This window comes from Phocoena phocoena, chromosome 19 (genome assembly GCF_963924675.1).
Source record: "Phocoena phocoena chromosome 19, mPhoPho1.1, whole genome shotgun sequence".
In the NCBI taxonomy this organism is placed as follows: Eukaryota; Metazoa; Chordata; class Mammalia; order Artiodactyla; family Phocoenidae; genus Phocoena; species Phocoena phocoena.
Genome location: NC_089237.1, coordinates 45,156,482 through 45,300,660, shown reverse-complemented (window position 1 = coordinate 45,300,660; position 144,179 = coordinate 45,156,482). Strand labels below are relative to the sequence as shown.

Below are 144,179 nucleotides of genomic sequence, written 5' to 3'. Positions count from 1 at the left end.
GAAGATAGGAGAATATCTTGGTAGCCTCAGGGTGGTGAAGAGCTTCTTAAACAAGACCTCTTAAGCACAAACCATATAGGAATAATTGATTTGACTATATTAAAGAGAGAGAATTTATATTATAGTCAACTTTAAGTTACAATAACAAATTAGCTCTCAAATACTGCTAATTAAGTTTCTCTCTAGATTATTGTTCCACCAAGGGGACAGTTCAGTTTGGCAAGACAGCTCTCTGTTCCATATGGTCATTCAGAAACCCAAGCTCTTTCCAGCTATCACAAGGGTACAGAGAAAGTTGGGTCATGGCCTAAAATAATAAACCTATCCATATTCCAACTTACGACAAGGTAGAAAAGAAGTCCACATTGAGGTAAGAATGCACATAATACTTTGTCTATGTTTGACTGGCAAAATTAGTCATGTGGTCTCAATTAGCTAATGATAAAGTAGAAAACACAACCCCTAACTGAGCAGCTATGTGCCCAGCTTAAACTCTGTCATTGCATTAGGGAAGGATAGATTTATGTGTATAATTAGCAATCCTCACCATAGGGACCACAAAAGAAGTAAAAGACTGAGAGATTTTCAATGTCTAAAACCAACAACGGATTACTATCCAAATTACATACCATAAAAAAAGACAGGAAATACAATAGAAAGGAGGGTAGTGGATATGAATGAGAAATTTACAGAAAAGAAAGAAGAAATGCCTAATAACTAACAATCAATGAAGTGCAAAGTAAAACAATGAAGAATTGGAAAAATTATTAAGTGTTAACAAGATGAAGAAATAGAGACCACCAATGGAATGCAAATTGGTACAGTCATTCCAGAAAGCAATTTGCCAGTACTTAGTGAAATAATGTATCTATATACTCTCTGATCCAGAAATCCAAAGAAACCCTTTGGTTTCTATTTGGCTTTTACTGGGACATGTACAAGAATGTTTTTTATAGTGCTATGATAGGGAACTGACGATAACTTAAAATGTTTATCTCTGGGGGAATGGGATAAAATATGGTGCATGTAATATGCTATAGTTAGAATCAACTAGGTATATACAATATAATGTAGTATTAATTGAAAAAAATGAGATCTACAATACAGTGAAGCTCATATATATATAAAATATACACACTCGGGAGCTCCCTGGTGGTCTAGTGGTCAGGATTCTGAGCTTTCACTGTCCTGGCTTGGGTTAAATCCCTGGTCAGGGAACTGAGGGCGTGGCCAAAAAAAAAAAATACACACTCAAAACAACACAATACAAAAGCATACACACATATTTAAGCATATATATCAAACATAACACAGTATGTTTAAAAGGGAATGGGAGAAGGGATGAAGAGGAAAACTGATAAAATAAGAGTCTTGTGCAGGCTGATAATGTGAGTGTGCCCTGAAATGAGAAGAATGACTAAGAATTCTGATTGTTTAAAAAAAAGCACATTACTACATGCTTAACAGTTCTTTCCTTGTCAGAGATGTCACAGTTCCAGAAAGACATACACACACGTACACCAACAACACAAAGATGAAAATGTCATGAAGGATGCTGTTCTGAAATAACAATCTTATCTGTTTCATGTGACAATTTCTCTGTGATGACAAGACAGCAAAATGGGAGAAGCATAAAAGTTGTGTAAAAAAGAGGGTAATTTTGGACCGCACATAAGGAAAAGAACACAGTTCTTTAATATCCACATATAGTGACAGATAAGGATTAAAGGAAAAAAAAAACTCAGAACATGATTCTTGATATCTTATGTTGCACAGTCAAAAAGAGTGGTAGAAAAACATTTTATAAGATTTAGTAAAAACATTTATTATAATAACACCTCTTCCAATTATTGCTTAATTCACCAATAAAAGGAAAACTACATTTTATTCCACTTATTTCCCAAAGGAACATCATTAACCATGTTGGTAATAACCAGCACACTTATAATCAATAGTTGATGGTCTTGTAATCCTCCCCACACAGGCCAAATTTTAATGAAATATATTTGGTAATGTATTTTTTTCAAAAGACAAGCAACAGTTTGGCACCTAATATATAATCATAATGACCAAGTCAGGTGTGCAGTAAACCCCAGTACAGACTTTATTAGAGTTCAGTTATAAATACACAATCTCTTGACATTGAAGATGTAGTTCTTACAGATAAAGCTCAAAGGCAGGAAATGAATCTCCTCCCAAATGCTGCTTCTTATCTTTAAAGTAACCTCAAATTATTACTAAACTAATAAAGTAATTTTGTTTCAGAAAGTGATCTGATCTATTTTATTTTCAGCTTTTGATAAATCCAAGAATAAGATGGGGGATTATTGCTTTCTGTCTGACTGCACACACTGAAACACAACATGAAAATAAAGGAAAAACTTTTTTTTAATGTTTTTTATGGTGAAGCTAGAATAGGCAATATCAAAGCCTGTCAGTGTATGAGAAAGATGTGTATGGTTTTAGAAAACAGAAAGCTAATTTTGTTATTTAACAGCAAATTTAGAAGTAAGGCTTTTACCATCATCTAATTAGAAATTGTCAGTTAAAAATGATGACTAAAAAAGGTGCAATGAGATTGTATAGAAACCAAATAAAACAGTAATAATGCAAACATATAATTATGGTTATTACTGCCTTCTTTATAGAAAATTTTTCTAATATAATGGTTCTTAGCTAATGGCCACAACCCAAAATGAAGATCAAGATTCTATTAAAAAGTCACAAAAAAGCCAGGCTACCAAATATGAGTCTAATACAAAGTGCATGTATTACTACATGCAGCACAAGTAACTTTCAGACGACTAATGATTAATGATGACAGTTATTCTACACAAAGAAGATATCATTTTTATTGTAGCAATATAGCTACCATTTATTATACTTCTATTCTGTGCCAGGCACTGTACTAGGCACTTAAGGTACCTCTAATACTTAAAATAAACGTTTAGATATTATAGAGATTTTCTTTAATGTGGAACTAAAACTAAAAAGATTAAACAATCTGCTCAAGATCTCAGAGCTAGGAAAGCAATGCAAAGTTTCTGGTTTAAGTTGGCAAATTAATACATGCTGCGCTCCAATAAAGATGTCAAAAAAAAAAAAATACACGCTGCAGCCTCCTCCTCTTCCAAACCCTTAGAATGACAGAAAAGAAATCCATAATTATGCTGGAAAACAAGAAAGGGTGCTTTCAATAGACTAGAAACTTGAGGAAGATAGAAGACTAGAAACCAAACTGCCCAGAGGCTGAATGCTAGAAAAGATGGGAATGGTTCCAAGGGCACTACATGTTCTGAGGTAAGGGATACAAAGAGCAGAAGACGACAAAGATAAATTAACTGGGGTTTTTGCATTAGAAGCAGCAATGCAGGTGATCTTTACATGCTGCCTTTCTTGGAAAAGGTAAATAAAAAGATTCATTTCTGCCCTTAATTGAGAATAGTGAACATAGGAGCTTGAGTTAGCCTGGTAAAATTTTTATAATACCAAGGATAAAGAGAAAAATCCTAACACCTAAGAAGGAAGCTGGGAGTGAAAATTACTTACAAAGAATCAGATTGATATCAGGTGCCTCCATTTGGAAATAGTGGATATAAAAGGAAAACAAAGTGTTATTTTAAAGTTCTGAAGGAAAGTAATTTTGAACTTGGAATTCTGTATGTAGCCAAACTATCTTTCAAGAGTGAAGACAAAATAGAGACATCTGGAGATCTGCAAGGATTCAAAGATTATCACCCACAGATACTCTCTAAAAGAATTACTTGAGAAAATACTAATGGAAGTACAAACAAAGAAGCAGGAAGCAGAAATCAACAATGCATGTACTGTTAAAAAAAAATACATGCAACTAAAATCTCAAATGTAATCAGCATAAGGTAACAGAGAAAGAGGACAAAAGAGAAAAATGGAAGGAAGTAAAAAATTGCTGGGCTTCCCTGGTGGCACAGTGGTTAAGAATCTGCCTGCCAATGCAGGGGACACAGGTTCAAGCCCTGGTCTGGGAAGATCCCACATGCTACGGACCAACTAAGCCCATGCACCACAACTACTGAGCCTGTGCTCTAGAGCTTGCGTGCCACAACTACGGAGCCCGCGTGCCACAACTACTGAAGCCTGCGTGCCTAGAGCCCATGCTCCACAACAAGAGAAGCCACCACAATGAAAAGCCAGTGCACCACAACGAAGAGTAGCCCCCGCTTGGTCTCCCCCGGTGGCACAGTGGTTAAGAATCTGCCTGCCAATGCAGGGGACATGGATTCGATCCCTGTTCTGAGAGGATCCCACATGCCGTGGAGCACTAAGCCCATAGGCCACAACTACTGAGCGTGAGCTCTAGAGCCTGAGAGCCACAACTACTGAGCCCATGTGCCACAACTACTGAAGCCCGTGTGCCTAGAGCCCATGTTCCCCAACAAGAGAAGGCACCGCAATGAGAAGCCCACGTACCGCAATGAAGAGTAGCCCCTGCTTGCCACAACTAGAGAAAGCCTGTGCACAGCAACGAAGAATCAATGCAGCCAAAAATAAAATAAATTAAAAACAAATTGCTAAGGTTCTTGACTTGTTCAAGAGAGGATGTGAATATTCTATTCTAAACACCATTAGAATAATTTAATTTCATTATTGTGTTGAAATTTTAAGGGTAAACATTAAAATAACAGAAGGTAAAGCTCCCAAAGAGAAGGGTAAAATGGAACCACCACCATTACCACATCAACAAAAACTTAATCCAACAAACAGAAGAAAAAACAAGAAATATATGATTAATAAGCATGGTAAACAAGAGATATAAAATGGCAGGAATAAGTACAAACATCATAATCACCTATTTAAAAGACAAGAACAAAACACAGCTATATCCAAGAGATAAAAAAAATGGTAACGAACGAATGGATGAATTCAATAAAGCTGAAAATAAAGAGATGAAGAGAGGCACAGCACGAACACGCTAAAAAAAACCCAGCAAAATTAATTTAAAGAAATCTTAAGTCAAGGCAAAAACGGAACAACCCATGGAGATATTAATGAATCTTTACATAATTAACACAGTTCCAAACATATAAAAATAAAATTTATTTAAAAAGAAAAATCAACAAACTGTAACCATAGTGGAAAACTACCATACCATGCTCAAGAGAAAAATCAAATAGATACCAAGTGAGAAAGGGTATAGACTTGAACAATGCAGTTAAGTTTGGACAGAGAATATAAACTCATTCCCGGGCCAGGGAGATGCAGCCTATAGTAATCAACAGGGACTGGTAGAAACTATAGCTAACCGAAGAGTACAAGCCCCACCTAAAGGTAGTCACATTTAAAAAATTTTAAAGACTGTCATGACAGACAGCCAACTTGCTTGTGTCTATTAAATAAATGAATGCACAAATATACATACAAACATGAATATATATTCATATATATGTACATAAATGTTTGTTATAGTACAAGTATGTGTAGTACTTTAAAGAAAACAGAAAAAATTTTCATTTCAAATATACATGGATCAGTCACAAAATCTGCATTGAGCCATTAAGAAAATGTCAAGAAATTACAAAAAGCAGAAGTCACATGGACCATGTTCACAGGCAAAATGCACTAGGATTAATAATAGCAAGTGGGAAGGAAAAGACCAGATACCTGGAAATTAAAAACACAATTCTAAATGATTCCTTCATTAAAAAGAGAGAATCAAAACAAAAATTATGAACTACTTTTTAAAAAATATACAATGAGGTAGGCAAATAACAAAGCCTATGACATGCAAAGCAGGACTATGGAAAAATTTACAGCCATTAATAAATTTCTTAGGAAACGAAAAAGATGTTCAATTGAAGAATGTAAGAGAGAACAGACTAAGAACAAAGAAAGATTATATGGAAATAACAGAGAACAAAGTAATAAAATAGAAAACTAAAAGATAGTTGGATGACCAATAAAAAAAAGGTAATGCTTTGAAAAGGTAATATAATAGGTAAACTTTTACCAGGTATGATCAAGAAAAAAGGAAAGAAATTGCAAATAAACAACATCAGGGGAAAAAAAGAGACATAATTACAAATGCAGAAGAGATTTTTTGAAAGCATTTTAACTATTATTAAAATGCTCTACAAATATAATTTGAATCCCTAGAAAATGAATGACTACTCAGGAAAATACAAAAAAACAAAATTAGCTGAAAATGTAGAAACTGAAACATTTAAAAAAGGAAGAAATTGAAATAGTCAAGGACCAAATGCAAAACATCACTGTGCATTTTAAAATATTTTAAAGGAACATATTTCCTCTGTTAAATGTTCTAAAGCAGAGGCTCTAAGATGTTTTGGCCTCAGGAAACTTTTACACTCAAAATTATTTAGGACCCAAAGAGTTTTCGCTTATATGAGTTATACCTATCAATATTTACCACATTAGAAAGTAAAACAGAAAATTTTAGATACTTATTAATTCATTGAAAAACAGCAATAAACTCATTTCATACTAACCACAGTCTTATGAAAAAAAAACTGTACTTTACCAAAAAAATTTAGTAAGAGTGGCAGTGTTTTATATTTTTGCAAGTCTATTTAGCAGAAGATTTTTGGGTTTTCTCATATTGCTCTGTGTTCAATTTGTTGCAATTCACATGTACTGCAGTATCTAGGAAACTCCACTGTACATCTGTGAGAAAATGAGAGTAAAAAAGGCAAACAACGTCTTAGTATTATGATGAAAATAGTTTTGACTTTGCAGACCTCATGAAAGGATCTTGAGGACATCTAGGGGCCTCCAAATTACAACTGGAGAGCCACTGCTCTAGAAAAGGAAAAAAAGATGGAAAGCTACACCAACACCAGGTAAAAACAGAACAAGAAAACTAGGTCAGTGTGACTTAAGAGCAAATACTTACCTTATAACATACACAAAAATTAACTAAAAATGTACCAAAGACCTGTACCTAAGAGTTGAGACTCTTGGAAGAAAACGGGAAAAGCTTCATGACACTAGATTTGGTAGTGATTTACTGGATATGACACCAAAAGCACAGACAACAAAAGAAAATGTGATAAACTGGGCTTCAACAAAATTTAAAATTTTTGTGTATCAAAGGACACTATCAACAGTGAGAAAGCAACCCATGGAATAGAAGAAAATATTCACAAGTCATATATCTGATAAGGGATTGATAACCAGAATAAACTCCTACAACTTAACAACAAAAAAAACCCTCAACTACCCAATTTAATAATGGGCAAAGGACTTGAACAGACATTTCTCTAAAATAGATCTACAAATGACCGATAAGCATATGAAAAGATGCTCAACAACATCCGTTATCAGGGAAATGCAATCAAAAACACAATGAGATATTACTTCACTACCATGAGAATAGCTATTATTAAAAAAATTGTCAATAACTACTGAAAGGATTGGAAAGGATATGGAGAAACTGGAACCACTGTTCATTGCTGGCAGAAATGTAAAATGGTACAGCCACTGTGGAAAACAATATGGTGGTTCCTCAAAACACAGAACTACCATATGATCCAACAGTCCTACTTGGGTATATACTCAAAAGAAGTGAAAGCAGGGACTCAAAACATACTTGTACACAAATGTCATAGTGGCATTACTCACAATAGTCAAAAGCTGGAAAAAACCCAAGTGTCCATGACAGATGAATGGATAAGCAAAATGTGTTATATACATACAATGGAATGTTATGCAGCCTTAAAAAGGAAGGAAATTCTGACGTGCTACAGCATGGATGAACCTTGAGGACATTATGCTAAGTGGAAATAAGCTGGTCACAAAAATACAAATACTGTATGATTCCACTTATATGTGGTAAGAAGAGTAGTCAAATTCACAAAAGTGGAATGGTGGTTTCCAGGAGCTAGGGAGAGGAGGAAATGCCTAATAAAAATTTCTGGCAATCCAGAGTTACTGACCAACTTTCACTAATTTATCCTGCATTAAGAAACACGAAAATCTCATGGCTTACAACACAAGGTTTATTTCTTGCTCATACTACCTATCTGCAACATGCTGTTCATATGGCAAAGGGGAAAAAAAGCAATGGCTAAATCAGGATATAGTTTATCACTTCCATTCACACTCCACACTTGCCAAAACAAGTCTCATGAATAAGCCTAGTATCAAGGGGCAGGAAGTATACTCTCCCAAAGGGAGAGGCATCTGATGGGAGGACTCCATAGAGATGGACCCAGTAGAGAGGGTTGCCCAATAAGACTTGGGGATGATAAATCTACAACAAAGGGGAACTCCCTTAATTTGAAAAAAGGTATTTACCATGAACCCAGAGCAAAAATAACTATTGTTATATATCAGCAATAAACACTTAGAAAATATAATAAATGTAACAATAAATTTAAAAGATCCCAGCCAAGCATATGAGCTATGAAGCCAATTAACTACGTCATCTTAGGCAAACTCTGCTTGTTTCTTCAACTGTGAAATGAAGATGACAACCTATTTCATTGATTCTAAAACAAATTTTTCACTTTAACCTCTCAGAAACTGATGACTTCTTGAAAGAATAGCTGTCACCCAGAAAGCAATAATAATGCATCAATAGTATATGAACACTTTCCAGTGTCACTTTCTGGTAACATCAAGAAAGCATCAATATCAAAGCATCTTACATTTGATAAAATACAGTAATATTTAATATTATTGTGATGATTACATGAGCTAATTCATATGAAACACTTAGAGCAGTACTTAACATATAGCAAGTTCTCAATAAATATTACTTTTTTTATTCTTTGTCCCACTATATTTATCAAAACAGATTATGATGCTAGAGTAATTGAAATAAAATGGCACTGGAGCAGGATTAGAGAAAGAAATCAATGGAACAGAATAAACAGTCCAGAGAAAGAGACCTGCATATTTATGGGAATTTAATACATAATAAATGAATCATTTTATATCAGTGGGGAAGGTACATAATGGTAGTTCTCATCCTATCATACTCAATACCCCTCTTTCATAGGAAGACTTTGTAAATACTCCTTATCCATACTGAAAGAAAATGAAAAGATAATATAAACATCTACACACAATTCTTAAAAGTTATACATACACACACCCATTTCTTCTTTCTAACCCAGTTTTGGATACACACATACAACCTTACAGAACTAAAAAAATAAAGGGAAATTAATTTATAGGAGAATTATACTATATTTCAATATATAAGTGCATAACCACATTAGAAGACAGTAAGTTGTCAAATGCTTCTAACAGGCAGAATCACTGTAATCACCATTAATGCTACAGATACAAATGCTGACTGCAGAACTGGTGACTCAAATACCACAAGTGACACTGGGGACAGTGACCTGATTTTCTTAAATTGGTGAACTCTTGGTAAAGAACAGAATAAGATACAATCTTCACGTAATCTATAAGACAGTCAAAAATAGGGGAAAATTTAGCCACATAAAAATAATACTTTTGCCACATAAAAATAATACTTTTTAAAAGTATTTAAAGTTTTATTTTATTTTGGGGAATTCCCTGGCGGTCCAGTGGTTAGGACTCCATGCTTCCACTGCAGGGGGCCCAGGTTCAATCCCTGATCAGGGAATTAGGATCCCAGAAGCCGTGTGGTGCAGCCAAAACAAAAAACAAAACAAAACTTTTATTTAATAAAAATAGAATGTGCAGGGACTTCCCTGGCGGTCCAGTGGCTAAGACTCTGTGCTTCCAATGCAGGGGGTGCAAGTTCAATCCCTGATTAGGGAACTATGATCCCACATACTGCGCAGTGAGGGCCAACCCCCACCCCCCAACCAAAAAAAAAAAAAAGAATGTGCAAAACATATGTTGTGTTTACGTGTAAAAAGAACTTAGGTCCAAGGCTCATAAAATTATAGCTTTTCATCTGTACACATGTTCAGAGGGATTTCACCTATATGAATGGGGGTAAATGAGAGGAAGAATATTTACAATTCCTGGCCCACATCAAATTGTTGTCAATACACTCTCTCTGAGTAACTGTGATAAGTAAAAGCCACTCCATAAGTTTCTTAATGCCTCTCTTGAAGTGCTGAAAAACCCTGGAATAAGACTGTTCAAAAAAAAAACTGAACAACTAGCTATCCATTTTGTTGAAAATTAATAGACCCATCTCCTCAAAATATTCCTAAATCACTGGAAGGCAGAGTTGTGTAATTTCACATGATAAAAACTACATCTCAACATAAGCTTGTGTTCCTTTTCCAACTAGTAAACAAGTTGACTCTGAAGTCTCTAGCTCTGCCAATTCCTCAACTAACCCTTTTTCCATTGCTCTCTCAAACTTTTAAAACTCTATTACAAACAAACTGCCTCTCAGAGGCAATATATTATCATGTTTAAAAGCATGGACTTTGGTAACAGGCAGATCTTCTGGGATCAAAAACTAGCTCTATTACCTAAGTACTCTGTGTGTGATACAGGTTAATTAACTTCTTGACACCTCAGATTCCTTAGCATAAAATCTCCCCTTTCCCTTCAGCTTCTTCCATTTTAAACATATACAAAACACCTTCATCCTAAGAAAACAAAAACAAAAAAGAAATTTCCACCAACTCTACCATTATTCCTTCTATCAACTCCGTCTCCTCTCTTCCTGGTCAAACTCTTTCAAAATAAGACCATGAATTAAATCAAAGAAGTTAATGATCACGTAACAGAACAATAAAAGGGATGGAAAGGGAGACTGAAGAACTGAGAAAATACACCAAGGACTAAAACAACACCACTAGAACCAACAAATAAATTAGAAACAGCAAAAAAACAGAAAAGATCTAACTGAAATATTAACAAAGGTTTAAGATGATGATCTTTGATGCAGAGAAAAAGACAAAGATTGAGTAATTCCTCCAAATATCTGTTTAACTCTCTCATCTTACCCGACTCTACTTTTTCTTCCTCCTTGTCATCTTCTAAACTAACATGTAATTTACTAATCTGTTAGGTTAACTATTTATCACCTCTCCTCCTCCCACTAGAATGTAAGCTCCAGAAAGGCAGTGGCTTTGTTGTTTCACTGACACAGAGGAGGGAATCACTAAATAGCTGAATGAACTAATGAATGCATGATGATATGGAAGACAAAGATGATCCTCCAAAAAGATAAAAGATAAAAAGCAAATAGATCAGAAAAAGTATTGACATGATGACGATAAATTTCTATGAAATGAAGGTATAGTTAAATATTTAGGTAAAAAACAACAATGTATTCCAGAAAAAGTAATTCAAAATGATTTGCACCAAAACACACTGAACTTAAAGGATATAAAGAAAATACTCACCAGCTGTCCAAGCCAATAAAAAAGTAAGTCATTGAAAGTGGGATAAAATAATGACAGTATTTTACTTCCTCATAAAAATACTCAGCGCCAGGGGAAATAACTACAGTCTACAAAGTTTTGAAATAAATTGTTATTCTAGAAATTCTACAACCATTCAGATAGATTATTTATCTGAATAATAGGTGACTAAAGCAACAGGAAATCAATCACTCCTTAACAATTAAGAATTTAGGGGGGCTTCCCTGGTGGCGCAGTGGTTGAGAGTCCAACTGCTGATGCAGAGGACGCGGGTCCGTGCCCCGGTCCAGGAAGATCCCACGTGCCACGGAGCGGCTGGGCCCGTGAGCGGCTGGGCCCGTGAGCCATGGCCACTGAGCCTGCGCGCCCGGAGCCTGTGCTCCGCGACAGGAGAGGCCACAATGGTGAGAGGCCTGCGTACTGCAAAAAAAAAAAAAAAAAAAAAAAAGAATTTCGGAAATAATGCCCCTATAAGCACATGTCAAAAAACTATGGGACAATGAAATTAGGCTTAAGACCTCAGAAATGGAAAACACTAGTAAAAGGACTAGTAGAGTGCACTGAATTGAATTAAATAAAAAAACAAGGAATACAAAATACAGGAATACAAAAATGATCTAACTTCAAAAAATTAATATAGATGCGGACGCGGTCTGAGGAGCAGGGAGTTTCGAGACTAGGGCAGCACCAAAGGCCACAGATACCCCAAAACACACCACCAGACGTGGACCTGCCCACCAGAAAGACAAGATCCAGCCTCATCCACCAGAACAGGCACTAGTCCCCTCCACCAGGAAACCTACACAACCCACGGAACCAACTTTAGCCCCTGGGGACAGACACCAAAAACAATGGAAACTCCGAACCTGCAGCCTGCAAAAAGGAGACCCCAAACACAGTAAGTTCAGCAAAATGAGAAGACAGAGAAACACACAGCAGATGAAGGAGGAAAGCAAAAACCCACCAGACCTAACAAATGGAGAGGAAATAGGCAGTTTACCTGAAAAAGAATTCAGAATAATGATAGGAAAGATGATCCAAAATCTTGGAAATAGAATGGAGGAAATACAAGAAACGTTTAACAAAGACCTAGAAGAACTAAAGAGCAAACTGTAAACAGAGATGAACAGCACAATAAATGAAATTAAAAATTCTCTAGAAGGGATCAATAGCAGAATAACTGAGGCAGAAGAACGGATAAGTGACCTGGAAGATAAAATAGTGGAAATAACTACTGCAGAGAAGAATAAAGAAAAAAGAATGAAAAGAACTGAGGACAGTCTCAGAGACCTCTGGGACATTAAATGCACCAACATTCGAATTATAGGGGTTCCAGAAGAAGAAGAGAAAAAGAAAGGGACTGAGAAAATATTTAAGAGATTATAGTTGAAAACTTCCCTAATATGGGAAAGGAAATAGTTAATCAAGTCCAGGAAGCACAGAGAGTCCCATACAGGATAAATCCAAGGAGAAACACGCCAAGACACATATTAATCAAACTGTCAAAAATTAAATACAAAGAAAACATATTAAAAGCAGCAAGGGAAAAATAACACACAAGGGAATCCCCATAAGGTTAACAGCTGATCTTTCAGCAGAAACTCTGCAAGCCAGGAGGCAGTGGCAGGACATATTTAAAGTGTATTAATTTCTCCATCAAATCTCATTCAGATTTGATGGAGAAATTAAAAGCTTTACAGACGAGCAAAAGCTGAGAGAGTTCAGCATCACCAAACCAGCTTTACAACAAATGCTAAAGGAACTTCTCTAGGCAAGAAACACAAGAGAAGGAAAAGACCTACAATAACAAACCCAAAACAATTAAGAAAATGGTAATAGGAACATACATATCGATAATTACCTTAAATGTAAATGGATTAAATGCTCCCTCCAAAAGACACAGACTGGCTGAAGGGATACAAAAACAAGACCCATACATATGCTGTCTACAAGAGACCCACTTCAGACCTAGGGACACATACAGACTGAAAGTGAGAGGATGGAAAAAGATATTCCATGCAAATGGATATCAAAAGAAACCTGGAGTAGCAATTCTTGTATCAGACAAAATAGACTTTAAAATAAAGACTATTACAAGAGACAAAGAAGGACACTACATAATGATCAAGGGATCAATCCAAGAAGAAGATATAACAATTGTAAATATTTATGCACCCAACATAGGAGCACCTCAATACATAAGGCAAATACTAACAGCCATAAAAGGGGAAATCGACAGTAACACATTCATAGTAGGGGACTTTAACACCCCACTTTCACCAATGGACAGATCATCCAAAATGAAAATAAATAAGGAAACACAAGCTTTAAATGATACATTAAAAAAGATGGACTTAATTGATATTTATAGGATATTCCATCCAAAAAACAACAGAATACACATTTTTCTCAAGTGCTCATGAAACATCCTCCAGGACAGATCATATCTTGGGTCACAAATCAAGCATTGGTAAATTTAAAAAAATTGAAATTGTATCAAGTATCTTTTCCAACCACAACACTATGAGACTAGATATCAATTACAGGAAAAAATCTGTAAAAAATACAAACACATGGAGGCTAAACAATACACTACTTAATAACGAAGTGATCACTGGAGAAATCAAAGAGGAAAGCAAAAAATACCTAGAAACAAATGACAATGAGACATGATGACCCAAAACCTATGGGATGCAGCAAAAGCAGTTCTAAGAGGGAAGTTTATAGCAATACAATCCTACCTTAAGAAACAGGAAACATCTCAAATAAACAACCTAACCTTGCACCTAAAGCAATTAGAGAAAGAACAAAAAAACCCAAGTTAGCAGAAGGAAAGAAATCATAAAGATCAGATCAGAAATAAATGAAAAAGAAATGAAGGAAACGATAGCAAAGATCAATAAAACTAAAAGCTGGTTCTTTGAGAAGATAAACAAAATTGATAAACCATTAGCCAGACTCATCAAGAAAAAAAGGGAGAAGACTCAAATCAGTAGAATTAGAAATGAAAAAGGAGAAGTAACAACTGACACTGCAGAAATACAAAGGATCATGAGACATTACTACAAGCAACTCTATGCCAATAAAATGGACAACCTGGAAGAAATGGACAAATTCTTAGAAATGCACAACCTGTCAAGACTGAACCAGGAAGAAATAGAAAATATGAACAGACCAATCACAAGCACTGAAATTGAAACTGTGATTAAAAATCTTCCAACAAACAAAAGCCCAGGACCAGATGGCTTCACAGGCAAATTCTATCAAACATTTAGAGAAGAGCTAACACCTATCCTTCTCAAACTCTTCCAAAATCTAGCAGAGGGAGGAACATTCCCAAACTCATTCTACAAGGCCACCATCACCCTGATACCAAAACCAGACAAAGATGTCACAAAGAAAGAAAACTACAGGCCAATAACACTGATGAACATAGATGCAAAAATCCTCAACAAAATACTACCAAACAGAATCCAACAGCACATTAAAAGGATCATACACCATGATCTAGTGGGGTTTATCCCAGGAATGCAAGGATTCTTCAATATATGCAAATCAATCAACATGATACACCATATTAACAAATTGAAGGAGAAAAACCATATGATCATCTCAATAGATGCAGAGAAAGCTTTCGACAAAATTCAACACCCATTTATGATAAAAACCCTCCAGAAAGTAGGCATAGAGGGAACTTTCCTCAACATAATAAAGGCCATATATAACAAACCCACAGCCAACATCGTCCTCAATGGTGAAAAACTGAAAACATTTCCACTAAGATCAGGAACAAGACAAGGTTGCCCACTCTCACCACTCTTATTCAACATAGTTTTGGAAGTTTTAGCCACAGCAATCAGAGAAGAAAAAGAAATAAAAGGAATCCAAACTGGAGAAGAAGAAGTAAAGCTGTCACTGTTTGCAGATGACATGATACTATACATAGAGCATCCCAAAGATGGTACCAGGAAACTACTAGAGCTAATCAATGAATTTGGTAAAGTAGCAGGATACAAAATTAATGCACAGAAATCTCTTGCATTCCTATTCACTAAAGATGAAAAATCCGAAAACGAAATTAAGAAAACACTCCCATTTACCACTGCAACAAAAAGAATAAAATATCTAGGAATAAATCTACCTAAGGAGACAAAAGACCTGTATGAAGAAAATTATAAGGCACGGATGAAAGAAATTAAAGATGATACAAACAGATGGAGAGATATAGCATGTTCTTGGATTGGAAGAATCAACATTGTGAAAATGACTATACTACCCAAAGCAGTCTACAGATTCAATGCAATCCCTATCAAACTACCACTGGCATTTTTCACAGAACTAGAACAAAAACTTTCACAATTGGTATGGAAACACAAAAGACCCCAAAGAGCAAAAGCAATCTTGAGAACAAAATATGGAGCTGGAGGAATCAGGCTCCCAGACTTCAGACTATACTACAATGCTACAGTAATCAAGACAGTATGGTACCGGCACAAAAACATACAGATCAATGGAACAGGATAGAAAGCCCAGAGATAAACCCATGCACATATGGTCACCTTATCATTGATAAAGGAGGCAAGAATATACAGTGGAGAAAAGACAGCCTCTTCAATAAGTGGTGCTGGGAAAACTGGACAGCTACATATAAAAGTATGAGATTAGAACACTCCCTAACACCATACACAAAAATAAGCTCAAAATGGATTAAAGATCTAAATGTAAGGCCAGATACTATCAAACTCTTTGAGGAAAACATAGGCAGAACACTCTATGACATAAATCACAGCAAGAACCTTTTTGATCCACCTCCTAGAGAAATGGAAATAAAAACAAATGGGACCTAATGAAACTTAAAAGCTTTTGCACAGCAAAGGAAACCATAAACAAGATGAAAAGACAGCCCTCAGAATGGGAGAAAATACTTGCAAATGAAGCAACTAACAAAGGATTAATCTCCATAATTTACAAGCAGTTCATGCAGCTCAGTAACAAAAAAACAAACAACCCAATCCAAAAATGGGCAGAAGACCTAAACAGACGTTTCTCCAAAGAAGATATACAGATTGCCAACAAACACGTGAAAGAATGCTCAACGTCATTAACCACTAGAGAAATGCAAATCAAAACTACAATGAGATATCATCTCACACCAGTCAGAATGGCCATCATCAAAAAACCTACAAACAATGAATGCTGGAGAGGGTGTGGAGAAAAGGGAACAGTCTTGCAAGAGAATTTCTCTGACTTCAAGTACTTCTAGTTGGAGACATCAGGATTAAAAGGATTATTAACCTCATGAAATACAATTCAAGCGACTGTACAAATATTGACTCTCCACTATGGAGAACAGTATGGAGGTTCCTTAAAAAACTACAAATAGAACTACCATACAACCCAGCAATCCCACTACTGGGCATATACCCTGAGAAAACCATAATTCAAAAAGAGTCATGTACCAAAATGTTCACTGCAGCTCTATTTACAATAGCCAGGAGATGGAAGCAACCTAAGTGTCCATCAACATATGAATGGATAAAGAAGATGTGGCACATATATACAATGGAATATTACTCAACCACAAAAAGGAATGAAACTGAGTTATTTGTAGTGAGGTGGATGGACCTACAGACTGTCATACAGAGTGAAGTAACTCAGAAAGAGAAAAACAAATACCGTATGCTAACACATACATATGGAATCTTAGGGAAAAAAAAAGGTCATGAAGAACCTAGGGGTAAGACAGGAATAAAGACACAGAGCTACTAGAGAATGGACTTGAAGATATGGAGAGGGGGAAGGATAAGCTGTGACAAAGTGAGAGAGTGGCATGGACATATATACACTACCAAACGTCAAATAGATAGCTAGTGGGAAGCAGCCGCCTAGCACAGGGAGATCAGCTAGGTGCTTTGTGACCACCTAGAGGGGTAGGATAGGGAGGGTGGGAAGGAGTGAGACACAAGAGGGAAGAGATATGGGAACATGTGTGTATGTATAACTGATTCACTTTGTTATAAAGCAGAAACTAACACACCATTGTAAAACAATTATACTCCAATAAAGATGTTAAAAAAATTAATGTAAACTCACTTTGATGCTAAAAAAATTAAAATTTAAAATCATTTATGATAAAAATTCGTAGTGAAATAGTAGCTAAAATGTAAAGCGAACATCACATTTGAGAAATTTTATAAGCAATTTCCATTAGTCAGCAATGTAACAAAGTTTCTATCATTGCCTCTCTCTATATATTGTAGTTTTCAGACAACGTAATAAGACACACTCATAATCACAACAGGAGATAAGAAATATGAGGTAAAAGAATTGAAAAGAGACAAAATTATCCTTATTTATAGACACTATGTCTACAAAGGAAATCCAAAAGAATCATCAGGTAAACTATTAGAACTATATAGGTACTAGAATTAAATCAACAATAACAAAAAAATCAGAAGCTTTTACACATACTAGTAATAATAAATTAGAAAAAATCCACTTATACGATAACAAGGGCTACAAGGTACCTAGAAATAAATCCAACAAAAGGTGGGTGTGACCCTCATGGAAGAAACAATAAAACTGTACTAAAGGACATATAAAACACCTGAACAAATAAAAAAATATGCTATCTTTATATATGAAAAGAGTGAAATATTAAAATATCAATTCTCTTCTAATCTATAAATTCAATGCAATTCCAATCAAAATCCCTAGTTTTATTATGAAACTGAAGGTGACATTAAAACATTTAAATGACTTAAGGCAATTTTAAAGAATAAGATAGAGCACTACAGTAGAGAATAGGCTGAACAGAATAGCAAGACAATGAATGACTTTGCAGATCAAAAATGAAGATTTCGGTCTTTAAGAGCAATGGGAAGTCAACAGTGATTTTAAAACAAGTAAGACGACTTTGTCCAAAGTGTGCAAAAATGTACTGGAGAGGCTCAAGACAACCTGGGATATCACTGAAAATGGTGGTATGGACCTAACAGAAATTCTCTTTTCCAAAACAGCAAGAAAATACTGGCAAAAAAGGTCAGAATCAGCTTTTTTAGAACTCTGGAAATTAACCAAAGGCTTACAGTAGTCCAGGGAGCATTTATTCAAGAACTGAATATTGGTAAGAACTCTGTGGTGTTTTAACTTGCCCTATTTCCATCATCCCCTCCCTAGTGCCACGGTAGCCTAAAAACAAGAGACCACAATCATAGTACAGTAGAAAAATCAGCAGTCTGGCGGCCATTGCAAAGGGCAGATGAAGTTCCTTGAAAACCTCATCCCAGAGAATTATTGGACCTGTCTGGTGGTTCCCTGGAAGACATCACTCACAAGGCTGTCTTTAACTGACTTGACAGAGTTGCTGATGTAAAACAGCCTTCTCCTTGGGAGTATCTGTCAAAAAACGATCAAAGACAACTGTTGAACTTCAGGGTGGCCTGAGGCAGTGGGTAACAGTTTTAACAGTTGGGGAAAACAACCGGTTAACCAAAAAGCTTAAAAGGAAGAAAAGCAGAGGAACAGAATGTTCACATGGGCTTGAAATCCCCAAAATATTCCTAGGGATCATGAAGATCACATGCATACACAGACCTTTGAGCATGATCAGGAAAGACCTAAGAAGGTCCTAAACTCTCAAGACAGATCTTGAGGACTGACATCAGGCTCTGCACAAGCAAGAACTGAAGGATAAGGCAAAGTTGTAAAATGCCTGGCTATGTGTTGAAGGCATACCCCAACATGCATACAGTGCCTCTTGGCAGATTTGTGACTTATTAGTTACAGGTGTTTAAGAAAGTCTCTGTCAGCTCACTAGCTGACCACGAAGCTAACCAAGTGGACTTCAGTGGCCACACACAACTATGAATACAGACTTTAAGAATTAGTTCAGGGAATTCCCTGGCAGTCCAGTGGTTGAGACTCAGCACTTGCACTGCCATGGGCCCAGATTCAATCCCCAGTCCAGGAACTAAGATCCCACAAGCCACGTGGTGTGTCCAAAAAAACCAAAACACAAACAATTAGCTCAGAAAAGTCACTAAGCAAAAAACAACAGCCAATAAAACCCAGCAAAAACAACCAACCTTGGGAAGAGGGGAAGATCTGATTTCCACAGTTGCCATTTCTATTATTTTAAATGTTCAGTTTTCAACTCCAATTTATGAGACATACAAAGAAACAAGAAAGTACAGTCCACACACAGAATAAACACATTCAATGAACTAAAGGAAACTGTCTAAAAAACTAAAGAAAAGTATGAGAATATCTCACCAAATTGAGAATACCAATAAAAAGAATTTACAAAAAAAAAAACAAACCTCAGGAGTTGAAAATACAACAACGCATTATATCTCAGACAAAGGAGATGTAAAAAACATAATCCACCCGTGTGCCAACATAAGTAAATCTGGCTAAACAGATTTAACCAGAGATTCACAAAGCAACTTTACAGTCTATGAGGGCACATGATTAATACCACCATTTCTTTCCTAGAAAAGAACAAAAATTCCTACTTCATCTCATCTTCATAATCTGGATGATCTCAGCCACTTCGGTAATGCTCTTATCCTACTGGCATAAGAAGAACAGAATCCTCTTGCTGTTGCTCCCACTCCTCACAAAATTCTATCACTTAATGTTGTCCTTTGCTCTCTTCTTGCATTTTCCTACATATCCATTTCACTCACGGATAGCAGGTTAAGGGGTGAATTTTTTTTTTTTCCTGCAGTATGCGGGCCTCTCACTGCTGTGGTCTCTCCCATAGCGGAGCGCAGGCTCAGCGGCCATGGCTCACGGGCCTAGCTGCTCCGCGGCATGTGGGATCTTCCCGGACCAGGGCACGAACCTGTGTCCCCTGCATCGGCAGGCAGACTCTCAACCACTGCGCCACCAGGTAAGCCCAAGGGATGAATTTTTAGCAAAGCTACACAGTTACTTAAAATCTCTCACTGCTTATACTGCTATTAGATATATTCAGTATCATGAATCTCTAGGAATTCAGTTTAGTAGCATATGATAAAAACGTAAAAAATTCTTAGCCATCATTAAAATAACCCAAATTTCCTGCCATTTTCACAAATAATATGCTTTGTCATGTCCATATAAAACTGTCATTCTATTCAAACTATACAAGACTATCTCCAGAGAAATAGGAAATTATGAGACTGATAACTGATGAAAAACTGAAACTGAAACACTTCCTTGATTCAGATGTACTATAATGTTCAGAGACATTAAAATTTTAACTTTTTCTTACCATTAGCAAGCCAAATAGGCTTCCAACGAAAAAAAGATTCATTTTAGGAAAAACAGACTTATGAAGACTACTTTAGTTATTCAAGAAAGTGTTTTTATTTTTTTTTTATCTGGGGGAACTATTTATTTATTTATTGGCCACGCAGCATGTGGGATCTTAGTTCCCCGACCAGGAATGGAACGCGCACCCCTTGCATTGGGAGCACGGAGTCTCAACCACTGGACTACCAGGGAAGTCCCAAGAAAGTGTTTTTAAAAGACTGGAGTTCGGACTTCCCTGGTGGTGCAGTCATTAAGAATCCGCCTGCCAATGCAGGGGACACAGGTTTGAGCTCTGGTCCAGAATATCCCACATGCTGAGGAGCAACTAAGCCCATAAGCCCATGAACCACAACTACTGAGTCTGCACTCTAGAGCCCGCGAGCTACAACTACTGAGCCCACACACCACAACTACTGAGCCCACGTGCCACAACTACTGAAGCCCATGCCCTACAGCCCATGCTCTGCCACAAGAGAAGCCACCACAATGAGAAGCACACGCACCGCAATGAAGAGCAGCCCCTGCTCGCCGCAACTAGAGAAAGCCCACATGCAGCAACGAACACCCAACTCAGCCAAAAAATTTTTTAAAATTAAAGACCTAACTGCTTCTATAAGAAAATAAATAAATGAAAGATAAAAGACTGGAGTTAAAGTGGTGAGAGATTAAGAAATAGGAATAACCTTCCCAGACTACAAACAATACTACAAAGCTACAGTGATCAAAACAGTGTGTTATTGGCACAAACACAGACATATGGATCAACGGGACAGAATAGAGAGCTCAGAAATAAACCCACACATCTACAGTCAATTAATCTTCAACAAAGGAGGCAAGAATATAAGATGGCAAAAAGACAGTCTCTTCAGTAAACGGTGCTGGGAAAGTTGGACAGCGGCATGTAAATCAATAAAGTTAGAACATACCCTCACACCATGCACAAAAATAAACTCAAAATGGCTTAAAGACTTAAACACAAGATATGACACCATAATGCTCCTAGAAGAAATCATAAGCAAAACATTCTCTGACATAAATCATACCAACGTTTTCTTAGATCAGTGTCCCAAGGCAATAGAAATAAAAACAAAAATAAACAAACGGGACCTAATCAAATTTGCAAGCTTTTGCACAGCAAAGGAAACCATAAGCAAAACGAAAAGACAACCTACAGAATGGGAGAAAACATCTGCAAGTGATGCAACCGACAAGGGCTTAATCTCCAAAATATATAAACAGCTCATACAACTCAACAACAACAGAAAAACCCAACTGAAAAATCAGCAGAAGACCTAAATAGACACTTCTCCAAAGAAGACTTACAGATGGCCCTAGGCACATGAAAAGGTGCTCAACATCACTAATTATTAGAGAAATTCAAATCAAAACTGCAATGAGGTACCACTTCATATCAGTCAGAATGGCCATCATTAAAAAATCTACAAATAACAAGTGCTGGAGAGGCTATGGAGAAAAGGGGACCCTCCTACTCTGTTAGTGGGAATGTAAGTTGGTACAGCCACTATGGAAAACAGTATGGAAGTTCCTCAGAAAACTAAAAACAGAACTACCATATGATCCAGCAATCCCACTCCTGGGCATATATATCTGGACAAAACTATAATTAGAAAAGATACATGCACCCCTATGTTCATAGCAGCACTATTCACAAACAGCCAAATGTCCATCAACAGGTGAATGGATAAAGAAGATGTGGTACATATATAAAATGGAACATTACTCAGCCATAAAAAAAATGGAATAATGCCATTTGCAGCAACACAGATAGACCTAGAGATTATCATACTAAGCAAAGTAAGTCAGAAAGAGAAAGACAAATACCATATGATATCACTTATATGCGGAATTTAAAATACAATACAAATCAACGTATCTACAAAACAAAAACAGGAACTTCCCTGGTGGTCCACTGGTTAAGCCTCCGCACTCCCAATGCAGGGGGCCAGGGTTCAATCCCTGGTCAGGGAACTAGATCTCTCATGCCGCAACTAAACATCCCGTATGCAGCAACGAAGATCCCACTTGCTGCAACTAAGACCCGGTGCAGACAAATAATTAAATAAATAATAAATATTTTTTAAAAACTCAAAACAAGGCCTTCCCTGATGGTGCAGTGGTTGAGAGTCCGCCTGCCGATGCAGGGGACACGGGTTCGTGCCCCGGTCCAGAAAGATCCTACATGCCGAGGAGCGGCTGGGCCCGTGAGCCATGGCCGCTGAGCCTGCGCGTCCGGAGCCTGTGCTCCGCAACGGGAGAGGCCACAACAGTGAGAGGCCCGCATACCGCAAAACAAAAACAGACTCACAGATATAGAGAACAGACTTGTGGTTGCTGTGGGGTGGGGGAGGCGGGAGGGAAGGAATGGGAGTTTGGGATAGCAGAGGAAAACTATTATATATAGGATGGATAAACAACAAGGTCCTTCTGTAGGGCAAAGGAAACTATATTCAATCCTGTGACAAACCAATGGAAAAGAATATGAAAAAGAATATATATATGTGCATAACTGAGTCACTTTGCTGTACAGAAGAAATTAACACAACACTGTAAATCAACTATACTTCAATAAAATTAAAAAAAAAGAAATAGTAAAAGCAATGAAAATACACCATGTAATCCAGTAATCTGCAAATGTTTCTAATTTGGGGGATATACAAATACAGTCATGTATTTTTTAAAGCACTGATTTCCTTCTGTTCTTCAAAAATTATAACAATGAAATGAATACAATTTTGAAAAAAAAGAAAAAAGCTCATACTGTCACCAAAAAAACCCAAACCAATTCTCTTTTATTTTCCACTTATATATCCATATAGTTCTGTACAACCATATATACATATTCAATTTTGTATTCTGCTTATTTCATCTTCTTTCATGCTTTTAAATGGTTCCAGTACTCTCTCTCATTATGACTTCTATCAGATTAAATGTGTTATTTCCTGTTATATTTTAATGATTTGGAAGCTAAGTATCTTACAGGAAATTCTTAAAATTCACCATAAATTTTTCTTAAAAATTATTTTTCAATTATAAAAACTATTGTGGAAAATTTAGAAAATACAGAAAAGCATAAAAAACAAAATAACCACTCATAAGTCCACCAACGACAACTACCATAAATATTCTGAAATGCTCTCTTTACTCTTTTTTCCTTTCATTTTATTTCTAACAATTCTGTAATATACACTGCACCTCACTTTACTTAGCCATGCTTTCACTGTTGAAGGTTGGACTGGTTCTAAGATTTTACTATCATAAACAACCGTGAAATAAAGACTTCTGAATACCTATAAATCTTTAATGCAAACTTCTGGCAACTTCCTCAGGAGAGAATTTTAGAAGGGAAAATTCTGGCACAGCCTCTGTCTTCTGATTGATACAATGGGTTAAATATACTTGATTCTTAAAGGATTGATACAAATTGCAAAACTGCCTTCCAAAAAGGGGCAATGATTTACAAAAACAAAATTTTGCATTTCAGAATTTCCCATTTCACCAAAACCTTGCCATTATCATTTTTTAAAGTATTTTCTAACATAGTAAAAAAAAAAAGGCAGCTTACTGTTGCCCTAATTTACATTTCTTAGATATACTAAGATTAAATATTTTTAATGTTTATTAGATATTTCCATTTCTTCTACATTTTTCTATGTATTTTCCTTAGTTTTCTGCTGCAGTTTTAATGTTTTCCTTATAGTTTTTGTAACTGTTCTATAGTTTATGAAAATGAAAGCTTAACCTATAAAAGGACTATACCATGGCTTCTAAGTACTCAAAGTGCAATTATTATCATCTACCATTTATCTAACATATTTGATATATACACAAAAAACTAAATCAATGAACTTAAGCTATCTATTTTAACTTAATATTCTCTTTTAAAGAGATCAAGAAGTTTTGCATCTTTTCCAACAGCGACAATTCTCAGGTTGTATGGATCATACCTCTTCATGGCATATGAATTATATTACAAAACTGGATCTCACAAGGTTATTATTATCTAGAAATGAGCATTTCAATTGCCAAGACTAAAAGAAAAATTCATTATGTTCTGTAAAATAAGCAAGCATTTATCACGGAGAAATATCTAAAAGGAAGTTCCACGTTTGTCATGCAACATCTATTTTAGTCACTAGCCACTTTATAACACTTGTGAAATACTGGTTGTCACACATACTTTGGATAATTGTATACATCATGGGTCAGCAAGTTACAGCCAAATCTCAGCCATCCCCACTTTTGTAAATAAAGTTTTATTAGAACACATTTATTAGTCATGCTCATTCATTTACATATTATCTAATGGCTGCTTTCACACTAGGAGATCAAAGTTGACTACTTAGCTTGCAAAGCCTAAAACATCTACTCTCTGGCTCTTTACAATATAGACAGCTAAAACATCTGAGTAAATGATTTTACTCATTCTTAGAAGCCAGCACAAACATTCGGATCCTAACTCATGGAGCTCATACTCTAGTACAGTGAAAGACTTGTATGCAACTAACTTATAATACAAGATATAAAAAGCTAAGTGCTCTAAGAAAGGTAAAGAGTGTCAGAAAAAGAAAGAGTCTTTCTAGTGGGGAAAATCTTGAAGGAAGCAACTTTTGCACTGGGTTTTAAAGGATGGCTATAATTTGGACATATAGGATGGAGAGACTTCCAGTGTGAAGAAAAGTAGAGTTGTGAAAGAATACAAACATAACAGTGTACTTTGCATGGAGAAGCACAATTAGGAGAAAATGCTAATAAGTCCTTTGAAGCCAAAGCATAGGGAAGGCTTTCAATGTCAGGATGAGCAGTTTAGATTTTAAATACAATTAGGTTCAAGAGTAAGGAAGTTAACAATGATTAGAACTGTGCTTTCGGAAGATCAATCTATCAACAGTATTTGAAATGAATTTGAGGAGAGAGAGGTGATAAGGAAATTGTTACAAAGCTATAATAATCCATGACAGAAGTAATGAAGGTGGTGGCAATGGGACTGGAAAGAGAGGAGAGACTGGAAAAAAAATGAAACAAACACACTATCTTAGCAAAACCACTCAAACACTTATTATCAGACAGCAGCATTTGGATATAATATAAACCTTACTCATATGGAGTAAAAACTCTTCATCTCCTCTACCTTTGAACAAAATGATAATTGTTTCTATTTAGTTCTGATAATTTCAAAAAGAGGGACTATTTCAATAATAATTTAAAGTGCTGGACTACCACTTTCTCCCACTTTTAAACTAACTCTGGATACAAACACACACTGAAACAGAATTCGCTTGCTAGGGCTCCCTCTGCTTGACCACTGGAATAAAGGTCTGATCTTAAATTTGGGCTCTTAGCTGCTTCTGCTGAATTCCTGAAAATAAGAATAGTTGGATTTGCTTCAGAAGCTCCTCGCCAGGTTTATCAAATGCCTTCCTCAGGAGGGGAAACATAAAATATCTTTCTCTGTATTTTCCAAAACACCAATAATTTTATTATTTCTTAACTGATTAATTTTTAAAGAAGAGAGTTTTAGATTCACTGACATAGAGAAGAGACTGTGGTTATCAAGGGGGAGGTGGGTGGGAGAGGAATTGATTGGGAGTTTGGGATTAGCAGATGCAAACTATTATATATAGAATGGATAAACAACAAGGTCCTACTGTATAGCACAGGAAACTATATTCAATATCCTGTGATAAACCATAATGGAAAAGAATATGAAAAAGCGTGTGTGTGTGTGTGTGTGTGTGTGTGTGTGTGTATATAAACTGAGTCACTTTGCTGTACAACAGAAATTAACATAACATTGTAAATTAACTATATTTCAATAAAATAAATTTTTGAAAAAGAAGAGTTTTATATTCAAAGCTCACAAACATTTAAATAATATACAAATAATATAAGCTGGAATTCACCAGACTGATGTTTTATAGGTAAGGAAATTATTCTAAAGACTGGTTTTATATTCTCTGCTCATTAAGAACTAAACTGCATCTCCCTGTCAGTTGGCTTCTGGCTGGGTTCTACCAACAGAATACAAAAACAGTATATTGGAGGGTAGGAGAAAGGGAGAAGACGAGGTATTTCTCCCTGCCTTTCTCTCTACCTAAGACTGAATCTCCCCGTGGCTTCAACTCCTTTTGGAAAAGTCCAGTTCCCACCAAGTAACCCTAGCCTCTGGCCTCCAGGTCCAACTCCTACCTGTATCCCTCCATTTATCACTTCTTGCCTTTTACTACTGCTAATCTCTGGGTTGCTTCACCATCTCTTGTAGCTTCTCAAGTCTTCCATCACCCATGTAACCAATACTCTGCATTAAAGTCTCTCTATGTAAAAGGAAGTCCCTCTCTATGGGAGGAAGGGAGGAAAGAGCAAAATGGCCCTAGGCCTTTCTTTTCTGACTCTAGTGTTCCCACCGTCCAGCTTCCACTAGCCTCATTTCACAATGGAAAAGAAACAGCAATCACATCAGTAAACTTTCTAGATCACTTGTATAAACCCATCCTTCTCAAACTGGAGTATATGTTGCTTTGCATTACGTGGGTATGCCAGGATGATTTATGTGAAACTACAAGATAACCATGACGTATTTTTCTGTTGTGTCTACAGTGATTTTAAAAAATTATTTGTATATTAAAACAAACCACAAGGGTAGTGTCAATTCAATGGGGAAGAGCCTTCAACAAATGGTGTTGGGACAACTGGATATCCATCCACATGCAAAGAGTGAAACTGAACCCCCATCTCATAACCGTATAAAAATAAACTCAAAATGGATCACAGATGTAATTTTAGAACTAAAACTACAAAATTCTTAGAAGAAAACATATGCGTAAATCTTTGTGACCCTGGATTAAGCAATGGTTTCTTAGGTATGACACCAAAGCAGTAGCAACCTAAGAAAAAAAATATATTGGACTTCCTCAAAATTGAACTTTTGTACTTCAAAGAACGTTATCAAGAAAGTGAAAAGACAATTCACAGAATGGGAGAAAATATTAACAAATTACATCTAATAAGTGACTTGTATCTAGAATGTATAAAGGAATCTTACAACTCACAACAAAATGACAACCCAATTAAAAACTAGGCAAATGATATGAACAGACATTTCTCTAAAGATGATACATAAATGGCCAATATCCTTGGTCGTAAGTAAAATGCAAATCAAAACCACAATGAGATAGTTGTCTGGGGCATAATGTGAGGAAGCAAACTAACTGCAAAGGGGTGTTGAAGAACTTTCAGGGAAGAGAGAAATATTCTACAATACATCTTGACTGGGGTGTATATATTTGTCAAAAGTCACCAACCTGTACACTTAAAATCCATAAGTTTATATGCAAATTATATGTAAATTATCAACTTTTTAAAAAGTAAGCCATCTAGAGTCTATTTCTTCAACAGAAGAAAAGAAGCAAAGGATCAAATATGTTCAATTACCTAACTATGCTATTATATAATTAGTAAAAACTGAAAGAGAAGTGATTTTTTCAGCCAGAACAAAGGAAGTATGAAATTGATACAAAGTCTTTTAGAAATACAGAAAATGACTGAAGTATTAAATAAGCACACATTTGGGGGTTTTATAAAGTGCTGTAAACTGGCGCTTCAGAGGAAAACACTGTTTTGGCTGCTAAAACATAAAATGTTCATATTAGATGTCATTATCATCCATGCTAACTTTATACACTACCATATTACAACTGAATAACTACACTTAGCAGACACTGAGTAACCACAAAAGTAGTCTCATAAGAAACTACTTTGCTAATAAAAATTTCTAGGAAACTGGCAACATCTTAATAGCTTATTTCCAGGGATCTTTACAGCAACAATTTTGTTATATATCAGTATTATTGTCTGAAATTACTCTGTATAACTGCTTAAAAATAACTGAAGTTCATAGCCTTGGGGAAAAAAAATCTCTTAGATTATCCATGTATCACCCACAAAAAAAAAAAGTAGACCTTTCTTCTTTATTCTTTTTGATAATTCTATAAATTATAATGCTACAGATATGCTGTATTAACAAATATCTAAAGCAAGCAAAGACATTAAATTCACAAGTTCAATTTTAAAAAAAAATTTCCAACAATGCAGTAGAAAAACATAGTTTCCCTTACCTCATCATCATCATCAGAATCATTCCCAAACACTGAAGGTTTTTGCAAAACAGGGTGCAACTGCTGTGCTTTCTTTGGCAAAGTAAGCCCATACCTGCATTTTTTTTTTTGAAATAGAAATTACACCATTATATTTAAATGTTAAACAATAATACAGCCACTACCTCTTCCAGACGAAGCTACCAAGTCAAAACATGTCACATAACCTATGAACATATAACACTGGTTCTGATTTCCAACTATCTAAAAGTTCTAATATGCACTAAGATTTTATAATTATTACTTTAAGTGATTATTTGTGGGCCAAAATCAAAATACCATTTTAATCAAAGAAGGGAAATGAATGAAGAGTTCAGAAATGTTTTAGATGGTGAAATGATAGCAAGGTTTTAAAAAGAACATGTTAGTGGAAAGCTCAGTTGATGTCCACTAAAAATAAAAATGCTCTAAATTATCCTTGTGATCTAACAAGAGTCAAGAAAATACTTGTGCTTTTTTCCTATTGGGTACACAATTTTAAAGAAGTTATTGGATAAAGGTTAATGTCACCCATGAAAATTTTTTAAAAGATTACATTAACTGAGAAACCCAAGTAGCCACGGGGCAAATTGCCATTACACTTTATTAAGCACACTTGCTTTGTCTTGGAGCACCTGAAAGAACCATCCCATCAGATCCAACTCATTTAGTTTCTCACGTTTTGGCCTTTAAGACGCAGAAATCACGGGAGGCCGCATCACAAGCGAGGATTATACATCAAAGATAAAACTTCCAAGAACATATAACATTTGTCTCTTTTGTGGCAACGTATACCCCAATTCCCTATATTCCTACCCTTTTCTGTGGCTTCTCAGCACAACAGTCCTAAACCGAGAAGGGAGGGCGGTAATCAGAACTTGACCTGCCAAGTAGAACAAGGCCCTCTAAGAAAGCCAGGAATTGTCTCTCTTCTCATTGCCCCTGAAAGCATCCAACCGGGGAGAAACTCAAGCGCGGGGTAGGAAGCAAGACTGAGGGGCCTCAGACCGAGCTTTTGGAAAATAGAAAAGTCTCGCTCTCTGCCCCTCAGCCTAACTTCCTTTATTTCCTCACAAGTTTCTCCCTCAAACTTCGGGCTTCCATCCTGGAAAATGTGGGGGGGGGGGGGGATGGGAATATATGTTCCTCAGGATTTCTCGCTTTCCCCCATCTCTATCCCTGACGACACAGCCCCTTCACTTCCAACGCACTTCTACTGCTCGGCCACAGACACAGTGGCCGTGGTGTCTCACTCCCCAGCCTAACCCTAACTCCCAGGTCACTCACTGCCTGCCCGGAATCGCCATCTTGCTCCCGTCTCCGCTGAACGTGGCCGACGCCGACGTGACGCTGACGCAGACGCCGACGTCGAACGTGAGCTCTCGCGCGGGTTTGGGCGGCCTAGAGCCCGCCTACCGGGTGGGTTCGCGTTTTGTGTTGCTTCCGCGCTGCTGGGAATCTGATGCTTGGCTTTGGGCGTTGTTTTGAAAACCGACAGACTGCCTCGAAATCAGTGTGAAGAAAGGAATGGCAAAATTTTAGGCCAGCGGTTCGCAGAGAGTGGTCCTGGGACCAGCAGAATCGGCATCACCCGGGACTTTGTTAGAAATGCAAAGTTTCCGGCTCTGTTCCACATCTACGGAATCAGAAACTCTGGGACAGGGCCCAGAAATCTGAATTTTAACAAGCCCTCCAGGTAATTCTGATACTCAAGTTTGAAAACCACTGCCCTAGGCTATCGATTCCCCCCCCCCCCCCCGCCCCCGAGGTACTCAGTGTGAGTATACCTGGCTCAGGGTAATTTGGCAGAAGATGAAAATCTGTACGCTAAGTATCTCATTATAGAACAGAAATGATTAATAAAATACCGTGGTACCACTGGGTATAGGAAGTAAAATTATATATGATACTTTTTTTAAAATGCTAGTCACACGTCACCTGAGGACCCACTCATTCTCGGCCCTTTACAAACTAGTAACAGCAAAGAGATCTTTTGAATTACCGACAGAATGTTAAAATCTCCAGCTGTAATTGTGGATTTGTCTATTTCTCTTTTTACTCCTGTCATGTTTTGTTTCATGTATTTTGAAGTTTTGTTATTAGACATATAAACATGTAGGATTGTTGTGTCCTCTTACATTGACCCCCCTATACCATTAAGAAATGATCCTCTTTATTTTTTTATTTATTTTTATCTACTTTATCTGATATTAATGTAACCAGCATTGTTAGCATAGTGTATCTTTTCCTGTCCTTTTACTTTTAACCTATTTTAATTAGTTTGTGTCTTTATATTTAAAGTGGTTCTTTTGTTGATAGCATATAGTTGGGTCTTGCTTTTTTATCCAGTCTGGCAATTTCTTCCTTTTAACGTGGGTATTTACAACATTATCATTAAAGCAGTTATTAGTATAGTTGCAATTTGTTTTCTCTTTTTCCTATCTGTTTTTTGTGCTCCCCCCTCCACATTCCCCTGCCCTTTTGAATTAATCAATAAATTTTTATGACTCTGCTTAAGATTTTTATGCTTCAACTTCTTTGTTGGCTTATTGGCCATACTTTGCTTTTTTTTTTTTTTTTAAGGTTTTGCTTTAGGGTTTCTGGTACACATCTTTAACTTATCACAGTCTACCTTCAAGTAAGAATGAAGCACTTTCTGTATAGTATAAAAACTTTATAAAAGTATAGTTCCATTTTCCCTCTCTGAGACTTTGTGCTGTATTTGTCACACATTTTACTTCTACTGTTATAAATGCACAATAAATTATCATTTTTGCTTTAAACAATTATCTTTTAAAAATATTTTTAAATAAGAAAAATGTTATGTTTATCCACATATTTACCATTTCCCGTGGCTGCGTATCTTTGTATAGATCCAGATTTCTTTTTCTTTTTTTTTCTTTTTAGCAGGAAAGGGTGGGGTAGTGGGAGGAGGAATTGGATGGTCAAAGGGCACAAACTTCCAATTATAAGATAAAAAGGTATTAGGATGTAATGTACAACATGATTAATATAGTTGACATTGCTGTATGTTATATATGCAAGTAGTTAAGAGGGTAAATCCTAAGAGTTCTCATCACAAAGAAAAATATTTTTTCTTTTTATATCTATGTGAAATGATGTATGTTCACTAAATTTATTGTAATCATTTCATAATGTATGTAAGTCAAATTATTATGCTGTACACCGTAAACTTATACAGTGCTGTATGTTAATTATATCTTAATAAAACTGGAAGAAATAAAGTTGAAAGAAAACGCAAAAGAATCCACACGTTCTATTAGCTGTCAGAATGATGACATCATCACACATCATGAAGCCTCTGTAAAGTTCAGTTGCACACTGGTGTGAGGGTGAGTGAAAAAGGCAAATTGTTAGAAATATAGTTTTGACCTGGAAAATCCCAAAAGTGTTTTAGGGACCTTTGGGAGTCCACAGACCACATTTTGATATCCACTCTTCTAAATGAATTAATGCTGAGATATATTATTAAAGGAATTATATAGCTTTGCATATAGGAATATGCTGAATGTCTTTTTTCCCCCAAAGTGATTAGGGTAAGGCTAGATAGAAACCAAATATGAAATCTGCTTGGGGCACAGTGAAATAAGAGGGAAAATATATATATACATATATAGACACATATATTGGTTTCTGCCCCAGATTCCCGGTACAGAGCTCCTAAAACCTTTGTGATTTCCTGAGTAATTAGAGCACTAAGAGCAACTGTTGTTTTGATACTTGGTCTTTGACCCTAGTTCCTGGTTCCCTGGGTGATAGGGGTTATTTTGTTCCAATGAGGTAACTCTTGGTGGGCTTCTGGATAGCATCAGCATGGGGGCTAGTCACCAGAGAGACCACACCATAATTAGAAGCTTGAAACTTTCTACCCCACCTCCCATCCTCCGGGAAGAAGAGAGGGGTTTTAAACCAAATTAATGATCCATCATGCCTACATAATGAAGCCTCCATAAACAACCCAAAAGTATGGAATTCTCAGAGCTTCCAGGTTGGTGAACATATCCACCTGCCCAGAGGGTGGTACACCCCAACTTCACGAGGACAGAAGCACCCTTCCTGACCTCACCTATGTATCTCTATCTGGTTGTTTATATGTATACTTTATCATATCCCTTATATAATAAATAGGTCAATGTAAAAAGAAAAGAAAAATATTATGTTTATTCACATATTTACCATTTCCAGTGTCTCCATATCTTTGTGTAGAACCAGATTTCTATTTAGTATAAACATCTTTTTTTTAAACAGCTTTATTGAGACATAATTCACATACTGTGCTGTTCACCCATTTAAAGCATACAATTCAGGACTTCCCTGGCGGTCCAGTGGGTAAGGCTCTGTGCTTCCACTGCAGGGGGCATGGGTTCGATCCCTGGTACCGGAACTAAGATCCCGTTCGCCATGCCACGCAGCCAAAAAAAACCAAAACCGTACAATTCAATGGTTTTTAATATATTCAGAGAGTTGTGCTACCATCATCACAAGCAATTTTAGGATACTTTCAATACCCAGGAAAAAAACCATGTAACCATTAGTCACTCCCATTTACCGCCCCCCGCCCCCGCAACGGTAGGCAACCAGTAATCTACTTCTGTTCTCTATGGACCTGCAGTCCTATTAGTTTTTGCTCTGTGTATTTTGGAACTATGTTATTAGGTGTGTAACTATTTAAGATTTTTATGTCTTCTTAATTAATTGACCATTTTTTCATTATGGAATGACCTTCTTTATCACAGTAATATTCTTTGCTCTGAAATCTACTTTGTCTGATATCTTTATAGTCACTCCATCCACTCCAAAAGTTTTATTTTGACACGAACGCCAGGGAAAGCAAAAAGATGTTCAGGAAAGGAAAATAATTGTAACTTACTACATAGCTAAGCCCTAAATAGCATACATGATCATGATAATGCAAACACTGAATATCCAGCTATTCTGATATAAATTACTATGTAATTATATTGGGAAGAAGGAAGGAGTGGGAAATGTGTATGTGTTTGTGTGTGTGTGGATGCACACACTGGGGAAGGAGCTAAATCTTTGTATTGCATACTGGGAGGTTAATAAATATTGCCTAATTCAGGGGAAAAAAAAGTTGCCACACAGCGTGTTATTTTGCAATATGGAGGCACATGTCAAAACTACAGCCAGAATAGGGGTTGGCAAACTTTTTATGCAAATGGTTAGATAGTAAATATTTAGGCTTTATGGGTCATAGGTCTTTGTGGCAGCTACTCAGCTCTGCCCAGTGGTATGAAAGCAGTCATAGACAATATGGGCATGGCTTTTCCAATAAAACTTTATCATGACAGGCAACTAGCCAGATTTAGCTTGTGGGCTGTTTATTAACTCCTGAGATAAAAGAACTGAAAGTAGATGACTCAGAAGCAAGGAAAATAGGGGTGAGGTTGAGCTGGGAAATGCTCTGGTCTTGATAGACCTTGTATGACAGAAGGACTTTTTAAGCTATGAGCATGTGTTACTTTGCTTAAAATAAAAAGAATTGATAAAGGGTAAAAATAAAGCCTCCTGCCTGGGCTGTCTGCCTCTTACTTATGGAGACTGGATGGGGAATTAGTTACACAAAGTTATCCAGCTCGATATCCTATATAAGGCAAGCTTCTGTATTCTCCCATTGCCTTTAAGCTCAGGCAGTAGGTTGAGGAGAGGTAAAATATGGTTAATGACTAGGAGATGGAACACCCACCAAGGGGAATTACAATGCCTACAGAGAAAGACATAGGCAATATTTAATGAATTGATCTTGCCTGCTGAGAAGTCTTTATAATAAGGTCATGGAGGGGAGGGGAGGAACATAGAGTTGATGATGTAGGGTGGGGTTAGGTGGGAGTGGCATTGCATAAAACCTTACAGAAGAGGAATGAAAATTCCCTAAATTACCTGCAAAGGGTCTTCTGAGTCCATAGATTGGGGATGTCTGCGGAAGTTAAGGGCAGCTGGTTGCTTGATCACATTTAGGTTATGAAGGAATGGGAAGTCAGTCACAAAAGACCACATAATGTATGATTCCTTTTATATAAAATATCCAGAACAGGCAAACCCATAGAGAAAGCAACGTTAGTAGTTGCCTAGGGCTGGGGTGAGGAAAAATGGGGAGTGATTGCTAATAGGTATGGAGTTTTTATGGGGGTGATGAAAATGTTCTGAAATTGATAGCTGTAAATGGTTGCACAATTTTGTGAATATACTAAAAAGCATTTTCATTAAGTATGTGAATTGTATAATATATGTGTTATATTTCAATAAAGTTGTTAAAAGAGCCAATAGGAGCTTTTCTGGGATTCCAATATCATTGTCTTGAAATCTTATGTTGTTTCTGGACCATGGAAAGCTGTAATTATGAAGGAAAGTGGTCTGGATGGTCTACACCATGCAGTATCATTGTTACCTATAAAATATGGAGAAACAGCTAATAAAAAAATCCAATTAATCAAGTCTAAGCTTCTGAAGTATATGTAAATACAAATAAATCAATAAATCTATTGAATCAAATAAATAGGTTTAAATATAAACCTACATCTAAATTTTTGTCAAGCATAAATAACATCCTCTTCACTAAAAGAGTAAACTCCTGGTGTTAAGGGATAGGATTTTACTTTAACGATAGTTAGATAAATTCAACCCTGTTGGTTGCTTAATTCTAAAGTAGTTTCCAAAAGACTAATAGCATAGTCTTTAGCCTAGTAAAGTCTGGAAAGTGTTGGTGAGATGTCTGGAATGCTGGCAAGAGCAATAAAACAGAAATTAGGACATGTGGGTGCCTCTTACTAGCTGTTGTGACCTAAATAACTCAGTCTTTGAGCCTATTTCCTTGGTTATAAAATGGGCATAGTATTGTAATATCGAGACTGCCACCTTACACATTATGAGGAGGATCAAATGAGCTAGTATGTGAAAATGCTGATACTTCAAACAAGTTAAAATGCCATGCAAGTGTGTGATGATTTTATCATTAAGCTGGATGCCATTTAGTTAACTCCATGATAAAGGAAAGTGGTCTGGATGGTGTACAGCATGCAGTATCATTGTTACCTATAAACTATGGAGCAAGAGCTAATAAAATAATAACCATGATAATGGTTAAACAGGTGGCAGTCTGCAAAAATTTCCCCTCCTTGCTGCCTAAAATGCCATTTGTATTCACAGTGGACTCTTTATAAGCTTGATCTGAAGCCATCACGATATGTGGCTATCAGTTTAATATCTTCAAGAACATTGTTCCTAGAAATGTTGCTGCAAATGCCCTGAAAAGACCACTTCCAAATATGAAACAGGCTTATAGGTTAAAACTGGGCATGCGATCATCCAAGAGATGAGGCCTGGTAATAACACTGCCATCTTATCAGAAAAGGTTAAAAAGGGACCTCCAATCTCAAAATATAAGATGTTTGGAACACATCACATTTTGTCAACCAAATAAAGAAAATGAAGTTTAATTTCCCAAAATTTTATTAAAAATGGACTCTGTCATCAGATATCTTATTGCAAAGATGAAATCTCACAACAGAGCAGTAAAGTTTGCTGTAGTAAGAAGCTTTAAATAAACATAAATTCTTTTTGCAGTTCTTGAACTTGAGAGGATTTTGTTATTTAAAAAAAGTGTTTTCTTTTTTCCGTGAGTCATGGACAAACATTTCCCCAGAATTTCTATTCATTGAAATAACTTTTAAGTTGTTAAGGTAAGTAGGGGTGGGGGGTGGAGATGGGGATGGGGAGGAAGTGGTGCTCATATAAGTCTTTGAAAATTTAGAAAAACAATTCCCAGTCCATTTCTTAAAATCTTTATTACTTGGTGCTCTTTTGATGTAAAAACTGCCATTTTTTCTAAATCCTCAGTCTTTCTTCGCTTGTACTTTAAAAAAAATTAAAATAACTCTGCCCAACGAACCGTAATAGTCCCATGCCAGATACAATGCTAAAATTAAAAGGAAACTTTAAAATATATTCTATAACATACATTTGGTTATGGCTACCTTAACTGGGTATTTTTTAGATCAAATTTCTCCTTAGGTAGCACTTTTGCTTTTATAAAGCGCTGAGATAAATGTCTAGGAGAATATGTTTATGTGGTACTCCTTTCCAAATGAAAATATTTTATTTTATAGTTAACAAACAAAACTGAACATGACAAAAATACCCTAAATACAGTAGCAATTCCATTAGCATTTCCCTAGCAAGCTTCCCCCTGGCATTTTGCATACGCATAGGAGTCAGTCTCGGATGGCAATGGGGGTGAAATGGCACTATTTATTTTTTTCTTCAGCTTCATAAGAGCCAAACAGATGTGTGCCCAGTGGTATAAGTATTCGATAGCAGTATTACCAAATGTCCATACTTCAATTCTAGAATGATCTGCACCAAGAAAAAAAAAGTTAGTGTGAATAGTTTTGTACTTTTATTACTAAAATATATTTTAATACTAAAATATAAAATATAAATTATGACAAAAGTTCATTCGATATATTTTGAGTCAAAACCATAGCAGAATCCTGTTTAAATATGTAATTACAGGAAAATGGGTAAATAAATTTCCTTATATTCATATAATGGAATACTACACAGCATTTAACAAAGAACTAGAGCTACATATATCATTGTGGATAAATCTCAAAAACATACTGTTGAGAACAGTAAGTTGTAGAATAGTATGTTCTTTTGGATATAGTTAAAAACAATTTTAAAACCTGAAAATATTATATTGTTTATGGATTCATAGGCATGTAGTAAAAGTAAGAAATGATGAAACTGATAAACACCAAATTCATAACAATATTAGCTCTAGGGAGGAAGAGAAGAGAATGGGATCAGGGAGGGGTATAGAAAGTCTCAACTGTTCCTATAATGTTTTCTTTCTTTAAGAAAGTCTGACTCAACCATGCATAATGTTAAGCTTGGATATAGAAAATGGCTCCATAATGACTACACAGGTGTTAGTCTCTAACGTCTGTGTTTGAAATATTTCCTAATTAAAAATTATTTTTAAACATATAATCACTGTACACCAAAACATTTCATTTGTTAGACTGCTAACTATTAAGCTGCCATTCGTAAGTTACTTTTTCCCAGGAGTCAGTCAGTGACTAATATTCAGATAGAATGGTCCAATGGAAAGAGAATATACTTTAAAGTTGAAAGGATCTGAGTTCTAATCTTGGCTGTACCCCAACTAGTTTTGTGACCTTGAAAAAAGTCACTTAATTGCTCTGAGCCTGTTTCTTCTTCCAAAAAACAGGGATAACTCAGAATTGCTATGAGGATTAATGAGAAAAGATATGCAAAAATCTGTCACAGAATAGTTGCTCAAAAAAATGTTAATTACCTTCCTTCTTTCAGGTGCCTTCTACCCTCAGGTCTATGTTTTACTCATTTTTGTTACTTCTAGTGCCTAATACAGTTCCTAACCCAATAAATGTTTGCTGATTTGAGTTGAATCAAACTATTAAGTGATACTTATAATTGAATAAGAGGTTTTAAATGTTTTCTATACAGTAGCTCATTAACAACACTGACGATTATGTCACTTATGGATATCTATTAGGATGACAAAACAGAACATATATTATTTCCCTATCTTCTATCAACATGAAGGAACAAATTTCCCTGAATTAGGCTTAGACTTTCTATGGTTTTGAAGGCATCACTACCACAAAAGGTACAATGTGGGACAGGAAAGGCACATAAAATATGGAAAACATACTCAAGTCTCATTTTTATTTGAAGCTCACTTTAAAACACGTGGGTACAAGTTTCTAAAATTCTGTTTTAACACACGCACGCACACACACAGAGGTACTGTCTTCTCTCAGTTGTAGGTGTTTAATAAATGTTGATTGAAACAACATTAAATTGTGGAATAATTAAGTTAGGCTTTTAAAATACTGTCTTTTCAGTAACATTAGTGACAATTATGAATAAAAATTAAAACAGATGCTGGTCATGAGAGCACATTAAAAATACTTGATTCAGGGCTTCCCTGGTGGCGCAGTGGTTGAGAGTTCGCCTGGGAATGCAGGGCACACGGGTTCGTGCCCCGGTCTGGGAAGATCCCACGTGCCGCGGAGCGGCTGGGCCCATGAGCCATGGCCGCTGAGCCTGCGTGTCCGGAGCCTGTGCTCCGCAACGGGAGAGGCCACAACAGTGAAAGGCCCACATACCGCAAAAAAAAAAGAAAAAAAAAACAAACCCTGATTCATATCATATTATGGGTAATACTAGACCAATAACATACATACTTAAAATATTGAGATGTATTTGTTATAATTGATCGCTTTTTGTATTAATTAGCTTCCTGGAAGCTTTAAAAGTTAATGCTATAGGCTGCAAAGATTACTTTGATTATCATAATGTTCCAATGTTATGAATCTAAATTAAATAAAACTTCACTCTAGAACACTCCTAAAACCAGTCCTAACTAATTTTCTGAGATATAACAGCTCTGCTACTGCCCACAGCCTTTATTCTGCCTTTTCCAGATCCCCATTAAGAGCCCTGTTGCATTGACGCCTGCCAGTGTTCTTATCCGACATCCAAATGATCAGACCCCTATCTGCAGCCATTATTAAGCTAATCAGCCATCTCCACGGTGATTCAAGGATTTGAGAATGGGGAGCGACGTCGCTCCCTTTCACAAGCCCCTGTTGCTTATTTCCTGTCTTACTGTTACCGAGGACAGAAGCTCCGAACCTGTCTGGGTGGAGGTTCCTGTTTCCCTGCCCCGTTTCAATGAGAGATTGATGCCTTAACAACTGGCTCTAATGATTTCTCTAATGAAGCCTCCTTCGGTCGGCTGGGTTCCCAGTTACAACGGTTGAGTGTTACTGCCCTCTTGTGGTGGACAGACGCCAGATCTCTGCAGTTCAGCAGAACTCCAATGCGCATAGATTTAGTAATTCTTCCTTTGTAAAGGATATAGTAAATTATTTGAATATATCTGAGTTTAAAGACTTGCTGGGTCAAACTTTGAATCTCTGTTTATGAACCTATTAGTTCAGAAACACTTTATGGTATTTTTGTAGGGTCTAGCTTAATCAAACTTTTAATTACATAGGGAATTCATTCTGCTGAAAACATTGGGGTATTATAGGATATTTATAATTAAAATTCCATTTATGGATCTCAGCTTTAACACTGGATTAAGGAAAATCCTTTGGGAATTATAGACAATTAGAAAGATGTGCGAAGCAATAAAGAATGAAGTCCCTAAGCTTCAAGTCCAAAAGTTAAAGTGTAACTGCTCCTTTCAACTAAAAACTAACCCAAGATCAGCAAGCAGTGTATCTTTCAAAAAATTTTTTGGTTGCATTGGGTCTTTGTTGCTGCATGCGGGCTTTCCCTAGTTGCAGCGAGCGGGGGCTACTCTTTGTTGCGGTGCGCGGGTTTCTCACTGCAGTGGCTTCTCTTGTTGCAGAGCACGGGCTCTAGGCGCACGGGCTTCAGCAGTTGTGGCACGTGGGCTCAGCAGTTGTGGCACGTGGGCTCAGTAGTTGTGGCACGTGGGCTCAGTAGTTGTGGCTCGCGAGCTCTAGAGCACAGGCTCAGTCGTTGTGGCACACGGGCTTAGTTGCTCTGCAGCATGTGGGATCTTCCTGGAGCAGGGCTCAAACCCGTGTCCCCTGAATTGGCAGGTGGATTCTTAACCACTGCGCCACCAGGGAAGTCTCTTTACTGTTTATTTAAATTATTTTAAAACACTTTTAAGCAAAAAATAGAAACTCGCTATTGATGTGATAAAAGCATTACAAATAAAAGTTGAATGATATTTTTTCTTGTATTCCAATGGCACAGGTATCAGTTGTTTGCTCCTTTTTGTTTGGAGCTTCGTGTGGGAAGCCTACAGGGGTCTTTGCATTCAGTAAATACACTAATACTCTCCCTGTTTTCACTCTGGTACTCTCCCTCTCAGTTGTGTCTGACGTCCCCCAGTCCAGAGAAATTCTGTTACCCTCTCTGAGGAATAAATTTCTAAGGTTGGGGAGGGAAGGTTGCCCAGTGGTGTGATGTAGAGAAGATGAGATACAGAGACCAAAACACTAAAACAGAAAGATGAGAAACAACAGGGAGAAGAAAACTTCAAAAAATACTTACCATTAATACTCTCAGTGAGATAAGACATTGCATTCATGAAATATGAACAACATGTTGTAGAAAGCAAATATTTAGAGAACAAGAGCAACAAAAGCTCTCAAACATTAAAATGCACAGAAACAAAAATTCAATAGGATTAAAAGTTGAGAGAATGTCTCAGAAAGTGAAACAAAAAGACAAAAAGATGGAAAATAGGACAGAAAATACAGGGATTTTTGAGGCTGAATCTAGGAGATCCCATGTCTGAATAATAGGAGGAGTTCCAAAGAGGGAACACAGAAAAGGGAGGGTAGGGCCTCCACTAACCTCTAGGTCACTTTTGTGTAAATAAGAAAAAGACACCAACCATGGATGAATATACTCTATAAGCACACGGCTTGCTGAGCAGAAAAAGGTGTATGATCTACTGTATAGCACAGGGAACACCGCTCAATGTTACGTGGCAGCCTGGATGGGGGAGAGTCTGGGGGAGAATGGATACATGTATATGTATGGTTGAGTCGCCTTGCTGTGCACCTGAAACTATCACAACACTGTTAATTGGCTATACTCCAATATAAAATTAGAAGTTAAAAAAAAAAAGAGGGCTTCCCTGGTGGCGCAGTGGTTGAGAGTCCGCCTGCCGATGCAGGGGACATGGGTTCGTGCCCCGGTCCGGGAAGATCCCACATGCCGCGGAACAGCTGGGCCCGTGAGCCATGGCCGTTGAGCTTGCGCGTCCGGAGCCTGTGCTCTGCAATGGGAGAGGCCCCAACAGTGAGAGGCCCACCTTCCGCAAAAAAAAAAAAAAGAAAGAAAGAAAAAGGTGTGAGGAAACAGATACCCCTCCTCCAAGCAGATATAGCCTTAAGCTGAAGCACACAGTTTAGTGAATGGAATTCTGGTTAGATTTCAGCCCCCACCATCCTCAGCAGGGCACATCTGTGCAGTGCACAGACTGCACAGCCGTAAGTAGCAGCCTTGATGCCATGGAGGAAATCATCAGGACTTAAGGACCTGTGTTTCACAATTGAAAAGGCCCAGTGAGTGCTCAGATCAATGGATGAAAACAGACCCACATCAAGACATATCATTATGAAATTTCACAGTCTTGGAGATAAAGGAGTAATTCTATAGCTTCTGGAGAGAAACAAAACAAAACATGCACAGAATCTGAAAGTTACATGCACAGAATCAGAAAGGCTTCAGACTTCTTTTCAACAGCAAGCTTGGAAGTTTCCAAGTTTCTTCTAACAACGGAGCCATTTCCTCAAGAAGTTAACCATAGAGTTTCCATATGACCCAGCAATTCTACTCCTAGTTATGTATCAAGAGAACTGAAAACATATACTCACAAAAAAACTTGTAAACCAATATTCATAGCAGTATTATTTATAATAGCCAAAAAGTAGAAACAACTCACGTGTCCATCGACTGATAAATGGATAAATAAAATGTGGTATATCCTTATAATAGACTATTATTCAGCTATAAGAAAGTAATGAAGTACTGGTACATGCTTGGACATAGATGAACCTTGAAACATTATGCTAAGTGAAAGAAGCCACATACAAAAGCCACCTATTGTATGATTCCATTTATATGAAATGTCCAGAATAGGCAAATATATAGAGACTGAAAGTAGATTAGTGGTTGCCAAGGGCTGGGGTGGGGAGGGGCAAAGGAGAGTGACTGCTAATGGGTACCAGGTTTCTTTCTAAAGTGATGAAAATATTCTAAAATTAGATAGTGGTGATGATTGCACAACCTGGTGAACATACTAAAAACCACTAAATGGTATTCTTTAAAAGAGTGAAATCTGTGGTATGTGAATTATATCTCAATTTCTAAAAGAAGACAATGGGGGACTTCTCTGGTGGCACAGTGGTTAAGAATCCGCCGGCCAATGCAGGGGACATGGGTTCGAGCCCTGGTCCGGGAAGATGCCACATGCCTCGGAGCAACCAAACCTGTGCACCACAACTACTGAGCCCGCATGCCACAACTACTCAAGCCGGTGTGCCTAGAGCCCATGCTCCACAACAAGAGAAGCCACCACAGTGAGAAGCCCACACACTGCAATGAAGATTAGCCCCCGCTCACTGCAACTAGAGAAAGCCCGGGCGCAGCAACGAAGACCCAACGCAGGCAAAAAAAAAAGACAATGTCTTTAAAATTACACTTCCTAGCAAACTACAAATCAAATGTGACAGTTGAATAAAAACATCTTCAGACATGAAAAGTCTCAAAAAATTTACCATTCATGCACTAGTGCTCAGGAAACTACTAGAGATATGCTACCTCAAAACATGGGAGTAGATCGAGGAAGAATGAACCAAGAGAATGGCGAAGTAAATGCCTCTGACGGCAGCAAAATAAATTTCAGGAAGGCAGCTAAAGAGCAGATCTGGGGTGGGGGAAGGCTCCAGATTCAAAGAAAATTAAGATCTCTAGAAAGGATGGCTTCAAGAAAAAAAGAAATTGAAACCAACAAAAATTACCTGGTAAAACTGACCTTTTGGGAAATTAAAAATACGGAGAGACAAATAGAAGGGGTGAGAATAATTATGAAGTACAAAGAAAACTAAGCAATTAAAAAAATAAAAGGCAATTATTTACTTCAGGAAAAACAAAAATGAAAAAGGAATGATCAAAATATGCTACAATGCTCAGCTGTGGATATCTGAATAGGCAAAATCATGTAAACATTGCATTTGGATTTAACTCCAAATAGTAATACAATTTCATTGGGAGGGCAAGGTAAGAAAATTGTGGTATAACAGAACTAAACTTTCATCTATAAGAAGAAAATCATTTGACAAGGCTTAAGTTAATGACTCAAAAGATAGCAATAGTGCATAATATTAGAAATACAGAAAAATTGAAAACAACAGAAGAAACAGTCAAAAGAGTCAAAAAGAATTGCATGGTGAGAGGAACTGGGGAAAAGAGAGGAAAGGGATGGGCTAGTGACTTCTTTGTTAGAAGGCTTTTAGTTCTATTTGACCTTTTAAAGTACTTTAATAAAAAGTATGATATAGGGCTTCCCTGGTGGCACAGTGGTTGAGAGTCCGCCTGCTGATGCAGGGGACATGGGTTCATGCCCTGGTCCGGGAACATCCCACATGCCGCAGAATGGCTGGGCCCATGAACCATGGCCACTGAGCCTGCGCGTCCGGAGCCTGTGCTCCGCAACTGAAGAGGCCACAAGAGTGAGAGGCCCACATACCGCAAAAAAAAAAAAAAAAAAAAAAGTATGATATAATTTTTATAATCCTTTTGGGATAAAAGATTGTTTTAACATCCACTGAAATGAAAAAAATGAGTGACAAAGGAACTTGAAAAATATGTTTGCCTTAAATAGAAAAATGTTCTCATTAAACTGATTTTCAACAGCCTTTATCAGATATCAAAGCAATGGGATGTTACCTTGACAAAACCATTTTTCTCATAATTCAATAACTACTATTGGAAAACTTCAAAATTTAAAATCAGAAGGAGTGATAAGGAATGAAAGAAAATAGGTAATTTAAATTTTCTCTTTCTTTTCCCCCCAGATGACTTGAAACTGGAAGGGAAATGCATGGGAAATGGGCAAGCATCTAGGCCCCAGGTCTTTACCAAATTCCAAAATAGTTCCTGAACAGTGTGTGAGTACTTGTCTCATATCTTAACTAAAAGGGCCCTTTAAGCGGTTCTTTTCAGGACAAGGGAATCTATTCTAGAACGGAATGGATGTTTCTACCTCTAGAGCCTGAAATTTGTGAGCAACTCATAAATATCGCACTCTAGACTCCCTCTTAAACCCAGATCTAACTGTGACAGCAGCTCTTTTCCGACAAGTAGGAATAAGTCTTGGAAGAGACCACTATCTAAGAATACTAGATTTGAAAAGGTGGTAGGGAACTGTAACCAAATCCAAGCCAAATAGGACAAAACAATTTTCTTGGTTTCTTGTCCATTTCATTCTGACTCATTTAAAAGAACCCGGCACATCCTCACAGTTGCAGATTCAGTTCAGTGCTGTATTCATATTTGCTATTTCTGGATGGTTGGTAGAATCCTGTCTGATCTTTAGCTGTGCAGTGGGAGGTGAAGGAGAGAGTCTTGCCCCACTTCTGGAATGGAGAGGGATGGAGAACAGCATGAGGTAGAGCCACCACGGTGGTGGCAATAGCAATTAGGGAAAGATCTCCCGGGGAAAGGTGAATCTTGAGGACAGAAGTTGATCAGGGCTATGAGTCCAGCAGTCCTGCCCCCTGATGGTAGAGCATCTCCCTCCATTGTCATTCTTGGAGGATCATGGTGGTATTTTATGGAGGAAGCTGGTGAGTTTCTTTATAGATGATGATAGCACTGAGGCTGTGGCTGCTTTGGAAGAGGAGCCCTGGGTCTCTCGCAGGAAAAGTGGAGGGCCTGGGGAACTCCTGCTGAGACCAGTGTCTGTGCACCTATAGACACTTGGATTTAGGTGTGGGGAGGAAGTATGGCTACTTGCAGAAACACAGTTTCTAGACAGCAAAGTGATTCTGGTCACACTTGGAATGGGAGACAGCTCTTCTTACCTCTAGGTCTGAGAACATTTCCTGGTAGAAAACATCTGCCCAAATCCACTGGGAAGGGGACATGGGACAGAAAAACCAGGCGAGGCTGGCATCAGAGGTCCAAAATGGAGTGAGGAGAACAGATCCATTACAAGGTGGTCAGGTCACGGGTCTTCAGGTAGAGAAGGCTAACTACATGAGTACTTTAGGCAGAGTAACAGAGGGTAGCAGGCTTTTGATGCACTATGCACAGCTGTCCGGGAGTGGTCACTGGAGTCAGTGGGTCCCCCACAGGGAAGTATGTCAGCAACATTCACATGCAATGGCATAGTCTTGGGAAGCCAAGCCTGCTGAACAAAGCTGCCCAGTGCTCCTGCAAAGGTGACTGTCTCGATATAAAGGTGGGACACAGCTGCCTGGAATTCCACCAGAATATAAAATAACCCTTTCTAGAAATGCAAATCAAAACCACGATGAGATATCACAACACATCTGCTAGAAAGGCTATTACCAAAACAAAAACCAAACAAACAAAAAAACCCCAAGAAATAACAAGTGCTGGCCAGGATGTGGAGAAAAGAGAACCCTTATGCACAGTTGGTAGGAATGTAAATTGGTGCAGTCACTATGGAAAACAATATGGAGTTTTCTCAAAACATTATAAATAGAACTACCATATGATCCAGCAATTCCATTTTTGGGTATATATCTGAAGGAAATGAAATCACTATCTTGAAGAGATATCTGCACTCCTCATGTTCACTGCAGTGTTACTTACAATAACCAAGATGTGAGAACAACCTAGGTGTTCACTGACAGATGAATGAATAATGAAAATGTGATATATACATATAGTGGAATATTGTTCAGTCATAAAAAATAAGGAAATCCTGCCATTTGCAACAACATGGATGAAACTTCAGGGCATTCGGTTAAGTGAAATGAGTCAGACAAAGACAAATACCATATGATCTCACTAGAGCTAGGATGAAGTGGAGTGAGAGTTGGAAGCAGAAGCCCTAAAAAAGTGTGGGCACATCACTTGCCTTTGACTCTGTCTTCTTGGCAAAGTCATCAGTTTGGAAGGTTTGATGAGTTAGGAGCTATGCCAAAAGTCCCTCCCCATCCTGGGCAGAACCTATAGGTATTGGTGGCATTTCATGCTGGGTGGAGTCATTGAGTAAGGGCCTTACTTCTAGAAGAAGGCTCAGATAAACTTGGGCAGCAGAGTGCCCTGCCAGAAGACTCCTCTTTTTCTGGCACAAGTAGAAAGGTGCCCCAAGAGTTCTCTTTCCTTTCCCCAAATGCGGAGCTTAGAATTTCCTGATACAATTGCATCTGAAGGAGAGAGGGTTGGTACCTGGGTGGTCTATGAACTTTCTTGATTGCTTCAGAGACTGTGGTAATGCTAAAGGTTTGGTGGCCGTGGTAGGGGAGCCTAGGGGATATTAGCTTCTGGCTGAATCCAGCTCTGTTAACTGCAGTTGGAATTCCTGGCACCTGAGGACACTGCTGGAAAAGAAAGTGGTGGGGAGCATTGGAGATCAAGGCTGCTCAGGAATCAGCTAGCACAGTCCAAAGTGGGGGTAAGCAAAGGAAACAGAAATTTGCATGTTTTCCTGAAACAAAAGAGCTATATATGACAATAGGAGGTAGTTCTGATAGGCAAATCGGAGGTGAGCCTGAAGAAACTCCCTTGAAGCATTGGTACAATGCCATGGATTATGTCTTTATTAAGGGCTGAGAGCCAATTCCTGAACATGCCTTCAGGGTGGAGAGGGGGGGGCCTGATCCTCATCCCTAGCTCCTATCTGACAGAGGGACTGGACTGGACACTGGGGGGTACCTGAGTCCTTGCCCAAGAAGGGGAGCATCAGTTTTAAGGGACACAAGTGGCAGCAGGATCTGGCTCTAGGCCAAGGGGCTGGCAGGTTGGATGGGGACCAAAGTGGAGTAGGGACTCAGGGAGAATATCAATTAGACAAACGGGTCACACATGGGGCAGTGCCAGGCCCATGGCAGGGACTAAATCTACTCCAAAGGGAAGAGCAGCAACTAGGCACTGACATAGAAAATATTTCTTCTAGAGTTTTAAGTCCTCAGTGAACAGTGAACAAGTATAGACCAAGTACAGTGTATACAAATATATAGTGAACACGTATTCATTTTTGTTGTTGCTGCTGTTACTGTTTTCCTTAAACAGCACCTTAGAAGTGATAACTGCAACACCTGTGAATGCAGAGGCTCTGTGAATCAGTCCATGGCCCTGAGGGCACACAGAAGACCTTCCAAACAGGAATTCTAATCTTTACTCACACCACTCTCAGTCCACATGAATTCATGTTAACTTATTATTATTATTATTTTTGGCGGTATGCAGGCCTCTCACTGTTGTGGCCTCTCCCGTTGCGGAGCACAGGCTCCGGACGCGCAGGCTCAGCGGCCATGGCTCACGGGCCTAGCTGCTCCACGGCATGTGGGATCTTCCCGGACTGGGGCACGAACCTGTGTCCCCTGCATCGGCAGGCGGACTCTCAACCACTGCGCCACCAGGGAAGCCTCATGTTAACTTTTATGTGAATCTCGTGTCTAGCACTCCCGAACTTCTGGGAGTATCTCTCCTTCCTAAGCCAGAAGATCTCTCTCTCTCATCCATCCGTCCTCACTCGCTGCTTTGTGCTTCCACTGTGCTACGTGCTTCCACTGCCACAGACAGCCTGAAGAGTGTGGCTGTCTTCCCCTGAATTGTCTTTTCCTTTCTCTTGTCCTAGGAGTCTGATTCTAAGCCTCTCTGCCTAATATAGGTGTCACAGAAGTCCAGAAACCCTTGTGACTTGGTCCAGAGTCTCCAAAGAGAGTGGGGAAGAGATGGATAGGCTTAGTGAAGAGATTTCTACAGAGCCATTTTTCCAATTAATGATTAGTTTTTTAAATGAGTTAAAAAAAAAAGAGCCAAATTTTTAAGTTCGCTCTTTCCTGTTCTATTCATATAAACGGCCTCAGGGGGATTCCCTGGCTGTCCAGTGGTTAGGACTCTGTGCTTCCTGCCAAGGGCCTAGGTTTGATCCCTGGTTGGGGAACTAAGATCCCACAAGCTGAGCAGCAAAAAACAAAAACAGAACAAAACAAAACTGGCCTCAGGTCTCTGGTGGGGTAATATACACACATAGAGAAATGTGTGCTTGTATATGTATCTTTACCCTTATATGTGACCAGTTCTCTGTGGTCAAAGAGCTCATCACCTTTTCCAACCTGGGAGCCTCACTGCTTTGATTCCTGCTAATGCTCCTCCTCTAAAAAGTCTACATTACTAGTCTATAAAGACTCATGATCTATTATTTTCTTCGGTTCTTCATGGGAACTAAAGATAATACCTGCCTTTTTGCTTAACGTACTTGTCTCCTAGTCTCACTGCAGCCCCTATTTGCTTTTGTTTTTTAGCGAATTATGAACATGTAGTCAATAAGTGGGAGACAGAGGTGCTTCTGAATTCTCATACGTGTGGCACAGACAGTCACTTTGGGGATTGCAGTAGATTATAGACAATGCCCCTCCTTTTAGAAGACTATAATCAGAACTATTTTCCCCTAAAAATTGAATGTATGAGCCACTTGCTTTATTCTAATAAAAGTCTCTGGATTGCAACTGTGTTTTGTTGCTCTTGGTATAGATTTAGACCATAATTAAGTGGAAATTTACCTCTGATATATTCATCAATGAGCTTTAAATTAACCTTCAGTTTCCTAGCAGTTGGATCAAAGTCACAAATATTCTCGACTAAGTATTGGTTAACGTACTGTGAACAAAGAACAAAAGTTATGGAATCATCAGCAAGTGGAAGTAGAGTGCCCAATTCATCAGTTTACATAATTCCATTTATATACACTTCAAAACAGGCAAAAGCAGTCTATGGTGTTAGAAGTCAGGATTCCGGTTACCCGAGGGTGAGTGTGCGTGTGTGTGTGTGTGTGTGTGAGAAGCTGGTGATGGGAGAGGGTATGGTACAAAGGATGGCTTTGGGGATGCCACTAATGTTCTGTTTCTTGATCTAGGAGCCTGTTACAAATGTTCATTGTGTAAAAATTCTTGCCCTTGTATACTTAGGATTTGTGCAATTATGATTTGTATATCTAAACCTGTGTAGGATATTTTTCAATAAAGTGTACTTAAAAAAAAACTTACCAGTTTACACTGATCCCAATTTCCTAAGTCATTTGATAATTCCAATTCTGGATGAAAGAACAAGATAATCCCTTTTAGGATGTCTTGTACTAGTTTTATGTTGGCTTCCAACTCCTGGGACTGGCTGGCTGGTGATTTTGGCTCTGCCAGAGGATCATAATCATAGAGCAACAGTGACACAAAGTCCATGGAGGTAAGCAGCCGGAGGCACTGTTGTAGCTCTTTCAGCATGACTCGGAAGAAGAGAATGCCTGCCCGCTGGACTGCTCCCACATTTTCAATTTCTGGAATGATAGAATGACATCCCACGTTGTTGTTTAGTACACACACTACTTTTTAATAGGATTCTGAACATAATATAGTAAAACCCTTTTTTTTTTCTTCAGGAAAAAGAAGACCATATCCTATGGTTTTAAACAATCAGTTTCTCTAGTCACGAAATCAAAAGGCAAAAATGGAATTACACCTGGTGAAGTTCACAGGAAGAGGCTTTGAGGAAATGTGGAAACTTTTTTGGAGTTAGATCTTGGTTTGAATACCTACTTTCCCCCTTATTGGTTCTGTGGTCTCTCTGAGCCTCCTTTTCATTTTCTGTGAGAATAGAGCTGATCCCTACTTCCCTGTTGAGCTGTGGGAATTACAGGAGATGGTATATGTAAAAGTGCTTAGCCCCAGGTCTTACACATAGTGGATGCTCAAAAGACATGAGTTTTCTTTTCTTTTTTCTTCTTTTCCCACACTGTGTAGTGGCTAGAAACCTTTCAGCTTTACCCCACCAGAGTGTTACTCTACTAATTCTGGTCATTCCATTCTAGGCAGCCAAAGGTTTCCATGCTTCCTTCTTCCCTCCCTTCTGCCCAAACTGATTTTGTGCTAAGGGTAGCCTAGTGGATGTGGAATCATAAGGACCGGGGGCCTGTTCTTGGTCGTGCACTAGCTTGCTATTGGACTTTTATTTTGACGGGCCTTAGCTTCTTTATCTGTAAAATGAGATGTTCCGAAGAGTTAGCACTGTGTAATGTACTGAAAAGAGCACCCAAACTGGGGTGCAAATCCAGCCTTCACCACTTGCTAACTATGTGATTTGGTGCAAGTTGTTTCTCTGAACTTTACTTTCCTCATCTGTAAAATGAAATAATAACCATTCACCTCATAGAGTTATGGTAAGGACATATTTAAAGTGCTTGACACATGATGTGACATTTAATATTGGGCTGGCCAGAAGGGTCATTCGGGTTTTTCCATAAGATGTTACAGAAAAACCCGAATGACCTTTTTGGCCAACCCAATAAATGCTACTTGTATATTGCCTTTATGAGTCCTTCCAGTTCTAAAACCATGACTCTAGCCAAGAAAATGTGATTCCTTACCCTTTGCTAGCATTTATAGCCCACACTCATCAGCCCAAGACTGCAAGAAGGAAATCCTTCCATGTGGAAAGATCTATATATTGCAACAGTTCATTTTAGAAAATGCATCCTGCATTGCATTGTCTGTGATTTCCCCAAAACTTTTTAAATCCATGAATTCAGATGGTCGCCACATGCACAATACCTAAGATATAGTTTTTCTTTATTTCTCCAGATAATTCGCCCAGTATTTCATTGCAGGCAACTTGGATCACCTTCGTCATTTTCTGTAGATCTTTAAATTCTCGATACAACAACATCTTACTCCTGCCAATGTTAACATCGAGAACTCCCAAAGCTTCTCCTGTTCTCTTACGAAGTGGAACTACTATGTGGTTTTCTCCACAGACAGAGGCCAAAACAACTTCTGAACTGTCTGTACACTTAAAGAGGAAATCTCTGAAACCAAAACCAAATAAGCATAAGGATATAAAACAACAGCCTGTTCATAACATTCCACCCAAACGTACTGAATCATCTTCTCTTGTGCCTACTACACTCCAGCCGCACCAGCCCTTGTTGCTGTTTCGTCTGCCTGGACCACTCCACCCCTTGAGTTCACAGGGGTCTCTCCCTCAGCTCCTCATAGGGAAGCCCTCCCAGACCCCACAATCTAAAATAGCTGCATCTGAGTCTCGCTCCACCCTAATACTCTGCCTTATTGTTTTTACTATATACTTATCCTTATCTGAGGGTATCTGTTTTTTGTTTAAATATTGTCCAATACATATTGGTTGAATGCCTGAAGGAACAATGAGCGTGTTAGGTCAGGTGCCCTAGAAGCAGAGACTGAGAAAAGGGATGCTCTGTGCAAATGATTTATTGAGGGAGTGCTCTCAGGAGAAACCTGTAAGGGTCTGAGAAAAGCACGATAGGCAAGGGGGAGGAGCTAAGCAAGAATGTGATTCCAGGTGAACTCTAGCCTCAGTCTGATCCCAAGGGGAGCTCTGGAAGGCAAACTGTGCCCAGACTCTGCTCCACCTTGAGGCAGGGGAGAGGCCTTTTGTCAGTCATTAGAGCTCTAATCTGCTTGGGTTGTGTGTGGAGAGGGTGTTTACAGAACTCTTAGGCACCTCCTGGTGAGAGGCTCCCATTGCTCAAGGGTGCTCCTCCAGAGAAAGTTACAGTGTGAGTCATTAGCAGTAGGACGTGGCCCCTCGCAGAAGGTACATGGGGATCTGGGCAGGGCACCTGCTTCAGTGAGGGACCTGCGGTTTTCATAGAAATGTAGTGGCTCCTTTTTTCTCTAGTGAGGTATCTCTTTTTATCTCTTTCTTTCTTTCCCCATCTACATGATATTGAGTGTATCTTTTTTTTTTTTTGGCCAAACTTTGGCATGCGGAACTTCCTTAACCAGGGATCAAACGCCCGCCCCCTGCAGTGGAAGCCCGGAGTCTTAACCACTGGACCATCAGGGAAGTCCTTACATGATATTGAGATGTCATTCCTTTGAGGTATTTGTAAAAATGTTGGTGCTTTGCATAGCCTCAAAAGCACGTTTAGGGAATTCCCTCGTGATCCAGTGGTTAGGATTCCGTGCTTCCACTGCAGGGGACAGGGGTTCGATACCTGGTTGGGGAACTAAGATTCCATATGCTGCAGGGCATTGCCAAAAAAAAGAAAAAAGCACACTTATAGTTCATAACATCAATCCTATGATGATAGGGAAGGTTATGTCCTTCTTTTGCTATTCCTACCCCTTGCTGCAGCTGAGCCATCACTTTGTGTCTTTATGATAACCATAGTAATGATGCATCATGCTAAGCTTTCTTGGTCAACAGAGGTCCTCAAAAAGCACCTGCTCTGGGCTTCCCTGGTGGCGCAGTGGTTGAGAGTCCGCCTGCCAATGCAGGGGACACGAGTTCGTGCCCCAGTCCAGGAAGATCCCACATGCCGTGGAGCGGCTGGGCCCATGAGCCATGGCCGCTGAGCCTGCGCGTCCGGAGCCTGTGCTCCGCAACGGGAGAGGCCACAACAGTGAGAGGCCCGCGTACCGCGAAAAAAAAAAAAGCACCTACTCTAAGTTACACAGAGAAATCCGAGGTTATAAGTCTGGATGTTACAAGGACTCCTGTAGAACTATTGACCAGCACAAGGAATAACTGTATGGAAAGGAGCTTAAAACTGAATGAACATTCTGGTATGAGGCCAAACTGAAATTGAATTAACATAGGTACTTAAATGTCAAATTAGCCTACTAGTCTGAGATAGGTTACCGCCTATTCAACTATGCTGACCCTCTAAGAAGCAGTGGTCCCTTTTTGCAAAAGATGTATTCTAGTTAAGATCTGTTTTGCATCTGTCCACAGTTTAATAGCCTTTCCATTCCACAGGTGAGAGGCATTCAAGGTTATCTAGAACTGGGGGTTTATTAAAGGCAACATTCTTTGCCTCCTCCCCATCTTTGCCCCAGACTGTCTTCTTTAAATAAAAAATACAAGTCAACAGGCTAGTTAACAGTAAGAGGATGAGCTCTGATTAAGTGATGTGGGTGTATTTTTCATAACCATGGTGGGTTTTTGTTAATTCCATGTTTACAGGACAATTATAGAAAATAAAACACTAAATTGAAATCTGTTTTTAAAAGGACTTGAGGGGGAAAGGACCCAGGCAGACAAAGGTCTGCAGTAATTTTTCTTTAAAACCCAATCAGAATGAGAGCCAGTGTATATTAATAAGAAGCAGAAGCTGGCAGTCAAACAAAACAGACCATGAGGTATGTCTCATACCTGAAAATGCAAGTCTTCCTAAAGATGATAGGGGGATTCCTGTGGATTTCTGTTAGACCCAGGTGCCCTGTGACCATCATATTTCGTAAAACATAGTCTGAATCCTTGAAAAGAGGCAGAGATATCATTAGAGAGAGGAGTACTTAGACTTCATACTCTCTCTCTTTTTTAAAAAATATTTATTTGTTTTTGGCTGCATCAGGGTCTTAGGTGTGGTGCATGGGCAGCGTGCGTGCTCTTCGTTGTGGCGCGCCGGCTTCTCTCTAGTTGTGGTCTGTGGGGTCAGTAACCGCAGTGCACCAGCTTAGTTGCCCCGAGGCATGTGGGATCTTAGTTTCCCAACCAGGGATCAAACCCCTGTTCTCTGTATTGGAAGGCAGATTCTTAACCACTGGACCACCAGGAAGTCCCCTAGACTTCATACTCTCATTAAGACTTTTGGGGACAAATAAATAGAAAAAAAATTAGAAAAGCTTAGGTAATATAAAATGTTTTTCAAATTATAGGTCAAGGTCAATATAATTTTGAGCCACAATGATGCTGAACACTTGGGCCTCAAGGTTTGGGTCTCAGAAATTTTTTTTTCCTATCCTCACTCATTCTATTGGTCATCCCATCCAGTCTCACGATTTTTGTTTTGTTTTGGTAAAATATACACAGCATAATATTATCATTTTAACCATTCATAAGTGTGCAATTCAGTGGGATTAAATACATTCACAATGTGTAACCACTCGAGTAGTTTTAAATATAATTTATTTACCAGCCTGGATTTCTCCCAAACACTAAGCTCATATATCCAACTGCCTATTCAATATCTCCACTTAGATGTCTAACAGACATTTCAAATTATATTAAAAAAAATCTTTTTCAATTTATTAGGTAAGAAATTATCTTCTACTTAACTTTGTATTTATTTCATTATGAGAACAATTGAACATTTTTTCCCATGTTTATTGACCATTTGCATGAGGTTTTTTGTTTAAATAAAATTGTCTTTTGCTTATTTTTATTTTGGATTTTCAAAATCTCATTGACTTTTATATAACACTGTTAATCCTTTGTCAGATATGTGGCAATTAGTTGTGTTTATAACTTTGATGCAGGGAAGGTTTACATTTTTATGTCATCAATGTATCAACCTCGCTTTAATCATTTCAATCTTTGAAATAGAATCAGCCATCCTTCCTCAGACCATGGCTATAAATTCCCTCCTATCCTTCATTTTCTTAGCTATTCTCATGCATTTATTCTTCTTCCAAATGAAGATTAAAATCATTTGGCCAATTAAAAAAATCATGCTGGAATTTATCTTGGAATTTTGTTAAATTTAAAAATAATTTTGGTAAGAAATATTTTAAAAAAGTGGTCTTCTTGTGAAAATAATCATGATATGACTTTTTAACTTTATGAAAAAAATGTATGTCCCTTGGTAAAGTTTGTAGTTTGCTTCAGGTAGGACCTAAGCGTGATGGAGTGAAGTGGGGGGAATGTTCTGGGCAGGGTAACAGCATTTTTGAAGTCCCTGAGGTTAAAAAAAAAAAAAGGTTTCGTGACTTCCCTGGTGGTCCAGTGGTTAAGAATCCGCCTTCCAATGCTGGGGTTGGGGGTTTGATCCCTGGTCGGGGAACTAAGATCCCACATGTGGTGGGGGAACTAAACCTGCGTGCCACAACTAGAGAGCCCGTGTGCTGAAACTAGAGAGAAGCCGGAAACAAAGAGCCTGCGCACCGCAACGAAGACCCAGCACAGCCAAAATAAAAGAAAAAAATTTTAAAGGGTTTCTATTATGTATGGTGGGATGTGAAACATTAATTGTGGTATTGTATACCACCCTCCTCCCCACTCAAGCAGAAAGTTTGTGCTGCCTAAGAAAAGAAATGTGGAGAGATGGAAAGCAGAAATCACCTGCTAATCTCTGGCTTTTGTTTTTTCAAAAGCCTACTTGATATAACTTAAGATAGCAAACCAGGCACATGTTAGACCTCAGGAAAGTAAGAGACTGAGGTCTTGGTCTCCTTACTGGCTGTCAGCTGGGGGCTGCCCTTAGCTCCTAGCGACCTTGGGTCTTTGTACAGCTTCAGAACCAGCAACAGAGTGTCAAGTCTCTCACACTGCCATCGCTCTGACTCTTCTTCCATCCTTTCACCTTTCAGGGACCATAGCCAGAAAAGGTTTTCTGCTTTTAAGGACACGTATAATCGATAGGGCCTACCTGGCTAATCCAGGACACTCTCCCTTTCTCAAGGTCCTTAATACTAATCATGTCTGCAAAATTCCTTTTGCCACTAAGGTAACATATTTACAGGTTCCAGGAATTAGGATATGGACGTCTTGGTGGGGGGAAACATTATTCAGCCTACCACAGTTAAATATTTAACAAATTTGGTGCTCCAAAGAAATAGTTAGACATAGGTGCTTTGGGGTGATAAACTAAATAAATAATAATAATAATGATATTTATTATTATTCACAATAAAAGAGATAGCCTGAGTTTCATATCTAAGAGAAATTGAAACTCCTATGTTCCCTCATTTATAGTTATTGTCAAAAGAGTGAGAACTCTTTTTCCTCCATGACTCTGTACCTTACAGAAACATGGGCATGAGGTGAGGTGGGGTGTCTCAGAATCTACTTTATAATTTGTGTCAGTCAGGATATCAGGAGGGAGCAGATGACACACCAGTACTGGCTAATTTGAAGAGAGTTTAATAAAGGGACTATTTATGAAAGCATGGTCGGTACTTAGAATCCCAGGCCTAGTAACAATGGGGAGCTGCTACCACTTTTAGCCTGAAGAGGCAAGGGATGGAAGCAATTACTGGAACTTGGAGAAGACAGGAGAGGGAGAGGGCCACTTGACTAAAGGTAGAGTGGCCTTTAGTCGAAGAACACAGCTAACCCACAGCAATCTGGCAGAGGGGAGAGCCAAAAGCAGAAGGAGAGCCTCCCTCTCCTTCTACCCACCAATCTCCTACTGGTGCCTCTCATTGGACAATCCCAAGAAGAAGCTAAAGGCCAAGGAGTCCATTGATTCAGTCTACTTTCTGAGGTACAGAGTGAGCTGGAGAAGAGAGGAGAGTAGATCTGGGGGGGCTGCATAAAGTAAGGGAGAGGCTTATTAAGTTACCATAGTTGAATGCTTTAAAAAAAAAGGTATCCCTAAAGCCATCCTCAGCCATTTTTAACATCAAAACCTCACCTAGTATCTCCCACCTAGGACAAACCCCTGACTACAGGCTTGGACAGGCTGTACTGGTCTCTACCTGGCTGTGACCCCACCCAGACCCTGGCTGCTGAGTGGTCCTCCTCTTCCCATCGGGATATGGTCTCCACCTCCATAAGATGGCCTTGGGTCAGATGGATAGTGACCCTTGTGGTCTTGTCCACAGCATTACAATTCTGAAACTACACGCCCCTTCAGCCGTGCTTCTTGCTGACTGCTATAGGCGATGTTAACCTTCTTCATGGGCCCTAGGTGCTGTTTCTCTGAGGGTTCCAACAAAGTGCTTAGACGCTGGCCAAGTGGAATGCTCCCCAGACCCCACACGCTACGGCCCCACTGTGTTTGTGGCCAATGGGACCTGGTGGTCTGCCTCCTATACTGAGAGGTTCTCACCGCCACCCACCCAACACATACACACCAGGTGGTCCGCCCCAGTTCAGAAGGCACTTGAAGGCTCCCAGCCCCACCCCACCCCAGAAGCAGCACCCACAACTAGGCATTCTCCACTTCCTTGGCCCGGTCACCCCATCAGAGAGCTCTGTGATTCTGCCCTCTTTAGCCAAGGCCTCATCAGCTTGATCCAGCCACTGAAGGAGGGAAGCGGGGACCTGGAGGGAAGGAAGGAAAAGAAGCCAAAAAGGAAGGGGAGAGGCACCTGTGGGACGGCCAGGTAAAGGACTGAAAGACAATCAAGGTGTTGCCACCACCTGATCAGGCAGAATAGTTTAGCATTCTTGAAAGGAAGACCCCTTTCCATCCATTCTTATACATGAAAAATCCTAACATTAACATTAAGTGTAAAGAAGCAAAGCAAACATTCATCAAAAACTCATCACATTGTAGATAGGGAGGCTTTTTTTTCTTTTTTTGATTGGTGTGATATAAGGTGTCCTTCCAAAACAGGGGTGCCTCATCCCTTCCCAGTTCACCCATATGATCCTGGTGGGGTCTGCCAGTTACTGTAAATTTCCCACCCTGGCCAGGAGGGGCATATCTCAGGATAGATCAAAACGAGTTTTCTTTCCTTGGTTTTTGCAAATTGGAACAGGAAAGAAAAACTCTTCTTTAGTTACTAAGCATCAGGCTTGCCCTGTAGAAAAAAACCTGTCTTTAGCCAGAATGGCAAAGCCAAAGTGCAGAGGGAGGCAAACGTGAGAACTGGGAAGAGAAATAACATGAGAGAGCCCAGATGGTCGTCCCGGAAGCCAGCCTGACTCCTGCCCTTTCTTCATTTGGTTACCTGAGTTAATCAATCCGCGCCCCGCCCCCCCTTTGCCTAAGGCAGTTTGATGGATTTCTGCCACTCACAACCAAGGATCTTGAGTTGGGGTCATAGCATAATAGCTAACTGAATCTGCTTTAAAATACGAGCAAGACAATAGTATCTAGAAACTCTGTTAACCTGGGGAGGTCTAACACTGCCCAGCCTTGCCTACCTTCGCTGGGCTAGGCTCAGTGAAGTATGTAGTGATGGCAGTGATGCCGGATGTGATGTTGTAGAGCCAGCTGATGCCAGTGATCACAACATGCAGGATATGCTCTCGGCTGTGGACATAGTGATAGGCAGTACTAAAAACATGGGCAACTCCCTGTAGAGACAGAAAATTTAAATTACCTTTTCTATTTAAAACACCAAAATAATTAGTAATGCATCAATTGGATTATCTTTTTAATTGATAATCTACTTCCTACAAGTTATTCATCAATTCTCAAAAGGCAGTGTTCCAGATTCTACTATGAAAAAAGGATCAATCACAGTGAAATCAAAAGTAAGGAGAGATCTACCATAAGATCAACCTAACTTACTGTGTTTCCTGACAATCATCCAGTGAAGTCTGTGATATGTGTTATCAGAAAATAGTGTCAGAAGAACAAGATAAACTTTGAAATGAGAAAAAAAGGTTTAAAAGCCAAGAACTGATGCCAACCTTGGACAGATGGGTAAGAGCTGCCCTGATCTGATGCAACATTAATGTCTGCGTCTTTACAAGGCTACTGCCATCAGATCAGCAAGCAGTACAGGTGTGCTGGGTTCCAAGGCCTGCAACACGCTAGAGTACACCATCGTCTTAGATACATAAAGAGAGCCTGTTCTACAGAGAAGGGACGGGAAGTCCTTAGAACCCATCTGTGGTCTTCTTGTCAAGAAACTCTAGGAACCAAAAATTCTTCAAAAATATCTGCATTTTATATTAGGACCCAAGGCATCTAAGGGTAACCCAGGAGCCTTTACCTCCAAGGGCTAGAGAGTCAATTTGGAATTCACTTTGACATATTCTCTAATAAGACCATATATAGTTCACCTACTGAGAACTCCATACTCTTGCATTTTGCTTCTTAATATCTTCACATGATTCTTACGTCTGATGAGAATGAACCTTATTATTTAAAAAGATGTCCAGGGAAAACGATTCTACCACTTTCCTCAGTTGTACATCCAGTAAATGAGAGGAGAAAATTTTAAATGATGGTAAATAAACATCAAGAGCATACAGGGGAACAAATGATAGCAACTTCCTGATTGCTGCTATGTCCCGGTCCATTGCCTCCATAAAGGTTTTCAATCTTCCTTCACTGAAATTTCTATTCATAAAATTAAATTTAAATGCTTGTAGAAATGGTCCAGTTATTTTATAGTCTTAAAAGTGCCTCTCCTTTTTGAGATCTATCATGAAAACACGAATACTCAAGAAACATTTAGGCTTTTCCTTCATTCTTTATCCTCAAAAATTATAACACTGAAATAAGAACTATAGGAAGGCATATCATATTTAGAACCACTTGTGGAAACAGCAAAGGATTTCAAGGTACCACTATTAATAAAACATTAATATGTCCCTTCTAAAAGTTCATTCCTACTTTTTGGGTTTTAGTTAGTAGTCTAATAGTTGGATTTCCGTTCTATAGCAGAAAATGCTGTTCCTATGATTAATGCAATCAGACACATATTAACAATCTTCCCAGACAGGCTGAGACATAGATGGGCAACTGAGGCTGAGTCCTTCCATGTATAATGGGGAGCCTCTCCAAAGACTGATACAAGTATGATGACACTATCTATATACATAGCTTCACTCTCATCTGGTTTCAGGTTTCATTTTTTAAAAAGTATAGAAGGAGAGACCACCCTACCATAGACCTTGAAGAATTTTTCTGTGCCTTACCAGATAGAATTTGATCTCATGGGGTAGGAAGATGTTTATTTTCTGGGGATCTCTTAAGGTGTCAACAGCCAAGACCCCAAAGATCCTCATACATGCATCCTGAAGAGGCAGAGCCAGGAATGACCCATTTTGATCGTTCTTCTTGCGGGAATGGTTCCAGAAGAAGATGTTCCCATGGTTCTGAACTTGGGGGACGTGTATTGGCTTCCCTTCATCCACTACTGTAAAGCTGAGAAATAGGAATATGAGGATGGGAGAAAGGCAACAGGAGGGGGCTTTAGATTAAACCATGTAGGAAACTAGATCCAACCATTCATAATCATTAGTATTATATGTCAGAGAAGTGGACTCAGATAAAATTACCAGTTAGGAGAGTCTGACTTGAGAGAAAGATTTAAAAAATAAGCTTAATGGTGTGTATATAGAAGAAGAAAGATGTTGCTCAGAAAAAAATGGGGATGGATGAGCCAGATACAGTCAGATTAGGGGGACACGACGGAAAGTGCAAGGAATTAAGACGGAAAGTGCAAGGAATTAATAGCGATTATATTGTTATAATGGTTGCAATATCCAGCTGCATTTGATGTGGGACTCTAAATGTTGTTGGGGAAAGACTGCTGCAAAGGAAAATAATATCAATAAAAGTTGACATAGAGTAAAAACAAAAAAGCTTAGATCATAACAGAGAAAACATATATAAAAAGGATGCAGGAGACATAACTTACAGAGTAGGCAGAAATAATTGAACTGAAACTGTGAAGCAGAGTCCCTACATGGAAAATTAATGCCTAAGAGTGAACTCTAGAAACAACCAGGTGAAACCATCCAAGACTGGAAACCCGTCACCTGCTCTAGAAAGTTTGGTGATCTGAGGCATTTCTCTCTCGGGCAGCTAACTAGGATTTCAATGCTAGTTTACTTCACAAAAGGAATTATTTTTTTTAGAAGGGTGAAACCAACCTCTTCAAGATATTCTTACCTGATCCCCTTCATGTCCCTGTAGAGCACTTTGTTCAGTACAAATGGAGCATCGTCTAAAGTACAAGCTATGTTCCTCAATAGAACATTCCCTCTATCAGGCAGTAGTAGGTTTTCTTCTAAGAGGGAAATGTGAGCACTGATCTTCTTATTTCCATGGGCTTCAGCATCCTATGGCAAAATGTTTCTGACCATTTATTTGCCAATAGCCAAAGAGCTATTCTCTTAATCATGTCTCCCTTCATTAGCCAGTTTGTGTATCTGAACCCAATAATTTAACTTTCCTGAATAAATGATGCAGATATTACCATTCATAGGCAGTGGGAGAAAAGCTGACACCACAGCTGTTCCTGAAACCTGAGATTTAGTGAGTGGAATAGATATACACTATGTCAATCAGACTAGTTTACTTAAAAAAAAAAAAACCTGCCAGGTCTACTTAAATTTAGAGGTTTAAAACTTGGATCCCTTTGAACCATACTCATGTTGTATGGGCTTCAGTTAAAAGTACTTATTTTAGAGAGCCGGGGCAACAAGATGACTTCATTTCATTCATATTTCTTAACCATCTACTATGATGTGAATATGGGAAAAAATGCTCTCAAGAAATTCTTAACATTGTTTGGCTATGACATTTGATTTACATCATTTCAGGAAAGGATTACTTGGGGATACAGATTGCAGACTTTACTCAACTACTATTTCTAATTAAAATAACTGAGAATTCTCTGTACCTAAAATATTATAACAATATTATATGTTAACACATATATTAAATATGCCCATAAATTTGGGACATGAGAGACACTTTCTCTGATATTTGTCTCCTCTTTCTATGTACTTGGGTTTGCTCTTTGTGCTTTTCTTTTCCCTTCTGCCTTGATTCCTCCTTTTCTACATAGAAGATCAACAGGCTAACTAACAAAGATGTATTAAGATGTATCTTAGGGTGGGCTTCCCTGGTGGTGCAGTGGTTAAGAATCTGCCTGTCAACGCAGGGGACATGGGTTTGAGCCCTGGTCTGGGAAGATCCCACATGCCGTGAAGCAACTAAGCCCGTGCGCCACAACTACTGAGCCTGCGCTCTAGAGCCTGTGAGCCACAACTACTGAAGCCCACACGCCTACAGCCCATGCTCTCCACAATGAGAAGCCTGCGCACTGCAACAGAGTAGCCCCCGTCCGCCGCAGCTAGAGAAAGCCCGCACAGAGCAATGAGACCCAACAGAGTCAAAAATAAATAATTTTTTTAAAAAAGATGTATCTTAGGGTACTGCAGATCTCTGAAGCAAGTTGGAGCAATATCTCTTTTTCTTGATTGTTCTCCTGTTGCTGGTCACATCATTTCCAACTATATTGGAAAATTCAGCCATTCAGGAGATGATTCCCATAATCAAGTGCTGCTGTGTAGCTGAGATGAATGACATAGTTTCCCTGGATCAATGGAAGCTGTGATATATGTAGAAGACAGCCATGCTATTTCTGCCTGGAAAGAGCAGCAAGCTGGGAGTGTCTGAGGTGGCAGTAGAGCTGTGGACAGTGGTCCATCCAGGTCATGTATTTTAAGTGACAGGATTCTGTAATAGTCTCAGATTGTTTCTAGACAGTGCTATGAAATATAGTGTCATGTTGGATTCTACTTTATAATGACTTTATGATTTAAATAGTTCCTTTTAAAACTGACTCCCAAAACATCATGCAAGGGAAATGTAGCTTAAACTGCATGTACATCTCCTCACGGCTATTTTTTTTTTAACATCTTTCTTGGAGTGTAATTGCTTTACAATGCTGTGTTAGTTTCTGCTGTATAACAAAGTGAATCAGCTATATGTATACATATATCCCCATATCCCTTCCCTCTTGCGTCTCCCTCCTACCCTCCCTACCCCACCCCTCTAGGTGGTCACAAAGCATCGAGTTGATCTCCCTGTGCTATGCAGCTGCTTCCCACTAGCTATCTATTTTACATTTGGTAGTGTATATATGTCCATGCTACTCTCTTACTTTGTCCCACTTACCCTTCCCCCTCCCCGCGTCCTCAAGTCCATTCTCTACGTCTGCGTGTTTATTCCTGTCCTGCCCCTAGGTTCATCAGAACCTTTTTTGTTTTTTTAGATTCTATATATATGTGTTAGCATACGGTATTTGTTTTTCTCTTTCCGACTTACTTCACTCTGTATGACAGACTCTAGGTCCATCCACCTCACTACAAATAACTCAATTTCGTTACTTTTTATGGCTGAGTAATATTCCATTGCATATATGTGCCACATCTTCTTTAACCATTCATCTGTCGATGGACACTTAGGTTGCTTCCATGTCCTGGCTATCGTAAATAGTGCTGCAATGAACATTCCTCACGGTTTTTGGCTTTTTGGGTTTTTTTTTGGCGGTACGCAGGCCTCTCACTGTTGTGGCCTCTCCCACTGCGGACACAGGCTCCGGATGTGCAGGCTCAGCGGCCATGGCTCACGGGCCCAGTCGCTCCGCAGCATGTGGGATCTTCCCGGACCGGGGCACGAACCCGTGTCCCCTGCATCGGCAGGCAGACTCTCAACCACTGCACCACCAGGGAAGCCCACGGTTGTTTTTTAATGTCAGTTTATTGTCTGTTCTAGGCTTATCTGACTTTTGGCACAAATGAAATTAGGAATTCCAAGACATAATTTTATTTCTTATACCTTTCCTCTCTGCTTGCCAACTTGCAATCATTCCAGTTGCAACTTTACTAGGCTTTGGGTCATTGTAAAGTATCGGAGTGAATAAAACATCTATAGCAGCAATTTCTCAAGAGAATCTAGTGTGTTCCTCCTTTGTAACCATTGCACATCATCTATTGTAAGAAAATTTTTCTCTTATATATCATTTTAGAAAACACACCTGGGTGAGGGCCTTAAAGGTCTCTGCGTACACTGGCTCCAGGGATACTCCACTTGTCTCTGCAGCACGTTGGATTTGGTGCAGCCACTTTTGTCTGGCACAATCTCTCAGACTCTCAACATGGCTCCTTTCTAAAGTATTCATCAGAAACTCCACAACGCTTTCCAGAACTTGATCTTCATTGCCCCTGAGTTCAGATACAACCAATTCTATGTATTTCTGAAACTGTTTGGAAGACAACCTCACTTCGTGACCAGGGTGTGGCTTTGGAAATTGGATGTGTAGTTTAGCTAAAAGACATAAATACAAAACCAAGAACTAATCAAAAATTCATTCATCTGTGGGGGAAATTTTCATTCTCATCTCTTACAGCAAATTGAAGCCTCTGACAACTGCTTCCCATGGAAAACCAGGCATATCAAAGGCACCTCAAGTCCACTGGAACATCTTACAGTGACTTCCTATACTGAACTCAAGATGACTCTTATGTCATCTGTTATTGTTTTGCTTTAATTCTACCACTCAGCCAGGTGAAACCTTATAACATCATCCTTAGGTCCCTTAAATTCTAGAATCCATCGTGTCCAACTCCTTCATTTTACCCATGTGGACACCTGACTCTGTAGAGGTTCAGTAACTTGCCCATGGTCATGTGACCATTTAGTGAAAGATCCAGTATTGGAACCCAGCTTTCCTGACCATTGTGTAGTATCTTTTCCTCTGTGGAACATAGTTCTCTGTTATGAAGTTTTCCCATCTTGTAAGTGGAAACCACCTCATTATGCCTTTTGAAGCTTCATTAAGTAAATTGTCTTTGGAGGCAGTCTAAGACAAGTAGTGTAGTATAATGTACAGTTTGTAGAAGGCATAGTTAATGAAGAACACATGACAGTTGATAAACTTAGGTACCTTTGAAGATCAACGTATTGGTTACGTTCATTTCTGAAAGGGTTGAAGACCTTAACTAACTCTGATTGCTCTTTCCCTCATGTACTACATACTTTAAGAATTTGAAATCTGTTATGCCAAAGTAATCAGATAAATCCTTAAACCCAGTGAAGAGCAAAATCATTTATACTGGGACCTAAGCAAATGAAGGAGAGAACTTATTACATTAGAATAAGATTTTTAGTAGCTTTTGATTGAGAAGAATTGATCAGAAGAGAAAAATATAATATAGGAGAAGAAAAATCATTAAGGAGAATAAGAAGTTAAGTAACTTCAGGGGAAACTTGCAAGCCATTCAGACTTGAGAGGTGAATCAGACCTTGTAGAAGCGGAAAGATAAAACAAGAAGGGAAAATAGGCAGAACTGTGGAGTGGTTTGGATTCTTTTAACCCCAAGAGCATGGGTAGCCAGGTACACAAAAGGAATCTAACTAAGTACAGTTAAGGTCTTGGACAACAGTTCAACTCCTGATTGCTCTGACATTTTCTATATTCCCACCAGCAATGCACAAGGGTTCCAATTTCTCCATATCCTTGCAAACACTGTTATTTTCCATTTTAAAAATTATAGTCATACTACATGAGCAACAAAAGCAAAAATAAATTAGTGGGGCTACATCAAACTAAAAACCTTCTGCACAGCAAAAGTAGCAACAAAATGAACACCTACAGTATGGGAGAAAATATTTGCAAATCATATATCTGATAAGGGGTTAATATCCAAAATACATAAGGAACTCATACAACTCAATAGAAACAAAAAATCTGATGGAAAAATGGGCAGAGGAACTGAATAGATACTTTTCCAAAGAAGACATGCAAATGACCAAAGGTGCATGAAAAGATGCTCAAACATCATTAATCATCGGGGAAATGCAAATCAAAACCACAATGAGGTATCACATCACACTTGTTAGAATGACTGTCATCAAAAAGACAAGAGATAACAAGTGTTGGTAAGGATGTGAAGAAAAGGGAACCCTTGTGGACTGTTGGTGGGAATGTAAATTGGTATAGTTACTGTGGAAAACAGTGTGGAGGTTCCTCAAAAAATTAAAAATAGAACTACCAAGTGATCCAGGAATCCTACTTCTGGATATATATCTGAAGGAAATAAAATCACTATCTCGAAGGGATATCTGCATCTCATGTTCATTGCAGAATTATTCACAATAGCCAAGATATGGAAACAACCTAAGTGTCTGTCAATGAATTAATGGATAAAGAATCATGGTGTGTGTGTGTGTGTGTATATACATATATGACATCTGAATTTTATATATATATATATGTATATATGTGAATGACACATATACCATGGAATATTACTGAGCCATGGGAAAGAAGGAAATCCTGTCATTTGCAACAACATGGATGGACCTTGAGGGCATTATGCTAAGAGAAATAAGTCAGACAAAGACAAATACTGTATGATCTCACTTATATGTGGAATCTAAAATAGCCAAACTCACAGAAACAGAGTGTAGAATGGTAGTTGCCAGGGGCTGGGGGTGGGGGAAATGGGGAGATGTTGGTCAAAGTGTACAAACTTTCATTATAAGAAAAGTTCTGGGATTCTAAATGTACAGCATGGTGATTATAGTTAATACTGCGTTGTATACTTGAAAGTTTCTAAGAGAGTAGATTCTAAATGTTCTCATCACAAAAAAAGAAATGGTATTGTGTCAGGTGATGGAAGTATTAACTAAGCTACTGTGGTAATCATTTCACAATATATGTGCATCAACTCAATACATCATACATCTTAAACTTATACAATGTTACATGTCAATTATATCTCAATAAAGCTCAAAAAAAATTATAGCCACACTAGTAGGTGTGAAGTGGTATCTCATGGTTTTAGACCAACCAGTGTTTTAACTGTATATACGCCATAATACCGGGAAACTTGAAGCCAAGTTGTTACCACAACTTAAGAAAATTCTTACATTTTTACCTTTCTTCATAGATTCCTTTTCCATTCCCTCCTTGTATGTGTACAAGAGTTCATCAACTTCATTCAGATCCAGGAAGCCTGAGCCATCACAGTCCCACTTCTGAAAGAGGGCATTTAGGAGAAGTCCCCGTCGGACTTGGGAAGCATTTTGTCTAGCCTAGGATACAAACAGGATAATAAAGCACAGAAGATACACCGTATTGTGCTAGCTGGCATCTTAGGCTTATTCCCCCCAAAGTGCAGCACTTTTTATAGAAACAGCTTTACTTTGGGACTAAGCATAAATATGAATGGTAAAATGAAGCATTTAATTTTTTATTATTTAAAAAAAATTTTAATTAAAAATTTTTTTAAATGAAGCATTTAATTTTAGTTCTCTAAATATCATTTCTTTGTTTCACCTCTAAGCCAAAAAGCAGGCATTCTCTGCATTGAGCTAAAACACATTAATTTAGGAAGGGGACTCACTCCTTGAGAATCTTTGATTCATTCCTTTCCACTCCCTTACTAGTTGTTCAAGAATGTGATAAAACATGGGGTGCTCTGCCTGGCTTCTTGAGGGAATATGTTTTGTAGTAAAGGGGGTTGGATGGCAGTGTTCAAACAAACAAAAAAAATGACTGTGTTCAAAAATTCTTTTTTATATTTAACATTGACCTAACTTGATATTAATTTTATTTACTGTTTAGACTTTTTTACTAGATTATGTCAACTAGATAGTAATTTAATTTCGTTGCTAAAACAAAGTGAACATATACCATTTGATTAAATGGGGGGAATAGCAGTTGAGGAGGCAAAAGGAATATCAACTCTAGATTAGGTTGAGAAGACTCATAAGACTGATAAGTTTACTGAATATGCCTGGTGAACCTGATTTATGTGTTTCGTATAAGAGTACATAAGTTGTCTATATCAGCTAATGTGTTTGCATTTATCACCTAAGTAAGTAGTAATTTCTGAAGTAATATGTACTACCTTGGTGCACATGAATAAAAATATATATTCAAGCCACAACTGTACCCCTATGTATGTGCATTTGCAAATGCACTCACACAGCAGACAATGTACACACACACACACACACACACACACACACACACACACATACACAAACACACATCTTTGCATATACACATTTCTGTTCCTCGGAATCTGCTCTTCCAGCTTCAGAGGAGCAAAAACACAGCTGTAAAATAAACCATCACCTGTCATCAGAAATCATGTTCTTACTAGGGGAATGAGTTCTCTGGAGTGTGATCTTAGAATATTTGACATTCAAATGAAGTACTTAATGGCCATGCTGGTTGAACTAAAGGGATAGGTTTGGTTGTAAGTTATTTAAGAAGAGCTAGACTAGGAGCAACTGAGATTGATAGCTTTACTTATAATAGTGACCTCACTTGTTTTACTGATAAATAATATTACTCACCTCTTCTAAGCCACTCATTTTCTCTTCTTTTGTTTCAACAAAGCCCTTCTTAAAAAAGGAGGTGAGGGCTTCGCTGACACTCAAGGGGGCATCTTCACCAACAAATGTCTCCAGGAGTTGCACAAACTGGAGCAGATTGAAGGAAACTCCATTGAAGGCACTCCCACCTTTTATTTCCTTGTAAGACTGAATATTTCTGATCATCGAGTGTAGGTCTATCAAGGAAGAAACATACATCAAACAGTGAAGTGAACAATTTTATCAAAGTTCTAGAAAATATACGAGTACTTATTGTAATGGACATCTGCTCCTTTTTTTCCTGTCAGGAATTCATGCTCCCTTCATGAGTTCAGCACCCTCCTTTTTTGATTTAGGAAAACATCTCTCCCCCATTGTCAGTTTAGATGTATCAGGTAGTTCTCAGCTTCCTCCACCCTTGCTTCAAGGATGGCCATGTGATATAGGTCTGGCCAATGATTCACATAGGACAGCAATGGAATCCACTATAGGCCAATGAGAATTAGCCCCAGAACTCTTGGGGCAACTACTGGGGGAGAATCACTCTTATATTCTGATTCCTGAACTAGTAGGATGTAGGCTTAGAGATGCTCTCATGGACATCTTTGCCACAATACAGTGAAAACTAAAACTGAAAGTTACACAGAGAAGAACAGGGCTGAGAGGCAAAGAGACACTGTCCTGCTGCTATTATTGAGCTCTTGGATTCAGCTGTGCCTGAAGCCAGCTGCAGTCTGGACTCACTAGTTAAATAAGTCTGTAAATACCACCACTACCACCTCTCCCCCAAAGAGTCTTGACTAATATATTTATCTTGAAGCTCAATGTTATAATATGAAGCATATTTCATGAAAAAGCCCAGTGATTTATGTTTGATTTATTAACTAATTCAATCGTTCATGCCCTTATGCTTCCCATATGAGATTTGATGTGACTTAAAAAGGATCACCCGTGCAACTGTTAAAATGGTAAAGCAAAACTGAGATAAAGAAGTAAGACCAGGGGAAGAGGAACATGAATTAGCAGGCAACAAGAGCTTAATCAATGCCATGTAATTCCATGAAATATCTGGAGGATAAATTTGTTATTTGATCCATGCTTAAATGAGAAAAAAATTACAGATAGGTAGAAAATATCTTGATCTTGTAAGTTCTACTACTTGTTAATGACAGGTAAAATGATAAAATAGTACTTGTTGGGATAATTGTTGTTAAAGACATGGTTTACTGGGAGCTAACATCTACTCTTTATCGTCTCTGTTGAGTAGATCTTCCTTTGTAAGTCTTCAAAAACAAGATAGATCCTCACCTGCCTCGCATATTTGGATGTGGAACTACCAGGGAGAGGAATAGCTGGAATGATTTCTATTTTTCTAATATCTAACATCTGATTCCCTTTGCATACCTTGATGATAGCTTCAAAGTGGTTTCAGGGCCATTTAACAGTAAAAAGAAAAAAAAAATTGGATGCGGCCCTCTGTAGCCGCAGGTTCTGCATCTGTGGATTCAACTGTGGATCAAAAATATTCAGAAAAAAAAATTCCAGAAAGTTCCAAAAAAGCAAAACTTGAATTTGCCACATACTGGCAACCATTTACATAGCATTCACATTGTATTTATAACTATTTACATAGTGTTTACATTGTATTAGGTATTAAACGTAATCTAGAGATGATTTAAGGTATATGGGAAGGTGTGCACTGGTTATATGCAAATACTATTCCATTTTACATAAGGGACTTGAGCATCCCTGAATATTGGTATTCATGGGGGGAGCTTTGCGGGGTGGTTTCCATGGAACAAACCCCTGCAGGTATTGAGGGACAACTGTATTAACGCATATGTGTTAAAGAGCATTCATCAATAGCACTGCATGTACACTACCACCCAAAACAGTCATCTTGAATATGTTTAGATCCATCAGCTCAGGGACACAATAATGCAAGTATCACTCTGCCATTGTGCCTTGGCTAAGTCCAGTCCTTATCATTGTGTACCACAGTAAATTAAGTTCATCAATTAGAGTGCCATCTATTCTTCCTGGTTTTGTTGTTAACATGTACCTGTGAACCTGGAGTTACCATAGATTAAGTTTGCCTGTTCCTCCTCTTCACATTTGGCATACTTCATGTTCCAGTTACAAGTCAAAAGTTCACCTATAAAATACACGTTCCATAATATAGCCAGTGTAACTTCACTTTCATAATGGTTTTGCTCTAGAGTATGAATGAAAGGAGGATTAAATGAGAAGTTACCTGACCATGATTTTCCTTCTATTTTTTGGGACTTGGGTTCACAGGATTTGTCTCTCTGAACTTCCTGTTTTTCAGTTTCTGAAAGGTACAAAATAAAATGCCTATGAGTTGGACATTATATATTCTATTATATATTCTAAAGTTAATAAATGAGAGAAATGCCTTGCATATAGAACACAAAAACTTTCTTTCAGGTCCTTTCCTATATATGCTGTATCATAATGGTATCACTTAATAACTTTAGTTGTTGGGAGCAGCTCTGTGACAAAGGCTATTTGTTGTACCCAAATTTGGCCATGCAAATTAAGGGCTATATTTCCTAGCCTCCCTGGCAGCTAGGTGTCACTATATGCCTAAATTCCGACCAATGAACTGTGATGGGAAATAATGTAATACCTATCCTTTCTCCTCACCTGGTGGTCAGAATGTGGACATGGTGGTGAGCTATCTTGGACCATGTGGTTGGAGGAGACACAAGACAGAAAGAGCTTGAGCCTCTGCTGATTTCATGGGGCTGAGCTGTCATATAAATTTTGACTTTTACATGAGAAACAAAGAAACTCCTGTCTTGTTTAGACATTGTTATTTTGTTTTGCTTTTGTTTGTTTTTTTAGACACTGTTATTTTAGATCACTGTTACAGATAGTCAAAATTAAGTCCTCACTAATAATACATCTGACTGAATAGAAACTTCACTAACTTTTTAAGCTGTATCCCTACTATGCAGGGAGAGGCAGAAATTAGTAGTCTTATTTCATGGAGAAATAAATATAATGCTGAAAAAAATGAAAGATTTAAAATTAGTTAATGTTAGTGTAGAATCTAGAACATAGGTTACCCATCTCTTAGGAGTTTTAAATAAGAATTTTCTTTGGGACTGTAGAACTTTAGAATTAAAAAATTATGCCTAACTGAGGTCTTAAGTGGCATTGAGATTGATTCTCTAAAAGATTAGAATTCTTCAACAAAAAGGGCGTAAATTGGCATAGGCAATTCAGAGGAAAAGTTTTCTTCAGAATAAATATTTGAAATGCGGGGTGCTTTCAGTCTTAAATATGACCTCCAGAAACTCTTATATACAACTGAAAAAAGTGAGATACTTTTAAAATTTGAAATAAAAGAAATTTATTTCTTTTATTCTGATATCAGACACCACAGTTAAAATAAAAGGGCTTCTACTGCCTTTTCAGAGGTCCAATGAAAATTTCTACATGTAACATTACCAGATTTCTTCCTTACAAATGGGCTTCTAGTGTTAAAGCAATTCTAGGTAAATTGATAATAGAGACTTTCTCGTTTGCAGGTAATTGATTACTCAAGGTCTAGACTCATGTTGAGTAGCAAAATATATCTGAAGATTGCATGACCTTATATGTCAGGAAGAGATCCTAACTGAAATGAATATTTCCTGAAAGAACTTTTAAAAACACTCTACAAAGCAAGGAGCTGATGTAGAAGAACTATATTAATACCTGAAAGATGATCTTTTCTGCTTGATACTGAAATTTTCTCTTGCAGTTCAGGACTCATGAATAGTTGCTCTTCATAGATTTGCCCCTGAGTCCTTTCTTCCTGTGGAAGGATTTCAGTGTACTCAAAGGAAATAGCCTCCCTAGATTTTTCACTTTCTCTTAAGATACTACCTTTTCTTGATTGTGAAGTTGAGTCTATGTCCTCTTGTTTTTCTGGAATTGTCTCTATGGGTGGCTGTTGTTCTGCAGTTGACCGTCTGAGTGGTCCTTGTTCTACTACTGACTCTCTGTGTGCTCCTTGTTCTGCAACTGACCCTCTTGGTCGTCCTTGATCTAATAGGGATTCTCTGTGTGCTTCCTGTTCTGCAGTTGACCCTCTGGGGTGTCGATCTAAGAGTGACTCTCTGTGTGATCCCTGTTCTGCAGTTGACCCTCTGTGTGGTCCCTGTTCTAATACTGACTCTCTATGTGGTCCCTGTTCCTCAGGTGACCCTCTGTGTGATCCTTGTCCTGTTGTTGACTCTTCATGCTGTCCTTGTGCTGTTACTGATTCTCTGTAAAGTCCTTGCTCTGCAGCCGGTTCAGTGTGGATTCCTGGTGGTACTCCTTGTTCTGTTATTGACTCAATAAGTGGTCTTTGTTCTATTATTAACTCTCTACTTGATCCTTGTTCTGGAGTTGACCCTGTGTAGGTTCCTCGTTTTGCTACTGATTCTTTGTTCAGTTCTTGCTCTCCAGTTGACTCTTTGTCTTGTTCTTGTTCGTTGGCTGAAATTCTGTTTGATTCTTGGTTTGCAGTTGTCCCTCTCTGCTGTTCTGGTGGGCTTTGTGGTAGTGTTGATTTTCTATGTTTATCATGTTTATGTTGATCTCCTGGACTTGCTAATAATTTACTTTGGCTTTTGCTAGCATGTTTTTCAGAAAGTAATGTATTCATCTCTAAGAGTACTTTGTCAAAGTCTTCATAAATGTGCTTCTGATTATCCATGTCTCCCCAGAACTCAGGCAAGTCTATCTCTCCAAATTCAACAAATGGCCCTAACACAGAAAACAAAACATTTACCTAAACAATTGATCTTATAGTGTAGAATCAGAGCTAGTAAATTAATGTTAAAAAGCAATGGGCTGTGATGACCTAGATGGGTGGGATGGGAGGGGTGTGAGGGAGGACCAAGAGGGAGGGGATGTATGTATACATATAGCTGATTCCCTTCATTGCACAGCAGAAGCTAATACAACATTGTAAAGCAATTATACTCCAATTTAAAAAAAATCTATACGGGAAAAGAATCTGAAAAGGAATGGATGGATGTATATGTATAACTGAATCACTTTGCGGTACACCTGAAACTAATACAACATTGTAAATCAACTATACCCTATTATAAAATAAAAAATTTAAAAAAGCAATCAGCAGAGTGACTGTAATATAGACTTATTGCTTTAAATAAATATCCGTTACCTTTCCCAGCAACCCAATAAAAAACAAAAAGGTACCTAAAGGAACATAAAAGATGCTCACTACTGTAAATTAGAAATAATCCCTTCCTAAAAGGTATGGTTTTGGAAATGAACATGATTCTTATTTTGCTACTAGGAGAGTTGCTTAGACTTCCAAGGCAAATAGAATTTATCCTCTACTCTTGGTCCTCCCACAATAAGCATAGCATAGGGCTGAGGAAAGCGACAAATGTCTTTCACCTCATATACCTTTTCAGTATCTGCAATACCAAAATAAAAGCAAAGTTCTATGATAATCTTTCACTGAGCTATATTTTTCCAATATTCATTTTCTCTCCCTTCCCTCTTCCCTCTCTTTCTTCTTCATTCCTCAATTCTAGGGAGAGACCAGAAATGAACCCACACTTATATCGTCAATTAATCTATAACAAAGAAGGCAAGAGTATACAATGGGGAAAGACAGTCTCTTCAATAAATGGTGTTGGGAAAACTAGACAGCTACATGCAAAAGAATCAAGCTGAATTACTTTCTCAAACCATGTACAAAAATAAAATTAAAATGGATTAAAGACTTAAATTTAAGACCTGAATCCATTAAACTCCTAGAAGAAAACATTGGCAGTAGGCTCTTTGACATCTGCCTTAGTGATGTATTTTTGGATATGTCTCCTTAGGCAAGGGAAACAAAAGCAAAAATAAACAAATGAAACAGCATCAAACTAAAAAGCTTTGGCACAGCAAAGGAAACTATCAACAAAACAAAAAGACAGCCTAATGAATGGGGAAAGATATTTATAAATGATATATCTGCTAAAGGGTTAATATCCAAAATGAAGAAGACATACAAACCAACATCAAAAAAACAACCTGATTAAAAAATGGACAGAGGACCCGAATAGACTTTTTTCCCAGAGAAGATGTACAGATGGCCTACAGATACATGAAAGATGCTCACCATCACACTAATCATCAGGGAAATGCAAACCAAAACCACAATGAGATATCACCTCATACCTGTCAGAATGGCTATCATCAAAAAGACAACAAATAATAAGTGCTGGCAAAGATATGGAGAAAAGGGAACCCTTGTGCACTGTTGGTGGTATTGTAAATTGATGCAGCCACTATGGAAAACAGTATGGAGATTCCTCAAAAAATTAGAAGTAGAACTGCCATATGACCCAGAGAACAAATGGGTGGTTGCCAGAAGGGTTTGAGTTGTGGGTGAAACAGGTGAAGTGAATTAAAAGGCCCAAACCTCCAGTTATATAATAAATAAGTCACAGGGATGTAATATGCAGCATAAAGAATATGGTCAATCATATTGTGATAAGTTTGTAGGGGGATAGATTGTTACTAGACTCATCACGGTGATTATTTCCTAATACATGAAAATGTCAAATCATTATGTAGTACATTTGAAACTAACATAATATTGTACATCAACTATATTTCAATTAAAAATGCTTGGGAGAAGGAAATATTTTTCTTAGAAACCTTGGAATTCTAAGTTGGACATTAAAACTAGAATTACCACTACCAACTTAATTTCCAAAACATTCAGATTGTCACTAAAGCACCCCTTCATTTGAATGAATTTAAAATTGAATTCTAGCTGAGCTCTGACTTAACAACTTTTAGTATTACACCATAGTGAAAAATACATCTAGTTGTGATGAAGACTGAATTTTGTGTGGAATGAACAACTAGATAGAGCTATCATGATCTAAGGGAGATGTTACATGAAGGGATTCCATGGGGATAGAATGACCTTGTATTATCATTTTGGTGTACTGCATCACTCCAGCTTGAGCATGCTCCCTCTGGGTGGCACTTACATTGTCTTGGGTTTCGGAGTAAACCTCTGAGCACTTTTGAACTTTGGTCATAGAATGTTTCCAGCAAAGCCAATGTCCTCTGCCGATCCAAAAACCCCACCTAACCAGAAAGTTGGCAATTAGTTGTTACAGGAGATTTGAAATTTTTATGTAGATGGAATATTGAAGATTTTATCATTACCACCAGCACCGTAATCATGTAAGTAAAAGCTGCAGAGTCAAAATCAGGAAAGTTGTATCTTACCTTTACGCTTATACTCTACTTCACCTTTCTGTAACACTTAGTAGCTGCATAAATATTTGTTGTTACTTACTTAATTGCTAAAACCAATATATAATGTTCAGTTCTTATCTAATCTGACCTGAGTATGACATTCGGAACAATTAATTGCTCCCTACTTGTTCTTTTTTTGCATTGTTTTTATTTCAAGGAAAATTTCAATTAGAGAAAAATATAGAAAATGATAAAACTAACACTTGTGTTCCCAACACCCAGAAATTACGTTTGTTAACATTTTATGTATGTACTTTAAATACTGATATAATACACATTCCCTTGCTTTTATTTACTCAACATTGAGATCTGATTCATGTATTTAAGGAAATATATTTTATTTCTTTAATTGATGCATGGTATTCTATAATATGAAAACATCCTAATTTTTAAAAACACCCCTCTATGGATTAGCATTTAGATTATTTCCAGTATTTTGATACCAAAATAATGTTGCAGTGGATATCCTTATATACATCTCTTTGTATACATATGTAAACATTTCCTTAGGGTAAATAAACAGAAGTGTAATTAACGGATTGTGTATAATGTGCATTTTCAACTTTAGTAGTTATTGCCAAATAGCTTTACAAAACACCGATACCAATTTACATTCTCACCAGCACTGAATGAGGATATAATTTCTCCAGATCCATGCCAATATTTGATATTGTTAGTTTATAATCTGATGGATAAAAACTGGTATCTAATTATTTTAATTTGCATTTCCCTGATTATTAGTGAGATTAAATATATTACATTTTCATATGTTTATTATATACTTGGGTTTCCTGATCAATGAATGTTTTTTTTTTTAAGGTTTTTTTGATGTGGACCATTTTTAAAGTCTTTATTGATTTTGTTACAATCTTGCTTCTGTTTTATGTTTTGTTTTTTTGGCCACGAGGCATGTGGGATCTTAGCTCCCTGACCAGTGATTGAACCTGTACCTCCTGCATTGGAAGGGGAAGTCTTAACCACTGGACGGCCAGGGAAGTCCCCCAGTGAATGGCTTTTTCTTGTTCTTTCCCATTTTTTCAGTTGGCATGAGTAGTCTGTTTCTTATTAACTTATAAATTTTTGATAATGATCATTTTGTTATCTATATAGCAAATAGTCTTTCTCAGTTTATCTTTATCAGTGTCAGTTAATCTCTTATTTACTTAACTTTTGGTGAGTTTAGCCATGTCAATGTTCTAAATTTTGAAGTAGTCAAATGCATCAATCATTTCCTCTATGGTTTGTGCTTACTTGCTGTATTCTTTAGGAAGTATTACCTATACTGAGGTCAAAAGGCACGTTCTATATCTGCTTCTAAAACTTTAAAACTTTGGTTTTCCACATCTAGGTCTCTGATCAGATGGAACTTATTTTTCCTCATTAAGGAGACTGAAATCTAATTTTATTTTTTTTCCAGTATGGAAGCCAATCATCCCAATATCATTTATTGATTAGTCCCTTCCCACTAGTTTACATCCATGTTATACACTAAATTCCCACATTCTCATGGGTCTGATGCCAGGTTCAATATTCTGTTAATATAACTTTATTTTTATAAATCAGGAAAATTCTCCCCAACTTGTTCTTCTTTTTAGAATTGTTTTTGCTAATTTGGACCTTTATTTTTCCATACAAGTTTTAAAAACTAAAGCTTTGAAAAATAACATAAAGAAAAGTACACAAATAATAAGCGTATGGTTTTATGAATTATCACAGTATAAACATACACATGAGCTGTTTCTCAAAGGAGAATAGCTAACTTTAGTAGAAGGCATGGTTTTGCTCCAAAACTTGAGGGATCTACATTGTGATTCTACTATTGCAACTTGCGATAGCTTTCTAATTTGCTCTGTTCATTTCAAATACTGTAGGATCTTCTAGGTGATAAGGCACAAGATAAAGAGGCTTTGTAATGCAGCCTAGAAAGCCTACAAGACCTTTTCTTGCTCTGGGACCCCCTTTGCCAGCTGATGGCTCAGTTAACACAAAAGAGCAGCACAGATTGATACAAATGTGCTAAAGGTTGTTCCTAAAATGTAAAAGGGTCCAATAAGCATTATGCTTCTTTCTTAGTGGTAGGTGGCACAGGATATGGCAATTTGCCTCGTATTTGAAACAGATATCCTGTCATGCTTCCAACTACTGGAAGCTAAAAATTTTACCAACGTAGAAAACACTGAATTTTTATGGTTTTTATCTTCCACCCTCTGACACACATGGAGCTTACCAAGGCATCTAATGCTTCTTCCAGCTCATCCAGTCCAATCACCACAATGGAAACCATCAAGGTGGTGAACCTGTATGATGTTCTATGATATGTCAACACTATCAATGTCTCTGCATACTAAATTATGATAGAAAGAAAAAGAGCTGCCTTAGCCCTATGCCAAGGCAGTGAAAGGATACTGCTGTTCCTAATAGGTGAAATCAAGCTTCTTTTGTTGGTCCTTGCAAACTGCTCTAGAGAAAATAGTAGTTGCCACATCAGATGTTGTGAATGATGGATCTGTGTCAATTTGGTCCAATAAAGGTTCCACATCTTGAACAGCAGCTGCAAATGGTGTTAGTGTAATCTACAAATATTCTTCAAGATCTACCTACCTTCTGCATAGGCAAAACAGAAGAAATAGATAAGAATGTAATAAGAATGTTATTTTCTGAATCCTTCATATCACTAATATATTTTCATAACTAATCTTTGTGGAATTGTGTTTTTTTAAATTTGTTTTTGTTATCCGTTTATTTTTTACCATTTTGGCAGGCAGAGAAAGTTCACCATGATAGCCTTCAGCCCCTAATTTGTGAGAACTCTGCTAGTTGCTGTACATGTCTATTCCAGTTGTACATTCAAGAACCAGAAATAAATATAGCTAGGTCCCGCAGATTAACTGGGTCTATGATATAACCTTGGACCAAAACAGCATTTATCACCTGACATGCATAAGCCCTAACTTTAACCAATGGTCCACTGGGGCACTTTGGGATACCAGGGATTAGTGTTAACTTGGAGTCTGGTAATCTCTGAAAGTCTGGTGGGATATTTCCTTTTTTCCAATGCATATTCACCCTAGTAAAGGGCTACATGCCCTTTGAGGAAGGCTTGAAGTAAGATCTAGAGTATATGCTCGTAGCAGAATTCTTCCTCAAGAAGGCCAGCCTCCACTTCAACCAAAGCCTTCTGGGTATATCAACTGCTTGTCTGGGAACTGGATAAGAAGGCAAAACTCTCCATTGTGGTGTCTCATCTCATGTTTCTGGCCCCGCAGTTAGAGCTTTTCTGTAAATAGTTATAGTAATAATTTAGTAGATGATCATGATCACTACAGAAAATCTATGAGTCAAAACATTCATATGGCCACTTTAATTTCTGCTGTTCATTGTGGTAATTCCAACCATACGTTCAGGAACTAGGTAAAAAACCACAGTATGAGTCCTAGACAAATAAGGCCTATTATAATATGGCCTTTAACCTTGGGCATTAAGTCAAAATACCATTTATCTATGATATTAACTTTGACCAGTAGACTATCTCTGGCAGTTAAATGCCACTTGTCTTCTAGGAATCCCATCAGTTCCTTGAAACCAGAAAGCCCACTTCAATGCCACTATCCCCTACCATCATTCCCAACCTACAGAGGACAGCTACCTCTGTAGGAATGTTAGTGCTCCCATCATTAATGGATTTCTCAGGGATTGTCACCTGGGCACTCTTGGGGAATAGGATGAAGGTGAATATGGGTAGGCTACCTATGAGAAATCAACTTTGTCAATTTTACAAGCCTTTGGATTTACTCCTTTATAGCATGCCATGAAGGCTCTAGCATCTCAATCTCATTGGATGCAGGCTGTATTTGAGTCAAGGTTATAGTTAATCTACCGAGAAAACTTTTAAAACCATTTCCAAGATACTAAAAATATTACTGCTTAGCAAATCTTCTAAGTATAATGATATTGATAAATCTGGGCTAATCCAAAGTTATATCCATCCTCCTAAGTCTAAAAGTTTTATAATCAAGAATTCTCTGTCGGTCCAGTGGTTAGGACTTTACCTTCCACTGCAGGGGGCATAGGACCTTCCACTGCAGGGGGCATGGGTTTGATCCCTGCTTGGGAACTAAGATCCCACATGCCACGTGACGTGGCCAAAAAAAAATTTTTATAATCAATTCCCACACATGTTCCCCAAGTTTATGCTGCTATGAATTAGCAAAAACTTGTTATTCTCCTGGAATACTAACAATCACCTTTCTGTACAGATTTGACTAGTCCTCTTGGGGCATGCTGAGATCTGACTTTTGGGTCTAAAGGCAATGGATGATACACAGGTGGGCCTTAAGGAAAATAGCTAATTGCCCCAAGTGATGTTATAGGTTCTGTAAGGAAAGAAAAGCTTATATCGTCAAAAAAAGGAGAGAAGGGATTGCTTTTGCTGCCAAGGGAGTCTTTAGGGAGGTTTGTGGCACAAGTCTCAGCTTCCATCCAAATGTAACCATTCCAAGTCTCAGGATCCCTCTATTTTCCAAGCAATGTGTTGACTTTCACACGAGAGACTTATGAATTTGGCTTATGTTTTCACTCTGTCCCATTAAACTTGGGGGCTGATTTTTTTAAATCTATATCTGCTCTGAAGCTACAAGAAATAGAGATTCCTTGAGAGTCATCACGGACATTTTCTGGTTTTGTGACTGCAACTTGAGCTGAGCATTTAAAGCCCTGAGCTTGTCTTTTACTTTCTATAATCTCTCCAATGCAGTGAGGTGAAGCTCAACCACCGATAGCCCTTGTAGTCAGCACTATTACAATTATGATAAAATGCAGCAGCCACTTGGTCTCTTAGAGCCCAAGGCACTTCATCCCAAGCAACCATAAGTGATCATTTAAAATTATTTTCACTGAGGAATAATAAATATGCAATAAAGGGTATACATCTTAAATGTTTAGCACAATAAATGTTTACCTATCTATATACTGTGTAAACATTACTCAGATAAAGATATAGAACATTTTTATCATCACTAGAAGGCTCCTTCATGGTTTCTGTTAGTCAATAATTCCCCCAAAGGTAGTTATTATTCTGATATTTATCACTATTGATTAGTTTATCTGTTATTGAATTTCATATAATTGGAGTTATATATGACATTTTGTTTCATTTTTTGTTCAACATTTTATCTGTGAATGTTATTCATGTTTCATTTGACTGTAATTCTTTTTTCATTGCTACACAATACTCTACTGTATGAATACATATATGAAAATGTATTTAATCATTTTATTGTTTATGTACATTTGTATTGTTTTTAGTTTTTGACTATTATGAACACTTTTTGGAATTTTTGGTCAATTTCAATGAAACGTAATTTACATCCAGTAAAATGCATCAATTTAAAGTGTACAGGGCTCCCCTGGTGGCGCAGTGGTTGAGAGTCCGCCTGCCGATGCAGGGGACACGGGTTCGTGCCCCGGTCCGGGAAGATCCCACATGCCGTGGAGCAGCTGGGCCCGTGAGCCATGGCCGCTGAGCCTGCGCGTCCGGAGCCTGTGCTCCGCAACAGGAGAGGCCACAACAGTGAGAGGCCCGCGTATCACAAAAAAATAAATAAATAAAATAAAAATAAAGTGTACAGTTCAGGGACTTCCCTGGCAGTCCAGTGGTTAAGACTTCGCCTTCCAATGCAGGGGATGCAGGTTGGACCCCTGGTCGGGGAGCAAGGTCCCACATGCCTCGCTGTCAAAAAACCAAAATATAGACCAGAAGCAATAATGTAACAAATTCAATAAAGACTTTTAAAACGGTCCATGTCAAAAGAAATCTTTAAAAACAGTGTACAGTTTAATGAGTTTTGATAGTGTATACACCCAAGTAACTACCACCACAATGAAGAGAAAGAACATTTTCATGAAACCAAAAGTTCTCTTGTGCCACTTTGCAATCAGTCCCCTCTACTCATGGCCCCAGAAAACTACCAATCTGCTTTCTACTTTTGTAGATTAGTTTTCTGTGTTTTAGATTTTCATATAATGAAATCATGTAGTGTGTTCTCTTCTGTGACTGCCTTCTTTCACTTAGCATAATTTTTTTTTTTTTTTTTTTTTTTGCAGTACGCGGGCCTCTCACTGTTGTGGCCTCTCCTGTTGCGGAGCACAGGCTCCGTACGCTCAGGCTCAGCGACCATGGTTCACGGGCCCAGCCACTCCACGGCATGTGGGATCTTCCTGGACTGGGGCACGAACCCACGTCCCCTGCATCGGCAGGCGGACTCTCAACCACTGCGCCACCAGGGAAGCCCCATAATATTTAAAAAATTCCTCAACGTTATAGTATATATCAGTAGTTCATTCTCTTTCATTGATGAGTAGTAATTCCACTGTGTGACTATACTACCGTGTGTTTATCCACAAGTTATGGACATCTGGGTTGTTTCCAGTTTCGAGCTGTTACGAATGAGGCTGTTAAGAACGTTAAATATGTCTTTGGGTATACATATGTTCAGATTTCTCTCATTCCATTTTATTTCTCCTAGGTAAATATCTCGGAGTGGAATTGCTGGTTGATGGGTCATATGGTAAGTATATGTTTAACTTTTTAAGAAACCACCAAACTGGGGATTCCCTGGAGGTCCAATGGTTAGGACTCCCAGTGCTTCCACTGCCCAGGGCATGAGTTCAATTCCTCATCGGGGAACTAAAATCCTGCAAACTGTGTGGTGTGGCCAAAAAAAAAAAGAAAGAAACCACCAAACTGTTTTCCAAAGTGGTTGTTCCATTTCTATCAGCAATGTATGAGAATGCTGGTTGCTCTACATCTTTACCAACATTTGGTATTGTCAGGCTTTTTAATTTTAGTTACTCTAGTGGGTGTAATTTTTATCTCATAGTGGTTTTAATTTGCATTTCTCTATGACTATTGACACTGAACATATCTGCATGTGCTTACTGGACATACATATATCTTCTTTCCTGAAAGTTAAAAAAAAAATCCATGGCATTTTGATTAGATTGTTTCATTAAGATGTAGGAGTCCTCTATGCACTCTGGACACACAACTTTTGTCATTAAATCTATTGTAAATATTTTATCCCAGTCTATAGCTGTCTTTTCATTTCCTCAATAGTGTCTTTCAGAGAACAGAATTTTAAATTTGGTGAAGTCCATTTTATCAAATATTCCTTTAAGGTTCATGTTTTCTTCTGGAAGTTTGTGATTTTAAACATTTAGGTCTAAAGGCAATTTCAAGCTTATTTTTATGTTTGGTGTGAGGCAAAGCTTGGAGTACAACTCGCCCCTCCCACCCCAAAGTCGGTAGCCAGTTTTTCCAGCACCATGTGTTGAAAAGATTATCCTAGGAACCTCTGTTGAAAATCAACTGACCATGTACATGTGGTTACATTTCTTGCTATTTGGTTCCACTGATCTATTTGTCTGTTCTCATGCCAATACCATGCTGTTTTGATTTCTGTCGATATATATTAAATCCTTAAATCAGCTAGTGTAAATTTTCCAACTTTGTTCTTTTTCAAAAATATTTTGGCTACTCTGCATCCTTTGAAATTCATGAACATTTTAAAATTAGCCTTGTCAATTTCTATAAATAAGCTTACTAGGATTTGGATTGGAATTGTGCTGAATTTATAGATCAATTTGGGAACTGACTAAACACAGTGAGTCTTTTGATTCATGAGTATGGTCTCTGAGAGAAATGAGGACTGGTCTCTTCAATGAATTAGGTTTTTTATTTCTCTCAGTAATGTTCAGTAGTTTTTAGTCTATGGGTATTGTATATACTTTGTTCAATTTATCTGTATTTCATGTGTGTGATATAGGCATTTAAATTTTTCATTTTCCAATTGCTCATTGCTAGTATATAGACATACAATTGATCTGTATGTATTGACCTTACGTCCTGAAGCCTTACTAAATTCATGTATATGTTCTAGTGAATTCAATTTTTATATCCCTTAGGATTTTCTACATAGAAGATCATGTAACCTTGAATAAAGAGGATTTCTTTTTCTTTTCATGCCTATTTCACTGGCTAGTACCTCCATTACAATGTTAAATAAAAGGGGTGAGGCTGGACATCCTTGCCTTGTCCCTGATATAAGGAAGAAATCATTAATTTTTTCACCATTAAGTATAACTGTAGGCTTTCCATGGATGCTCCTTAACATTTTGAAAAAAATTCTATTTCTAGTTTGCGGAGAGGTTTTTAAAAAAAATTATGAATGTGTGTTGAATTTGGTCAGATGGCCATATAGTTTTTCTTTTTTTAGTTTCTTAATATGGTTAATTGCCTTGATTGAATTTTGAATATTAAACCAATCTTACATCCCTGGATTACACTCCACTTGATGTTAATATATTACCTTTTTAATATATTGCTGAAGTAATTTGCTAAAATTAACTTAAATATTTTTGTATCTTGCTCATGGAAGATATTAGCCTACAGGTCTTTTTTTTTTTCCTTGAGATAGTTTTGTCTGGCTTTTATATCAGAATAATCATGGTCACATAAAATGAGTTGGAAAATGTTCTCGCTTCTATTTTCTGGAAGACTTTGTGTGGGTCTGGAATTATTTCTTCCTTAAATGTTTGATAGGACTCAGCAATAAAGCCTCTTGGCCTGGAGTTTTGTTTGTGGAAAGGTTTTTAATGACATTAATTTATTTATACATATGAGAGTATCTAGGTTTTCTATTTCTTTTCGAGCCAGACTTGGTAATTTGTGTCTGTCAGAGAATTTGTCCACTCAATCTAGGTGGCAAATTTATTGGCATAAAGTTGTTCATAATGTTCCCTCATTGTCTTTTTATTTTTTATTTTATTAAAAAATTTTTTTTTCTTTTAATATTTTTGGGCCATGCCACACGGCATGAAGGGTCTTAGTTCTCCGACCAGGGATTGAATCCATACCTCCTGCAGTGGAAGGGCGGAGTCTTCTTATTTTCTTCCTTCCTTCCTTCCTTCCTTCCTTCCTTCCTTCCTTCCTTCCTTCCTTCCTTCCTTCCTCCCTCCCTCCCTCCCTCCCACCCTCCCTCCCTCCCTCCCACCCTCCCTCCCTTCCTTTTTTTGTTGGCTGCGTCTGGTCTTAGTTGAGGCACGCGGGATCTTTCTTTGCCGCGTGCGGGCTTCTCTCTAGATGTGGCACAGGCTCTTCTAATTGTGGTGTGCAGGTTTTCTCTCCCTGGTTGTGGTGCACGGACTCCACAGCGCGTGGGATCTGTAGTTTGCAGCACGTGGGCTCTCTAGTTGAGGCACGCAGGTTCAGTAGTTGTGGCGCAGGCTTAGTTGCCCCGCGGCATGTGGGATCCCAGTTCCCCGAAAACCAGGGATTGAACCCACATCCCCTGCATTGGAAGGCGGATTCTTTACCATTGGACCACCAGGGAAGTCCTGGAAGGGCGGAGTCAACCACTGGACTGCCAGGAAAGTACCCCCCCCACCCCACCCCCACCCCCCACCCCCCGCCCCATTGTCTTCCCGTTGCGGAGCACAGGCTCCGGACGCGCAGGCTCAACGGCCATGGCTCACGGGCCCAGCCGCTCCACGGCATGTGGGATCTTCCCGGACCAGGGCACGAACCCGTGTCCCCTGCAGCCGCAGGCGGACTCTCAACCACTGTGCCACCAGGGAAGCCCCCGCCCACTTTCTGACTGGGTTGTTGTTTTTGATATTGAGCTGCATGAACTGTTTGGAGATTAATTCTTTGTCCGTTGCTTCGTTTGCAAATATTTTCCCACATTCTGAGGGTTATCTTTTTGTCTTGTTTATGGTTTCCTTTTTTGTGCAAAAGCTTTAAGTTTAATTAGGCCCCATTTGTTTATTTTAGACTGATCTTATTTTCTTATATAAGCACTCAAAGTTATAAATTTCTAAGTACTTCTTTAGTGGCATTTCTCTAATTTTATTACATTGTGTTTTACTTATCACTCAGTTTCAAATATTTCCTAATTTCTCCTGTGATTCTTTTTTCCTCATGGGTTATTTAGAAGTGTTTCTAAATATTTGGGGATTTTCCAACTACCTTTCTCTTATTGATTTCTAACTTAATTCTGCTGTAGTCAAAGAGCGTACACAGTGTGATTTTTTTTTTTTTTTTTTTTTTGCGGTATGCGGGCCTCTCACTGTTGTGGCCTCTCCCGTTGCGGAGCACAGGCTCCGGATGCGCAGGCTCAGCGGCCATGGTTCACGGGCCCAGCTGCTCCATGGCACGTAGGATCTTCCCGGACCGGGGCACGAACCCACATCCCCTGCATCGGCAGGCGGACTCTCAACCACTGCGCCACCAGGGAAGCCCTACAGTGTGATTTTAATTCTTTTAAATTTATCGAGATCTGTTTCATGTTATAGCATGTGATCATCTTTGTGAATGTTTCAAGTGCAACTGAAAAGTGTGTTTTTCTGCAGTTGTTGAGTTGAATGTTCTATAACACTCAAAGTCAAGTTGGTTGACAGCATTTTTGAAGTATTTTATACCCTCGCTGATTTTCTGTCTACTTGTTCTATCAACTGCTAAGAAAGTAGTGTTTAATTCTCCAATTGTAATTGCAGTTCTGTCATTTTTTGCTTCATGTACTTTGAAACTCTATTAGGTATATAGACAAGTAGAATTATTATGTCTTATCAAATTGACCCCTTTATCATTATACTGTAGCCCTCTTAATCCTTGGTAATACTCCTGTTCTGAAGGCTCCTTTGTCTTATACTAATGTAGCCAAAAGATTTATCTTTTTCCATACCTTTGCTTTTAAACTATGTGTATCTTTATATTGGTTTTATCCAGCCTGACAATCTCTGTCTTTAGACTGCAGTTGTTTAGCCCATATTCATTTAACTAATTATCACTATGGTTAGCTTTAAATAGACCATCTTGCTACTTGGGTTTTTTGTTTGTTTTTGTCCCATTTCTTCTTTCTTCTTTCTTCCTCCTCCTCCTCCTCCCCCTCCCCCTCCTCCTTCTTCTTCTCCTCCTCCTCCTTCTCCTTCTTCTTCCTCTTTCTCTCCTTCTTCTTTTTTTGCTTCTTTTCCTGCCTTTTAAAAAAATAAATTTATTTATTTTTGGTTGTGTTGGGTCTTCGTTGCTGCGTGTGGGCTTTCTCTAGTTGAGGAGAGTGGGGGCTACTCTTTGTTGCAGTGCGCGGGCTTCTTGTTGCGGTGGCAGTGCGGGGGCTCTAGGCTTGCAGGCTTTAGTAGTTGTGGCACACAGCCTCAGTAATTTTGGCTTTCAGGCTCAATAGTTGTGGCACACGGGCTTAGTTGCTCCATGGCATGTGGGATCTTCCCGGACCAGGGCTCGAACCCGTGTCCCCTGCATTGGCAGGCAAATTCTTAACCACTGCACCACCATGGAAGCCCCGTTCCTGCCTTCTTTTGATTATATTTTAATATTCCATGTTATTGCCACAATTGGTTTAATAGCTATACCTCTCTTTTTTCTAGTAATTGCTCTAAAATTTAACATTATGCATCTTTATCTTATCACAATATCAAATAATATTATATACTTTATGCCTAATGTAAGAAACTTATTTCTATTTTCTCCCATCCATTATTTTTGCTATTGTTGTCATACATTTCACTTCTACATATATTGTAAACTTCACAATACATTATTAGTTTTGCTTCAAAGAGTAAATGATCATTTAAATAACATTTTAAATGAGGAGAAAAGTCTTTTATAACCACTCAGGCATTTTCTTTTTCTCTCTCGCTGCTTCAGTTTGGATAGTTTCTATTGCTATGTCCTTATGTTTACTAATATTTTCTTCTTCAGTGTCTAATTTCATGCAAATCTTATGTAGTAAAGTTTTAATTTCACATATATACATTTTTTATCTCTAGGGGTTTAATTTGGAACATGGCTGGTTGAAACAAGAAGCTAGTGGATGGCACTGTGGATTCAAGATCCTGGTTAACACTTAAAAGATAATTGCTCCTCACTCAACAAAGCATGGTTCCATATATATATATGTAATATATATATATGTATTTTTTAAATTATTAATTTATTTTTGGCTGCATTGGGTCCTAATTGCTGCGCATGGGCTTCTCATTGCGGTGGCTTCTCTTGTTGCGGAGCACAGTCTCTAGGTGCGTGGACATCAGTAGTTGTGGCTCACTGGTTTCAGTAGTTGTGGCACACGGGCTTAGTTGCTCTGCAGCACGTGGGATCTTCCCAGACCAGGGCTCAAACCCGTGTCCCCCTGAATTGGCAGGAGGATTCTTAACCACTGTTGTACCAGGGAAGCACCAATATATATTTTTAATAGCATCCTCTGACTAAGAAGTAGTATTGCTTTTTTTTTTTTAATGCTGTACCTAATTCTGAAAACTTCAACTGAATAAATATCTCAGAGGAGACTTTCTGCCTTTAAGGACCACTCTGAATGGTGGATTCTGAGCCTCATTCCAGTTAACTACATGTCTTGTTATAAACATTTCTCTAGGCTCATGTAGCTATAGATATACAAACATGTGTACCTATGTATATGTACATTTTTGTTTGCTTTACAAAAATGGGATTTTATTACATATATCTCTATCTTTTACTTTTTTTTTACTCATTAATAATATATAAAAATCCTCCAACTCAGCTGGTGTAGATCTATTCAATTTGTTTAAAGGCTGCATGATATTCCAAGATGTAGATGTACCCTCATTTAAAAACCATTTCCCGGGCTTCCCTGGTGGTGCAGTGGTTGAGAGTCCGCCTGCCGAAGCAGGGTACACGGGTTCATGCCCAGGTCCAGGAGGATCCCACATGCTGCGGAGCGGCTGGGCCCATGAGCCATGGCCGCTGAGCCTGCACGTCTGGAGCCTGTGCTCCGCAACGGGAGAGGCCACAACAGTGAGAGGCCCGTGTACCGCAAAAAAAAAAACCATTTCCCTACAGATAAACATTCCCTTTATCTCTCCCTCTCTCTCTCTCTCTTTTTCATGTGTAAACAGTGCCACAGGAATCATCCTTGTACGTGTATTTTCTATCTACTGGTGCTTTTATTTCTTTGGGATAAGAATTTCAGGAATGGGATCACTTGGTTGAAGGATGTGTATAATTTTTAGTTAAATAGGTATATCCAGATCGCTTTACAAAGATACTATACTATTAAATTTTCACCAGGAATGTTTGAGAAAATGCTTTTCCTCTATCCCTACCAGCAATAGGTATTATCATTTTGTTTTATTTATTTTTGGTATTGTAATTTTAAAATGTTTTTGCTCATCTGTTGAGTATGCAGTGATTCTACATATTCTATGTTCATATCCTTTTCCCATTTTTCTTTGGGGGCTTACACAGTGTCCTACCATCAAATAAAGGGGCAATTAGTTCAGTGCCAGTAGTACTTGTTGATTCTGACCATATGGAGTTCATCCCACTGAATCATTTGGAAGTGGGCCTTTTTTTTTTTTTTGGTGTTTTTTGTTAATGCCCATGGTTCTCCTTGTCCCAACTTCAAGTATTAGACACTTCCTGGGGGTACTTCCAGAACTTTTACTGTCATCTTCTCTGCACACCCACCCCCTTCACACACAGGTATTTAGGAACACTCATTATCTTTCCTCTAGCCACAGGAGTGGGACTACCCTCAGGCTCATCCACCTAGACCCCTTCTTCTGCAGTGGCTAACCTTCCTCTTTAGTGCCATGTTGCATTCAGGACTTCTCAATGAAGCTTGCAGTCTCTGAGCTACACCCAGGAAATGACGCATAAGCCCTGGTGTTCTTAAATTTCTCCTCAACCTACTTGGAATTTCTAAGTGTCTATAATGTTGCCCTCAACATACAACCCTGGTTGGGGTATAAGGGTGTAATATCAGATATAAACTCTGACTTAGGGATCCAGGCAACCCCTAAGCAGTAGTCACAACCCCTCCAACCTCCTTCTCCCATCAGCTGGTCACAACTTCCCACTGACAGAAAAAGTACTTTGATGTCATATTTTGCATTCTTCTTCACCCTATGATTCTCCATTCTTTCTCAAGATCCCAGTATTTTCAATTGAAAATAGAGGCTTTTGAACTCTTGTCTCAGCTCCTCGCTGAAAATATTCAGAAACTCAATTAACTTCTTTACTCTAGACTGTATCTACCTTCCTTCGAAGATCAGCACATAACTATTGTTTGAACGATGGGAAGAAAAGCAAAAAGCATAAGCAAACCTGAGTTACTCTTCTAAATATTATCCCACTGTGTGGGATATCCCACTATGTGAGGTAATGTTTTGTACTGCACATGAGTTGGTATTAAGTTGGCCAACAGAGAATAGTTGTTCTCCAGGCATTTGTCAGGGAGTAAAATCTTGACCCATGTTACCCAATATTTATTATTAGCTCTGTTAAAAGAAACAATTTTCAAGGATTGCCTGAAAAACACACAGACATTTCAGATTTTATAAAATATATTCTTGACAAGCCAAATTAGTAGGTATCTGAGAACCTAGACTGTAATGCATTGGCTCCTTTAAGAACTGCTTTTTCTGAATTGCGGTCAGGTGTGGTATCATTTACCTACAGGTAAGGTGGTTTTAAGAAACTGTTCTGGGCATCCCTGGTGGTGCAGTGGTTAAGAATCCACCTGCCAATGCAGGGCACACAAGTTCGAGCCCTGGTCCGCGAAGATACCACATGCCGCAGAGCAACGAAGCCTGTGTGCACAACTACTGAGCCTGCGCTCTAGAGCCCACAAGCCACAACTAACTGAACCCTTGTGCCACAACTACTGAAGCCCATGTGCCTAGAGCCCGTGCTCCACAACAAGCCACCACAATGAGAAGCCTACGCACTGCAGCGAAGAGTAGCCCCCACTCACTGTGACTAGAGAAAGTCCGCGCACAGCAACGAAGACCCAACGCAGCCATAAATAAATAAATTAAAAAAAAAAAAAAAAAAAGGCTTCCCTGGTGGCACAGTGGGAGTCCGCCTGCCGATGCAGTGGACACGGGTTCGTGCCCCGGTCCGGGAGGATCCCACATGCCGCGGAGCAGCTGGGCCCGTGAGTCATGGCCGCTGAGCCTGCGCGTCCGGAGCCTGTGCTCCGCAACGGGAGAGGCCACAACAGTGAGAGGCCCGTGTACCGCAAAAAAAAAAAAAAAAAAGGAAAGAAACTGTTCTAATGAAGTCATTTTTTCACTTATTGTACGTCCAGCATAAAGATGTTCACTTCATCACTTAGGGCCCCTTTAATGGGTACTTCCAGAAGAAACTCCTGACTATACTTTTTATCCCAAATTTTTGCACTTCTTCTTAGCTCCAGTTTATATTTATCTTAAAAGCATTGTCAATAGTGTGTTTTGTCATGTTTCCCTTTCACATTCACTACTAGGAAGATTAGATTCAGACCTGTAGACAACCAGAGCAAATATTTAGGTCATTCTGGTATGCATTTTGGGCTTTGTTCCCAGCTTCACTTAGTATCCTGCCTCTTATTTTTTTCTTCTTTCACCCTACTTTTAATCTATGTTATTCTGTTGTATTTTATCTATTCTTATAAGCTTGCTTAAATCTTTTCAGTAACATGGGGATACAAACAAATAAATATAAGGTTCATAAACAAATATATTTCAGTAAAGTTTGTATCTATTTTTGCAAATCCATTTGGTATCCTGGCACACTAGTGCCTTCCCAAATCCTATTTCTAGAAATACTTTTTGATATAAATGTTTCTTGTTTTTAAGAAGCAGAATAAAATGTGGTAGGCTTTCTATTCCCAGCAGCTCTTTTCTATAGGAAGCCACCAGCAAAGAGAGTAAACAAAAACAATTCTAAGCAACCTGTTCTTAATAATGGGAAAGAAACTTAGGGACAAGTTATAAATCATGAAATACAGTGCCACTCGAGCGGTAATCTGTGATGAAAAAGGCAGAAATTGAGAATAACATCTAGAATGTTATAGCAACTTGAGAAAGTAAATGATAATAAATCAGATTTGAATCTGATAATAAAGTGTGAATTGTATTTTGTATGTCCTTTTTCCCTCCTAGTAATCCATTTTCATCAGTCCACAACAGGTTGGATATTAAAACCATCACCACCAACAACAACAACCTAAAAACGGGTCCTTCATAACAAACAGTTTGAGAAGCACTGCTTTAAGGGTCTAACCTTACCTTCCCATGGTCACAATGTAAGAAGAGTTCAGCAAACATCTGTCTCCGCATGTCAGTTTTTATAACCTCCCTGAATTCATCTGCACAGTGGCAAAGGTGCTTAAGGAGCTCCTCAAACATTTCACTTTTAAAGCCTGCAATGTGAGAAGAGATGAACTGTGGAGAAAAAGAGGATAAATGATTGATTTTAAACCGTGCTCTTTACTTGGATTTTTTCCAAGGATTCAGTTGATGTGCGTGAAATTATTGACTGCAATTTTTTCCATATCATTTGCTTGTCACTTAGATAAAGTATTTTCATGTTAGTGTTATTATACAAGGCTATGCTGCAGAGAGGTGGTCAATACAGTCCCCAACACCATATACAAGCGGGACTAGATATTTTTGGAACAATTTCCCTCTAGATCACATCAGTTTTATATGGGAGCAGTTTTAACCTCACAGTATGAAATAGCAGCAGTCATAAAATGTGGCCTATAAATGAATAGCTCTAAAAATTGAATGTAGTTTTTCTTTTGATGTAGGGGATATAAGAGCATGTGTGCTCCAAGACTGGCTACATTTAATTATTGGAGTGAAGGGATGGGGAGAGTGGGTGGTTTTTTTATCTTCTGATTTTGCAATAAAGTATCCTTTGTCCATGATTTGTTTTTTCTTTTGAAAGTCTAGAATCTGAAAACACCTATGCTCTTGGGCTATTCCTCTTGAGCCCTGTTGAATAGATTCCAAGAAGTGGGATTGCTTGCTTAGAAGGTAAACGCATCTGTACTTTTGGTAGGTTTTGACTTCAGGCTTGTACCCTTTTGCACTCCCACCACTAATGTATGAGTGGCTGTTTCTCTTCAGCCTCATCATCAGTGTGTATTGCTTTCCACATTTCTGCTAATTTGATAGGTCAGGAACATTACAATCTTGATCTACACGTGACTGTAAGTACCTTGTGATAGAGAGCAGTGTATCAACCACTGGAAGAGTTTCTGAGTGGACTCCTCTTTAGGTGTTAGCCTACCTCACAAGTCAATGATTTCCTCCTCTGCCCCAAGCACAGTGGCAGTCAAATTTGTACTGAATGACCCTGCTTCCATAGCTAGAAATGATTGGGCCATGGGAGGATACTTATCCTAAACAAACTCATTCAGATTCTCTACACTGTGAATTGAGAATTAGGACTGGGGAATGGCCAATTGATCTCTGAGAGGGCCTGGACCTGTGAATGTAAACTTAAGATTTGTTGGGAGGCCAGATTTCTCCATGTGAACTAAGGATGCAGAAGAAGTCTGTACACAGAGACAGATGAAACAAAAAGCAGAGAGAAAAGAGTCTTGATGTTCTCCAACTCCCTATTCCAGTCTCTTCCTGAAGCCAGAACAAATTCCTGCCCTTGCTTTCTGCACATTGCATTTTCAGCTATGTTAGCTCAGGTTGGTTCCTGTTTCTTACAATTAAAGAATAACAACTAATACAGTTTGTTTGAAATGGAACATTTTGTTGGCATATTTCATTGACATAATCTTTGAAATGAAGGTTATAGTCGATATTTCACTTCCTCATTAATATCATATAGGCAAATTTAGGATGTATTATGTAAGAGATATATTAGACTTGAATCCATGCTAATGAATCATAAACCATCATTCAACGGGCTTAGAGATCAAAAGAGGAAAATTTAAGCAGAGCAAAGGAGCTTTTCTAAATATTTCATTTCCTTAACTGCCTAAACAACATAATTGTCATTATTCTTGATGGATTAATGAGCATAATTAATTCCTTTCTGTTACTTGGGAAGCAGAATAGTATACCGGTTAAGACCTCACATTTTGTCTGGTGTCAAATCCCAGTTCCCATATTTACTGGTTGAGTAACCTGGGATGAGTCGCTGGACTTCCCAGTTCCTTAATTTGTTCCCTAATAGCTACCAGAGTCGCTATCTCACTGGGTCATGGAGAGGACCCTGTATATGTACAGAGTATAGGTATTTCATGCAATAAGTTCTCTGCAGCCATCGCTCTTGTCTCCTTTTGAGCTAGGTAAGAAATTGATCAGGAAGGTTTTCTTTATAAAATAAAAGTCCTCTCAGCTGACATACGTATTTTAGAAGGAAAAACTCAATGAGATCAGTGGTTCTCAAAGTGTGGTCCCTTGACAGCTTGTTAGAAATGCAAATTTGGGGACCCTACTCCAAACCTACTGAATCAGAAACTCTGGAGTGAGAACTAGAATCTGTTTTTAGAAGCCCTCTGGGCGATTCTTATGCTCAAACTCACTTAAGTTTGAATTAGATGGTCTAAGGCAACTGGTCCTAAGTATACCAGTATTCTAAGATCCTATTGTTCAATCCTTAATGACTTTGTGCTTGAATAGTAGGTACTTTTCTAAATTACTAATAAGGTAGAATTACCGAATAATTGACATTTTCTGGCAATATTGTGGCTCAGTGCTCTAATGCTGAAATAAAAATTACTGATTCATGAAAAGATTCATCTTGTTTTGTATTAAGCTTTTGGGAATTGACCTCAAAGCCATATGAATTTTCTGGCTGTGGGAATGCTATTAAATCAAGAATTAGTTTAACTGTTTCTCCAAGAGACACTTTAACATTCTAGATTTATAGCCTATGGCTTTTCTGAGTGAGCATGTTCCGTAAGCATGGGCTATATGACATGAAAGACAACCAGATGCCAAATGAACTACAAATCAAATTCCAAATAGAACAATTATAGCAGTTTGCCAGTATCTCTTGTAAAAACAGAAAAAATGAAAACATATGGTAGCTTTTGTGTTTTCACATCCTCCCAAGGAATGCGTCAATTAATATCCATAAGTCCTGAAATAATTGCTTAGATGAATTTAAGAATATGATTAACTACTAATATCCTTCAGTTTAATCACTTTGTGAGCTGTTAAACATTAAAACTGTACTTAATTAAGTTGTCTGTGTGTGCTGGATCCCAACGTAATGAATTCTAAGATTTTCCTTTCTGACAGGAAAATCAAAATGTTGAGAATGCAGTAAATGTCACACTTAACAGGTTGGTAGCTACTGTTAGATTCTACAGCCTTGGGATTCACACTTATTTAATTATAGACATACTGGAAGATTGATGAAGTAGGTGATCTGAGAGCAGTAGGAAGAAAACTATGTTTGGAAACTATTTATGTTAGGTATTAATTTCCAAATTGTGTTTGGAAGCCTTGGTAGTAAATAACGTTTTCAGAAATGTCTGCAAGCAAGAACTATAGAATATTGAAATACACATAGTATATGTGCTATCTATCATTGAAGAAGTGATATGTTCATATAGCATTTGGGCAGAAAATTAGCTTTCCAGTCTCAGACAGGGAACTTTTAAAAACAATTAATGCTAATTATATATTCAACAAAGCAGGAAAATGTTCTGATCTTTAAAAACTTTGCTTAACAAATGAATTGAACAAAGGCCTCATTTAATATCCAATAATACTAAAAGTGACAGACTGAAACACACAGTCTAACCCATACTGGTGAAAGGTGGCTTAGGCAACGTTATGGGTTTAGTGGTGTGCCCCCAAAATTCATATGTTGAAGGCCTAACCCCCAGTACCTCAGAATGTGACTGTATGTTGAGATAGGATCTTTAAAGAGGTAATTAAATTAAAATGAGGTGACTAGGGTGGGCCCTCATCTGACTAGTACCCTTAAAAAAAGAGGAAATTTTGGGACTTCCCTGGCAGGGAGCCCACTGTTTAAGACTCCATGCTTCCACTGCAGGGGGTACAGTTTCGATCCCTGGTCAGGGAACTAAGATCCTGCAAGCCCCACGGTGCAGCCAAAAAAAATTTTTGTTTAAAGAGGAAATTTGAACATGTACAGAGGGGAAGACCACGTGAAGGTACAAGGAGAAGATGGCCATCTACGAGCCAAGGAGAGAGAAACTCTCAGAAGAAATCAACCCTGCCAATTTCTTGTCTTGGACTTCTAGCTTCCAGAACTAAGAAATTAAATTTCTGATTTTTAAGTCACCCAGTCTATGGTACTTTGTTATGGCAGCCCTAGCAAACTAATACAACCAATAAGGAATTGCTGATCAGACAGTTCCTTGATTTGTGTGTTTCTTACAGTTGAAGACCACCTGGGAAGACAAACACCAACTTGGAGGATAGTTTACCATAGGCTCTCCCATTTCCCTGGCTTAAAATTCCCTTGTTTCCTCCTAAGGTTTCCTCAGGTAGTTTCACAACATATTGCTGCCTCTACCTCTCCCAAAGCCATCATTCTTCCATCTTCTGTCCTTCTCTGCCATAGCTCAAAGCACATGGAAAACAAAATGAGCAAAACAAAACAAACAAAAATTACAAAATACAGTTGAACTAGAGAGAATAGAAAGCCACTCAGATGCATACCATCTCAAGGAAAATGCACAGCCTGGACTTAGTAGAATATGTTAAAGTACAATCTTTGGGTACAGCTGATGAAGCCTCTCTATTTAAAGTTTAAACTTTGAGCTATGTCAGTTTGAAGGCCTCAGACTGTCTGATTGATATAAAACAACTGAGCATAAGGAAGTGACCATCTCAAAGCAGACCACTTTGGAGCAAGAACAAAGAATCCCATAAAAGAGAGTCTAGACAGAGGCCTGGCCCTTATTTACACCTGGCCAAGGGATACACTGGTTCCTCAGTGTGGCAGAATCAAAACTTAACATCTGAATCCCACTGTATAGTAAATTGCAGTTTTGTATATAATTATTCTTAAGCCCATTTTATAATTCAGGTGTAGACCTCAGACTGCTTGAAGCCTAGGTCTACTGAAGGATGCTGCTGGGAAACTGACCCTCAACCTTAGCCAGTTCCACAGTAAACAGGAAGGTGTTGGGTTGTTTTCACTTGTCCTTGGTGAGCAGGTAGATACGTGGAGATCATCCACAATGATCAGGTGGGAGATAAGGACAAAGAAAAGCAAAGTAAGCTCCTCAATTAGGGTGACCAACTGACTCACTTTGCCTGGAACTTTCCTGGTTAAGCACTGAAAGTCCCATATACTGAGAAACCCCTCAGTCCCAGGCAAACCAGGATGGTTTGAAACCCTCTACTCTGATTCATGCCAATAGTCTAATCCCTGTGGGGAACTCGAGGGATCCTCTGGAAGCATGCTGTGTTGTATCCTGCTTTATCTAACAAACTTTCTCTGTAAGTATCTGTAAACAAAACTTTGCAGCCGTTGTGTCTGTGGCATCTTTTCATCTCCAATCCACTGGGACAAACATAAAGCAAACTATATAGAGAGTTATTATTCTGTGGTATGCATTCACCCATTCTTTATACTTCTGTTGTATTTAGATAATTACAAGATAAAGAACACCTAAACGTTCGTTACAAATAACTGGGAATGGTGAACACAAATGACAATCTGAGTCAAGATTCTGGTGCCTAGAGTGAGCAGAACTGATAAGTAGGCCACATACCCCTAGAGAATAGTTCTTTAAAAGGATTCACTCTTGTCTGAGAAATCTATACTTTGTATTACTTTGAGGCAACAGTTGCAGCAGTCCCCAACCTTTTTTGGCACCAGGGACCGGTTTTGTGGAAGACAATTTTTCCATGGCGGGGGGTTGGAGGGAGGTTGGTTCAGGCGGTAATACAAGTGATGTGGAGCGACAGATGAAGCTTCGCTGGCTCTCCGGCCTCTCACCTCCTGCTGTGCGGCCTGGGGGTTGGGGAACCCTGGTTTAGGGGACTAACTGTGAAACTGCATCAGGGAAAGAACATCCATCAGTCAAGGGCCGATTGCTAGTATCAGTAGAAATAGAAGTGTGTCAATCTCTGGACCCTCCAGAGGTGGGAAAGGATGATCTGCATTGATAAGAGGACAGCCTCCTTCAGTTCCTCACTGTGGGATCTTCGGAGGCTCTCTTCTACCTGAGGCCATCCTTACCCTTTACTCCATGAACCTTGTCATACTAAAGGTCTTGTATATAGTCATCACCAATGGATTAGAAATAAGGAAGTTCCTTTCCCTGGTAGTGCATGGTGATGCCCTCTTCTTCAGGTAGCACTTTCCCCCACAGAAATAGTTACTTAATGATTATTAAGAACTCCATTTCAGGAACTTTGAAAACAAGGACCCCGACCACTATATAAAATATTACTTCTATTTGGAAAATGGGTTTCAAGTTCCAAACAACCAATCAACCTACAGAAACTTTTTTTGGAGAGGGGCATACAGCCATTTGAGGGACTATTATCAAAAAAAATTATGGGTACTTTTTGACAACTCAAGGTAATCTCTGCCTTAAAATGTACCAAGAAAAATTTAGACATACTTATCTCTCAGACTTCTCTTGAAACAGATTATTAGGAAATTCTTTACCAAAACAAAGGGAATTCATGGAGTTCAAAAAGTCCAGGAAATTAGGGCTTCCCTGGTGGTGCAGTGGTTGAGAGTCCGCCTGCCGATGCAGGGGACACGGGTTCGTGCCCTGGTCTGGGAAGATCCCACATGCCGCAGAGCGGCTGGGCCTGCGCATCCAGAGCCTGTGCTCCACAGCAGGAGAGGCCACAGCAGTGAGAGGCCCGTGTACCACACACACAAAAAAAACGTTTTTGGAAGTTAGAAAACACATTAAAATTTTTTAAACAATTGGAAAAACTTGAAAAATACATGCAATTTACAGCATAAACGGTAATGTCTTTAGTACATAAAGAGCATTTACAATTCCATAAGAAAAAATAAACATCAATAGGTAAGATGGGCAAAGGATGTGAACAGATAATTCACAGAAGAAAAACATTTTAATTGCACAGAAAAATATTTAACCTCATTAGTAATCAAAAAGATAAAAGTTAAAAAACAAAATGCCATTAAATTGCAGAGGTTTCTTATATGCAATAATGCCCACTATTGGTGAGAATATGGTGCTTCGAAAGCTCTCACATATTGCTAATGGGAGAACAAATCAGTATAATCAAAAGCACAGTTTGACAATAGATACCCAAATCCTTCCAATGTTTATTCTTTGACCTAGTAATTCTTTCTGGGAACCTATTCTAAGGAAATTACTGTGTCTTAGCTCGGGCTGCCATGACAAAGTACCACAGACTGGGCGGCTTAAACAGCAGAAATGTATTTACTCACAGTTCTGCAGGCTGATAAGTCCAAAATCAAGGTGCCAACAGGGTTGGTGTCTGGTGAAGGCTCTCTTCTTGGGTTTCAAATGGCTGCCTTCTTGCTATGTCTTCACATGGCCTTTCCTTAGTGCATGCATGTAGAAAGAGAGAGCGGTCTCTCTCTTTCTCTTCTTATAAGGTCATCAATCCTATCGGATTCGAACTCCACCTTTATGACTTCATTTAACCTTAATTACCTCTGTTAGCCCTATCTACTAAAAAAAAATCACACTGGGAAGGTTAGGAATTCAACATGTGAATTTGCAGGGGGCATAATTCAGTCCACATGAAGCTGTAAACAAAAGTTTATATGCAGATGTTAATCATCATATTTATAGTGAATAATGAGAAATGTCCAACAATAAATAAATGATTAAATTATAATAACTATATTATAATGCTTCCATTAAAATGAATTATGGATTAAAAATTTTTTCTTCTTTATACTTTTTATTTTTAATTTTCTAAACTGAATATTACTTTCTTACTGAGATATAATTCACATACCATAAAATTCATATAGTATTACTTATATATTTTAAAAAATAAGAAAATTTTCTAAATTGCCCCATTTTAGGGAAACTAGTATAAGACAAAAAGGCAAGTAGCATCTAGAATCAGTGTCTTGCAAAGAAATTTAAGTTACATTTATTACTACATTAAAGTGATAAAGCCTTGACTTTTTCTAAACCATTTAAATACTATAGTTTATTCTTCTGCATATATTTCTTTGAGTAACTTTTCTCATTTGCGCTCACAAGATTTTATTGGGTTGGCCAAAAAGTTCATTTGGGTTATGGAAAAACTCGAAAGAAGTTTTTGGCCAATCCAATAGTTTATGGAGATGGCTGAGTGTTGGCATGGGGAAGCTAATGTCACTGACAGAAGATTTTTTTTATTATTTACAGTTTCCAAGAGAAGGGAGCATGTCATGCCATGCAAAGCCACAGAGGGAGCACCAGGTTTGGGTCTGGAGGCAGAAGCAGGAGTAAGTGGAAAGCCTAGGCCAGAGCCGTTATTGGGATTTCCTCAGGAAAGGCAGGGTAGGGCAGAGTAAACAGTTTAGGATTGGCTAGCTTGAATAATCTCAGCAGGCCTTGGGGTACAGGGGCAGTCCCTAGTTATCTGGTATCTGGCCCTGGGTTGATTTAGTGCAGGGGAAATATTGGTTTGGTGAGTGAGATTTAAATAAGGAGGTGGTTTAGAATATGTGCTCTGGATCACAGAGGACATATAAACAACTTTGGCCATTAGTTTGGCCCTGTGACTAATGGATGCCAAAGAGACAAATACAGAATGTAAGAAAACAGAACATAATTGAGACAGGATTGACAAATACTTATCTGTATGATAATCATTTCAAGGATTCCAGAAATCTTTCATACAGAACCTTGAAATTGTATATAGTGCATAGTCATCACCTTCCATGGAGCCAGGGTATAAGAGAGGAGGAGAAATTTACCTTGACTCTGGGACTCAGAGAAAAACAAGGGGAATTAGAGGAGAGACATGAAAAAATATAGAAGCAGGCTGTAGAAGACTTAGGACCCTGGTACTATTAAATTGCTTCTTTTGCTTATTCTACTACAGTAGAATCATACTTTCTCAGGTGTAATTTTGTGTAGACTTCTAAGCCAAACTGCCTGAATACAAATTTCCCTAGCTCCACTAATTTTGAGACCTTGTACAAGTTACTGACCTTTTCTGTATCTTAGTGTCTTCATCTATAAAAGTAGGAATAAGGATTGCTGAGATTACCTGAGTTAATATATGGATAGCTTTGGACAGCACCTGGCCCATAGGAAATGCTTTGTAAGTTTGAAACCTCATTATTATTTGTAGAACCAGATTTCACTGAATATAACAAGCTGGTTTTTCTTGGCCCTACCCGAAGGTGTCAGTGGAAGTTTTTCACACACATCATGAGTACCACTGACTGAAAGAAGTTGCAACATGCCTTTGATTATAAGATGTAACCTAACTTCAGAGGGGTTAAAATATTTTAAAGTGTACATCTTAGAATCGATAAAATAAGTTTTTATGTTTTCATTTAAGTTAATGTATGTGTGACATCCACCAAAAGACAACTGAAACTGGCAAAATAATTTGATTCAAATAATGAATAATGTAACTTACTTCTATAAATTCCATTTTGTTCAGTCTTGGTTCCATTGAATCAGCAATATCCAATTGTTGGCAGCATGCTTTTAATTATGGAACAAAGGTTATTTGATAGTTTGGTTGTGATACATTCATATTTTATATTCATATCATAGTACCCCAAAAGAACATAAAATTCTTAATGTCCATCAATATTTATAATAGAGTAAATGATACATAGTTGGGTAACATTCCAATTACTACAAAATTATTATTTTTCCTGACTTCTATTTAACTAAGCAACTCAAACACTAAAAAGAACATGCCTACATTTTTAATGACCATGTCAAGATAAAGCAGAAATAAATAGGCTCATCAATAGTATAAAAGGGGCTTCCCTGGTGGCGCAGTGGTTGAGAGTCCGCCTGACGATGCGGGGTACACAGGTTCGTGCCCCGATCTGGGAAGATCCCACATGCCACGGAGCGGCTGGGCCTGTGAGCCATGGCCGTTGAGCCTGCACGTCCGGAGCCTGTGCTCCGCGACGGGAGAGGCCACAACAGTAAGAGCCCCACATACCACGCAAAAAAAAAAAAAAAAAATAGTATAAAAGACTGCAAAAATATCTGTGTTGGTTTATGCTAGCATTTATGCTAGAAGGTCCTAAAACACAACACTTCCACAAACTTTCCTTTTAAATACTTAATTTTGTCTTTAATATTTTAAAAACTAAATAAATATGAATATATTCTTTTGGTAAAAGATTCAAATAATATAAAAATATAAACAGCAAAACTTGAAATAAAGACTTTTTTAAACCTCCATTTGATATGACAATTACATGATCCTTATTGACCTTACTAGGACACATAAATTGTATGAAAGCTCATGATAAAAGAATTAATACACTGGTTTCTACTTCTAAGAATAACTCTTCCTGCCTATTATGGGCTGGTACATAAAAAGATTTTTTTTTTTTTTTTTTTTGCGGTACGCAGGCCTCTCACTGTTGTGGCCTCTCCGTTGCGGAGCATAGGCTCCAGACGCGCAAGCTCAGCAGCCATGGCTCACGGGCCTAGCCGCTCCGCGGCATGTGGGATCTTCCCGGACCGGGACACGAACCCATGTCCGCTGCATCGGCAGGCAGACTCTCAACCACTGCGCCACCAGAGAAGCCCGAGGATTCTACATGTATATAAAAATCCATTCATTTTGCTCTTATTTCAAAATGCCAAATACAAAGAGTATGACTGATTGGATATAATTTTACTTTTCTTATGTCTAAACATTCATTATAAATAGGTACAAATGTCCAACTATTCCATATGTCTTTTAGCGAAGTTGTAACTAAGCATTTATATATTGAAATACAGCACAATTTAATTTTCTTATGTCTTTACTTGTATTTCTCCTTCATATCACAGTTATGACATTATATCTTTCTTTTAAAATTCTGTGTATGTAAGCAATATTTTCTAGAAATTTGATAGGATAATAAAGGGTTATTACAAAATAGTTGTAATAAAATGGGGCACTCGACTAAAAGAATTAAAAATCACTGATTGCATCTCTGCTTTTCTACATTCTCCAACTGAAAAGAGCAAAAGAGCTTGACTACATGACTCTTCATCTTTATTCAGCATCCCTCCACCCTCAAAAAAAGGAGAGAGAAAAATATAAACACTGCAGTAACAGGTAGGCATACCAAGCTGGAAATCTGGATTTTGAAAAAATTCATGAAGGACATTCTGAATCTGCAAATCAAAGAAAAGAGACCATATACTACTTTTCAATTAGCATATATTAAGTATTTTAGACTAAAAGCCATCTGTAGTCTTTTAATTTAAGTCCTAGGTAATTCTTCTAACCCAGGGACAGAAATAGTAATAATTAACATTTAGTTTATAGCAGATTTCAAAGTATATAAAATGCTTTTGCATATATTTCCTCACTGATTTTTAACCTTTTTGTGTGAGAACTAGGATGCTGAGCAGATCCCATTTGCCCCCTCCAAGGAAATTTCTAACAACACTCAGACATTGGGCATGACGGAGTTAAGGCAAATTTGGCAACCAGTTTGGCAATCCAAAGACTCCTCTATAATTCTTCAGTCTTCAATGACTAAAAACAAAATTTCGGAGCTCTTCTTGGTCCATTTTTTATTTTTATTTATTATTTTTAAAATTTATTTTTGGCTGCATTGGGTCTTCGTTGTGGTGCGCAGGCTTCTCATTGCGGTGGCTTCTCTTGTTGTGGAGCACGGGCTCTACGTGCAATAGCTTCAGTAGTTGTGGCACGTGGGCTCAGCAGTTGTGGCTCACAGGCTCTAGAGTGCAGGCTCAGTAGCTGTGGCGCACGGGTTTAGTTGCTCCACAGCATGTGGGATCTTCCTGAACCAGGGCTCGAACCCACGTCCCCTGCATTGGCAGGCGGATCCTTAACCACTGTGCCACCAGGGAAGTTCCTTGGTCCATTTTTTAAAAATAAGACTTTATTTTTCAGGGAAGTTTTAGGTTCACAGAAAAATTGACCAGAAAGTACAGAGAGTTTCCATAGACTCCCTGCCCCCCACCACCACATACATAGCTTTCCTCCACTACCAACATCCCCCATCACAATGGTATATTTGTTACCATCAATGAACCTACACTGGAAACTCATAACCCAAAGTCCATAGTTTACATTAGTGTTATACATTCTATGGGTTTTGAAAATTATATGATGACATGTATCCATTATTATGGTATTGTACAGAATTGCTTCACCACCCTAAAACTCCTCTGTGCTCTGCCTATTCATCCTTATTTCCCCTCCTCACTCCTGGAAACCAATGATCTTTTTACCGCCTCCATAATTTTACCTTTTCTGGAAAGTCATAGAGTTAGAATCATACAGTATATAGCCTTTTTAGATTGGCTTCTTTCACTTAGTAATATTCATTTAAGGTTCTTCCATGTCTTTTCATGGCTTGATAGCTCATTTCTTTTTAGCACAGAATAATATTCCACTATCTGGATGTACCACATTTATTTATTATTCACCCACTGAAGGACATCTTTGTTGGTTCCAAGTTTTGTCAATTATGCTGTAAACATCTATGTGTAGGCTTCTGTGTGGACATAAATTTTCAACTCCTTTGGGTAAATACAAAGGACCATCTACCATGGCTTGATTGTATGGTAAGAGTATGTTTAGTTTTATAAGAGACTGCCAAACTGTATTCCAAAGTGACCACACCTTTTTGTATTTTACCAACAATGAATGAGAGTTTCTGTTGGTGCACATCTTTGCTAGCATTTGGTGTTGTCAATGTTCTGGATTTTGGCCATTCTGATAGGTGTGTAGTGGTATCTCATTGCTGTTCTAATTTGCATTTCCCTGATGACATATGTGGAACACATTTTCATATGCTTATTTGTCACCTGTATATCTTTGGTGAAGTGTCTGTTCAGGTCTTTTGCCCATTCTAAAATCTGTTTTTTGTTTTCCTATTGTTGATTTTAAGAGTTATTTGTATATTACTGTTCTTTATCAGGTATGTCTTTTGCAAATATTTTCTTCCAGTCTGTGGCTTGTCTTCCTTGGTCTATTTTTAGCAACTGGAAATATGCTTGGTATTGTATCTAACCAACAATTATTCTCACATCTATATACACCTAAGAGAACATATATAACTCTTAGAGTACCGTTATTTTTCAGAGCTAAAGACATGGTCTTTTAGGGAGTTCCTCGGCGGTCTGGTGGTTAGGACTCTGCGCTCTCACTGCCGAGGGCCTGGGTTTGATCCCTGGTCAGGGGACTAAAATCCCACAAGCCGCGTGGCACGGCCTCCCCCCCAAAAAAGGATATGGTCTTTTAGTCCACAGAAGTAATTAGTCACACACATACAAAAAACAAACGAAAGCTATGTCTGTCTGTAAGGTAGAGTTTGTGAAATTCAGCCAGAGTCAATATTTTGGAAATCTACCTAGAATTTTCTTTTTAATGTTCAAGAGAAAATTGAAGAAATTGACTTTCATGGGCTAGACTTACATCAGCAGGACCAAAAATTTAGAGGGAGGTTTCTAGCACTGTGCTCAGTATCTAGCAATCACCCTCTTATCACCCATTCCACCTACCCTTCAGAGATACCCTCTTCCTTACCACTATCATAGGAATCATTCCTTTGGGGTCTAGAATCCACTCATTGAACTGTTCCTGCAGAGCCTGTTTCCATGTGTTGGCCACCTTGGCTTTGACTTTGTTCATGCATTCTCTTTGTTCTCGTTTCTGTTTAATATTCTCCTTCATCTCGGATACCCTGAAGGATGTAGAAACAGAAGAAATGTCTCGAGTTGAGACCACTGGATTTGACTCAGATTGTTCAAATGGCAGAATACAGGAGTTCAGAGCCTCATTTAAACTTTGGATCTTTTTCCATGAAATTTTCCTTCATTCAAGCCTGTAGGGATCCCTCCTTCCCCCAGCACATACTGAATTTGGCATTAATGATAAGCTGTCTTCTACTATTATTTGACTTTTTATAGAGGTAGGCCTTATTTTACTCAACTAAATACTGTACTTAAGAAGCACTAAGAATAGCTCTAGAACCTGCCACATATAAAAGCAAGGTTGAACGCACTAAAGCCTCAAGGTGGTGGGCCTCTTTTTTCCCTGGACACGTAAATCATCTTGGAAGGACTCTAATTCCAAGTCTAGGGTGGGAGTCTGGAAACTGCATTTATGAAAAGCATCTCAGGTAATTCTGATGCCTTGGACCAAACTTCTGATTTCTGTCTAGGAAAATTTATTGCCAATTTCTTTTATCCGGCCGGAGTCAAATACTTTTGACAGCCTCTGAGCATAATAGCTAACTTGTACTCAGACAGAGTTGCATCACCCAGGTTGAAAATGGGGGAAGAATGGGATTTTAGTCATTCCTATGTTTATCATCCCTACTAGGACTTCAAAACCCCAAAACTGGCTTTGATTGAAACACCAAAATGGTTCAGAATAATAAAAATAGCTGCTGGTTTCAAATACAATTTTCAAGTAATGTTTGAGTCAGGTCTTCATCTTTCAAAGAAGACAGACTAGGGCAATCCGACAGATTTGGAAATGCAAAAGAATTCTCAGTAAGAACTGGTAAACTGGAGAACTCCAATAATCCAAAAGAAACAACTAAAATCTAAATCATTACTTTATGCCCATATAAGGCCTTCAAAATTCTCTAAGAAAAGAAGCCTTCAAAAATAAACTTTGAAGTTTGAAAATAAAAATAGGCAAGTTGTTAAATAGTGCAGAGGGCTTGTTTCTGAACTGCTGGAAGATTAATTAGCATTTTAAAGGATGTGCTAAGTTCCTCTAATGCGACTACTAACTAGCCAAACCGCCATCACTTATCTCAGAACCCCCAGTCTATTCTTGGCTGGCTCTTCTTCTGCTCTTCCCCTACTCTTTCTCCCCCTGCTGCTTTGTCTTTCTCCCTTTCTCCCTCTCTCTCTATCCTCCTCTCCCCTTTCCCCTGTCTCTATACAGCACTCTCCTCAACTTCTGTCTTTTCTGCATGATTTTCTGTTCTGTGTCTGTGTCCTTCTTCTAGCTTTTTCTCATTATTCACTCATTCACACTCACTCACTAAGTCAGTTACTTATTTACTCATTACACAAACATTTATCGAGCACCTACTATAGATTCTGCCATTATAAAGCTTGTGGTCCACTGCAGAACAGATAAGTAAGTGATATTGTATAATAAACACTCGGTGTCTCCAGATTCTCATGTGTATTAATCAACATAGATTAACAAAATTGAGTTTCTGTCCTATTTCCATCTGCCTGAAAAGCCTTCCTCCCTCTCTTTGTTTGACTAGATCCTCCACGTCCTTTAGGTCTCAGTTCAGACATCATTTCCTCCCTCTTATTAATGCCCACATTTAGAAACAAAACTTAGTTTTGTGCTTCAGGGCTACTGCACATGAGACTCCAAATATAATCCAGATGGATTTTTAATTTACTAGGTAACTCATTCAGGGACTGAATAAAATTTCTCTTTCGTGGTCTGCATTATCTCAAGAGGATATCTAAATTAATCAACAGAATTCCATAGCATCCAAAACTCATAACTTTGGGTAGTGTAGGGTAGCCATAATCTGTAAGCAGATTCTAAGTATAAATCCACATTTAAGGAGACCTGAAAGAAAAAAACCTGCAGTGTGGTAAAATTATCACAGATTCTTCCCATTCCTGTATGCATGTCTGTCTGTATGCAGTGTAACTTTGCAGCTTTTCCCATTATGAGCTGGAGTCTATTTCTGCATCTCTTGTGTCTGTCTATGGCCATGTGACTTGCTTTAGCCGATGGGTCATTAGCAAACATGATGGAAGCAGAAAGTTGAAAAGTGCTGTAAATTATATCACAATAAAACTGGAAGAAAAAGTGCTTAAACATTGGGGTTTGCTCTCTTGTATTGAACTTAAGAGCACTTCTACCACCACCTTGGAAATAAGCCTTGGCTAGCCTGCTGGATGATGATCCAGTTACCTCCATTGCTTTTACCAACAGTCAGCCAACTAATAGACAAATGACTAAGACTATCATTGCCATTTTACCACAATGTATGAGTGAGTCCAACTGATACCATGTGGATCAGAGATGAGCCATGAGCCCTGTCCAAAATCATGAGCAAATAAATGATTGTTTATTTAAGCCACTGAGTTTTGAGGTATTTTGTTATGCAGCAAAAGCTAACTAACGAAACAGTTTTGCCATCTTAACAACTGTTTTGAGCTCTTTTAAAGAAAAGAACAGTATAAATCTGATTAAAGAAGTAAAAATGCTTCCTTACCCTAATTGTGACAATCCAAATCCTATCCATCCATTCAAGCTGTGTATGGAAAATCTTCCACTCAGAGTATTTGCCTAGATTATATCAAAACTGAATGTTGTATTTCATAAAAACTGGTTCTAACCAGCTTAAGTGCATAATTGACCATGAACTTTGAGTGACCCCAGTACACCAGACCATTACTAGACCTAAGGGAAGACTCTTTCTGGACTGCTAAACAATAGAACTTGTTTTAATCAATCATGTACAAACCTATGGACTCACTCTGTCCTATATACAGTGTGACTGTCTTCAGTTGTTATAACCACTGTAAAGCTCCCTTCCTAACACTTAAAAACTCCAGAATTTTCCCCTTCAGCAAACTAGTCAGTGAATTCTTCACTGGTATAGATTCCTTTGCCTGGCAAGTTAATAAACTCAGCTTTTGTTTGTTTGTTTGTTTTTAAGCTCTGATGGTCTTAGTTTCACAGAGCTAAATTGGACTTCTTGCCATTCTTGGAGCATGTCCACATTATTCCTGTGATGAGTATTCCTATAAAAATACATATATGATATGTGTCTACTTAGTTATTGTACTTAACCCATTTTCTTCTGTTTATTCAATATACATCTTATTATGAAATGGAAGTTCCTGACATAAGGTTCAATGACTTAAGAAAAATCTAAGTTACTGGTTAATCAATGATATTTGAACAGCTAAATAATTAGGCCTATTTGGAATTTTATAAAATGATGAAGAACATTTATTATAGCCTCCCACTTAAGTACAGATGATTAATCATAGAGATTTCAAAATTAAATACTCAATTACTCCAAATTAAGACATATCTCAAAATAATCTTATGTATCAAAAAAAAAAACAACAAGAAAACTTTCATCATTCTAAGCCAGATTAGAATATGTCAGTTAATTCATTTAACAAATATTTATTGAGCATTACTTACACGACACAGTGTTAGATGCTGGGGATTCAATGGTGAATATGACAGATGTCGTTCCTGCTCACATTACAGCAGGAGAAACAACCATTACAATTGTGATAAGTGCGATGAAGAAGAAACACAGGATGCAATGAGAGAGCCTATAAGGGAAGATCCCAACCCAAATTCATGACGAAGTGGTATTTGAGCTGAACTCTGAAGGACTGGGAGGATAAGATAAAGAGGGAGGGAAAGAAGTAACAACATGTGAAAAGATCCTGAAGTGGAAAGAAGCACAGTATGTTTGAAGAACTGAAAGAAATCCTATATGCCTGGGGTATAGAGTGTGAGAATGAGAGAGGTGGGAGCCCGGGCTAGAAAGAAAGTCAGAGACCAGGTCATACAAGAAAGTTTGTATAGGCCTAGTTAAGGATTTTGGTTTTTATCCTAAGAATAAAGGGATACCATTGAAAGGTTTCACACTGGAGAAAAATATGAAAACGTTAAACTTTAAAAAAATCACTTCAGTTACAGGTAAACGATAGAGTGGAAGAGGGCAAAATGGATGTAAACATAACAATTAGGAGACTATTGCAATATTGCAGGTGACAGATGATGGTAGCTTAGACTAGGGTGACAGCAGTGGGGAGGGTCAGAAATGAATAGATTTGAAAGAAGGAGGTAAAATCAGCAGGACTTAATGATTGACTGGAAGTGATCAATGAGGAAGTAGAAAGTGTCAAGGTCGATCCCTCTGGTTTTGGCTTAAAAATCTGGATGGATGATCAATTAAGACGATGACTTGTTGAAACTGAGATGCTCCTGAAACATCCAAGTGTACATACTGAATAGATATTTACATGTGTTGTAATGAGGGCACTCAGGGATGGATTATGGAGTGATAGGAGAACTATGCCTTAAGGAACCTTAATATTTGAAGATCAGGTAGCAAAGAATGAACCAGCAAAGGATACTGAGAAGGATTAAACAGAGGTAGAGGGAAAACTAGTAAAGAATGATATCATGGAAGGAAGGGAAACAGTATTTCAAGGAGGAAATGGCCAACATAATTGAACACTGCTAAGAGGTCAAGTAAGATGAGGACTGCAAACCTTCCACTGGGCCTAGAAGCAGAGAGAATGTTGTCATATTGGTAAGTGACATTTATTGAAGAGAGCCTGGAAAAAAGACCAGATGGAACAGGCTGATAAAAGTGTAGGAAGTAGGGAGAGTGCTATGTGGACAACTATTTTGATAAATTTAGCTATGTTTTAGTCATATTTCCTCAACTAGAATGTATAAGCTCCTCATGACAAGAACCAAATTTTGTATTTTTTTTTCGTATAAGGTATGGCTCAACATTAAGCACTGAATAATTATGCCATAAATACTGATTGACCGTGAAGACTCCTCAATAAATTTGTTATTAATTCATTCATCTAACAAATATTTATTGAGGCTGAACTCATGCCAAATACTTCGCTCAGTGTTGGAAATATAGATATGATAGAAGATGGCATGCAATATGATAGAAAATAGTGTGCAATAGTGTACTTCTCTGCAATAGTGTAAAATTTTAACATTAATAATCTTTCTCTATACTTCCTTTTTAATGTTTAACTTTTAAAAAAATATATCACACAGTAAAATTAACCTTTTTTGGTGCACAGTTGTATAAATTTCAACACGTATAAATATGTGTAACCATCACCATAATCGAGCTATCAAAAGTTTGTAATCTTACTTTTTTTTTTTTTTTTTTCGGTATGCGGGCCTCTCACTGTTGCGACCTCTCCCATTGCGGAGCACAGGCTCCGGACACGTAGGCTCAGCAGCCATGGCTCACCGGCCCAGCCGCTCCGCGGCATGTGGGATCTTCCCGGACCAAGGCACGAACCCGTGTCCCCTGCATCGGCAGGTGGACTCTCAACCACTGCGCCACCAGGGAAGCCCTGTAATCTTACTTTAAGTGCAAATATTTTTCATTATCAATTCACAATAAGGCAGTAGTGACATAGAATATGCATTCTCAAGAATTGGAGGGATCAAGAATCAGAGGGAAAAGATGCTAAAAGAAAAGAAAATATGAAGAAAAACAAAATGACACAAACCTACCCTCCTTATCAGTTTTGCAAATTTACATGTAAGAATTATAGTCCACTTCAATTCTATACCTGTCTTTCAGGAACCCTAAGGGGAAGCAATGAAAGTATATTGCATATGTAAAACTTACAAATAGCAGTGATATTTTATTTTTTAGATAAGTGGCTACCACTATATAAATTGTTCCAAATCAGTAAGGAGTGTCTTCTCTATCTATCGTACTTAGACACCAAACAAAGATGAATCCCTTTTTGTCCAGGGAAGTAGGCAGATGAAAAATTTTCAGATCAGGTTGAGTCAAACAGACACTTTAACATTATCACCAGAAGATAAAGTCGTGACAAACCAAACAAAAATATGTGTCCTTTTTCTTGAGCATAAGTAAGGAAAACTCTCATTCCTAAAATGAACGGACTTCTCCAAAGCTCTCTAATGGATTGAGAACAACACAAACAGTGATACAGTTCAGAGAATTTAAAAGCAGGACTGTTTTTGCTAAGATTGCTGGGTATCCAAGCTTTAAGTCAATAGACATTGTGCTGCTGTAAAGCATCCCTAGGATTTCTGAATATTCTACAAATGCCTGAAACTGTCTTGTGTTGACATATGGATTTTGGATTTTTGCCAGAGGAAGATGAAACCCTAATTCTGATAATCTCAGCAAAGAAAGCATCTTTAAATACTTTAACTCTTTCATGATATTCCTAACAACTTTAAGACAACATTGACTGATACAGAATAAGATGAGCAAATGGAAAGACAAGCATTCTCATACAGAAACACTTGTCATTATTAAAGATGTTGATTTTCCCTAAGATAATGAATAAATTTAATCTTATTTCAATAAAAATTCCTATAACGCTTCTTTCGGTGTTCTCTCTCCCCCACTTTTTTTTTCTCAGGTAGATGAACCAATCCTAAAGTTCATATTGAAAAGTAAACACACAAGAATAGACAGTAGTGATTAGAAAAGAACAAATATAGACTATTCAGTAACTGTTATTGGGCTCACTATGTAGCCATTTGGAAAAGAAAAAGTTGGATACATATTTTAAATCTTACACTAGGATAAATTCTAAATGGATCAATATTTTAAATTAAAATTAAAATAATTCCAGAAGAAAACATGGGACAATTCTTTTAACATCTTGAAATGAAATGTAACAATGACTCAAAGCCCAGAAGCCATAAAATAAAAGTAAATAAATTTGACCACATAGAAATAAAAAATCCTATACGTGACACAAGATAAATGACAGGTGAAAAACAGGAAAATATTTGTAACTCATTCACATGCTTTGGATAAAAGGAAGAAAATTAAGAATGTATATTTGCATTTGCTTATGTATGCACTAAGAAACTCTGGAAGGATCCATTGAAAACTAAGAACAGTAGCTATTTATAGCAGAGGTGGAGCATTGCGTGGATGGAGGATAAGAATGGGAGAGAAAGTTTTTACCATATAACACTTTATACGTTTCGGCTTTTGAACCAGGCGAACATATTACCTATCTGAAAAGTTAAATTTTAAAAAGTCCTTCCTCTCATATAGCTTACTTTCCAATGCAAGAAGACAAATAATAAACAAATAAATATACACTTGGGATCCTAGTGAGATAACTAAATTCATCAGTACAAGGAACTTACTTAATATACCTCGTTAGTCTTCACAGTGCCTCATAAATAGTGAAGCACATAGTAGTAGCTCAATAAATACTTTTTGAAGAACTATAAAGTTACTTTAAGTCCTATTTGTATGATTATGTTATTGTTCTACTTGCTTTTCAACATAAGGAGCTAGATCATCAACTGAAAATACAACAAACTGTACCTGTTGTAAGTAGTGCTTGGAACGTTTATCTTCAGGTCTTCTGCGATATTTCTCATCACCCTCTGATAACCAGACATTCCTGAGTCTTTGATGTAATTAGGGTTGTTTCTCATTAAGTATTCCCCCAAATGGTTAATTGGATCAAACTTGGTTGGAATATCAACTTCTCCCAAAAGCTTTTTCTTTTCCACTTGCATTAACATTTTTTCCATTCCAGGAACTAAGGTGGGTAGAAGTTTGTCGAGTAAATACACACGAGTGTTCAGTGTCATGTTTTCAGTATTAAACCACTCTTTGGCCAAATTATCCCTTGGGAGTTTTTCTTCAGCCTTTTTTTCTAGTTCCTTCTTCAGATTTTCCTTATCTATGATTTTCTGCTGCATTGCCTGGGCTCTTGCCTGTACTCTTTCAAAAAGATTTTTCTTCCATGACTGTTCTAGCTTTGAATTTTGTGCAGTTTGATCTAAATTGAGAATCACTTTTGCAGGTTTTCTAAATACAGTATTCTTTGAGATTCTAGAGTCCTTTAGTGAACAAGTAGAGATTTTTGGCTGCTCCTCCAGGTTTAATTCTGAGGGGACAAAAATTGAAATGTAAGAAATATTAGAAGTAGATTTTAATCTATGTTACTTTAGAATATTAGAAAATTATTTTATATCCATTTACATGGTATATTCGAACACAGCTAAAAGTAACAGAAAATCAGACAGCAGTGACTTTAACCACAAGGACATTTACTGTTTTCTTAATCAGAAGCCATTCAACAGCTCAGTGTTTTTATTAAGTACCTAGCATGTTTCTATTGTTCTTTATTCATTTTTTGTGCTTGTATCTCAGGATCACAAGATAGCTATTGCAGCTCCAGGCATCACTTCTTTTTTTTTTGCGGTACTCGGGCCTCTCACTGTTGTGGCCACTCCCGTTGCGGAGCACAGGCTCCGGACGCGCAGGCTCAGCAGCCATGGCTCACAGGCCCAGCCGCTCTGCGGCATGTGGGATCTTCCCGGACCAGGGCACGCATCGGCAGGCGGACTCTCAACCACTGCACCACCAGGGAAGCCCAGGCATCACTTCTTTACAGGAGAAAAGGATTGAGAACGAAGGGGCTTTCTCCTCTTGAGGTTCTGTTATATTATTCAAGAAGAGAAGATCCCAGACTCCTCACTCTAAGACTTTCCTTTATATTTCATTGGCCCTAATTAGGTTATATGTCCACCCTAGGCCAATAGCTGGTAAAGGTAAAAGGGTTATTGAGAATAGTTTTGATCAATCATAACTTATTCCTTGGTCAGGGTTTAGACCAAATTTGGTCAGGGTTTAGACCAAATTCTCTGATATCAAGTGATTTCCATCTGCTACAAAACTGAAGTTCCATTGGCAGACAAAAGGTGGGAAAATGTCTGCTGAGTAGGCAGTGAAGAGAGACTACCAGACATGTACGTGTATTGGGTTGGCCAAAAAGTTTGTTCGGGGTTTTCCATAAGGTGTTACAGAAAAACCCAAATGAACCTTTTGGCCAAACCAATAAATATATTTCTTCCCACTCTCATATTTCCAACTTCTTTCATGTTGGAGATTTTAGACCAAGATAGTGGACTGAGGTCAGGATCTACATGCCCTCCCTACCAAAATCTCTAGAAATGATAGAAAAGGGTGTGTGTGTGTTTGTGTGTGTGTGTGTTTTAATATGAACATAAGAATGCTAACAACCAGTAGAAACTAACACAACATTGTAAGGCAACTATACTCCAGTAAAAATTAATTTTAAAAAAAGGACTTTTCTGGTGGTCCAGTGGGTAAGACTCCATGTTCCCAATGCAAGGGGCCTGGGGAACTAGATCCCACATGCATGCCACAACTAAGAGTCCTCATGTCGCAACGAAGATCCTTGCATGCCACAACTAAGGTGGAAGAGCCAAAAAAAAAAAAAAAAAGAATGCTAACAATCAATTATGAAGAGGGCCTTCAGAAACTTTGAGGGTCTCTGAAAAATGTAAGGTAGATGGGATTAGATTGATTAAAGAAACTATAAGACTAAAAGGATCCAGAAGATGACTGTGAAATTTGGGAGCAGCTCTGAGCCACCCTAAGTTTAAAGGGTGTAGATACGGATAGCAGGGGAATGACTGACCTTTTTGCCTATCTTCATCCCCATTTGAGCTAATCATCGGGCACCAGAGGCATTCACCCTTGAAATGGGACAAGGGGATTCGGGCAAGAGAGGCAGAATAATGCCTCCACACACAGAGAAAATGAATTGCTGACAGACTTCACTGTCTGCATATCTTACCCCTCCTCCACAATCTGCATATCTTACCCCTCCTCCACAATCACTGGCAGCAGGCTACAGAAAACAGAAACGTCATCCAGAGAAAAGCAAACAGGGATTCCCAAATGCAAATGTAAACACACACATAAGGATCACCAAATATTTAACGAAAACCAACTCCATGACTAAACAAATGCAATGATTAATACTATCCAAGGAAGCACCACTAATAGAACAAATATAAGGAGTTCTAAAAGAGCTGTAATTAATATCCTCAGAGCAATTAGAGGAAATTTAAAATATAGTTATATTATTTTTAAAAATTACGAGAGCTTGTAAACCTAGTGCTCAGACCTTCGCTTCTTTCTTTTTTCTTTTTTTTAATAGGATTGAAATTTTAAATTTATTTATTTATTTTTGGCTGCATTGGGTCTTCGTTGCTGCATGCAGGCTTTTCCCTAGTTGCGGCGAGCAGGGGCTGCTCTTCGTTGCGGTGCGCAGGCTTCTCATTGCGATGGCTTCTCTTGTTGTGGAGCATGGGCTCTAAAGTGCAGGCTCAGTAGTTGTGGCATGCGGGCTTAGCTGCTCCGCGGCATGTGGGATCTTCCCGGACCAGGGCTCGAACCCATGTCCCCTTCATTGGCAGGCAGATTCTTAACCACTGTGCCACCAGGGAAGTCCCCAGACCTTGGTTTCTAATATCACTCTCCAATTTAAAAAAATCAGGACTCATTGAAAAAATGGCTGATTCTAGGACTGGGGCAAGAAATATTCAAGATGAGCCTGGAGCAGAAATATACCCATAAATATATGACCAATTGACTTTTGCCAAGGGTGCCAAGATCATTCAATGGGGAAAAAATTATCTCTTCAGCAAATGGTGCTGTAACAAATGGGTATCCATATGTAAAAAAATGAAGTTGGACCCATACTTCATGCCATAAACAAAAATTAACCAGCTCTAACAGATCTACACTGAGTATTCCACCCAACAACAGTAGAATACACATTCTGCTCAAGTGCACATGGGACATCCTCCAGGACAGACTATATGTTAGGCCACAAAACAAATCCTAATAGATTTAAAAATATAAATATCATACAAAGGGTCTTCTTTGAAGATATAGGAGAAATCTGTGGGATTAAAAAACACACCTTTAAACAACCAATGGGTTAAAGAAGAAATCACAAGGGAAATTAGAACATACTTAGAGATGAATGAAAATGAAAACACAATATACCAAAACTTATGAGATGCAGTGAAAGCAATGCTCAGAGGGAAATTTATAGCTGTTAAGTGACTACATTAAAAGAGATGAAAAATCTCAAATCAATAAACTAAGTTTACACCTCAAGGACTAGAAAAAGAAGAGTAAAATAAACCTAAAACTAACAGAAGGAAGGAAATAATAAAGATTAGAGTGGAGATAAACAAAATAGAGACTATAAAAACAGCAGAGAAAATCAATGAAACCAAAAGTTGGTTATTTGAAAAGATCAACATAATTGACAAATTGCTAGACTGGCAAAGAGAAAAAGAGTGAAGACCCAACAAAACTAATATAAGATATGAAAGTGGGAACATTACCACCAATCTCACAGAGGTAAAAAGGATAACCTAGAATAAATGGACAAAAAATACACAAAAAGTATCTAAACTGACTCAAAAAGAAATAGAAAATCTTAACAGACCCATAACAAGTAAAGAGATTAAATTAGTAATCAAAACCCTCACAACAAAGAAAAGTCCTGGACCAGATGGCTTCACCAGTGAATTTAATCAAACATCTAAAGAATTAAAACCTATCCTTACAACACTCCTCCCCACAAATTGAAGAGGACATAACAGTTTCTAACTCATTCTATGAGGCCAGCATAGATATGATACCAAAGCCAGATAAGGACACCACATGAAAAGAAAATTTCAGACTACTATTACTTATGAATATAGATGTAAATCTTCAACAAAATATTAGCAAATCATGAGAATATTCTCCTGTCATCTTCTAAAATTACTTACTGTTTTATCACTCACATTTATATCTACAATACATGTAGAATTTATTTGCATGTGTGGGGTGAGGTAGGACTCAAAAATACATATTTTCCATTTTGGCATCATTATTGAAAACACCTCCTGTTTTCAATACAGGACTTTCAACTGGACTCTATTTCATTGGCTTATTTGTCTATCCTTATGTCAATGTCCTACTGTCCTAATTTCTGTAACCTAATTATAAATGTTGATATTTAGTAATATAAATCCCCCAGCTTTGTTGTTCTTCAAGATTTCCTTGGCTTTTCTAGGTCTTTTGCATTTCTACATAAATTTTAGAATCAAATTATTTTATATACACACAGACACATATACAGAACCCTGCACAAATTTTTGCTAGAATTACACTGAATCTAGAGGTCAATCGAGGGAGCACTACTTTCTTAACAATATTAAGTCTTCTAATTCATGAATAAGGCATACTTTTTCCTTTATTTAGGTCTTTTTAAATTTCTTTTAACAATGTTTTATAGTTTCAGTGTACAGGTTTTGTTCATTTTTGGTTAGATTTATTTTGAGATATTTAGTGCTTTTTATGCCACTAAAATTGTATTTTAAAATTTTCATTTTCTAATTGTTTACTGTTAATATATAATAGAAATATAATTAGGTTCCCAGGACCTAGCTAGTTCAGGCTCTGATCAATAAGCTATCAGATGTTTTTTTCTGCAGCCACGATTGCTGAGGTGATTGGATTGAAAAACTTAGTAAGAATCTTAAGGTTTTTTCTGATATGGCCATGGAGATGAAGTAGTTCCAGGTCTTTCAAATATTATCTACTAGTCAATTTGCTTCTCTCCACTGAAAAAATATTAATGTCTAACTGAACCACAATAGGATTAGGGCCACACACTGTTAACGTTCTTTGCCTCTATTACTTCGTGGTTTCAGGAGAAAAGAAGAAATAGATATGTAAATTATTTTGATACTCATTATTTTTTTAAAGATTTTTTTTTTAATGTGGACCACTTTTAAAGTCTTTATTGAATTTGTTACAATACTGCTTCTGTTTTTCGTTTTGGTTTTTTGGGCACGAGGCATTTGGGATCTTAGCTCTGCATTGCAAGGCGAAGTCCTAACCACTGGGCGGCCAGGGAAGTCCCCATGCTCACTGTTTTTTTTTTTCTTTTGTTTTTGTTTTTGTTTTTTTGTTTGTTTGTTTGTTTTTTGCTGTATGCGGGCCTCTCACTGTTGTGGCCTTTCCCGTTGCGGAGCACAAGCTCCGGACGCGCAGGCTCAGCGGCCATGGCTCATGGGCCCAGCCGCTCCGCGGCATGTGGGATCTTCCCGGCCTGGGGCACAAACCCGTGTCCCTTGCATTGGCAGGCGGACTCTCAACTACTGCGCCACCAGGGAAGCCCCATACTCACTGTTTTTAACATAACCAGAAAGTAGTTATTGAGCCATGCTTCAATCATTAATAACTCTCAATAAATAGTACTAGTGCAATAAAAGGGTAAGAGACCAGAACCTCCTCAACTTAGAGCAGTGTTTTTATAAATCTTATATATTATGAAATATTTGAGACCTGTAAATATAATGATGATATAAGTAGCCATATATCTACTCTTAGCTTAAGAAAAAAATTACCTGTATATTAAAGCCTCTCAAATACCCCTACTTTGATAGAAACACTATTCTGAATTTCATGTTTATCATTTTTCTGCATTTGTATATATTATATATAAGCAATATAATATTGTTCTTAATTTTTATAAAAATGATTTCATATCATGTGTATTCTGTGACCTTTTAAATACTTAATATTACGTTTATGAAATTCATCTATATTGATAACTGCAGCTCCAGTGTGTTCGTTTTTCACTGCTCCATAATATTTCATTATGTGACTGCATTGCAATGTATTTATTCATTCTCATTTTGGGGGAGGCTATCCATAAATATTTTAAAATTCTTTTTATTTATTAAAATTTCTTTGTTAGCTTTATTGAGAGTACTCTGAAGAATACTTTTAAATTCTACCTACAGGCGGAACTTCAAGATGGCGGAAGAGTAAGACGCGGAGATCACCTTCCTCTCCACAAATACATCAGAAATACATCTACATGTGGAACAACTCCTACAGAACCCCTACTGAATGCTGGCAGAAGACCTCAGACCTCCCAAAAGGCAAGAAACTCCCCACGTACCTGGGTAGGGCAAAAGAAAAAAGAAAAAACAGAGACAAAGAATAGGGATGGGACCTGCACAAGTGGGAGGGAGCTGTGAAGGAGGAAAGGTTTCCACACACCAGGAAGCCCCTTCGCGGGTGGAGACTTCTGGTGGCGGAGCGGGGGCGCTTCGGAGCCACAGAGGAGAGCGCAGCAACAGGGGTGTGGAGGGCAAAGCGGAGAGATTCCCGCACAGAGGATCGGTGCCGACCAGCACTCACCAGACCAGAGGCTTGTCTGCTCGCCTGCGGGGATGGGTGGGGGCTGGGAGCTGAGGCTCGGGCTTCGGAGCTTAGATCCCAGGGAGAGGACTGGGGTTGGCTGCGTGAACACAGCCTGAAGGGGGTTACTGCGCCACAGCTAGACGGGAGGGAGTCCGGGAAAAAGTCTAGAGCTGCAGAAGAGACAAGAGACTTTTTATTGCCTCTTTGTTTCCTGGTGCACGAGGAGAGGGGATTAAGAGTGCCGCTTAAAAGAGCTCCAGAGACGGGCGCGAGCCGCGGCTATCAGCGTGGACCCCAGAGACGGGCATGGGACGCTAAGGCTGCTACTGCAGACACCAAGAAGCCTGTGTGCAAGCACAGGTCACTATCCACACCGTCCCTCCTGGGAGCCTGTGCAGCCCGCCACTGCCAGGGTCCCGTGATCCAGGGACAACTTCCCCGGGAGAACGCACGGTGCGCCGCAGGCTGGTGCAACGTCACGCCGGCCTCTGCCGCCGCAGGCTGGCCCCGCATCTGCACCCCTCCCTCCCGCCGGCCTGAGTGAGCCAGAGTCCCCGAAGCAGCTGCTCCTTTAACCCCTTCCTGTCTGAGCGGGAACAGACGGTCCCAGGCGACCTACACACAGAGGTGGGTCCAAATCCAAAGCTGAACCCCAGGAGCTGTGCAAACAAAGAAGAGAAAGGGAAATCTCTCCCAACAGCCTCAGGAGCAGCGGATTAAATCTCCACAATCAACTTGATGTACCCTGCATCTGTGGAGTACCTGAATAGACAAGGAATCATCCCAAATTGAGGAGGTGGACTTTGGGAGCAATGATATATATATATATTTCCCCTTTTTCGCTTTTTGTGAGTGTGTATGTGTATGCTTCTGTGTGTGATTTTGTCTGTATAGCTTTGCTTTTACCATTTGTCCTAGGGTTCTGTCTGTCCGTTTTTTGTTTTTACTTAAAAATTTTTTTTCTTAATAATTATTTTTAAATTTTTATTTTAATAACTTTATTTTATCTTACTTTATTTTATTTTATCTTCTTCTTCTTTTCTTTTTTTTCTCTCTTTTATTCTGAGCCGTGTGGAGGACAGGCTCTTGGTGCTCCAGCCAGGCATCAGGGCTGTGCCACTGAGGTGGGAGAGCCAAGTTCAGGACACTGGTCCACAAGAGACCTCCCAGCTCCACGTAATACAAAACGGCGAAAATCTCCCAGAGATCTCCATCTCAACGCCAAAACCCAGCTCCACTCAATGACCAGCAAGCTACGGTGCAGGACACCCTATGCCAAACAACTAGCAAGACAGGAACACAACCCCACCCATTAGCAGAAAGGCTGCCTAAAATCATAATAAGGCCACAGACACCCTAAAACACACCACCAGATGTGGACCTGCCCACTAGAAAGACAAGATCCAGCCTCATCCACCAGAACACAGGCACTAGTCCCCTCCACCAGGAAGCCTACACAACCCACTGAACCAACGTTAGCCACTGGGGACAGACACCAAAAACAATGGAAACTCCGAACCTGCAGCCTGCAAAAAGGAGACCCCAAACACAGTAAGTTCAGCAAAATGAGAAGACAGAGAAACACACAGCAGATGAAGGAGGAAAGCAAAAACCCACCAGACCTAACAAATGGAGAGGAAATAGGCAGTTTACCTGAAAAAGAATTCAGAATAATGATAGGAAAGATGATCCAAAATCTTGGAAATAGAATGGAGGAAATACAAGAAACGTTTAACAAAGACCTAGAAGAACTAAAGAGCAAACTGTAAACAGAGATGAACAACACAATAAATGAAATTAAAAATTCTCTAGAAGGGATCAATAGCAGAATAACTGAGGCAGAAGAACGGATAAGTGACCTGGAAGATAAAATAGTGGAAATAACTACTGCAGAGCAGAATAAAGGAGAAAGAATGAAAAGAACTGAGGACAGTCTCAGAGACCTCGGGGACAACATTAAACACACCAACATTCGAATTATAGGGGTCCCAGAAGAATAAGGGAAAAAGAAAGGGACTGAGAAAATATTTGAAGAGATTATAGTTGAAAACTTCCCTAATATGGGAAAGGAAATAGTTAAGTCCAGGAAGCACAGAGAGTCCCATACAGGATAAATCCAAGGAGAAACACGCCAAGACACATATTAATCAAACTATCAAAAATTAAATACAAAGAACAAATATTAAAAGCAGCAAGGGAAAAACAACAAGTAACACATAAGGGAATCCCCATGAGGTTAACAGCTGATCTTTCAGCAGAAACTCTGCAAGCCAGAAGGGAGTGACAGGACATATTTAAAGCGATGAAAGAGAAAAACCTACAACCAAGATTACTCTACCCAGCAAGGATCTCATTCAGATTTAATGGAGAAATTAAAAGCTTTTACAGACAAGCAAAAGCTAAGAGAATTCAGCACCACCAAACCAGCTTTACAACAAATGCTAAAGGAAGTTCTCTAGGCAGGAAACACAAGAGAAGGAAAAGGCCTACAATAATAATCCCAAAACAATTAAGAAAATGGTAATAGGAACATACATATCGATAATTACCTTAAATGTAAATGGATTAAATGCTCCCTCCAAAAGACACAGACTGGCTGAATGGACACAAAAACAAGACCCATATATATGCTGTCTACAAGAGACCCACTTCAGACCTAGGGACACATACAGATGAAAGTGAGGCGATGAAAAAAGATATTCCATGCAAATGGAAATCAAAAGAAAGCAGGCGTAGCAATTCTCATAACAGACAAAATAGACTTTAAAACAAAGACTACTACAAGAGACAAAGAAGGACACTACATCATGATCAAGGGATCAATCCAAGAAGAAGATATAACAATTGTAAATATTTATGCACCCAACATAGGAGCACCTCAATACATAAGGCAAATACTAACAGCCATAAAAGGGGAAATCAACAGTAATACAATTATAGTAGGGGACTTTAACACCCCACTTTCACCAATGGACAGATCATCCAAAATGAAAGTAAATAAGGAAACACAAGCTTTAAATGATACATTAAACAAGATGGACTTAATTGATATTTATAGGATATTCCATCCAAAAACAGCAGAATACACATTCTTCTCAAGTGCTCATGGAACATTCTCCAGGATAGATCATATCTTGGGTCACAAAGCAAGCCTTGGTAAATTTAAGAAAATTGAAATCGTATCAAGTATCTTTTCCAACCACAATGCTTTGAGACTAGATATCAATTACAGGAAAAAACCTGTAAGAAATACAAACACATGGAGGCTAAACAACACACTACTTAATAACCAAGAGATCACTGAAGAAATCAAAGAGGAAATCAAAAAATACCTAAAACAAATGACAATGAAAACACAATGACCCAAAACCTATGGGATGCAGCAAAAGCAGTTCTAAGAGGGAAGTTTTATACAAGCCTACCTTAAGAAACAAATAAGAAACTTAAGAAACATCTCAAATAGACAACCTAACCTTACACCTAAAGCAATTAGAGAAAGAAGAACAAAAAACACCCCAAAGTTAGCAGAAGGAAAGAAATCATAAAGATCAGATCAGAAATAAATGAAAAAGAAATGAAGGAAACGATAGCAAAGATCAATAAAACTAAAAGCTGGTTCTTTGAGAAGATAAACAAAATTGATAAACCATTAGCCAGACTCATCAAGAAAAAAAGGGAGAAGACTCAAATCAGTAGAATTAGAAATAAAAAAGAAGTAACAACTGACACTGCAGAAATACAAAGGATCATAAGAGATTACTACAAGCAACTCTATGCCAATAAAATGCACAACCTGGAAGAAATAGACAAATTCTTAGAAATGCACAACCTTCCGAGACTGAACCAGGAAGAAATAGAAAATATGAACAGACCAATCACAAGCACTGAAATTGAAACTGTGATTAAAAATCTTCCAACAAACAAAAGCCCAGGACCAGATGGCTTCACAGGCAAATTCTATCAAACATTTAGAGAAGAGTTAACACCCATCCTTCTCAAACTCTTCCAAAATATAGCAGAGGGAGGAACACTCCCAAACTCATTCTATGAGGCCACCATCACCCTGATACCAAAACCAGACAAAGATGTCACAAAGAAAGAAAACCACAGGCCAATATCACTGATGAACATAGATGCAAAAATCCTCAACAAAATACTAGCAAACAGAATCCAACAGCACATTAAAAGGATCATACATTATGATCTAGTGGGGTTTATCCCAGGAATGCAAGGATTCTTCAATATACGCAAATCAATCAACATGATACACCATATTAACAGATTGAAGGAGAAAAACCATATGATCATCTCAATAGATGCAGAAAAAGCTTTTGACAAAATTCAACACCCATTTATGATAAAATCCCTCCAGAAAGTAGGCATAGACGGAACTTTCCTCAACATAATAAAGGCCATATAGGACAAACCCACAGCCAACATCATCCTCAATGGTGAAAAACTGAAACCATTTCCACTAAGATCAGAAACAAGACAAGGTTGCCCACTCTCACCACCCTTATTCAACATAGTTTTGGAAGTTTCAGCCACAGCAATCAGAGTAGAAAAAGAAATAAAAGGAATCCAAATCGGAAAAGAAGAAGTAAAGCTGTCACTCTTTGCAGATGACATGATACTATACATAGAGCATCCCAAAGATGGTACCAGAAAACTACTAGAGCTAATCAATGAATTTGGTAAAGTAGCAGGATACAAAATTAATGCACAGAAATCTCTTGCATTCCTATTCACTAAAGATGAAAAATCTGAAAATGAAATTAAGAAAACACTCCCATTTACCACTGCAACAAAAAGAATAAAATATCTAGGAATAAACCTACCTAAGGAGACAAAAGACCTGTATGAAGAAAATTATAAGGCACGGATGAAAGAAATTAAAGATGATACAAATAGATGGAGAGATATACCATGTTCTTGGATTGGAAGAATCAACATTGTGAAAATGACTCTACTACCCAAAGCAATCTACAGATTCAATGCAATCCCTATCAAACTACCACTTACATTTTTCACAGAACTAGAACAAAAAATTTCACAATTTGTATGGAAACACAAAAGACCCCGAATAGCCAAAGTAATCTTGAGAAAGAAAAACGGAGCTGGAGGAATCAGGCTCCCTGACTTCAGACTATACTACAAAGCTACAGTAATCAAGACAATATGGTACTGGCACAAAAACAGAAATATAGATCAATGGAACAGGATAGAAAGCCCAGAGATAAACCCATGCACATATGGTCACCTTATCTTTGATAAAGGAGGCAAGAATATACAGTGGAGAAAAGACAGCCTCTTCAATAAGTGGTGCTGGGAAAACTGGACAGCTACATGTAAAAGAATGAAATTAGAACACTCCCTAACACCCTACACAAAAATAAACTCAAAATGGATTAAAGACCTAAATGTAAGGCCAGACACCATCAAACTCTTAGAGGAAAACATAGGCAGAACACTCTATGACATAAATAACAGCAAGATCCTTTTTGACCCACCTCCTAGAGAAATGGAAATAAAAACAAAAATAAACAAATGGGACCTAATGAAAGGTAAAAGCTTTTGCGCAGCAAACGAAACCATAAACAAGACGAAAAGACAACCCTCAGAATGGGAGGAAATATTTGCAAATGAAGCAACTGACAAAGGATTAATCTCCAAAACATACAAGTAACTCATGCAGCTCAATATCAAAAAAACAAACAACCCAATACAAAAATGGGCAGAAGACCTAAACAGACATTTCTCCAAAGAAGATATACAGATTGCCAACAAACACATGAAAGAACGTTCAACATCATTAATCATTAGAGAAATGCAAATCAAAACTACAATGAAATATCATCTCACACTGGTCAGTATGGCCATCATCAAAAAATCTACAAACAATAAATGCTGGAGAGGGTATGGAGAAAAGGGAACACTCTTGCACTGTTGGTGGGAATGTAAATTGATACAGCCACTATGGAGAACAGTATGGAGGTTCCTTAACAAACTAAAAATAGAACTACCATATGACCCAGCACTCCCACTACTGGGCATATACCCTGAGGAAACCATAATTCAAAAAGAGTCATGTACCACAATGTTCATTGCAGCTGTATTTACAATAGCCAGGAGATGGAAGCAACCTAAGTGTCCATCAACAGATGAATGGATAAAGAAGATGTGGCACATATATACAATGGAATATTACTCAGCCATAAAAAGGAACGAAACTGAGTTATTTGTAGTGAGGTGGATGGACCTAGAGACTGTCATACAGAGTGAAGTAAATCAGAAAGAGAAAAACAAATACCATATGCTAACACATATATATGGAATCTAAAAAAAAAAAAAAGAAAAAGGTCAGAAGAACATAGGGGCAAGATGGGAATAAAGATGCAGACCTACTAGAGAATGGACTTGAGGATACGGGGACGGGGAAGGGTAAGCTGGGACAAAGTGAGAGAGTGGTATGGACATATATACACTACCAAATGTAAAACAGATAGCTGGTGGGAAGTAGCCACATAGCACAGGGAGATCAGCTCCGTGCTTTGTGACCACCTAGAGAGGTGGGATAGGGAGGGTGGGAGGGAGGGAGATGCAAGAGGGAAGAGATATGGGGACATATGTATAACTGATTCACTTTGTTATAAAGCAGAAACTGAGACACCATTGTAAAGCAATTATACTCTAATAAAGATATTAAAAAAAAATTCTACTTACATAGTATCCATCTTTCTAACCAGGAAAAAAATTAAGTGGTTTATTTTTAAAAACACTTGAAAAGCCAACATTTCATTTAAAGAAGTCTTAAGTCCAATAGTGGATAGTATTTATGAATATCTCTCCTAAGTTTTGATTTCCTCTTGGCTTATTCATATATGGGGGAAATGAGGAGGGTAGTATAATGCTCTTCATTACCTCTCAGTTGGATTTGTAAACAAGTTAACCTCTTTTTTGGGGGGGGGTGGGCAGGTAGTGTTTCCATTCTGTTTTGTCACAATGCTCATTAATATACAATACTTTTACTTCTATTTTAAATAAGTGTGATAGAGACCAATTTTTTTTTTAAGTCTGCAGGTTCTAATGTACTCTCTTTGCTTTTAACCTCTCTAGCATAACCCAAGGCAGATATTCCTCCTCCTGCTTTAAGGGGAGTGCTACAGATTTATAGCAACTTAATATCTAGCCATCTGCATGGCTCATTAGCAAACTCACACATGAACTGGGGCATTGTCTTATCTTTGCTGCAGCCTGCTAGTGCTCCTCTAGTGTGCTTGGCTATTATAGGTTGCTAAGCAATAATCCTCGTGCTTGCATTGTCCCCACCGATATGCAGAATGGAAGTAGATATGTGTTTGGTTACAGCTCTGGTCAAACACTTCTGTCTTAGAGCCATAAAATCAAGAAAAGAAAAGGAGGCACAGCAATAGCAGGGTCAGTAAATCAGAATTCTGAATAAGCCTATCTGTAGCTGTCTTTTGATTGGGTGATCTCTGAATTCATAAATTACAGCACTGCCCCAAGGGAAAATTAAGAGGTTTAATTGAATATAATTTCAAATAGGTACTGGGTTTTTTTAGCAGGTCTATGCTTGAACATTCCTAAACCTTTTACAGATAGATAGATCCATTTACATATTCACTTAATAAATAATTATTGATGTCATAGTGCCAGGCACTATGCTAAGCACTGAAATTCTTTTTCAGGATTGTCTTCCTGAACTCTTGTGGAATTAAGAGCCTTTCACATTCTTTCCCAATATGCACACCTTCACCCCTGTATCAATCCACCTTCTAACATACAAAGTCCTATTCAGGCAATATGGGCACAAATGCTTTCAACTAAATAAGTAGGAACACAAAAGAATTCCTTATTCATATTTTGAAAGGTCCAATCTTATAAGTGACTTTTATCATGTCCTGCACTTAGTGCATGGCTCACTGCTGGGCATGGCCTCAGTACAACCCTATTTAAGGACATAAATAGGAATGAATTATAACCCACATTATAATAAGCTTTAACAGACTCTTTCTTCACAGAAGGCATATAACATTACAGGGACTGGCTGCTGATTAAACTGGTGAAAATTGACGCAGCAGGGCTACTTAACAGATGTGTGATGTTCCCTTTAAACACAGGTCCTGTTTGAAACTCAGCTGTCTTGGTCTTACCAGAATTTCTTACCATTTGTACATAATGTAGAATAACTACTACGAAAGGAGGAAGAAAAGAAGCACTATTAAACACTACTGTAATTAAAATTCAATAACTATAGGAAAAGGCATTTTCCTATAAAACGTTTTTAAACTTAGGGCTGGGTAATAAGAATAAAGCTGAGCAAATTAATAAAAAAGAAATAAGATTTCTCAAAACACAAGTTAAGCTCATAGCCTAAAAAATACAATGACCAGGGAAAGAAATAAGGAATTCACATGGTACGTTTTTGTTTTGTTTTGTTTTGTTTTTTTGCGGTACGCGGGCCTCTCACTGCTGTGGCCTCTCCAGTTGCGGAGCACAGGCTCCGGACGCGCAGGCTCAGTGGCCATGGCTCATGGACCCAGCCGCTCTGCGGCATGTGGGATCTTCCCGGACGGGGGCACGAACCCGTGTCCCCTGCATCGGCAGGTGGACTCTCAACCACTGCACCACCAGGGAAGCCCCACATGGTACGTTTAACCACAATATTTTCTATGCAAAGATATGTATTTGAGTGTATTCTGGGAGCTGCCTGGCAAGATAACATCCTTTTAATTTTGACAAGTATATAACAAGGATAAAGACACATCCTTTGACATGTTGAGACTAAAATAACAGTTCCTCTTCCCACTTCTTACACACACACACACACACACACATACACATGTATTTACAAAGGGAGATTTAGAAATGTTAGGATTAATAGTGACTGATCACTGAATAAATAAGTACATTGCATTGCATTTGATATCGCAACAAGCAACTGCAATGTTTTCAGTATATATCATAAACTGGGATGAACAGACTTAGACAAACAAAACACATTTCCCTCTACCATACATTGAAAAGTGATAACAAATTGAAAGTATAAGAACAGAAAAGACCATAAACTCTTGATTGATATGTTTTCTAGAGAGGCAATAAATTACATGTTGGAATATACGTGTGAAGATTTGTAGGTGCAAATTTGGCCATAAACTGATTAAAGTGAACACCTAATTAAATTTGTAGCAAATTACCTAGATCGTGATTCTGTTTGGCATGTTTAAAATGCAAGAGTTCATTTATAAACCTGGCTCAAGTGAGTATGGTAAAGGCAAAGTGTATTTATGGGGTGATGGTGAAGGGTGGGAGTGAGGAGGAAGTAAAATCAAAAAACTGGTGGCACATACAGTGGAATACTCAGCCATAAAAAGTAACGAAATTGAGTTATTTGTAGTGAGGTGGATGGACCTAGAGTCTGTCATACAGAGTAAAGTCAGAAACAGAAAAACAAATACCATATGCTAACACATATATATAGACTCTAAAAAAAATGGTTCTGATGAACCTAGTGGCAGGACAGGAATAAACACACAGAGGTAGAGAATGGACTTGAGGACACGGGGCGGGGAGGGGAAGCTGGGACGAAGTGAGAGAGTAGCATTGACATATATACACTACCAAATGTAAAACAGATAGCTAGTGGGAAGCAGCTGCATAGGACAGGGAGATCAGCTCTGTGTTTTGTGACCACCTAGAGGGGTGGGATAGGGAGGGTGGGAGGGAGGCTCAAGAGGGAGGGGATATGGGGATATATGCATATGTAGAGCTGATTCACTTTGTTATACAGCAGAAACTAACACAACATTGTAAAGCAATTATACTCCAAGAAAGATGTAAAAAAAAAAAAAATGTTGACAAATGCAAAAAAAAAAAAAAGAAAGAAAGAAACTGGTGGTAGGGGGCAGGTAGGGAGGGACTTGCCAAGAAACTTTTTAAAAGTTAGTGAAGCTGTGAAAACAGTACTAAGTTTATAATAAAGGCAAAATAAATGCTGAAAAGTTTGGTTCTTAATGTGTATGTATTATATATTTACTAATAAGAAGGAATAGTAAATAATACTTATAATTGGTTTAAAAGACAGAAAAACACTTTGGAGAAAAGTAAGCAACTACAAGTTATAACTACCATCTATATAGCAATTTATAGTTTAGAAAATGCTTTAAAAATTATTATTGGGACTTCCCTGGTGGCGCAGTGGCTAAGAATCCGCCTGCCAATGCAGGGGACATGGGTTTGAGCCCTGGTCCGGGAAGATCCCACATGCAGCGGAGCAACTAAGCCCGTGCGCCACAACTACTGAGCCTACGCTCTAGAGCCTGTGAGCCACAACTACTGAGCCCACGTGCCACAACTACTGAAGCCCATGCACCTAGAGCCCGTGCTCAGCAACAAGAGAAGCCACCGCAATGAAAAGCCCGCCTGCCACAACGAAGAGTAACCCCCACTCACCGCAGCTAGAGAAAGCCTGCACGTAGCGATGAAGACCCAATGCAGCCAAAAATAAATAAATAAAATAAATAAATTTATTTTAAAAAATTATTATTATAGTTCAGCCTAGCACACACTAAACACTCAATAGTTGTAAACCAAATTGAAAAGAATTTCAATTAACTAAAATATAAGTTGAAATTGTTAAATTTTAAATATTGTGAAAATTTTCTGTCATACAGGATTTCACTAAGTATCTAAAATTAGAAGAACTGTAGTGAAAGGGATGAATGTCTTGCCCAGTTATTTGTTGCCTTTTGATCATATAAGTTTTCAACCTGCATAATTATGTGGGATTTGGGTTAAGGATTGGGCTGGAAGTCAAATAGAATAAATGTGTCGTCAAGTACAGAGGTAAAAAGAAGAAATAGAAAAACAGCAGGCAGGTTGAATCACTAGGGTTCTTCATTTTATTTTTGTATTAATGGGTTGTCTGCTATGTGTCAGTCAGCTCTCTTAGCTAAATTTTCTCTTTAAGCACAAGATGAATGGTTATAAACTTGCCTCAAAGTATCAATAGAAGATGATGGGAATATATTTTAAACTATTTCCCAAACCGCATTTAAAATATCCCTGGGATTATATCTTTAAAAGGCAAAATCTTGAGGAACCCATCCCCAACTAAAATTTAGTAATAGTTTTGCATTCTATTGTGTAGGAGAAAGCCTAGTTCTCTACCTTGGGATTTGACTTTATTTGCTGCTGTTCCTGCCACATTGCTGCAGATGCCTACTGCCAAACTGTCTGGCATACTCCGTGAACTCTGAAAGGAGAAAGGAAACACCAATTAAAAAGTGAAATGCTTTTCATCAAAGTTGCATCAACTCTCCCAATTAAAGAATGCACACAAATCTCTTGTAAAAATCACCAAACATTCCTCCCTAATTTTGCTAGGATTTAATGCTATATATTAGAAGCAAAGCAGTAATCACAGTCTATTTACTGCATTTACAAGATAAAGTTCATTGGCTCAGAATGTCATCACATCTTCCTATTGCTAACACAGTAATATGCTAAGAATATTATTGCAGATGTACATGAATCCTTGAATTATATAATACTTTCTAGAAACATAATTTGAGACCACAACACAGTGAAATAGGACATTTGAAATTGCTGCTGGTTTCTTTTACTATTAGAATCACCTTCCACGTTTGTGGTGGAAAGAAAAACGTTTTCACCTTAATTAAAGAAAGTAAAGTTTAGTTTTATGAATAAATGGTGACAAAATAGCTTTTTGTACTCATGCTGATGTACTTTTAAAAGGATGATAATAGAATACTTTAAGACTCACATTAGTCAACTTAATGGTGAATCATATAACTATTTTCACTTGCCTCCCCTTTTCTATAAAGTATTTTTCCTCATTGAAGTCTTCTATTTATTTAAACACAAAGTTACTTAAATGATTAACATGGAGATTACATTTTCAGAATGATAGCGAAGTTCCCCTAAAAACTGGTGGTTATTGTACTCAGGGTAACAGTTCTGATTTTAGAAAGTAAACTTTACTTATAATTCATAATAGCTCTTCACAAATAATTTACCTGTCAATGGAAGTTTTCTGCAACTGACTCAAATGAGTCAGCTTAATGATCAACATGGGTTTGCTTTTTCCCATTTGCCATTTTATCTTTTTGAGTACCCACATCTTTTCCTTTTTTTTCTTTGTAAGAAAATTAATTTCTCCAGTTTACTCTCAAGTATTAACATCTGATTACTCATGAAAACTCTACCTTCATAGGCTCTTTTACTTTGGTTGCTTCCTGGTTCCTTTCTTTGTCTTCTTTTCCATTTTCCTGAAGTGGAAATAGTGTTAGTAAATGGTATCCAACAGGAGCCGGAGATAAAACTAACATTTTATACTGTAGTGTAGCAAGCTTTTTATGTAAAAAAATTCACATAATGAGTAAACATCATACCAAATAAAATCACATAAAGTAGTTGTATTAGCAAACTCAAACAGTAACAGACTTGTTAGGTATAAAGAATACAAAGCAACTGGAAGCAGGCCACTGTGACTTAACTATTAGTTGACCCCATTTTTGTCAAAACTTGATGCAGAAAAGTTCAACTAAAAAGAGAAATAATTCAATGACAGAATATGATATTGCATCTCCATTTTCCCAAAAATGTTGAATCTCAAATCCTCTCACGGCTAAATGGTTAGAAACCTATGTAGACCAGGTACCTGAGCAGGTTTGGGTTCCTCTTGAGATGTCGACTCACTCATCTGGACCACTAAAAGATATCACCAAATGGTAAGGAAAAGTATTACCAGACCACTGTTTATAACAAAAAGAGAGAAAGAAAGTATTAACAAACAGAAATACTCTGGAAGATCAAAATCTCCCCCCACCCAACCTCATCCCACCATTCTACTGAATGATAATAAGTTCTCAGCTGCTAAACTTCTGACTGTACTACTGTTATTACTGTGTTTACTGATCAAAGCTCGATTAGTGCTAGGCTAGGGTTCAGGGAGACAGGAAAAGTCACCACAGTAATCATCACCATTAGTGTTTAAAAAAACAGCAACAGTAATGCAACTGAATTTTTAAAACATTATCATCATCCTCATTAGTTTTTGAAATTACAAAGTGAGGTGAAATGAAACTTTGATTGCTATTTAATTCATGTGAGAAAGACAGACATTAGAATAATCACCTTGCTAAAAAGTATTTTTGGAGGGGGGAGTTCTGAGAGGAATGAGATTTATCTGGTTTATTTATTTATGCTAAGGAATAAAAATGGATAATTACCACATCCCCTACTTCAATTGCAAATGACTATAGATTCAGTCACAGATGATCAAAATCACTGTTGTGTCAAAAATCATGTAAGACTTTGTGTATATTTAAGACTTTGTGTATATTTAAGCTAGGTTCTATGTAAAAAGTAATGCATTTTATATACATGGCCTCTGCTGCTAGGGCAGTTACAATCTAGGGACTTCTTAATTTGAAATGGTATTATTTATAATGTGCTAGAGTATTCACTTTTCTTTTTATCAACATATGTTCTGCTTGAATAAACCAAAAGTACGGCCTTTGGAGACAACAGCTTCCAACACAAGAATGCCTGCCTCAAAGCCTTTTTGAAGCAATTCATAAATTATAAATAACACACAATAGATTTCTTTGATAGGTCCCAATTGTACATTTTCACAGACTGCTGTTTTTGCTTCTGGTGTCTATCTCCTGAAATTGCTAAAAAGCTTCCTCCCATTTCATTTAAGATTTACTTATTTTTATTTAGGCTGTGCCGGGTCTTAGTTGCAGCACATGGGATCTTCACTGCGGCACGTGGGATCTTCATTGCAGCCCGTGGACTCTTAGTTGCGGCAGGCATGCGGGATCTAGTTCCCCCACCAGGGATCGAACCCAGGCCCCCTGCACTGGGAGCGCAGAGTCTTACCCACTGGACCACCAGGGAAGTCCCCCCATTTCTTTTAAAATTTGTTTTGTTTGGATGCACCAGATAAATTCAACTCAATAAACCTTTACTGGGTGCCTTCTATATGCAGGCAGACTTTGGGGTTAAAAAGATGGATAGGACCTGCTTTTGTAGAGTTCCTAGTTTAGTGAGAGAAAAAGGGATAAACAGATGCAATTCCATCTGTACGTGCAAAAGCAGAGGTACATACAAAATATTAAGGAACACAGAGGAATGGCAATTAATTTTCTTAGGGAGGTCAGGGAAGATTTCACAGAAAAATAGATTTCCAAGCTAGATTTTAAGTGACTAATAAGACTTTGTGTGTGTGTAAAGGAGGGGGGAAAGAGTATTTGAGGCAGAAGGAACATTATATGCTGGAGTATAAAAGTTCAAAAAGTGTTTGAAGCATTCATAGCAGAGCATAGTTATATAATAGAAAGTGGCAGAAGATGAGGCTAAAAAGGTAACTTTTCACAATAAATCAAGGAGTTTGGATTTTATTTTGTGCTTTTTAAGCATAGGACAAGATGCGATGAAATCGGTGTTTTTAAAAGGTTGACTCTGCCGGCAAAGACTGGAAGTGTGAAAGAGTGGGGAAAGATAGAATGAAGGTAAATTTTGTACCTTAAATGTTGCACCTGAGATGAATGCCCCTGACTGTAGTCTACTTCCCTACTCCCTTACCATTGTTTCCACACAAATAAACTTGCACTCAACTCCTTGGACCAGGGTCTGTTCTGAGGGAACACAAACTATTTACAACAGATAGAATGATCAGGACTGGGGGCATAATTAGATCTAAGGAGTGAAAGAGGAGTAGTTAAGGCTCACTGAACATTTTTTAATATTTAGAAGGCTGAATGGATGATGATGCCATTAAGTGAAATAAGGAAAGGAGAGAAAAACAGGTTTGAGGAATGATATGAGTTTGAGTTTGAAGGTATTACATTTAAGACACCTGCTTGATAGCGTTTTAAAAAATATTTATTTGGCTGCATTGGGTCTTAGTTGCGGCATGCAGGATCTTTAGTTGCAGCACTCGAACTCTTAGTTGTGGCATGAGAGATCTAGTTCCCTGACCAAGGATCGAACCCAGGCTCCCTGCATTGGGAGCGTGGAGTTTTAGCCACTGGACCACCAGGGAAATCCCAATAGCAACTTGATTAGTAAGACTGTCAGTCATATGTGAAAGAGTAGCCAATTATCCTTGAGGAAGGAGTTTCCCAGTATGAGAGAAATCATACATCATTCTGATTTCTCAGACTCATAGAGGATAAGAAATGTCATTTACCTGGATTTCTTGTGAGTCTTGAACCCCTGGGTATTGATAGAAAGACACATTTGTAGGAGGATGCTAGTGGGGCTCACCCAATAATAGCTAAGAGGAGAAAAAAAAAGGCTGAAAATAAACCCTTGTTGATGAACACTTAAAAGTAGGGCTAAGAAAGAACAGCCAGTGAAAGATACTGATAACTGCTGAGAATGGCAAGAGACTCCTGCAGCTGTGCACCTGCACACTGCTGGCCTGACTCCCACTACCAGATGCTACAGCCATGCACATGCCCACAGCAAGCCCCTATGGCCCCACAAGTATACACCAACAGCCAAGGCCCCCATAGCTGCTGGAGGGCCTGGATTCAATGCGGACACCTGTCACTGGCTTGCATGGCTCTGCTTACCTGCAGTTAACCTTACAGTTGTGTACCTGCAAGACACCAGCCTCAACTCCCCTCACTGGCCACCACTGCCCAGCATATGCCTTCAGCTAGTCCCATTGTCACTCAAGGACACACTGACAGCCAGGGCCGCTGCAGCTGCTTGTGCACCCCCAGTTGGCCCCAGCCCCTGCCACTGTGCCCCTGCAGCCAGTCCCCACAACTAGCCCTGCAGCAAGCCTGTGCATACCACTGGCTCCGGACACCACCACTGCCTGGGCTGATCCCTAGCCACTGGACTGGAGGTACTGTTAAAGACTCCAACAGCCCTTGAAGCCACTGTGGACTGCCTACAGCTCTCACCAAAGATGATGCAGGTGTTGACGTCATGGACCCCAGCTGCTGAGCCAACAAGACATCACGTCCCTCCCCATCATTCGGAGATGTTACATGCCCTCACACTTTGCACCCTGCACCACTAGACCTAGGGTCACAGCATATTCCAGCACGTGCCTGCCCGCAAATGAAAGTCTTTCCATACCAAAGTCAGTCCATAAAGTCTGAAAGAGGTAACTGCTTCTTCAAATGCACAGACACCTACAAAAACTACAGGGATCACAAAACATCGGAGAAACATGACACTACCAAAGGAACACAGTAAACTTCCAGTAATGGGAAGTGGAGATTCACAAATTGCTTGATAAAGAATTCAAAATAATTGTTCTAAAGATGCTCAGAGAGCTACAAGAGAACACAGGTAAACAATTTAATGAAATAAGGGAAATGATACAAGAATGAAACGATAAGTTCCACAAAGAGAAAAAAAAAGAGAACCAAACAGAAATTTTGGAGCTGAAGAATACAATGACTGAAATGAATAATTCAGTAGAGAGACTCAATACAAGACTAAACCAAGCAGAAGAAAGAATCGGTAAACTCAAACACAGATCATTTGAAAATATTCAGCTGGTGGAGAAAAAAAGAAAAAAATGAAGGGGGATGAAGAAAGCCTATGGGACTTATGGGACACCATTAAGAGAAACAATCTATACAATCTGAGAGTCTAAGGAAGGGGAGAAAGGGGCAGAAAACTTTTTGAAAAATAATGTCTGACCTATACCACCAGCCTGCCATAAAAATACAGTGGCATAAGTTTGACCTCTCCAATTAACTGCTGTTGTCTCAACTTCTCCAAGTGATTAGAAAATCTCATACTTCCATCTTCAAGTCTCCTTCCTGGTCCATTAACTTTCTTCTTATTATATACTAAATGTTTGTATGTGCAACCTCCACCATGCCCCCACAAATTAATATGTAGAATCCTTAAGAGCTCCCCTACAAATTATGTCTGAGAACTTCACAAATCTGAAGAGAGATTTGGACATCCAAGTTCATGAAGCTCATAGGTCTGCAAACAAATTCCACTTAGAGATCTTCTCCAAGACACATTGTAATAAAATTGTCAAAATCAAAGACAAAGAGAAAATCTTGAAAGAAGCAATAGAAAAGAAGTTTGCCACTTACAAAGGAACCCCATAAGACTATCAGAGGATACAGGCCAGGAGAGAGTAGGATGACGTATTCAAAGTGCTGAAAGGAGAAAAAAAACCAAAAAACCTGTCAACCAAGAAAATTCTATCTGGCAAAGTTATCCTCAGAAATGAAAGAGAGGGACTTCCCTGGTGGTCCAGTGGTTAGGACTTTGCCTTCCAATGCAGGGGGGTGCAGGTTCAATCCCTGGTCGGGGAGCTAAGATCCCACATGTCTCGTGGCCAAAAAACCAAAACATAAAACAGAAGGAATATTGTAACAAATTCAATAGAGACCTTAAAAAAAGTGGTCCACATCAGAAAAATCCTTTAAAAATTTAAATAAATAAATAAAAAGAAATGAAAGAGAGATAAAATCTTTCCCAGAAAAATAAAAGCTGAGGGGAGCTCACCCCCACCAGAACTGTCTTACAAGAAATGCTAAAAGGTGTTCTTCAAGATGAAATGAAAGGACACTAATTAGTAACATGAAAACACACTGGTAAGTATAACTATACAGTCAGATTCGGAATATTCCAACACTGTAATATGGTGGTGTGTTAATCACTTACCTCTAGAATAAAGGTTAAAGGACACAAGTATTAAAAATAACTATAGCTTTGCAAACAATAATTTGCTATTGGATATTCAATATAAAAAGATGTAAACTGTGGCATTAAAATATAAGATGGGGGGAGGATATAAAAAGGTAGAGTTTTTGTATGTGATCGAAATTAAGTTGTCATCAGTTTAAAATAAACCACTGTATCTATAAGGTGTTTTATGTAAGCCTCATGGTAACCACAAAGCAATAACCTATAGTAGATGCACAAAAGATAAAGAGAATGGAATCAAAGCATACCACTGCAGAAAATCATCAATTCACAAAGGAAGGCAGTAAGACAGGAAGAAAGAAACAAAGGAATTACAAAACAGCCAGAAAACAATAAGATGACATTTAATTAGAAGCTGATTAATAAAAGGTCTCACCTATCAATAAAATGGATTAAATTCTCCATCTAAATGCATAGAGTGGCTGGATGGATAAAAAACCAAGACCCAACTATATGCTGCTTGTAAGAGACTCACATCAGCTTTAAGGATACACATAGGCTCAAAGTGAAGGGATGGAGAAAGATATTCCAGGCAAGTGAAAACCGAAAGAGAGCAGAGATAGCTATACTTACATCAGACAAAACAGACTTTAAGCCAAAAACTATAATAAGAGACAAAGGAAGTCATCGTTTAATGATAAAAGAGTCAATTAATCAAGAATTATGGGTTGCAGAATTACAATATTAATTGAATTCAAATTCCAGCCAAGTTATTCATGTCAAAATTGAGGGATTGATTGGGAAGGAGTACCCTGAAATTTGGAATGGGGACATTTAGTTGGACTAGGAGACTGATAATCTCAAACTTCTGAGTCACTTTGAGCCTTTTTTTTGACAGTGAAAGCAGTTTATCCTCTTGTATTTGTGAAGACTATCCTCTTAATTGAAAATTTTGTAATAATCTCATCTGGGGCAACTGCCTTGCAAGAGGATGCCCATTTTCCTCAAGACTCACCACAACCACCTCTTACTTATAGTAGATTCGTAACTCAAATCAGGTCTTTTTATTTTCTCATTAAACTTTGTTTCAATGGGTCTCAAAATTCTGTGACAGATTTTTGATCAAGTTGTTTCCATAAAAAAGTACTGATTTTAGGGCTTCCCTGGTGGCGCAGTGGTTGAGAGTCCGCCTGCCGATGAAGGGGACACGGGTTTGTGCCCCGGTCCGGGAAGATCCCACATGCCGCAGAGCGGCTGGGCCCATGAGCCATGGCCGCTGAGCCTGTGCGTCTGGAGCCTGTGCTCCGAGATGGAGAGGCCCGTGTACCACACAAAAAAAGTACTGATTTTAAAAGCTAACTTAAAACTGCCACACATACCACATAACCCAGCAATCCCACTCCTGGGCATATACCTGGAGAAAATAATAATTCAAAAAGATACATGCACCCCAATGTTCATTGCAGCACTATTTATGATAGCCAGGATGAGGAAGCAACTAAATGTCCATCAACAGAGGAATGGATAAAGAAGATGTGGTACATATATACAATGGAATACTACTCAGCTATAAAAAAGAACAAAGTAATGCCATTTGCAGCAACATGGATGGACGTAGAGATTGTCATACTGAGTGAAGTCAGACACAGAAAGACAAATATCATATGATATCACTTATATGTGGAAACTAAAAAAAAGGGTACAAATGAACTTGTTTACAAAACAGAAGTAGAGTCACAGATGTAGAAAACAAACTTATGGTTACCAGGGAATGGGGGTGGGGAGGGATAAATTGGGAGATTGGGATTGACATATACACACTACTATATATAAAACTGATAACGAAAAAGAACCTGCTGTATAGCACAGAGAACTCTACTCAATATTCTGTAATGGCCTACATGGGAAAAGAATCTAAAAAAAAAAGAGTGGATATAAGTATATGTATAACTGATTCACTGTGCTGTACACCTGAAACTAACACATTGTAAATGAACTATACTCCAATAAAAATTTAAAAATGAAAAATAAAATAAAATAAAGGAAAAACTGCCACACATAAAACAAATGGTTGACGAAATATTCTCCTTTCCTTCTGAAGGTTTTGTGATGCAGTCTTTTACTATTAAATGGCCAACTGAAGTGAACAGTCCTAAGACCGTTCTTCCACCACTGATTAAGACTGGGGTGGCAGGTATTGGAGATAACATTCATGTAGCCTTCTGAGCTTTCTGGGCAGACTTGATAACCTTGCCAGCTGCAGCTGCCTTCTTGCCCACTTTTTTTTTTTGTCCACTACTTTGATGACACCCACAGCAATCGTCTGTCTCATGTCGCGAATAGCAAAATGACCCAGAGGAGGATAGTCAGAGAGGCTCTCAACACACACGGGCTTGCCAGGAACTATATCAATGATGGCAGCATCACTGGATTTTAAGAATTTGGGCCCACCTTCCAGCTTTTTCCCGGAACGATGATCAATCTTCTTCAGCTCAGAAAACTTGCAAGCAATGTGAGCTGTGTGACAATCCAGCACAGGTGCATATTCAGCACTGATTTGGCCTGGTTGGTTCAAGATAATCACCTGACCTGTGAAGCCCACTGATTCCATCAGTGGGTCAGTTTTGCTGTCATCAGCCACACTGCCACGACGAACATCTTTGACAGACACGTTCTTGACGCTGAAGCCCATACTGACCCCAGGAAGGGCTTCACTCAAAGCTTCATGGTGCATTTCAATAGATTTCACTTCAGTTTTAACGTTGACTGGAGCAAAGGTGACCACCATGCCCAGTTTGAGAACACCAGTCTCCACTCGACCCACAGGGACAATACCAATACCACCAATTTTGTAGACATACTGGAGGGGCTTGTCAGTTGGACATGCTGGTGGCAGGATGCAATCCAGAGCTTCAAGCAGCACGGTTCCACTGGCATTGTCATTTTTATGGGTGACTTTCTATCCCTTGAACCAAAGCAGGTTAGCACTTGGCTCCAGCATGGTGCCACCATTCCACCCAGAAACTGGCACCAATGCTACTGTGTTGGGGTGGTAGCCAATTTTCTGAATGTAGATGCTGACTTCCTTAACAATTTCCTCTCAGCTCTTCTGGCTATGGAGTGGCTTAGTGGAATCCATTTTGTTAATGCCAGCAATTAGTTCTTTCACACCCAGAGTATAAGCCAGAAGAGCATATTCACGGGTCTGCCCATTCTTGGAGATACTGGCTTCAAATTCACCAGTGCCAGCAGCATCAATCAGAACAGCACAATCAGCCTGAGATGCACCTGTAATCATGTCTTTAATAAACTCTCTGTGTCCTGGGGCATAAATTATAGTCACATAGTACTTGGTGGTCTCGAATTTCCACAGGGAGATATCAATGGTGGTAGCATACTCACATTGAGCTTTCAGTTTGTCCAAGATCCAAGCATACTTGAAGGAGCCCTTTCCCATCTCAGCAGCCTCCTTCTTGAACTTTTCGATGGTTCTTTTGTCAATCCCACCATATTTATAGATCAGATGGCCAGTAGTAGTAGACTTGCCCAGATCTACATGTCCACAGTGATGTTGATGTGAGGCTTCTCCTTTCCCATTGTGGCTTAAATTTAGTGGTGGTTTTCATGACACCTGTGTCCTGGTGGCAAACCCATTGCGAAAAAAGCTAAAATCAGATATTAAAACACTCCAGCAGGGCAAATACAAAGTCTAACCAAGTGGAAATAGGTTTTATGGCAAAATATTTTCATTATTTTCTAGTTTAGTGGCAGAAGCCCAGGGAACATACATGAGTATATTATAAGAGAGTTAAAGGAAGGAGCACAAAATATAATACTGGGTTGGCTGGAATTTATTGATATGGGTACCCGTATCAGAAATTAAGGATTTAATGTATTAGCACCTACAGCTGGAAGTGACACTCACTATTTACTTGGTAAGTTCACTGAAACTTGGACTCCATAGTGGCCTATGTTTAATTAAGTGGAGATACTGGAACTTCCTTGGATAATGTAAGAGGAATCCAAAGTCTTAGGGATACGGGAATGTTGGAGTAGATTTATCACATTTTGACTTGCATATCCACTCCCCACAAGTATATTCTCCAAGAGAACTTGGGGGGTGTCCCTTTACTAAAGCACTGAAAAATACATTAGTGAGTGGGAGTACTTATCTCCTTGAAAAGCCCTATGTTGCCTTTCTTCTGTAGGCAAGGCATGATGGGATGGGTGGGATGACCCATTTCAGGCAGCAGAAGCCAGATGTCAGTGTTTATCCACCAAAGACAAGGCAGGCACATTTACCATAAAGAGAAGTAGAGATACAGTGGTAATCAGATTATTTTTGACATTCAGCTAAATGATTATGGTGGTCCCAGGATTAAAACAGATGGGAAGCCTAATAAAGTATTGATCATCTACACATAATATTTAATAATCTATATATGGTAGCCAAAAATATGACTTTAGTCACCATAGTGAAGAGTTCTGACTTCTCTCACCCAGTTTCCAGAGCTGAGCCTCTTAATTGAAAGGGCAGGCTGGATCCCCTTAAGGAAGGATTCTGCAGCACTACCATAGCATATACTGAAAATCTTCCTCCAAGTCTTCTCCACAAAGACCTTAGGCCATTTCCTAAAATGACTGTGTAATGAGGAAAAAGATTAATATTCAGGTATTTCAGGGACTTCTAAACATTGGCATTAATTAGTGTTAATTTCTGGGGACCCAAATGCATTCCACCAGTTTAAGTGGGGCCTGTATTGGACAGGTGAGAGATGGAGTCTTAACTGGTTTGTGTTTTGCTTTTTTAAATTTATTTATTTTTGGCTGCGTTGGGTCTTCGTTGCTGCGCATGGGCTTTCTCTAGTTGTGAGCGGGGGCTACTCTTCCTTGTGGCGCGCAGGCTTCTTGTTGCGGAGCATGGACTCCAGGTGTGCAGGCTTCAGTAGTTGTGGTGCACAGGCTTAGATGCTCCCCAGCATGTGGGATCTTCCTAGACCAGGGATCGAACCCATGTCCCCTGCATTGGCAGGCAGATTCTTAACCACTGCGCCACCAGGGAAGTCCCCTTAACTCAAGTTTGTATCACAGTGGGCAGAGTAGGTCCATAGAACCACTCTGCGGTGATTCCTGGATGTATAATTAGAATAGATACCTGGTAACTGGCAGAATTTCCATATTGGTTCTTTGATCCTGGAATAAGGACAATGAAGAGCCAAGTTGAAGCCCTTGGGAACCCCCTCCCACCTCCCCCATACACCAGAAGAGTAAACAAAAATTATTGCTTCCTTGGGATGGCAGAATGGGGGATTACAGAGATTAGTGACACCAATAAAGGTTAAAGGAAGCAGGAGTGATGAAATCTATCTCATGCCAATTTAATTTACCTGTTAGGCCTGTGAAGAAGGCAGATGGATCTTGGAGAATGAGTGTGGGTGATTATAAATTTAATCAGGTGATGCCTCTAATTGCAGCTGCTCTTCCATATGTAGTAATTTTACTGGAGCAAATCAACACAGCCAGTGCCACTTGGTATGCAGCTAGTGATCCAGCAAGTGCTTATTTCTCCATACAAATTGGCAAGAAACACCAGAAGCAATTTGCTTTTACTTGGCAGGGCCAACAATATAACTTCACAGTCTTGCCCCATGGCTACATCAATTTTCCTGCTCTCTGCCATAATATAGTCCACAGAGATACTGAGCATCTTCACCTTCCAATCAGCATTAAGTTGGTCCAGTACATTGATGACATTATGCTGATTGGATCCGGGGAGTAAAAGAAGTGAGGTCTTTAACTGTCTTCATGAAATATATGCAAAAACAGCGGACGGAAGATAAATTCCACTTCTGGTATCAATTTCTACATCAGCCAAGTGCCAGTTATTAAAATATTTTCTCAGCTCCAAATTCACCCTTTTGTACTTTTCTTTCATGCTGGAGCTGGAGTATGAAAACCACATTTCTTTGCCTTGCCAGCTGGCTCTGTTAAGTTCTGCTAATTGGGGGCATCAGATGGAGACCACAAGGCTGAGGAAGGACAAGAGACTTGTTCCTTCCTGTCTACCTCATGACTGCTTCCTGTGGTGTTTTGGTTCCAGTGTGCTTCACTCCAGCTATGCTTCTTTAACCTGGTAGCAGCAGCTGAATCCAGTTTGCAGTTTTTCTAAAGTTTTGTAGTTTTCATTGACATCAGCCAGCCAGTGTTCCTGCTGCAGAGGTCTGGGTCCCAGACTGCTGGGTCCCATGGAGCACCCCATCTAAGCTCAGAGACACAAACGGTAGCCAGGCAGTGTCTTCTTCTCAGAGACCTGAGTTTCAGCTCTGTGGGCTCACTCCTCCAAGTTTGTAATTTTTTTCCCTTTAATTCCTTTGTTTGTTTTTCAGCCCTAAAGGTAATAACAGTTGCTACCTGTCACACCTTAGATTTCTCTTTTCAGTTTTTCAGTCACTTACTTAACTTCATACCTAGTTAACAATTCTTGTTAAATTATCTGTTCAAATAACTGGTGTGAATTTTATCTCCTATCTGGACACTATCAATAAAGTTAGTATAAGATTATTAAAATTTAAGAAGAATTACAACCAGGTAGAGGCAATACATGACTCAATCATACTCCACTCACTCTTAGCTATTTTATATTCTTTCTCTATATATTTCTACTTATTTTATAATTTGTAACTAGTCATTTCAAATGTAAGGGGTTGGATTATAAAGATTTCCTCCCCCCACATTTTAACAAGCTTAGCTATACAGTCAAGAATGATTTCCCCCCCCACATTTTAACAAGAATGATTTCCCCCCCCACATTTTAACAAGCTTAGCTATACAGTCTTTTAAATGACATACTTCATTTAGCCTGTGATCAATGAGTTACAGACGTACTGCAAGATAGTTATCTATTCAGCCCTAGGAGTGGCCTGAAAGGAGTATGGTGGTTGGTGCCTCTACATAATTCACCCCTGGCCAGAAGCAGTTTGACTTAAGGATTCTCAAAGAGTAACCCAAAGAATCAGAGTCTGATGATCCGTCCCAGTGTGCCCCATGGTTCCACAGGAGGCAAACACAATGGAGGACTTGCTTTATTAAAGCAAGTATCCTCT

General features: G+C 38.4%; 2 protein-coding genes and 1 pseudogene across 2 annotated transcripts in view; all 3 read right to left on the bottom strand.

Annotated features, from left to right (window-relative positions):
- NSRP1 (nuclear speckle splicing regulatory protein 1) overlaps window positions 1-30,090 on the bottom strand; it is a 73,198-nt gene extending 43,108 nt beyond the window's left edge. Inside the window, exons 1-2 of the mRNA XM_065897599.1 lie at window positions 30,062-30,090; window positions 28,757-28,850 (exon numbers count right to left, since the gene is read on the bottom strand). Coding sequence (XP_065753671.1) covers window positions 28,757-28,850; window positions 30,062-30,081 — 114 coding nt within the window. The 5' untranslated portion in view covers window positions 30,082-30,090. The remainder of the gene's footprint in view (window positions 1-28,756; window positions 28,851-30,061) is intronic.
- A 6,896-nt stretch (window positions 30,091-36,986) lies between these two features.
- On the bottom strand, window positions 36,987-115,634 carry EFCAB5 (EF-hand calcium binding domain 5). Its single transcript, XM_065898035.1, has 22 exons — window positions 115,625-115,634; window positions 112,669-113,239; window positions 105,132-105,288; window positions 102,682-102,742; window positions 101,025-101,092; window positions 91,746-91,901; window positions 75,368-75,467; window positions 72,673-73,106; window positions 72,069-72,597; window positions 70,597-70,674; window positions 70,405-70,497; window positions 68,325-68,539; window positions 66,896-67,052; window positions 63,991-64,280; window positions 61,113-61,282; window positions 60,134-60,362; window positions 58,406-58,558; window positions 53,744-53,847; window positions 51,160-51,413; window positions 49,606-49,889; window positions 49,123-49,219; window positions 36,987-37,168 (listed from the first exon to the last, which is right to left on the bottom strand). The coding sequence occupies exons 2-22, from the start codon at window positions 113,049-113,051 to the stop codon at window positions 36,987-36,989; spliced, it is 4,194 nt and encodes a 1,397-aa protein (XP_065754107.1). The 5' UTR covers window positions 113,052-113,239; window positions 115,625-115,634.
- Window positions 115,635-139,286: 23,652 nt separating this feature from the next.
- Window positions 139,287-140,673, bottom strand: LOC136139139 (elongation factor 1-alpha 1 pseudogene; annotated as a pseudogene).
- Between the last annotated feature and the right edge of the window lie 3,506 nt (window positions 140,674-144,179).

What these genes read in the sequence shown, in the direction of transcription:
- EFCAB5 (XM_065898035.1), bottom strand. Translation starts at nt 113,051, where the DNA reads ATGCAGCAGAAAATCATAGATAAGGAAAATCTGAAGAAGGAACTAGAA. An exon ending in AGTCAATAACAGAACAAGGA is followed by an intron (nt 72,598 to 72,672) that starts GTACCACCAGGA and finishes GCACAAGGACAG; the next exon opens with CATGAAGAGTCAACAACAGG. An exon ending in ATTGGGATCAGTGTAAACTG is followed by an intron (nt 49,220 to 49,605) that starts GTAAGTTTTTTT and finishes CTTTGTTCACAG; the next exon opens with TACGTTAACCAATACTTAGT.